At 39.0% G+C, this 144,179-nt stretch overlaps 1 protein-coding gene and 2 long non-coding RNA genes across 4 annotated transcripts; 2 read left to right on the top strand and 1 right to left on the bottom strand.

Moving 5' to 3' along the window:
* Nucleotides 1-25,723: 25,723 nt before the first annotated feature.
* Nucleotides 25,724-30,673, bottom strand: LOC120483535 (uncharacterized). Its single transcript, XR_005623620.2, has 2 exons — nt 29,155-30,673; nt 25,724-26,290 (listed from the first exon to the last, which is right to left on the bottom strand). It is a non-coding gene; the product is annotated as an uncharacterized LOC120483535 (long non-coding RNA).
* A 371-nt stretch (nt 30,674-31,044) lies between these two features.
* Nucleotides 31,045-65,679, top strand: tshz1 (teashirt zinc finger homeobox 1). Its single transcript, XM_039678602.2, has 2 exons — nt 31,045-31,185; nt 61,077-65,679. Exons 1-2 carry the CDS (start codon nt 31,146-31,148, stop codon nt 64,454-64,456), a joined length of 3,420 nt encoding a protein of 1,139 aa, XP_039534536.2. The 5' UTR covers nt 31,045-31,145; the 3' UTR covers nt 64,457-65,679.
* A 5,325-nt stretch (nt 65,680-71,004) lies between these two features.
* Nucleotides 71,005-141,774, top strand: LOC148970908 (uncharacterized). 2 transcript variants are annotated; one of them, XR_016147385.1, is made up of 7 exons: nt 71,005-76,459; nt 82,084-82,174; nt 93,281-93,421; nt 117,927-118,013; nt 126,401-126,517; nt 134,097-134,278; nt 141,215-141,774. It is a non-coding gene; the product is annotated as an uncharacterized LOC148970908 (long non-coding RNA). The 2 variants fall into 2 exon arrangements; XR_016147386.1 differs by lacking the exon at nt 93,281-93,421.
* Nucleotides 141,775-144,179: the final 2,405 nt, after the last annotated feature.

Raw genomic sequence — 144,179 nt, 5'->3', positions numbered from 1 at the left:
ATTTACCAAATGTATGGATGCAGCTCTAGCACCTCTGAGGCTCCAAGCATCAGGGTGCTCAATTATATAGATGACTGGCTGATTTTGGCTCAGTCACAGGAGCAGGTGATTCGGCATTGAGATTTTGTTTTTGCCTACATCCAAAGCCTGGGGTTCAGACTCAACACGAAAAAGAGCGTGTTGACACCAGCCCAGAGAACTACGTTCCTGGGAGTGGTGTGGGACTCGGTCATGATTTGGGCATGATCTGCACGAGTCGAGTGCATTTTGGCCACAGTGTCCGGAATAAAAGCTAGGCCAAGCCATCACTGTAAAGCATTTTCAGAGAGTTTTGGGGCTCGTGGCAGCAGCGTCCAACATTATGCTGGGCTCTTCAGTGGTGGTTGAAAACCAAGGGGTTCTCCCCAAGGGGAAACCTGTTCCGCATGATCAGAGTTACGCGCAGATGCCTTTGTTCCCTACCTTTGTGGAAGAAAGCTTGGTTTTTGTCCCAAGGTCCTGTGTTTGTAGCGTCATGTCGCAGGAAAACCGTTTCGACAGACCCCTCCCTTTCGGGCTGGGACACGTCATGGACGGCCGCTTTATGACAGACCTATGGCAGGACCATCATTCCTCCTGGCACATAATCTGCCTGGAGATGTTGGCGGTGTTCTCGCCCTCTATGCAGACTGGCGAATCAGATCCTCCTGTGGTTGTCTCTAAGAGCAACATACATCCCAGGGAGTCAAAATCAGGGAGCAGACATCCTGTCAAGACAGGGGCTGAGGCCCGGGGAATGGAGACTTCACACCAAGGTGGTGGAGTCAATATCGCAGAGGTTCGGCCCAGTGGAAGTGGACCTACTCGCGTCTCAAGAGACGACCCACTGTCCACTGTGGTTCTCCCTCACCCATCCAGCCCCGCTTTTTGTGTTACCAGCAGTAATGTGTTGTGTAGGCATTTTCTCCGATCGCTCTGCTCCCGGGAGTTCTAGAGAGGGTCCGTCGCGACAGGATCAGTCTACTGCTGGTAGCTCTCTTGTGGCCGGCTCGGGTATGATTCTCAGACATTGCTCCTGCACGGCCCTCTATGGGAAATTTTCCTCAGGAGGCACCTGCTGGCACAGGCGGAGGGCCCAATATTTCTTGGCCCGAGTTATGGAAACTGTGGGTCTGGTACCTAGACCGGTACCTAGTACCTAGAGGCCGGCCTATCAGCTGGAGTAGTGGAGACCACACTCCTCCGTGGCGCTTGGAGGATGAGACCTGCTGCTTGTAACAGGGTTCCCACATGAGACCTGGCAGTGGTTCTCGTAGGGCTGGTTGAGGCCCCCTTTGAACCGCTGGAGTTGGCTGAGGCCAAAAACGTGTCGCTGAAGGTCGCTTTTCTGTTGGCCATTACTTCTCTGAGGAGGGTAGGAGATCTCCAGGCGCTCTCGATATCTAACGAGTTCCTGGAGTTTGCTACAGGCAACATTAACACCATCCTTCACCCTACGGTTCTGCAGGCTTTTCATCCTCCACCTCACGTGACGGTGGATGAAGAGAGACTTCACATGCTCTGCCCTGTTTGAGCACTAAGAATTTACATTCAGAGGTCCTCTTCATGGCGGAATTCGGACCAGTTGCTGGTGTGTTTCGAGTCGCCCAAGGAGGGGCCCCCCACTTCAAAACAGACCATCAGCAACTGGATTGTCCATGCGATTTCCATGGCCTACCAGGTGCACAGGATACCTTCACCTTTGGCCGTGGCGTCCTCTAGAGCCATTCTCATGGGGGCCCCCATCCAGGAGGTCTGCGATGCAGCAGGATACCTTAATTAGGTTTTATAGTCTGGACATTCCGTCAACACCAGACTCTCTTGTGCTCTCGTCCTAAGTGTGCCTGTGAGCAGCTTCACACTAGGGCAGGCATGGCACGTTGTGGCGTAGTGGGCACTCGTTCCCTCAAAGTGTCATTCATTGCAGTTTGAATTCCCTTGAAAGGGAAAGTCCTCGGGTTCCGACTGTAACCCTTGTTCCTTGAGAATGGAACGAGAACTGCGTCCCTTGGCCATGCCTTCCCCTTCCTGGGAGCGCTTGCTTCATCACAGAAGCTGACATCTCATGTGTGCCTTTATAGCTTCCGTCATGGGTTAGTTTCATTCATACTTCAGAAGCGCTACGCTCAGGGGCATTTCCCCCAAAGTGTCATTCAGCGCAGTTCTCGTTCCCTTCTCAGGGAACCAGGGTTACAGTCGGAACCCGAGGACGTTTTCTAGATGGTTAATAATAAAAAATTGTTTCTTAAGCATCAATTATGCATATTAGAATGATTTCTGAAGGATCACGTGACTGAAGACTGGTAATGATCACATAAATAAATCCCTCATTATTATAAGGACTAACCCCAAACTTTTAAATAGTAGTGTAACTCAAATCATGTAGCTTATTTACTAAATTGTTAAAAGAAGAAGCAGCTATGGACCCAATGAACTGAAACGCTTCTAAACAACTTTCTTTATCTAGTGATTTTGTTAACTTACAAATCCACTTGACTCACTGAGTCAGTTTCTCCCTTGTCATTTTTAAAGAGTAAAAAAGAGAGAATTTACTAAGGTTAAACACAGAAGCAGAAAAGGCCAGGAATGTCAGAGCTAGATATACCCACCAACTGTTAGAAGTGGGATCAAAGAGATGGAGAAAATGTGTATGAAATAAGTAGGGAGGACTGGGATTGGGACACATGTTGGGTAGGGGGAATCCTCATCCTCTTGTCCCCGTGGCCTGTCTCTGGCCTGTGGATGACCTCTCATTACACCCTCTCTTGCGTCCACTTACTATCTCTCTCCACACGTTGCCATGGAGAACAGGATCTAACTCATACCACACTTACCTCTCTCTCTCTCCCTCTCTCTCTCTCATTCACTGTCTTTTTTCGCACTATAAAGGCGGGACATAAAAGCAACCGCGCCCTGGGATCCCCGTTTCCTATTGGTAAAAAAAAAAATCAACCTGATCTCACACTATCGTGCGGTGCACTGCCTTTGATCGCCCCACTGTTTCTCTCTCGTTTAGGCTCCGTGTGGACAAATGATTAGATACAGATGCTCAGCTGAACTACATGGGGGAGCATGAATGGTAAATGTGTTTGTTTAAGGCTGTTTTTAGCATATTGTGAAAAGGGAAAAGGGATGATAGAAAGAGGGAGGATCTGAAACATTGTTACAGAACTAAATGAAGCTGGGCAGGGACTGGGGAAGCCAATGGATATGGTTATCCGTCATTTAGCAGATGCTAGTTGTCCAAATTGATTTACAGTATGTACTGGAACACTCCTCCGATAGCCCTCTTACCAAAAGACTGTTGGGCCCTTTGAAATCTGTTTCTTTTTCCTTTCTGAATTTTGTTTTAATGGTTACATTTTTTTAAAGCATGTCTAATCATTTGAAATAAAGAAACAAAGAATTTCAGAATTTGTTTAAAGTTCAACTAAATGTACATTTGTGCTGGTTCTTGCACCAATCATTGGCTGTGTCCGAAAGCTTAAAAATGCTCCCCTCAGAGGATGCATTCCAAGGTTGGAAGGCATCAAGGCGTGTCCGAATCTAATGCTTCACTTCCTGTTTTCTGAAATACCCTCATCTGATCGATCTTTGAAGGCAGCGTAGATGTATTCGTCACTACAGTGTAACTGTCACTACATGTGACAGTTGAGCTATAAAATAAAGATGACAGCTGAAAGTTGTGGTCTCTCAGATTGTGTGTAAATGTATGTTTTTGACCAACGTTTTCCACTTCTGATGTCATTTCTAGCGAGGAATTACTATTGTAGTAATAAAATATTTGCTTAGTGAAATATTTGCTTAGTGCTTAGCCAAAGCTCGCTCTATTTTGCTGTAGATCATTAAACCATTATGCAGCTTCAGAAGTCTTTCCGAAATCATTTTCATGAGGTACCTTTGTGCGCAAAGGCTGCCTATAAAGTCATTGCCTGATAAGGCAGTGAGGCAATACGTAAACTGCCTAATTTTTTAGACATAGCCATTGTTTATGAGTCTTTTAATGAGATTACAAGTTTTGAGAGCATGTTTTAAGACCTAAAGTTATTTGATTTAATGTCTCAATGCCATAATAAGCAGCTTTAAATGCCGTGGTCAGACATTATAATATATAAAGGTCGTAGCAATCAGTTCACAGAACTTCACACATATGATATTTGTAGATCAAATAAATTGTAAGCATAGAGGGAAAACAAAATCTGGCAAATTCAACATCAATCAATCAATCTATCAGCTTTTACTGAGTATGTCAAGTCAAGTCACCTTCGTAGCAAGTTTAACAAGATAGACAGTATCAAAGCAGCTTTGCAGTAATAATAAGAAATTACAGTAACAGAAAATGTTTTGGCTTTACAGCAGCTCTAGAATAAAGTTACTGTCCAACTAAAGTTAGTTTTGATTGATTGATTCACTTCCGTTGCAACATTAGTTATTTACTTAGGGGTCCGCTAACACGACACCATTCTACAGAAAACAGTCAACGCGCTCCGGCCCGCTCATACGCACAAAACAGTGCCTGGTGGCTCGAGAACGCAAACCCTGAAATAGATTCCAATGTGCAAGCTTTGAAAAACTGTGAAAAAACGGTTATCTCTGCGCAAACCTCAAAAACGCAAACCCACAAAAACGCAGACGTGCACATGCATGTATAGTCTATAGGTATGCCCTTTTGAATATATATGTGCACAGGCATGTAGTCCTTTACAAACCAACTCTCATAAAACTAATTGTTTGGCTTTAAAAAAATTACAATAAAGAATTATTTATTGCTTCCTCATAGCCATGTGAATCAAAGTTATCCTGACAACGTTTTATCTTTACAGAGGTAAAGGGAAGGAGGCCTTCACAGGGGAGAAACCAGTTGACACTTCAGGACTGCGTTGTCGTCATGTCCAGGCACAGGTCCTTCATCAGATCTGGATACGGCCTGGATCCAGCATGCGGTAAACCTCAGGATAAACAGAGATACTAATAGTAGCATAGACGGCATCCTTCTTATGATGTAACAAGTACATCAGGATTTATGGGAAGTGTTCTCGGTTCCGGCTGACCTAATCTATGCAGCCTAACATTGAATTCTAGAAGTTTATAATGTGTTATGTGTATGCGAGGTCAAAGAGATGTGATTTTAGTCTAGATTTGAACTGACAGAGTGTGTCTGCTTCCCGGACAATGTTAGGAAGACTGTTCCAAAGTTTTGGTGCTAAATAGGAAAAGGATCTAGCACCAGTAGTCAATTTATTTATTCTAAGTATTATGTATGCTTAACATACAATTAATTTTTCACAGTAAAAGGCGTCCCAAGTATACAGTTTTTTAGACAGTAGTGATATTTAAAAACATGTTGCCATCCTACATAGCATTAGTGTAGCTTTCTAATTTTATTATTAACTTGTCGCGTTGAAAACTGCTTTTTTAATTAAAAAATAAAATTTGAATAGTTTGACTGCAACTACAGCTTGTATCTTAGAAGTACTGTTTCTTAGCTTTTTGTGTTTTACCTTGTCTGACAATATCTAAATTCTGGGAAAAATTGTGTCTCAAAAGCAGAAATTGGGGGTCTGTGGGTTGCCCCCGTCCCCCTCCCACCCCCCTAAAAATATAATTAAAAACCATGCTCGGTATTTGGTCCACTACCTGCTTTCACGAGTTGCAAAGTGTGCTGTTTTCCCGCAAAACTGGACCACTGGCGCTGGTTGTTTTTTAAGTCTGCAGGTTAAAACGACCAATAACGCAATATTTATTATTAACCCCCCAGAACGTGATTTCGGATTTTACCCCCAAAACGCGATTGGGGTAGTTTTGATTAGCAATTGGGTTTTGTTGTGAAAACCTGGCAACCCTTACCTCACCTATACACACAAGTGCTCTTATATTGTGGGAGAGAACAAATTCCAGTAAATAGGCTATCAAAGCTATTTATTCACTTTAAACATCGCATTTAGTGAGTCTTCTTTAATATTAGTAGATCTAACGTTGTGTTGGGTTTTGCTAAATATGATGTTGTTAAGTGGCATCAGTGGACTTGCTGCAGGTGAATATCTATGTAAAAGACATCCTCTGTCCCAGACGAAACCTAAAAGACTATTTGGTGGACGCAAGATAATTTAATCTTTATAATATGGCCGTGTGGTGAACCTATGAACCAAACTCAAATTTTAACTATCGCTTTGTGTTGTTTGACACTGTGCACATATCCTTACTGGTACAATTTTGGCTGTATTATTTGTGTCCCCTTCAAAAATTGCTCCAACTATTTGATGAAATGTACAAATTTTTTGAACTTTATTTAGTTTAAAAAAAAGCTCTATGCGTGTTCTGTGCACCCACACATAGTTACGCTCAAAAGACTAAAGCAAGGTCTGATAAAAGGTTGTACTACAAAGAGTGCAGGTAAAAAGCTAAAATATATGGTCAGTAGTTCACTCTAAGCAGAAATTAATTACGTAACCTATTGCAGAGTGCTTCAAAAGTTCACCGTGCATGAAAAAAAATTACTATGTGCTACCTTCACCTTTATGGGATCGTAAAAATTATACTGTTGTACTTAAATTTTTTAATAAAGTGACAGAACATTTATTAAGACTGGCATATGTTGATAATCTAAGGAACAGGCATCGAGTCTTAAAACACAGTCCGAGTCTGGTCTAGTGTCGCTTCTCAAAGGTCAATAATATTTTTATAATACACCTTTAATGGTTTCTATCCGCATAGAGGACTTCCTCAATATGCAGAGTAGGGCACAGAAATGAAAAGCACAATCGTTAAATGATACTCCAAATGAAGGAAGTGTAAAATATGACCCAGATTTAATATGGGAGGGCTCAAAGTAATGTCTGCAAACAATGTGTGATTTACAATGTCCAGCAAAGGAATGGAATATCTGTATTGGGATCAGAGGTTTGGTGTAGATCAGAACTCAACCCGAGTCCTGTGGGATTTGAGCGTCCTGGTGTCATCTGAGGAACGAGTACACACAACACTTGTTATTGGGTGACTCAATAAGATGCAAGATTGGGAAATCCTGTGCATGCCATATGAGATCACAGCATCAGAGACTTGTCTACATGTTGTTTAATCTATGTCTGTGTTGTGCAGTGTACAAACTGGTTGAAAATGTGCTCTTTGGCAAAGCGCAATCTAGGTTTTGCAACTCTAAATCGAGGTTTTCAATAACGACAGCACAATTTCAGGTTGGTTGGCAAAACAATTTGACTGTGTGGAGAAAAAATATTTTACCTCATAAAACCTTTAGAAAGTCTCAAATATTCATTGAAAACTCAGTAAATGTGGAGACAGTCATTTGTGAAAGTCTCAAATATTCATTGAAAACTCAGTAAATGTGGAGACAGTGTGATCACACTCCTCTAAAATATTTAATTAGATGGCTCAGCTGTGGTTGGATTGTTATTTGTGCATGAGCAGAGACGTGTTTAGTGCCGAGCAGTTTAGATGCAGCGCAGCCCCTACAGCCGAATGAAGCCCTGCGCCCACAGACATGCCTGACTCTCTCATCAGGCCTTGCTGCCCGCGTCTGACAACACTCCAGCCTGTTAAGGTCAAGACCAACAGAGTGTCAGCGAGGATGATGATGATGTATTTTTTGACTCCCTCGTATTTTTTTTCCTCCTGTCTACTCGACTTTATACTTTCTCCTTGTGCCAGTGTCAGCGGTCCATCTGCCCGCTGCCGACTCAAACCACGGCACGGGCGCGGTGATCCGTCTGAACCCTGTTCCCAGCGAACACCCCCACCCCCTCACTCCTCTTCCACAGGCCTGCCATCATCACCCCCCCCCCACCACCACCACCACCACCCCCCTTTCAAAACTGCGATTGTGTGAACATGAGAACACACAAATACACGCATATGCCACCAAACTCATGTCAGGTAAACCACAACAATTACAATCTCACAGTCATAATGAAACGGTGACAAAATTATACCCTCCGATCCCCCCGAGAGTCACAAGATTTTAATATCTGACATCTCTGCACATTGACACATGTGCGGCAGCATCTGCTGCCATGGCAGTGAAATCCACTCTTCTGCGGTGTCTAGTGTGTATATATATATACAGTATATGTATGTATATATATATATATATATATGTGTGTGTGTGTGTGTGTTTCTGTGTGTTTCTGTGTGTATTTATGTGGTCCAATATATGGATGCACAACCTAGTGAGCTGCTTAAAACACCACATTTTGAACAAATTGGATGTATCTTTCAAAGAGAAGACAATCCCAGAAAGTCATAGCAAAAGACAATTCTAATTTTATCAGTGTTTCTTTAGCTTCATTTGTATACTAATTTTACTAATTTTAGTAACTTTATTATATACTTTTGTAATTTCTTTTAGTTTTTTACTTTAGTTCTTTACTTTTATTTTATTCGAATTTTACTTTTAGCAAGTTTTTACTTTTAGCAAGTTTGGACTTATTAGTACTTCAACTTAAACTCAAAAATTCTGATTTGTGATTGTTTTTCATGTAATATTGATATTTTCTTTTATTGAATCGTTGTTTCAATTACAGAAAACGTGTAATAGTTTTAGTTAACACTTAACACTTTTATTTAAAAATATAGTTATATAAATAATAAAAGGGGTTATTTTACCCAATATTTGTGTGTGCTATGTATGTTTTTGCTTAAGTATACTGTTAAACATTCTAATTGACTGTTAGGGTAAATTTACACTACAACAATGCACTAAAAATGGAAATGTTTTTCCTTTGCATTTTTCCCGTACAGACGGCAATGTTTTTCTATCCCTGTTCACATGGGGCTATGTATAAGTTTGCATTTTCAGGCCCCCAAAACAGCGTTGTCGTGTTGGCTAAATAAATAGCCCAAAGTAAATAAAAGTTTTCAATTTTTAGTTGAAAACAGTGTCGTGTAAATGACCTCTAAAGTGACAATTACATTTAACATATACGCTATATCACTTCAAGCATTCCCTTGGGATCGAACCCATTGCCTTGGTGTTGCTAGCGCTGTGCTCTAATGTTTGTGCTAACAAAATGCTAATAATAAGAAGTAAAAAAAATAAACTTTTCAAGCTTCTCAAAATGCTGTACACAATATAAAAATACAGTTAATAAATAAAAAATAAATATCAACAAATAAATATGAAAAAACATGTCTTAAGTTGAACTTTAAAAATTTAATAAGTCTGAATTTTCCTAAGTTCAAGAGGCAGAGAATTCCAAAGGGTAGGAGCATAGAAAGAGACAGCCCCATCACACTATTGTAGATCTTAAGCGGGTTTGAGGAACAACCAGCAATCCTGGATCCACTTAAGATCCTGGCAGCCGAATTAAAAAAAAATAAAAAATTTACTCCACATTTACCAAATCTACATCTAATAGAGCACCTTTGGGATGTGATGGAACGGGAGATTCGCATCATGTACAGTCAAACCAAAATTTATTCAGACTGCTTGCTATTCTCACTTACATAAATGAACTATAGTGTCCTGCACCCACTAGTAAAAATATATCAAAAATTATTTCTGAATAATTTTTGGTTTGACTGTATGTGAAGCTGACAAATCTGCAGCAATTGCTATCCAGTCAATATGGACATGGGATATATGGACAATCTGCAGTATCTTGTTGAATATTTGCCATGAAGAAACCCAATACTAGCAAGGTGTACCTAATAAAGTAGCCTGTGAGTATATATATATATATATATATATATATATATATATATATATATATATATATATATATATATATATATATATATATATATATATATATATATATATTGCCAGTTGTGCATATAACTAAAAAAACAAAATTATACTTTATATTTAAATTTCGGGAAAACCTCAAGAAACCAGCCACTCTAATGCAAATGGTGAACTCCATAGAAAATAGTTTTGAGGAGTGCTATTCATGTGGCACTGCAATTATATGAATTGTGTTCCTAATGGGCTCTATGCACGGCGTTATTTCCGGTGAAGCATTAGGGATGCTCGATAACTTCCGCCGATCATAGAGTCCAATGCAATACCGAGAATTTATATTGAATTTTATACTCCATGGTTATACTAATGAAACGTTAGTCACAAAAACAGATAAAACAGACACCCCTCGTTGTGTTTATGCTTCTTTTTAAAATTATATTAAATAAACATAACTATATATAAAATTACATCTAAACGTATGTACGTTTCGTTTCAAAGACGGGAGGACAGTAAATATTGAAGACTCTGCCATAATCCCGTTTTCTCCGGTTTTCCTCCGCTTTAATCTACACAACCGGAAATGGACGAGCATACTTACGTCAAATGCGGAACTTATGCGTGCATATAGCCCATTAGTTTCTGTCTTAGAAGGCAGCTGCCCATGTAGGCACCATGCAGCCCCCTACGAAAAAGAAGTTTATTCAAGTGTGCCATTAGTATACTTCTTTTAAACTAAAAATAAGAAAGTATACTTTCAGTTTATTTTTCCTGTACTTCTCAGAAGTATGTACTTCTCAGAAATATACTTCAAATTACACTTAAGTGTACTTGACTTATACTGAGAGAAAAGCAAGTATATTTGTCCTGTTCTTGTACTCAATCTTTTGATCCAGAAATACTTAAAAGTATAATTAAGTATTCAAAGTATACTTGTATAAGTATTACAGTAAAAAAGTAAACTACTAGTATACCCATAAATTCACTTGCAGTACACATGAGATACATAATTATGAACTAGTTGTGCACTTACTGTTACACTTACAGTACACTTAAACATATACTTTTATGTACTAAAAGTGGGCCAATTTAGTCCCAAGCGGTATTAAAATAGTACACTTACAAGTTTACTACTAGTACATAGTGACATTAGTATACTTACTACATAATGTATACTTAAAAATATACTTGAACATTACTTAAGTATACTACATAAAATGAACTTGAAATATGCTTCTTTTTCGTAAGGGGCACGACAGCTCTCTAGCTCTAGGAACATGTGCACCTCATGTGTTTGTCTATTTGTGGCTATGTGTGTGTGAGCGCTATACCATATCAGTGTGTCTACACATAATTAGACCTTACCAACCGAACCAGCAGTCAGACTGCCAGTCGCTGGGATTGAATGAGGGAGACACTGAGCTGAACAGTAGAGTTCCATAAACACCTCTGGGTTTGAGTTTAAGTGTTTGAGACTGCTGCCTTAGGGTGACATGAGCGTGTGTGATTCTGAGTGGGAGCCCGGAGCTAAAGGCTGAGGGCGGCATGAAAGATACACTGGTGTCTCCCTTCTGCCACAGGCTGCACACTTTCCCAGTTCTCCCCACAGAGCAGCCTCACTCTTCCCCTGCAAAGCTGTCAGTGCCACTTCAGCGATGCCGCTTGTCTTTGTTCCAGTCAGACGAGGATGATACAGATGAGAAGATAGATAAGATAGACTGCAGGCTGGAGAGGAAGTGTCGGCCGCTGTTTGGGAGTCTGTGGTTTGAAACGCCTTGCGCATGGTTTCTGGTGGCGCGGAGGAAGTGCTAAATTGAAACTGTGCTCTGTGTAGTGTGAACTACTCGACATATCTTAACGTCTTAACTCAAAGCCCCCTTACCAACTCGACACATCGAAGACGTTCTCACCTCTTGCATTATGTAACTATTTCAGGATTTCCGATGTAAGAGGAAAGGCTTTATTACACACAATAATAAGTGGTGTATTTGAGCGATGGTTAGATGCAATGATAACCACTATAACACACCTTATAATAGACTAAAGAGAAAGTTGCATGAATAGGATGTGATTATATCTTGGTCACATGCAAAGAAAAACAAGCAAAATCATGCAGGAAAAAAAAATGTGTAGTATTTTTACATTTCATGTATATGTATAGTATTTTAATATAAACTGAAATGTGTATATTTTTATGTGTGTGTTTCTTTCAAATTATTTTTTTAGTTATACACAACTGTGAATATACAGTATATACTCAGGCCACATTATAGGTACACCTGCTAGCACTGGGGTCTCTGTCCATTGTTGCCATCCATTGTTCAAAACAGATAATCTGACCTTTGACCTATTAAAGGCTTATATTACAGTAAAAGCAGTGATTGGTTAGTGATCAGTAAAGCAATTAGTGTTTGGACATATAAGGAGTGTGTGTGTGTGACCTGGTGAATAAGTGTAGCATTTTGATTGGTGTGTTTGGAAAAGGATAGCAAGTCAATTCCTGCTAGATGTTTTGTGCTTTAGGAAGAAAATTGTGTGTAGTGTTTTGAAAAAAGTGTTTTATGCAATTGAAAAATCATACAATATATATTGTAGAACAAAATAGGTGATACAAGTTTCATTATAATACTATGTGTACAGTAAATATACATCTCTGTAAAAGTACTGCAGTAGTAGAGAGAATACACACATATTGAAATCATTGAACAAATTTTGTAATAAAATGATGCAAAGCACTAGTACAGCTGTACAATCACAACATTGGAATCAAAGCAAAAATCTAAAATATTACAGTAGGCTACATCCATGGATATTGTTGTCGAATTAGTTCATGCTTCATGCTAATTGGTGACAATGAATCTCGTAATCTTGAAACTTTCATGATTTATTGTAAACATGGAAGGTTGTGTGTCTGTTTCCATACAACTATGCATTAAGAGTACTGCAACAGTTACTTATCATTAAGTAAGTTAGATCATTGTAAGGAAATGAATAGACACTCATTTGAGATGTAATGTGTGAATTGCCTTTTGAAATAGTAGTACTGTGATGTTAAGGCCGTGTGTCCACCAAAGCGTTTTTATCCAGCTGAAAACGCTAGACGCTCTGCTGAAGACGCCGTGTTTTGGGCGCTTGAGAGCGCTTTGGCAGCGCAGCGGTTTTTCTGTTGAGACGTTTCGTTGCTATGATGCGGAATAAATGCAGCAGTTTGAATGTTGTGACAGTTGGTTGGTGTGGTTTGGTCCCGCCCCTCCTCCACTGTGATTGGACGGCTGGGTAAAATGTGCCAGTGATGAGCGCTGCGTTTTATCCAAAGTTGAACATTTTTCAACTCCCAGCGACCAGTAAAAACGCTGGGCGCTCGGCGCTTCAGCGTGAAAAAGAACGCTCTGCGCCTCGGTACGCCCACGTGAAAAACGCGGCGCTCCCATTGAAAACATACGCCAGGCGCGTGGAAAAACGCTTTGGTGGACACACGGCCTAAGTTGTGTCTATGTGTATTGTATCCAAGCAATTGAGAAATGGGTTAGTTTTGAAAAATGTGCATTTTGAACATTGGTTGTGAGTTTTGTCTCTGGAGTTTTGAAAAAATGACATCAAGGTTCTGAGAACAGTAACAAAGTGATTGTAAAAAAATGTAAAATAATGTAATTAAAACCTATATATAAGTATATAAGTCTACAATAGTGTACTCTTCTGAATTTGTACAGCCTTGTAATTCATTGTATTTTGCAAAAATATAATTTTCTATTCAGTGCAAAAGCCGTACACAGGGTTTTAAATACAGAGGTCCCAAAAGTGATCTTGTGATCAGTAATTTCACTTAAATAACAATTAATAGGTAATTATCATTGCCATTTAAGTGAAATTACTGAACTTAAATATACAAGCTTGATAAAAATGATCATTCTAGAAGAAAATTTCAAATGGCACTTAGAGGCTTTTGCATCTGAACTCTTCATATACACACATATATGTATTTTTTCAATGCATTTTATATGCACAAGAATTTTCAGTTATTTGTATAAATGTACCCCACATACATGAAGAACCACTAAGTCATTCCTCTCCTCATGTCGTCCCTCTTCAAGTGAACAGCCAGGACCAGGACCACCACTGTTGCCCCTTCAAAAAGGCACAAGAATGTCTTTTTATTTAGTCTTACCTGAGCTTCTTAGGTTAAAAAAGGTATATCCATGAGTCGTTTTAAATGGTAAACATACTCTAAACACGTACTGGTACATGATAGTTCCTGTATTTTAGTGAACAGAAAATCTTTTGTCTTGTGAGGAGACATTAATTTATCTTTGCAGTGGGCCTTGACTGCGGTAATTGTTGTGTGAGGGCAGGCGGTGTGCCGAGTCAATCGCGCTCTCTCTTTCTCTCTCTCTCTCTCTCTCTCTCTCTCTCTCTCTCTCTCTCAGGCACGTAGATTCACTCTTTCCGACATGCGTGTGCATGCAAGAATGAGTCAAAATGACTTATCCAGCGGGGGATGTATTAACACTTCATATCCATAAAATCAAACCTGCAGCATGTCATGTCGAGCACATCAGTCTGAATGGAGCACCGACACAAAATAAATATTCCAATTTCAAGACCAAAATAGCTTTGAAAGACCTAAAGAGAGTATTAATAGTGTAGGCATATCATATTAAAGTACCCTACAGCCTCTGAGTCTGTTTGCGGTGTCTTCCTGAGAGCATCTGAAGCCCTCGAATTGTGGTATTGAATGGAACGTTGAATATGAGAATGTATGTTTGACGCTTTGTTTTCTCTTTATATTGTACATAAGGCAATTTGTGATGTTCAGTATAGCCAAGTACAGCCTACGCTTACAAAAATTCACCATGGTAACCATAGTTTCCACTAAAATATCATTGTTACCATTACTACAGTTATTGTTTTTGCATCAAAACGTCGATATTAGCCACTACTGATATAACAAAAAGAAAGACTACTATTTAAATGGGATCCCAAATGAATTTAATATGAATTTATTTATTTTGGAATAAATATTACATGTCATGGCAAACCATTATACGTAAGAAATGTGCATTATTTCAAAGGATGTCGAATGATGCTAGATTGTAAAGTCTCACCAAAATATTTCATAAAAAGGATGATATTTTTACGAATCGTTCAAGAACACCCTAGTGTATTATGAAAAGCAAATGAGGGGGAATTTATATTTTGACTTCAACATGCTGCTTTTTTTGTAACTGTAAGGTATAAGTGACTGACCGTCACGATTTAATGAACAAATCATTTTGAAAATATTTAGCAATTTAAAAAAATCCTGTATTATTATATTAGGAAAGGACTTTCTGCCCAAACTCTATCCATATTTCACTGCTGTCAAGCAACCAATAACATCTTCCTAAAAATTAGGCATAATCAAAACCCTCATGCGGTCATGATTCTTCATAATCAACCGAAATACTCTGACATCCCTTTTTTCGCTTTCCCCAAATTTCTCTCTGAATCTCCCCGTGAGCTCGCAGCAAACATCTCGGGAGTGTTTTCCACTGCTTGTGCTATTGAGGCTAAACAATTTCACTGCACTAATTGGCCAATGTCAGGCGTGACACTAGGATAAACAAACGCTGCTCAGGAAAACTGAGACAAATGTTGGCTAATTAAACTGATGGGGGAGAGAAAAAAGCTGACAAAAAAATTAGAAAAGAGGAAGAGAAAAAAAATCCCACATGTGAGGCAGGCTTCCCATTTCGAAACGTCTCTGCTCCTCTAATTAGTCTTTATTTGGCAAACGGGAGAATGAAATAAATATATGCCGAGGTAAATAAATTAAAGCGTTTGAGCGGCAAAAGTCAAAAACGATTTTTGCAGCGTTTTGCGCCGAGACCTTTGAAAGAGGACAAAATTGGGGTTGTTTTAGCGAAGGCCTCAGATCTGCCTTGTGATCACCTCGCTTCTTCTCTTCATCATCTCGCTCTCCATTTAATCACTTCTGTCAATTTGTTACTCGTTTGCGGAATAAACAGTCACGCATGACGATGGACCTTGGCTTTGTTTGCGTTGGACTTTGAGTTGCGCTGGCACACACAAATGCGTTTCTGTTCCCTTCCCTCTGTTTCGAAATCATTTCTCCGTCTCTCCTTCCATGATCTTTCATGCCGTCTCTCTCCCTGTCTCAATTCCTGGTTTTACCACCCCCGCTCCACCACCTCCTACTCCGGAGCGCGTGTCACTGGATGTTTATAGGCTGTTGTTTTCGACGCTGATGACCATTGTCACACAGTGTTTCTATTACCCATCTGCCCTGATGGATGGCCTCTCTCTGCGCTCATGCTGATAGGAGTGTCCTTGATCAGCAGAGGAAGAGAGAGAGAGAGAGAGAGAGAGGAGGAGGGCTGGCTGAGGTGGGGTTGGCACTACCTGTCCATCCACTGTCTCGGCAGACTGCAAACTTCAGCCGTGACACGTGTAGATCAGCCCACTTACAGACGCGTGGTGACACGCCGGTTGTAAATTGGGCCGCTGCCAGCTGAGGTGGGTGTGGACGCGGAGTCCCTTTCACTGCTTAATTGGCAACCAGCAGTCTGATGAGGACGGCCGTACAGCGTCTTTGCCGTACAGCTGTGTTGAAGGAATCCGCGGGACAATGGAGATGTAACGGGCCAAAGCTTTAATTAAAGACATAAGTTGGGTGTCTCTGCTGCACTTCTGTATTTTGCAAACATCTGCAGAAGTTGGTTTTGTTTGAAGACTGGCGATCCAAGTTTGGAAAATACAGATTTTCATTTGAAATGTTGATTCTTATAATCCCAAGTATTACGTTACACTGTATGTTGTGTTTAACTGGTTCTGGAAGAAATGACTGAACCGGGTCCGGCACAATACAGCAGTGTTGTAGTACTCGAGACTCGGACTCGTCTCGGACTCGGTCTCGAGACCATATTTTAATGGTCTTGGTCTTGTCATGGACTCGTGTCCATTTGGACTCGGAATTGACTCGTACTCGAACATTTTTTTTTTAGGACTCGGAATTATTCAATTAAAAATATTTTTCATGATTATTAATGTATGTTAATAAAATATTTCTTTAAATTGATTGACACGCCCAGTGATTGGTGATTTTCTAGATTTTCAACTGCGCATGACAAATTGTAATAAAATTACTTTTAACACCACCTACTATGTGGCCTTTTTACCCTAAACTGATCATATTTTTTAAACTCTAAGTAAATTCAGTAAAAAAAAAAAAAAAAGGATTTCTCTAAGTAAATAAAAGTAAATTAGGTAATCAACCCTCACTGGTCTCGGTCTCGACTCGGACTCGACCGTCTCTGGTCTCGGACTCGACTCGGACTCGACTCTCTATGGACTCGGTCTTGACTCGGACTCGACTCTCTCTGGTCTCGGTGTCGACTCGGACTCGAGTGAGGTGGTCTCGACTACAACACTGCAATACAGTGTGACCAGTCTTATGAGTTATTTTCATGAATCATCCAAAAAGAACTTAAATATATCAAATTGTAGTATTTTAGACATTAGAAATAATATTATATATTGGCCTAATATTAATATATACTATAGATTTTTTAATACATTTGTGTGCGTGTGTCACGATTCTCCAAATCCTCGATTCGATTACATTTTCGATTCTGAGGTCACGGTTCGATTCAATTCTCGATTTTTTTATCAATCGGCCAATCAGGATGCTCTCTGTCTTACATGTGCTTCATGAGGCACAAAAGCAAGGTCTCTCGCTCTCTCCCTCTCTGCCGTCCGCGCAACGCGGTTTGGAGCACAGTTTTATTTCTGTCTCGGCATGCACGTGCACTCTTGTTCGCTCACTCTAGATTGCAGGAGATTTTAACTAATTTGCGTACATCAGGGAGCCGCTATCAATATGCGGGAGACTCCCGGAACTTCCGCAAGACTTGGGATGTCTGCAAACTGTGGCTTTTTTGAAGCGCGAACTTAGCCAACATAACTCACTGGAAATACAAAAAACTTCCACACCTGCGACTTCAATGAAAGAGAAGGGGGTTCACGTTCTGTCGATGGGTATCCTGCATCTGCAATTGCCATGCTATCTTTTGAATAGCTGCAGCTAAGGCTACGTTCACACTGCAGGCTAAAACGACCTAATTCCGATTTTTTTTTGCCCCTATGCGACCTGTATCTGATTTTTTCATGACAGTCTGAACGACACAGATCCGATCTTTTCAAATGCGACCCAGGCCACTTGGGTATGTGGTCCAAATCCGATATGTATCCGATCTTTTGAAATGTGACTTCAATCTGATCGGCCAGGTCACATATATCCGACCCGCACGTCATTGCACGCACCTGTAGCTAGCCAATACACGCTAACTCCAACGCGTTTCTGCACTGTTATGGGCCGCTGCAGACGAGTCTCTTCCCCAGTGTTGTGCCTGAACGCGTTCAATGAATGATAGTGCATTGAATGACGCGTTCATAAACTGTATAACTGCCTGATGAACATTACAGTGAACACGTTCATTCTGGTGTCTGTGAACGTGCGCTCTCTGTCAGTATAACTTCGTACAGTAGGGTGCCAGATTTCTATAGAGCCTTCCAGGCGAAAACCTGGTTAAACACATGTAAAGATGCTTTAAAATGTAGCGAAAAAACACCCAATCTGGCAACACCAGCCACCAGTGTCGCACCGCGGCCGCCAGTGACAAAGCAAGGAGCGCCGAGGACACGCACTATCAATTAAACGGGTTTTATGACGAGGTCGGTGAGGATCGGAAAAATCTTACATTTATGTGCAAACTTTGCCCGTCGATAAAATAATTATTGTCTGTGTTTGTATATGGGCTGTGGCAATAATAATAATAAAACAAAAGCTCACAACATATGGAAAAAAAGAACTATTCCGCAAACAACCCAAACAACAAGTGACGTCGTTGACCGTTGATTACTCTTCTGCGCATGCGGGTCACTTTTGCGTCATTTCACGTCCACACAAGAGATCACAAAAGTTTGCATTTAATTGGAAATGTGAACGGCCTTGCAAAAAAAAAATCGGAATTGAGTATTAAGCCCTGCAGTGTGAACGTAGCCTAAGTTAGAAGAAGTTGACCATAGACTCGCAGCACATCAACACCCGTGTTTTTTCCGCTTGGCAAGCCGAACGGACGTGATATCGGGGCGTGGCAGCATCGACGATTGTGAATTAATTACCATTGATTTCGATTTAAAATCGAAATCGTGACACCCTTAATATATATATATATATATATGATAAATAATACACATTAAACTGCATTCATTAGGCCATTATGTTATGGTAAATTAATCTTTTTGTAATGCACTAAATTAAGTCCCCCTGAAAATCAAGCTTTTCTGACACCCCAAACTACCTTGTAACCAATCACGTCAACGTGTGATCGTCAACGAGTGGATCTCTGAGCTGGTGTGAGTGAGTGGAGGCGGGGCTAATTTTCATATTCATTGAACCGCGTGTACTTTATGAAGCAAGGGTGTAGAGTTACATTCAAGCTATTTCAAGGCAGGACCTTTTTTTTCAAGGAAAAAAATCCTAAAAAAAATATGTAATTTTGGTGATCGAAGGTGAGTTTTTGGCCGTGTGTCCACTAAAGTGGTTTTCCACGTACCTGGCGTATTTCAATTGTTTTCAATGAGAGCGCCGTGTTTTTAGACGCTGAACGTTTTTAGAATGCTGAAGCATTGAGCGCTCAGCGTTTTTACTGGTCGCTGAGAGTTGAAAAATGTTCAACTTTGGGAAAAACGCAGCGCATCACTGTCACTTTTTACCCAGCCATCCAATCACAGTGGAGGAGGGGCGGGACTAATACCACACCAACCGTCACAACATTCTTTCTATACAACAACATCAACTGGCAGAGCTAACTGAACAATATGGATGAAAAATAAATTTTTAGTATGAAACAAATTATATGCGAAATCAGTTACAAGTAAACTGTGCTTCGGATATTCTGTATCATAGCAACGAAACATCTCAACGGAAAAAAACGTCTGCTGCCAGAATTCTAGCGCCCACAGCTAGTCGTTTTCGCTAAAACGCTAAAAACGCTTTGGTGGACACATGGCCTTAAGGGAAAAAAATATTGACTAAAAATATTTATAGATCAAAATATTTATGAATCGTTCAGACTTATGTTATTTTATATATATATATATATATTTATAAAATGCATTAAAATATAAACATATAAAAATATATAAAATATAACATATATATATATATATATATATATATAAGGGTGTAACGGTTCAAATTGCTCACGGTTTGGTTTGTATCATTGTTTTAGTGTCACGATTTCGGTACAGTTCCGTATGTGTTATAATCAGGGGAAAAAGGACTTCTGTCTAATAAAATTAAAGAAAATAAGAACAAACTAGTGACATGCAACAACACAAATAAATACAGCAAAGATACAAATAAAATAAATTATTTTTTTTACAAGTTATTTATTTAATAGTTATTTAATTGATTTATTTTAAATTACAAGTGCTTTTCAGGTTTTTCAGGTAGGTCTAACTGTAGTTTTCAGGTACGGAATTGGATAAAGTAATCAAACGTAAAATGACATTGCATATTACAAGTTACGGAAGCTATTCAGGCTGTGTTTGGATGGCTAGACGTCTTTCAAAGGCAGAGTTGCTTGCTGGGGAGTGATTTCCCTGTCTTTTGTTGTTTGATTAACATTACTCAAGAAAGGCATGTTGACATAACTTTTGTTGAATTTGCCGCTGTCTGAGACGCGGCTTTCCGTGTGTTCATTCTCGTCTTCTTGTTCTTGAATGTTTAAATAAAGGCTTTAAAAACACGTGCAAGTGAGTTTAGTCACAGTTTGCGACATGTGCTGATCAGGTTTTACCAGCGCACCCAGAGGATGGCGACGTAAATGACTAGTCATGTTCGTGCATACGGCACACTCATATACAAATAGTGACTGTTTTGTCCAAGTTTTTTTTTGATCATCGCCGTTGTAATGTATTGGGAAGCCAGAATGTGTATGCAATGACAGAAAGAGGAAATCTTTTTGTCTGTTTTACGCATTGTTATTTTCAACAATCCGTATTAAATATATCCGTTGTCAGATTTGAGATTAAACGCGGGTGAAGAGCGGTACGCTTCATTTTTTTTACCTGAACGTTAGTGTGTGTGTATTATATCGTTAATGTTAATATTTTGTTATGTACATTAAAAGGTTCCCAAAATTTGTTTCATATGTAAGCAGAAGTGACATTCTGATTGAAATACGTCCAAATGGTTTGGATTTTAATTGAGAACTTGTGAATCAGACCCCAAAGGTCCCACTTTATATTAAGTGGCTTGAAGTACTTGTGGCTACAATGTACTTACATTGAAATTAATAATTTGATACAATGGATTTATTGTGTACACACATGTTTTTACATTGTACTTATATTTTGAAAATACCTGCATGTAATTAAAACTGTAATAATCTATGAAATTACATTTGTAATTACACTATACATTTGTAATTACACTTGCCTCTTCCCTTACACCTTAACCCACCCTTATACCTACCCATACCACCACACCTGTCCCTAACCTTAACCTTATCACACCTCAATAGCAGCAAAAGTGTTTTACAATACAACATGAACACAATAAGTGCATTGTACAGTACTTATTTTTCTTATTTTGTAAGTACATAGTACTTAAAGCCACGGGACCCATGTACATTCTTAATCGTTCTTTCTTTTTTATCAGAATTTTGCATCCCAAGTTAAAAAGAGTAAAATAAACGTATGTCAAGTTGCCTACCTTCAGAACCATTCTTCTGCAGCTGTTGAACTCGTCCTGTTTGAACAACCCCTATGTATTTGAAGCATTACATGAAAAGGGTTTAAAAACATATGGTTAGGATGAGGTCACTTTAAAAAATGTATTGTGCGCCATATGTGGAGTCGTTTCGAGTGCGTTTGGCTGTTTCATCTCTGATAAGAGTCATATTAATGATATTCTGTGTGGGAACAATGATAGCAGCGATTTGCCTCAGCATTGTCATTTACTGATTGATTATCCAGTGATTTATGTTTTAATATAAAGGGGGGGCCGCGCCAGAGCACATAATACAATATCCACAGTTAAAATAACTTAACGAGCTGGAGGGAGAGAAAAAACAATGAAATTTTAAATGGATAGAACAGCTTATCAGTTATGACCCCTCTACATATACACCCTACGCGTGTGCGTATGTGTACATGAATAAGAGACAGAGAGAAAGCAGGAGATTGAGAGCGAGCGAGTGTGTTTCCTCTGTAGACAGTAGGCTGATGATGAATTTTTAAACAGATCACACTGATAATTGTATTTCATATCTGTCAGTGAGGAGGAGACTGGCCACTGAGATGCTATTTATGTCAGCGCACCTCGCTCGGCATAGCCCTCAATAAAACTCAAATCACGAGGGAGATTGTTAAGTCTTCCTCAAGAATTATTAAATCGAAGGAAAATTTATGGACGACACTTTATAACAATTAATCAAGAGATGTTGATTAATAAAGTTATCCTCCTCCGTTACAGCCGATGTCGGACAGCTGAGCCGTGCTTGTCGTCACAGATGTGGTTTTGTCATTCTCTCTGATTAATGCGGCCCAGAGAGACGCCTCCTTCTTTGCCCACCACACCCTCGACTTAAAGCAGCCCGACACACTCGAAACATTTTCTACCTGTTAACCTTGAGAAAATATTTGAATGAATGGGGCAACAGAGAGCGAAGGAGATCATGAGGGACTGGCCAAAAAAAAAAAAAAAAATCGAAATGTAGATTTTGGAGAATGTCACCCAGCCAACCTTGTCACCGTGATTATAGGCTACTGTGATTAATTAGTTTAATAAGATTGAGCATTTAGGTCAGAAGTTTGTGTATATGTGCTTTTTTTCTTTTGAACTCACAACTTAAAATCCCAACTAATATACGGTACATTCAAACAATTCAATCAATAAAAATAAATGATAGATAGATCGAGATTTTGATGTATATACTACATGAATAGGTAACACTATACAATAAGGTTGATTTAACATGAACTAAGAATCAACAGATTAGTTAATATCAATTTCAACTTTTACTAAAAATCTAAGGTTGTATTTGCTACATTAGTTAAACCACCGTGAAATAACACGATTAAACGATGGACAGCTGTAATTGTTATTAACTAACATTAACAAAGATTAATAAATAGTGTACCAAATGTATTGCTCATTGTTAATTCATGTTAGTTAATATATTAGCTTATGTTAACTAATAAACCTTATTGTAAAGTGTTATGAATGCATGAATAGATCAAAATTAATACATAAAAATCCATAAACAAAGCAGATAAATCTTCAAAGCCTTCATTGCTCATATTTATACCAATACCAATAATTGCATTTACAGTAATAGTCCACTGTACTTGAATTAAAGCAGGAATAAATTGAGATATGCAGTTGATTAGACCTCGAAGAACGAGAAAAAAAAAGGAGGAAAACTGGTCAGTATTTGAGGAACAACAACAAAAAAAAACCTCTCATTGAGAACGAAGCGGTACGCGTGAGTGTTTGCAGGGTAGTTTGGGGTGGAGCAGAGCCGTATACGTCTGATTTGCTGATATAGCCTTGAGTCTGGCGTCATCAGAGGCCAGCCAGAGCTAGCCGAAGGCTTTTTGGAAAGACAGGGACGGCGTTCAGGATCCTTCCAGGGTGTGGAGCGACAAACGTAGGGCCGGAAAACCTGGTCTGGTTCAACACCCGGATCAAAGACAGTCAGACTATAGGGGCGTTTGTTTGAATCAACCAATTTCTGGCAAAGAGAGTGAAGGGACATTTAGTGTGGAAGACGGGTGGACTGAAATGGTGCGTACGGAGCCTCCTCAGTGTTACATAAACCCAAACCCCTATATAAACACCTACTGACTACTGACTTGTGTTTTAGGCAGCCATATCTAAACAGAAATGGCAGGTTTGGGCTGTGAGATGTGACCTTTTTCTGGTTATATTTATCATTTCATTTTACTAAGACTCTAAGGATAATTTCCCTCATGTCTTTTTCAGGGAAAAAGAAAAGGAAAAAAAAAAAAACCCACTCATTTATTTGAATGCTCTCGAATGCACAATATTTGGCATCATGCATGATATTTTAGCTGGCCAATGGAGAAAAGAGGAAAACATTTCTTGTTGTTCTTATTAATGCTTTTAGATCTTTTATAATAACAAACACATTTCCACTAAGCGTCAGAAGTAGAGCACTCCGAGCAGCTTTAGGGGGCTGTTTTTCTCTTTGTTGCATCAGTATAGAGGAGAGATCTCTCTCTAACCGAAACCCTCAGGCTATGAGTTTGACTGAAGCAGAAAAAAAAAAAACATCCTATTTTGTTTCTCTTAAAAAACATACATTATCAGAGGCATCTCATGCATATCTTTGATCTAAAATGGTTACATCTTAATAATTATGGTTCAGAAGTATGAAAGAATGAAATGTTTCGAAATTGTTCGCCTTTTCCTCAGTGAAAACAAGACCTGGGGAGCAAACAAAACAAACCAACAGATAAATAAAAACGGACAGGACTGCGCTGCTATATATTTAATGACGAGATCTAGAAAGTGGGGAAATATCCTTTTTAAAAAAGGAATATAAATCACTCTCATCTCGATCTTTGCACCGTTTCTTTCACTTTTTAAATTCATCCAGTCAATAAAAGGCTGAGAGAGACGTTTCCAGTAATCCTGCATGCTTAAATATGACTCCAGGAGTTTTATCTGGCCACTCTCTTTTCGAGCTTCTGCAGAAAATGATGTTTTTACAGAACATTTCCCTTTGCAACCAATCAAAGAGGTGCAGTCAGTGGTAATGAAACAGGAAAACATTTCAGCACTCCTCTCTCCTCTTTAATGGCTGAAAAATGCTAATTGGAAGAAGACCGCATGTGTCAAAGAAAACAAAAGAGGTGGTATGGCAGGCAGCGGGACTCATGTTGGAGGATGGTATTTTGAAATGTGAAATGTGTCACTTAACTCCCGCTGAAACGCACAGGGTTCGGTGGGAAGGATCGGAGGGACGGAAGCCCCTCCTGAACGTGGAGGTGCAGCGGAGCAGGAAGAGACGTTTATGAGGTAATAACCAGATACAGTCACACAGAGAATTAAAGTCTGGTTGAAGAAACCTGAAAGATCCGGATAGGCAACTACAAACTGATTCCAAAAACGTCTCGGACACCGACTTGTTGCATACACGCACACATATAAACAAAACATTGTGTTTAGGATTGTTTTAATTGAAGATGTCTATTGTGCAACTGACAGCATCTGGACTTTAAAACGCTTACTTTTAGCAGCATTTCAATCACGTTGTTTAAAATAACGACAAAAAAATGTCCTGTAATCACATCTCATGTGTTGCACTAATAAAGTCTTTTTTTGTTATAAATGAACAATCATGTTATAAAACAACCTTTTATCTATTATTTGAAGGGAATAAAAAGACTAAAATGGAGGGATTCTACCACATGTCAGATTCTCAAGTCAAAGAAGGTTTGTGATCAGCATTTAGTTGAAAGTAGAAAAGTAATGAATTACGTAAAGCTGTGTGATGGGCCTCCTTCCTCCAGAGAAAGGTGACATTTTAATTACCCTGCCTTATCTGATGGGTTTCAAGATATTCTTCCCAGTAAAAGCCTTCTCTTTATTATTTTTTGTATTATAAATTCTTAGCTTTCGCCTGTCAATGACAGTACAAAATTCATTTGACCCAGTCGTTGATTGAAGCTGAAAGTTTTTATATGGCATAAAATAGTTTTATCAAAAATCTCGTCAGTGTCTCCTGCTTTTATGACAAAAGAAAAAAAATCCCTATGAAGGAATAATTGTGATAAAATAGATTTTTGACTTGAGTAATAAAACTTGCTCACTCGCTATTTTTTTTTTTACTATTAAACTACTTTTTTTTCCACATGCAATCATCCTATTTAATAATTTAAAAAGACTTTTCAAATGATAACAAAAGACACCATAACTTTGTCCATTGTCCTTTATTTGCACGATTATATAAATTAAAAATAAAAAAAAAAACGGCAAATTAATGAATCAGCAAATTGTATTTTATTTCAAACACAGTGAAAAACACACATATGTACTGGCTTAATGCATTAAAATCAGTGGCAACAACAGTTGTTACAGTGACACAGAACTGTAATTGTAAAACTGTATACATTTCAACTTAAAAGTGATCGTAGAGATGTAGCAATATTAGTTTTAATAAACATAATTGCAGCGTTGGCATGTAAATGGCTTTGATCATGATCACAGACGTAAGGTTACACCACTGAGCCGTTCCGGAGTATTATTACCACTCTTTGGGTTGCCGTGTTTAAGTGCACACTTATAATTTTAACACTACTGACGTTAATACCCAAGCGATCATCGCCTTTAATAGCTGGATGGCTTCATGTGTAATTGTGAACAGGTTTACACACACACAAAAATATTGAAAAATAATCGTCAGGAACATATTTAAATATGCAAGTGTTGCTGACCTCTGACCTGTGGGCTGCAAGACCGTCCTTTTTGAACAGCAGCATCACCTGCAAGACAAGAATAACATTTTGGAAGCATAATCAATACATCTGAGTCACATGCAAGGTTAGGGTACTTTCTCGCAAGATTCACAAAACAAAGCTATTTCTGTAACCCCATGGGGGAGATATGCTGCTGAAAAATAATGCTGCATCCTGTAATTGGTATTGATCTTGCCTGCTGATTTTGTGAAGTACATGATTATTAAAAAAAGATCACTTGACACACATATTTGCATGATGTGTTAAAGTTTTAGGAGAATTGTATGATTGCTTTGTAAATGTTTCTCCACAGACTGTTTACATTACCATTGAAAGCCACAGTCCAGAATTAGTAAGTGTGTGCATTTCTAACACACATGAAAAATGTATGATCAAGTCCTTTTTTTTAAATAAGAAAATATACCCTTTTTTTGTCATTGTGACAGTCTACAGAGTTCCTCTACTCAAAAATACGTCAGTGACAGCTAGCTATGTTTTTGTTTATAAACCTTCAGATCTCACCATACAGATCTTTGGACACGTATGAAGGCATCCCGCCTCTTGTAGCGTGCGGGCAATTTGGATCATAATTTGTTGATGTGATGTGACATGCTACATATATATATATATATATATATATATATATATATATATATATATATATATATAAAAAAAACTACTTCAAAGACTATCACCTCGAATCTCCCTCGGTTTTTTCAGTTCCAGTCTTGTACCATCCGTCTGCGATCCCTTAAGCAGACAGCGTAATATTGAGACACGAAGATATAATGTGCATCATAGCATGTCCTGGCATTTTAATGCAAATTGGGCCAGCTACAGCAAATAGCAGATCAGACTGAAATGCGTATAAATCTGATGTTATTTTTCATAACATAAGAGAGATGAACCAAATCCATTTGCTCCAGTTTCTATAAAGTATAAATGCATTAAAAGCAGTGATGGAGAATCAGTTTAAAACACTATAACACCATAAAAGGCATACAATCTACAATCTGAAGCTGCTCTCTTAAAATACATTAAGTTAATAAATTAAAAATGAAAATATATATTTCTTAACACTACATGTAGTGGGGGAGAACATACATATTTTATTTTTTTACACAGTTACTCACTTATACTTTAATGCTCATGTTTTCCAATCATTTCCCGTCATTAATTTAATAAGAGAACCACAGAACTTGTGTAGGAAAGGCAAAAATGAACAGTTCTCCTATTGTAGGAGCTTTGACCAGCACTATAAAGCTGAAAATGACAGAGTTCAGATTCCACACGAACTGTTCAAAGTGCGTTGGCATCGCATCTTGAGCTTTACGCTTATGCTTGCGTGGCATTCCTTCAGGCATGGCCTTTTACAAAAGAATAAAACGTCCCACACTGAATAAGATGATAGGTACACGCAAAGATTTATACATTAAATATAGATAACAACTGCCAAAACACACAATAAACACACATTTAACACACACACACACATGCCGATCTGTCAACACTAATGTTTACTAGCAAAATCTTCTGGCACATGTTATTGTTAATAAAATACAAAGTGCAGAAATAAATAGTTTTACTTATTTGTCTCTAACACATCAATTGAAAATACTGTAACTGTTTGTATATCTAATTATCTAAAATCATTTCAATTCATCAGCATATAATGAGCACAGCTGGGTAATTCACTATGCCAAGACACACTCTAGTTTGGGTTTAGAGGAAGCCAGCATGATCAGCATGGAAATTTTTGTCTACTGCATTATTTTTATTTACACTTTACATTACAGTGTTAATGTTATAATGAAATTACTGATACCAATGAACAACATATATCTAATGTGTACTTAGTAAATTTATTTGCACATTTATGTACTTTTATGTACAAACACATTATTATTGCTGTTAGTAATCACTTATATTAATATATGTTTAGCACAGTCAGGCACTGTTATATAAAGCATTAAATTCCTTTTAAGTGCACACTAACAACATCTTATAAAGACAATTTCATCAGAATGCTGAATACCAAACATTAATTCTGGAGGACAATGAACTGCTCCAAACAAGAAAGAAAACTGATTTGTAAGTCTAATAGGATAAAGCAAATAAAGCACAATGATATAAATACCACGACAAAACAGCACAAAGCATTCATTTCTAGAGAATGGACGCGAATTTCAGTCACAGTTACAGTAAGAAACTGCTAAAGAAAAGTGGAAGGACAGCTACAATGAGCTAGATGCATGGTTTTTAAATGTGATTTCCACGGCAGCAATAATAAGAATAAGATAAATCAATAATAAGAAGAATAGTAATAATAATTATGATTATAGAAATACAGTTTTATAAAAGTTAAAATTAAGTCAACTGTTAGAAAATACACAGAAATCTCTTTATAACAAACGTTTATTTGAAAATGACAAGCTAATTATCATTGTACTTTTGTCTTGCAAAAATGTTACCACGCAATAATCTCGGAAAACCGATGCATTTTTGCCCAGCGATGCTTCTGCCCTACAGCGGGAGGAATCTTGGCTTCTTTGAGCCCGATGAGTTTCTGATGGGAGATTGGTGACGTAAGAGCCATCAACAGCGACAGGCTGATCGAGGCAGTCGCGAGGATGGATAGATGGACAGATGTTGGGGCGGAACTTGGACATATTTTCACATTATTAGCCCCTACCGACAGGCGTACAGCATAAATGAACAGTTATATTGCAACTGGCAATAGCTCAAGGATGCGCAGCACCGTCAAAGGTAAGAACATGATTTAAACGTCGCGTACTACAGAGATATAACGCTTCGGTGGTAGTGGTGATGTATAATATCCTAGCCTGGCTTATTCATACATTTACTCTATACTAACAAATGTGTACACTCACCGGTATGCAAGGCGAACCTCTCGCGTTGGTCCACAGGCTGATTTATCCGCTAAAATCGCAGCAGAATCCCCGCGCGGTGGTCGAAGAACATTCAAAATCCGTTAGAAACATCAGGCGACCGGAGCGAGCTAAGGCCACCTAAAAAAAATCACTCGGATTTCTCGCGTTCCCCTTCCGAGCGATTTAAAAACACACCCACCCACTCGCCAACTTACAGAAAGAGTGGACATTGCGTCAACGCTGGTTTAAAGACAAAAACAAAGTTGAGATTTAAGTGTGATTTTGGGGGGTGCCAGGTACACCGTGTCAACAAAGTACGGAAGAGCAGATATGCTACGGACTTTTTTACAGTTCTTAACCTATCCGAAATGTCTAACACCGTGGCCTCGTTATTTAATTTGTGGATGTTTAGCAATTGATGAATAAGTAATGTGTAAGCGCTGTAGAGAGGCTTGTTACGGTCATACTCAACTTGTTCCACGAGTCCCTCCCCTTCCCGTGCAAAGTGTTCACTTCCTAGTAAGGTGTAACGAATCAATCTGTAACTTCCAACTGTCCTTTTTTTACGGGCATGGAAAAGGGTCGCAAACAATTTCCTTTAAGCGCTTGAACGTTCGGCAAACGTCATCGAGAAAACTGGCAAAAAGAATAAAAGACAGTGAAAGGATCAAAGAAATGTTGTTACGTGCGTGACAAACTGTCCTAAAATTTCAGACCAAATAAAATGAAATGTTTACAGCGGACACCCCTGCGTTAATGTTTGCGCGTGACGTGAAACTTATTTTCACGATAACGCCGAGAACGGTGCATAACTGAGAAAACTGTAATAGCCAGTTCATTTTTGAACAGCACTATTTTTTTTTTAAATAAATAAAACCGTATACTGCGTGTATGTGTTTGAATGGACAGCATACACACAAGTGATGTCTTCTCCAAAAAGGCAGTTCGTTCACTTCGTTGTCTTTCAAACGATCCTGTTTTGTGGGGAGGGAAAAAAAACAGAACAATTAAAAAGATTGACAGGTGGGTTTTCACTGTCAGAGTGACGCTCCGGAGGGGTGGAGTATAGAGAGAGAGGCAGGAAAGGCAACTCGATGTGTCTGTCTATCAGTTGAGACTGTCTGAACCGCTCACGCATCCTGAACGCGCGATACATATTTCAGCGAAGAGCCGCGAGACCAAGAACGCCGTTTCGCTCCCTGGAGTTTTTGTTTTTTTTAAAAAAAGACTAATTAGTTCACGTTCGTTGCGAGAGAGTGTGTTTTTTGTTTATATATCGCTCTGTAGTAAACGCGTCACGCTCGCCCGAATCAACTGTCCACATGTTTCCTTGAGCATGGACGGACAGTGTGTTTGGTGAATATCGGGAGGAGCACGAGCAGAGACTCTCCACTGCGCGCGTGGGGAATTTAGTCCGTTGAAAATGCGCACTGAGCTCGAGCCCCATTTGTGACTGACATTAACTGTCTCCTGTCTGCCTTGTCTTTTCCCTTGGTTTTGCCCCGGTTTTAGGCTTTCCACCGAGCGAGAGGACGGAAATACAGTTGGACGGGCTCTCCATAACTGGAAGTTTCTTCCGTTTTGCTACAAACTATTGCCATAATCCAAGGAGAACCTAAGGAAGCGGGTTTTCTGTGTTTATGCGCCGTTAGACATGGACGGGAGATATATCTTGAGCTCTTGGCAATCATGCTATGACTTATAGCTAATTATTAAACCTGTCGGCCAGATACACTTTCATTTTTTTTATTTTTACAGACATTTTTGTCTGTAAAAAGAACTACAACCTCTCAAGACCTATTGACCCCTCTAAGACTTTGTATTGGCTCAAAGTGACTTTTTAAAGAGGTGGAATAAAAAGACAGACTCCGAGGAGAAGAGGAAACGCGTTAATACATGCTTTGTATTAATTTTTTTGAAATTAATTCTTGTCCCTCGTCACTGGCATTTTGATTCTGTATGAGAAGTCAAGTGGAGGGTGGGACGACAGCATGCCGCGGAGAAAGCAGCAAGCGCCGAGGCGATCTTCAGGTAAGCGGTGCATGCTTGTTTTGTTTACTCCTATAAATAGGTATTGGGGGGAAAGGCATACAGCCACTCACACTTCGTTATGTGGGTTGTTCGTAATTTGATTAGCATTTTTTTTTTTTTTACTTTTTGATTTGTTTTATGTTAGTCTCTAACTTTTAAAGAATGTTAAAAACACCGGTAGTTTCATCAGAATGCATTAATTAATCCAGCAGAATGCATTAATCTATTTTAAAAAGCCTGCGTACGGTTTTGCAATTAAAGTTGTGCCAAATTAAAACTTCCCACTCCACCGTGGCCTATGTAGTCGAGTAAAAATGTAGTTTCAAAGTGCTCCAGTTCGTCTATTTAGCTGCGGATTGCCATCCTTGATTTGATGCTTGATTGATCGCCTGTCATGTGGCCGGCTTTGATCTATTCATTCCTGATAAACATCAGTAAATCATTCACCATGGAAACACGCATGCGCTGTGCGGCCGCAGCCACTCAAAGGACAACTTTTGCCCCCGTCGTGCGTGAAAATAGAGAAAGGAAAGAAGTTTTCGGCAGGGTTATACACTACTTTTTTTCCTCATTCAAAGAGAGGGAGAGAAGAGGGGGATAAGGGATTGCTGGGGCGTGTCGAGAGCACGAAATGTAGCAGAGAGAACATCTCTTCCCTGATAGATGTCACTGAGCAAGGCCTCTGCACTAAGATCTGTTTTCCTCTTAGCTCAATTTATTCATGCGAAATGTACCTGTGCTCTTTGATGTTACAAGACGGAACTGATTTCTGTTTTTAATGAATCTTCTACGAGGATCAAGAGAGCGGATCTCTGATTTGTTATGAGTGCTGTTGGATTTCATTTTGGGGCGATAAAACACAAACTAGCCATTATATTTGAAACCATTTTGTTGTATTATATAAAGGGAGTTCCACTTTGTCCTTTTGGCATTCTCTTTTTTTTCTGTTCCTTCGTTGTTTTTTTTTCTTCTTCTCCCATTTAATCTCTGTGACTAACAGGTCCATTCTCTACCGAATGAAGGCTCTCTTTCAAGTTCAAGCATCAGCAGAGTTACTGATCTGCAGAATTAGGCCGTGATATTTGACTGATGAGGGAACAGCCGACATACCAGACACACACACTGCTGTAACCTCGGTCGACTTTATATGGGCTAACAAGTGCGATACATAGCTGACGTTTCATTCGTTTCAACTGACTAACATTTATTGTTCCTTGGTCTTTTTACGTTTACCTTTCTGCTCAGTGGAGGGAAATGGCATTTTTAAGGGATTATTTCGTCTCCCTGGCTGTATGGCGAGACTGACGTGGGGAGTTCGAAAGCTCACAGAGGTGAGATGGCGCCTGGTAATCTGACCTGGCAGCTCCTCCACAAAAACAAGCCATCAGCCCCCTCCACCTCAGCTGAATATTGATTTAATTTTCTCTATTCTGACAGGCATGTTCATCATTTGCTTTAATGGTCATTCAAAAGTTGGCAGGCACATTGTTTCCGTTTTTTCCCAGAGCCTGACACTTTTCCCCCTCTCCATCAAAATATAAATGTTAGGAATTATTGATTGACGGTATAAAAAGAAAAGCCGCTTAGTGTGACAAGGTGATTTGTTTTTATTTAAACTTGTAAATCACTCGAGCGGTCTGATTATTTTTTTTCCTGAATTTTGCGCCGTGCACTAAAAGCACTTTCTGCTGCCGCTCCACTTCTCTGTTATGCTCCACCTCTTTTAACGGATGAGTTTGCCTTGATTTGGTTGCTATCATTGCCATTGTTTGCTCTGAGTGATTTACATGCGTCGGCTGTGGGCTTAGGTCGCTTTGGTGCAGTGGGATCGGAGTGGCCCTCTCTGTGTTGGGCTGCTGCAGTCATTTGTATTTATTTGCTGGCTTTTCTCTGAAACAGACACGGGCCTCCCACGTAGAGCACAGACTGTGTCTGTGAGTTTGAGCTCTAGCAGAGAGGAGAGGAGCCAGGGGAGGACTCGGCGATGAATGCGGTATCTCTCCGCTGCTCCAGGTTTCATTTGGTTTTGTGTTTTCACAACCTCCCACGCAGACAGAGACCCGCTCGGTTTGCATCCATTTCACGCACCTCTGTCCTCTTGATAGCCGCGGCGTAAACATCGCCGTGAGGTGGTTTGCAATATTTTGGCTGCTTTTACTTATTGTTCAGTTTAACTTAATTTGATTTTACTTCCGCCCTTTTTTTTTACTTTTTCTAAACGTAAGTGACAATTTCAATTGAATTACTTTGAGACAAACATTTGAGACGAGATTCAAATTGGAAAAACAATAGCGCACACAAACACACTCGGAAGAAGAAAAATAAAACGCGAGGAGGGTGGAACAAGCACGGGGAGTCATTAAAACGCATTCTGTCCTCAGCACCAGAGGCTTCTTAATTATCCGACATAAAGGTAAAGGTTCCTCTGCTGGCTTCATTAGGGAGGAACCCTAATTATCTGAGCTCCTGATGGATTTGTGACAGGCTCTAACGATTAAAGCTGACAAATTCAGCGAAGTGTCAGGTCTGCAGCTGCCTTGATGTAATCAAGTTGATATTATACAGTCCCTTTAGCCTGTAGTGCTGAATTAACTCAATTTTCTGGTGCAGGTGACAAATGGACTTTGCTACCTGACTAATCACGTCACCGTGGCAATGCTGCCTAATGACCTCAGTAATCCAGGCTCTTAACCGCACCGCTGGGCCCAGAAAGCATTTGAGGCAGCCAATCAGAATGCCCCTGCGTTAGCCAATCGGGCCTGGTGCTCTGCAAACACGCCATCGTTCCGTCTCCATGTTGATGGACGTACCACTGTTCTGTGTCATTGGTCGCACTACCGTTCAAGCTCCGAGTGTACTGACACACTGTGCTCCTGCTGACAATAATCGCACCACCATGCTCTCGAAATATGAAAATACTGTCAGAATTTGAGTGCTGTTGAGCGGCTCACTTTGCTTAAGTCTCTCAGTGCAACATTACATACAAATCAGCCTGCATTTACAGATACATAATGTGCAGTGCTGTTACAACTCAGTTTTGATTTGTGTTTTTTTGTAACACGAGTATGAGGTTAATACCTTTTATTGTCTAACAAAGATTTATTATGTTGTATTAAAGATGGGGAGGTTTTGTTGTAGTGTGTTAAACAGCCTGCTGCCTTTTCATATTCATTTTCATTCCTGGTGAGAAATGTGAGAAATACTGGATTATCATTTATCAAATTGTGATGTATTTGTATTAAAAGACAGGGGTTGCTGCCACCATTTGTTTAGCAAATTATAGAAATAAATCTATAGGGGGACATTCAGACGTCATGTTTTATCTGTTTCTCTTTCTTTTAATGCCTATTTTCATGCTAGCAAAAAGAAAATAAATCTTCCCGAAAGACGTGAGAATGCAGCTTGGGCTCACCTTGTGTTGGCTTCGCTGGAGGGTAGACTCATCCGCTCTCGTGTCATTAACAGGTGACATTGACCCGTTTAGTCAATATTCATGTTGGGACCCACCACTTACAACTAATAGTTTAATTTGCATTTGGGGATCAAGCCAGTGGCCTATAGGAAATCAAAGCGTATCCAGTTATTCTGAGTCCCAAGCTTGCCGTTCCCCTTGTCCGAGATCGTGGAGGTTGAGTTTGATTAATGAAGATCGATGACAGGTTTTATGGGAAGAGTGGATCAAAATCAAAATATGTTGGGACTTTGTATGAGCCAAGTGTGACGGTACACACAGTCTGCGGTAAACACCGCTCTGCGGTTTTAATGAGTTTCGACACATTTGGGAGTTATCTAGTTTCCTCAAGTTTCGTAAAGTCTAAAATTAAGAATACTTCCAGACTGGATTTGTGCGTCTGCTGATAGTTGCTGAAAAATGAGCACACACAGGACCACAAAAAGCTAGCGTGTCACCAGAGGAGGTTTGGATTAGAGGTACTGTAGCATTATGGGAACTCAAAACTATCAAAAGGGCCAGCTGTGTTTTTTCTTACTCTCTCTCTCTCTCTCTCTCTCTCTCTCTCTCTTTCTTTCTCGTCCTGTCTGTTTTGATCCCCCATGTTTCATTTCTCAGCTAATTTAGTCCACAGTGAGTCAGAAAGATGAGAGGGAGGGGGAAGAAAGACAAAAGAGAGAAAAGCTCAAGTCATGACCCAGCAACGGGAGTCTCCAAGCTTGAGGAGTACACGGAGGTCAACTTGTACCCAAGGGAGCCCACGTCTGCCTTCTCTCTGTCCTGCCCTGCACTCATCTGTTGCTGCTTTACCTTGCTTTTTTTCTTGGCTCACAGGAAGGATGGGGTGTTTTTAGAGGCTCGGCGGAGTTTTCTCATCCCAGTATGCCGTTTTCCTCATGGTGCGCCTTATACATCCTCATCAGATAAAACACAAACGGCTCGGCCAACAGATCCGTGCCGATGTTTATAACGGGTCAGCAGGAGATTGAGCTTTGATGTTTGTGTTGTAGGATCTGAGGAGCGTGTGGCGTCTCAACAGGATGATGCTGTTTGTGACATTGTCTGATTAGTTGCATATTTTTATAGATAGCTTATTTAATGGAATATTTCAATGGTTGACATCATTTTATCACGGACGGCCGAGCGTACTAAGGTTTAAGCCTTGCGGTCATGCGTTCATATTTAGTAACATTCATTTTGACAGATGAGCATGAAACGAAAGGAAGCTCTTTGATGATGTTAAGTAAACACCCATGAAGCCCCCTCAAACTCAGGGAAGTCACGTCCTGGGACTCGCTGTTCCTCCTCCCATCAACCACTGTATTCTCAACTCAAAATATCCTGCTTGCATGAACACAAAAGACCAGCTAAAGACATCAAAAAAACAATTAAATTTTTTTTTTTTTGTCTGCAGGTCCCTTTGCATTATTTTCTCAAACGAAAGTTGTACGCTGTTTTGTTTAAGGTGAAATAATGTCTCCAATAAACAATACTGCAAAAAATGTCGACTGTTTCCAAAACACTTCCCCTCGTCTGTCATTGGTCAGAAAAACGTTTGACCCCCAATTTTTTGGCATTATATCGTTGCGATATAAAAATGCGACGATATGTAAAGTGCAAACAGTATTTAAATCACATTTATTTTTAGTAGTATTATTATTCAAAGAGTTTTTGATGGTTTATTCTTACATATTTAGAGGATTAATAGCAGGAGAGGTGGGACATAGCGAGCACCGGGAGTCTGTGCACGCGCAGCTTGTCAGATCCAACGAATGGCTGTATTAAAAGTGCGAGTACTGCGTGAGAAAAAAAAGAGAACGTTTACGAAGTAATTTGTAAGTCCTGATAATAATAATATTTAAAAAAAAAACTCTTTATTTCGGCTTAATATCACGATAAGTATCGTATCGTGAGATCAGTATCGAATTGGGACCCGTGTATCGTTACACCCATACACATATTTCATGCACGCTTGGCAAATGAGACCCAATGTTTTATAAAATTACTCTCGCATGTAATTTTAGATTACAAATTGCACTTTTAACTCGGTTAGTCTAGAAAGGGCTATGGGAAGAAGGCTGCGAACAGGAAACCGAGGATTTAGTGGGTAAACTGTTATGTTCAAAAATGCAGAAAGTGGGGAGGGGGAAGTAAAAATAAAAAGGGAGCGAGTGATAGAAGAAAGGAGTGGTGCTCAGAAAGGTATTAGAGCTGACAGATGAACAGGAGTGGGGAGAAATTCTCCCGCAGCAGCTGGGACTGCAGTCATTATCCTGACAGGTGTCAATTAAGAATTACTGCCTGCCTCAGTCCTCTGCGCAGCCCAGCTGTCTGCGCAGCAGAGAAATAACACTTTACCCTTGTCACTTTGTTAGTTCGTTGCCATAGCCTCCGAAAATGAGTCGCCCCAACGCTAATCGATAACCAGTGTATTAGCAATTATTTTGCACATTGATTTACGAGGGCCAACGACTTCTTCTGTGCTGTTATTAGCCCTTGATTAGATCTGCCCGCACACGTGAACACACACACACTCACACACGCATTCGTAGCATGCTGCCCTGTTGCCAGGTGGATATATGTTTCCTCCGAGGCCCCGAGGTCTAGAACAATCTCAGTGCACAGTCTTAGTGGCCCTGTTGGGCCTTCCATCACTCGTGGCCGTTACAGAGACAGGCCCCTCTTAGGCCCCACATGCACCCCCACACACAAACCTGTACAACACCTCTGTGGGGGTTGAAATACAGCCCCATTTCAGGCCGGCCGTGGATGAACGCTGATAGGGTTTGAGTGTGTGTGTGTGTTTGTGAGAGAGGGGCTTGTAAAAGGCAAGAGTATTAGTGCCGTGTCGTGGTCTGTTTCAGCTAAATGAATGGCCCTTTGCTGTAGAAGGTGCTCCTGGTTACCAAGAGTTATGGCTGACCAGATAGGGGGCTTCTGGGTAATGTCTGTGTGAAGGAGCACCGAACCCTTGCTACATTTATTTTCATGCCTGCGGTTATTTAATAGTCAACTTTAACGCCATCGTCAAGAGCTTTGTAGGTGTCTTCATGTCTCTGAAACAAGTGTGGCAGTGTGAGATCTGATTTTCTTTGTTGTTGGACTGATTAGTTGTTGAAAATGTACTTCATCTTGTACTTAATTTCATCCAAAAATTGTACATTCTGTCATTTACTTTCACTCGTGTCTAAACTTACTTTTGTTCTTCTGTAGAATCTGAAACGAAACATAGATTTCTGTGTCCTCTTTTCTATATAATTACAATGAACAGGAACTGAAGCTTTCAAGCTTTTAATTGATATGCTTCTGTTTAAAAGTTTGGGGTCAATGCTGTTTTTGTTTGTGTTTTATTCAGACACATTAATTTGATCAAAAATGACAGACAGTGTTTATAGTGTTACTAAAGATTTCTGTTTCAAAATAAATGCTGTTCTTTTGAAACTTCTATTCATCAAAGTATCCTGAAAAAAGTGCCAGTTTCTACAAAAAAAAAAAAAAAATCAGCCTTCAGCCATAATTAGGGTTGCAACGGTATGAGATTTTCACGGTATGATAATCGTCTCAGAAAATATCACGGTTTCACGGTTTCACGGTATACGATATTAAACTATCATTATTATAATCAGCATCAGCTACAATGGCCCTTAAATGAATAAAAACAGATATTGTTTTTGGTTGAACATGGTTTATTGTAAGTAACAAAGTTTTTTTCAATAGAGTCTTTATGAAATGTATATTTATTTCCTCAGAAATTCTGGGTTGTCTGAAATAACTGGTCTGGATTCTGTGATTGAATACAAAATGTATTTTTGAGAATGCAATCAGATAAAATGTAACAACTTTAGTTTGTCTATAGACAAGAGAAGTTTAATAAATTAAAACATGGACAAAAAAACTATACACAATAGTAATATATTTTAGTCATAGGCTAAACCAAACTTTTTTTTTCCAGGTTGTAGGGGAGAGCGGGGCACAACCTAACGCTTTTTGCTTTTGGCTCAATTAATTAAAAAATAATTAGGTTAGATTAATACTTTTTTTACACAAGCAACATGCACATCTCTGCTACAAATGAACACTTAAAGTTTTTTTCTAGGACCTACCATTTTTGTACAGTTGCACTGAAAGTGACAGAAGTGCAAATGTTACAACTTACCCCATATGCGGGGTTAATTGTAACAGAGAGAGGGGTTAGTTGTAACACTTGTGTGTAACACACATAATTCAGTACTATTTTATTTGTATAGTTTGATATTGTTTGTGCATCTGTATAGACAGATATCCATACATATCCCTCATCCAATCATCCTTCTATTATGGATCAATATCATGGATAGAGACATAGAAAAGGGCTGCATAGTTTTGCAATAAATAATAATAAATAAAATTATAAATATTGTAATTGCAATTAAATTAGATTTGTGTGTGGCAGCTGCATGATGTACAATTATTATTATTATTAATAATAACAGTAATGATAATACAAATTAGCTTAAAATAAAAATTTAAAGGGTTTATTGCATTAATAACAGGCCATATTTTTAATAAATAAATAAGTTATCATTCATAGAACACTAAATTTTAAACATTTTAAATCCCAACATTGTTTGTGAACGTCTAACAAAGTTAAATGTATACTCAAACCTGAAAAGTTGTGTGGCTCCGTTTTCATTTGATTATCATTGTAAACTTGGAGGCTTAGTTGTACCACTCTGTTAGAATTAACCCCGCTGTGTATTACATATTTTAAACCTAGCTAACAGTCGCTAGGAATTGCTGACATGTTTCAAAACGGTGCTATGTTTGAGCCAACAAGACGGTGATTAAGGCAATATAAAGTTAGATTTGGAAACGTATACACCCAACTCAGAAACCGAAAAAACCTATGATGAAAAAAATTACTTTCATGGTGTCAAAACACTCTTTGTCCAGTATCTTCACGAAATATAATCAAAACTTTCCGCAAATTCGCGGGAGACCGTCTTCTGGCAGCAAGAGAAAAATAGCGGAAAGACAGCCTGCTTGATCCTGACGAACTGTGTAAACGGTCCGTGTTACATTTAACCCCGCGCTACTGAACACCTATGAGTTTCAGTCAGTGTATTTGATGATTATTCTTTAAAAAAATAATTATAAAGTGCACATTAAGTGTTCTCTGTCTAGATATGTTCATGTGTTCACGTCTCTGTAGTGGCTGAGACAGCTTTAAAAACCATGAGCGTCATGCGTACTTGAGTGTGTACTAGATCTACTAGACGAAACGGCGCTGCTCATTCAGAGACACGCTGAATATAGAAGGGGTTTGCACACCAGTCTTTTTGCGTTATATTCACAGACACGCACATCGCGATTTGATTTAGGCTACTGCATAGCTATATTTTGCTTTATTTATCCATCTATCTTTTTAAATCGCACATTTTACGTGGCATCTGTTTTGTAACGCAAAAAGACGCATGTGTGCGTCTTTTTGACAGACCGGGATTCCCTCAGCATGACAGAAATAATATGGCCTTAAGTTATAAAAGTTATGAATAACCTTTATCTTCACGGAGGGATGGTGTTCCTGAATATGGGAGAACATGTTCGACGTGTTTACTCCTTTTGCAGCCACTCTTCGTCCACATATCTTGCAAACTGGATATCCATCTTCAAGGACAACATCACAATCGTTTTTCGGATATAAGTTACAAAATATTCCCATACTGCAGATTTTATTTATTTTTTTGGCGGGAGATAGAGATTCGCAGCCTCTGTCTCGGACATTTTCAGCGCTGTACGGATATGGAGTAAGCAGTCAAGCTGAAAGAAGTTGCATGCGGCAGTGCAGGTGAATTCTTTTTTTTTTTTTTTTTACCGCGGATAAGCAAATGTGCACGATATGATAATCGTACATGTCAATATCGCGATAAACCGTCATACCGGTATACCGTTACAACCCTAGCCATAATTAATTGGAAAAGCTTGATAAGCAGGCTTCAAAACCTTTATTTTCCATAGAAAAAAGAAAGTCGTATGGCTCTGTAGCTGAGTAAATTATGTCAGAGTGTTTATTTTTGGGTGAACTTTTCCTGTAAATACTGTACTTTCACAAGCTGTAAGGTAACTGGGTTATCGTGTCACCTGTGAAAACAAAGATTCTAGGTCGAGGGAAAATATCTGAAAATTGTCCTCTCACCAATACGTAGGGGTGGATTATGTTCTTTAGGCTAGAGAATGGGATTTGTGTTTGCTCAAGTGCTACCTTTGACCTACAGGAACTAAAAAGAGAACCTAATCCCTGGGTTCCCCTGATGTGCCAATGTAAGAATGGAGATCCCTCTCCTTCCACTCTTGATCAGAGGCGTTACGATTCTCCTCTATGAGCGCTAAGCCACTGGACACACAATGAGTGGATAAAGATAAGCCTCCAGCTTGTGTTGACACTCTCATTGAGCCCCATAATGCACTGCTCGGGGTCGCACTCATAAAGACTTGGCTCCCTTTTTTTTACGAGCTGTCTTCGAATGGTCGCATAAAATGCCTTGATTTTCTGTTTTTACCCTGACACTTTCATTGCTTGTTTTTCGTGGTGTGTTTAAGACCACATTTGCAGTCCATCACCCCTAAAGCTTGGTAAAGAGCCGCGTGTCACCCTCATCTCCTGCTGAGGGTCACTTTTATTAGCTACATTGATAAAAGCCTGGCTGCACACATAGACAGTAGCTGGTAGGTCCTCCAAGTGGCTGTAATTTTTCCCTGTGTGGAGAAGTGTTTTATTTAACCGATAGGACATTGGAAAGTAATGAATAGGCCGATCATTTTTCCTTTTTTGTCCCCAGTTTTATGGTGCTGATAAGGCATCTATGGGAAGTATTTAGTTTCTTTTTTAGATGGACAACATACTGGACAGATCCTTCTCACTGTATATCATTTTATTTCCAATCTTTGATTTATACATTCAGTCTTAGAATCTTCTAAATTATTAATCACTGGCATTCATATTTCAGGATCTTTGATAAATGCATGCTGAGTTTATATCAGTTTTAAAATAACTTGTGCGACTAAAATAACGTCTGGTTTTCAGTTGATTCACGCACAGAAGCCTTGAGGGACGTGAACTGTATTCAAATCCTCCTCATATCCTTTAATAGACGGGTGAACATGTCGTGACTAGTCTCCCAGACTCAACTTTATAGGTATTTATAGTGATTTGGACACAATCACATTCAAATGCCACATGTTCTAAGAGGCCTAAAGCTTGTTTGGAGACGGACTCTCCCAGACAGTGTCAATCATAGTGCTAAGCTTTGCTCTGAATCTTCTGTCTGAGAAATCAGTGGGGGGCGTCCCCTTCAAATCTGTCTCCATCTCCCTCCCCTTTTTGTTTTTGCCCTCTTCTCTACTGGCCACCTCTTTCTCTAAAAAGCCATATGCTTCCCAGTTATATTTCAGTGTGTGCACACATACACACGGAGGCTGCGACACACATGAGGATCAACTATTAACCTTGTCCAGCTGACTGAAAGCCATACGGTTGGTGGAACTTTAACTGAGGGACGCATCATTGATCATTGACTTGTTCTGCTCGGCCCCTAAAGTCTGTGAGCTTGGGAACTTGAGATGAAAAGATGTGCTGTAAAGAAGAAAAGTCAGGTGACTCAAAGCAAGGAACGCAAACATTTACTCTTCCATTAACAGATCTGAGCTTTATAAAAGCAAGACAAACTATCTCTGGAAGAATTAAATCAACAATAGACATTCTAGATCTTACTATAGATTGAAAGTCATGACATGTCGGCTCACAAACTCAATGTCTCAAGCCGAAACTGGTTCTAAACCAAAACATTACGATGTGTCAATCATATTTAGTGAAAGCATAAGAAATGTGCCAGGGAATTTTTTTCATTGACCGACAATAAGAGACAAGCCGTTCCAATGTTTTGCTAAAACAGTGTTGGTGTGTCGCTGTGTTTTTGTATGTGTGTAGCTCTTCTTCACTAGCGCACCTTCTCCATGTTAAATTGGTTATGGCAGCGCAATCCAGCCCTACTTAGAGCCGTCAGAGCAGCCGCCGTGTGACGAGCCTCAGCAAGGACGTGTCATAAATACTGAGGTGTCGTTTCTTTCATGTAAATATACCTCTGTTTCAAGTATCGTCCATCAATACTGCACATGGGGAGGTGGGTGTATCTAGCTGCTGCACAAAGTGTGTGCTCTGGAAAACTATAGTGGGTCCTATTAGGTCTAGTTTTGTCTAGTAGTGAAGACACCTTTACATATATAAATATATATATATATATATATATATATATATATATATATATACACACACACACAAGTTATTTTCCCCTGAATTCTACTTTTTTGTTACATTACATGCACTGAAGATTTGTTCTTCATAATTTTGATTTCACGTCAAAAATTACTATTTTTAATGAAATTAATGTACTCTATTTTAAAAATGTGTTTTTTTTATATATTTTGTAATTTTAATGATGATAAATTATATTTATGGAACAGTTCTGATCCATTTATTACCTCTTAACCTTTTTGAGCATAGACCTGAAAATGAAATTTCAAACTGTCGTAAATCTTTAATACCTTGGAGCACAGACTTAAGTTTGGTCTCTTTAAAAAAAAAAAAAAAAAAAAACACTTAGCAGATTTTTGCTGAAGTGAAAAAAGTTAAAGTTAAACAAAAATAAATGATAGAAGTAAATTTTTTATGAAAAATGCACAAAAATACTAATACTATTATTTTTGAAAATTTTATATGAAATCTATATTTTCCAAAATATGTTTTACTCTAGAGCTGTGAGAAAATTTAAAGCCATAAATCTAAACAACTCTTGACAACTCTTAGATTTTGTTTGGCCGAAGTACCGGGAACCATTTAAACTTTTCAAATCATGTCTATATTTTTTTATTCTTGTGAAGTGAAAACTTTTAAAATAATTTTTTTTTTTTTGGTTAATGACTTAAGAGCACCAGAGAGATTTACACTACTGTTCAAAAGTTGGGGGTCGGTACGTTTTTTTTTTTTTTTTTTTTTAAGTCTCTAATGCTCACCAAGGCTGCATTTAATTGATAAATAATTTTAGCAATAATATTTAATTATTAAATAATATTTTACTTTTAAATATACTCTAAAAAATAATATTGTGAAAGTGTAAACTAATTGTTTTCTATCGTATTACAATTTAATTTATTCCTGCCATGGCACAGCTGAATTTTCAGCAGTCATTACTCTACAGTCTTCAGTGTCACATGATCCTTCAGAGAGAAAATGCTGATTTGGTGCTCAAGAAGCCTATCGTCAATATTGAAAAGAGTTGTGATTCTTTGATAGTTCAAAAGAACAACATTTATTTGAAATAGAAATCTTTACTGTAACTTTTTATCAATTTAATGCATCCTTGCTGACTGAAAGTATTACACTCATTTTTAACTTTTAATCATTAGGACAGGCCAAGTTGCTGAATTGTCATTGTGGCATCATCAGTCATACATCAGCGGTTGTGCCATCAAATCCATGATGATTTCCTAATGAATGACCTGTTTATTTTTCTACTTAGTTTTACTAATTGATGTTACGTTGACATTGAAGGTAGTTACAGTATACTTTTTTTTGGACGAGTTTTGCATAGTAGGCCTATATAGACAAAGGAGGGAAAGTTTATGTTGCCCTTGATATGCTCCCTTAAAATCACTGTACCTTGTACCAAGTTAGTTTTCAGCACCAGACGGCGGGCAACCAGAGCTGCTTTGTAGGTTGAGTGTGATGTTTCCATCCATTTGCATTCAAAATGGCGGCGTTTTCGATGTTTAAATGAATAGCAGCTCTCAGGCTGAATGTTAGGAGAATGTTGTGAGACAGATAGTGCCGGGAGGAGGGGCCAGCACTGTCTAAAACCCATCACTCATTGGTTAATGATACTCTCCTCTCATTTAGCCACACCATTCTCTCATTCCCTCATTCTTTTAACCCTTCACAAATCAAACGTGGGGTCATCCACAGTTCACGGCCCCCAGGTGGTCAGGAAAGCAGTACCACGCCCTTGAGGGACCGTTTGTCTGCGTGTGTCTGTGTGTATGTTTTTCCCTAAACTGTTGTCCAGGTGCCGATTTCTCCACAACTTCATCGCCGCTGTTCTGTTTTTTGTCTCACCGACTGTTTGTCTAGTGTCAGTCTCACGGCGTGTGTGCGCGTGAGGTGTTTTTTGAGCCCGGTGGCAGATTTATTGCCTCGGTGCTGTTATTGTGGTGTAAGAGCTGAAAAGTGTCTGTTCCTGTCACTAAAATATGTCAGAAGTTTCTCCTCTGTCTTTTTAAGGTGTCTGTTGATTGGAATCCACCAGTTGTATAAAGTTCTGGATTGCACATGAAGATGTTGTGGTGTTTGTAATTTGTATTTCAGCAGGATTTAACGTTGTTTAACAATTCTACATAAGCTCCGCCTCTTGTGTGTGCTTATTGGATTTTTTGGATGTATAATTTTATGCGTTCAGCCACCACTAACAGAATAATCTTTTTTTTTTTTTACCGCGTTTAAAACCATTTAATATCCCAATTTCCTGTCAAATCAGCGTTGAAAGTGAGAAAATTGTCATTAAATTAATTTTCGCCTTGCAAAAACATTAGTCTGTGCAAACGATTTTTGTGTGGCTCGCCTACGTCCATCCTTGAGCTTTTCCTGCTAACTGTCAACTAACAAAATACAAAATGAAACCTCCCTCCCTCCCTTACTCTCTCTGTCTTCCTTTCCACAGTATCCTCTTTTCTCACACTAAATTTAGGTCACAGCTGTAAAGACAATGAAGCTGATTTGAGTATTTCTCTAGTACTTCCTCTGATGTTTGCTTTTTGTCAACGAAGACTAGAATAGACGCATTTCCATTTGATGTTTTTGTCATGCGCGTCGTTCTCCAAGTACAGTTCGGTTGTTTCTTAGTAGTAGTACTACTAGGGATATTGTGTTTATTTCCTCTCAGGTAAAGAGAAAACCCAGAGCTGTGGAATTAAAGCCTTTTACCCATAATCCATCTGACCAGGGTTTGTTATTCCCCCACCGCAAACCTTAAATCAATCTACAAATTCAGCTATATGTCCTTGCTCATAAAAGGCTCTCTTTTCGCATTCAAAAAAAAAAAAAAGAGGAGAAAAGAATGGGAGAAGAAAAAACAGCCATGTAGGAAAGCAGGGACCTTATATAAAGGGCATGGTCTGTGTCCATGCCAGAAAAGCTTGATTTCCTTTTGCAGTGCGGCCATACATCAGAGGCCCTCCCAGCTGGACTGTCACACTCTGACAGAATGACATGTGTCATTTATCAAAGGGGCCAGAGCTTGGGAAAACTCATATGACAAAGCCTGGGAGAGTTCATTCCCCCTTATCCACAACACACACACACACACACACATAATCCATCTCTCTTGTTCTTTCACTCTCTCTCTCACACACAATTCCCTCCCACCTTTTTGCCGCTCGCCTGTTGCCAAAAAATGGGTCTGTAATATTTCTGTCATCTAGACACCAACTTGCTGTTCTTTTTCCCATTCTCTCTCTTGCTCTCGTTTCAAAGTTTTTACTGTGTACTGTTCTTCCCAAAAGCTGTTTTGCAGTAGTTACTCTTCAACCGCATAATTCCTGCGTTAATTACGGAATCACGTGTATTTGAAGTGATTAAACCCGGCGTAATGAAGCTGAAGATCTCAGATATCCTACATTGCGCGAGCATTGCTCTGCTGGAATCCATTCATCATTTCGAGCAAACTTCATTCTTAAGTCTACTTGCACCAGCTGAGAAGGAGAGAGAGCGGGAAGGAGAGGGGTCAAATATAGTTCACAACGCTGTGTACTACTCTACAGGGCACATTCAACCATCACTCAAAATGTGCTTTCTGTCTCTCACTCTGAGGGGCGGGAATAGATGAATTCCACAGGCTCTGAGCTCCAGGTTCCAGTGCTGCGCGGCTGACCTTAGACCCCTTAAACGAGCTCTGAATATGTGGTGTGTAATGATCCTCGCGCTGTAAACATTTAATGACGCAGAGACTGTCATGGGAATTTTCGCATTCCCCACCCAGAGAGAACGTCGGAGGAAAGATCCTGTTTGTGAGTTTGTTTACGAAGTATGAGACTCTGTAAAGATCGTCGTTCTGAGCATGAATCTTTTTGCCAATCATATGCTCTGAATGAGATGCATAATGTCCTTATTATTAAATGTAAAGATCCATAAAACAACAAAGTGGAGTAATGGCAGTTGACACTTCCTCAGGACAAATCTGCGCTGGACAGATGATTCATACTCTGATCAAAAGTTTGTGTGAATCTTTTGATACATTGAGCCATGTTGCTTTTGTGGGTGATGTGAAGTTGAATCTGGCCCGCTCTCTGTACGAAAGATTTGTGCTTGAAAAAGTCTTCTTTTTCAGGTATGAATCTTCTCCTTTGAGTTGAATCTGGCTCGCTCTCAGTAAGAATCTTATGCTCAGAGCAAACTATTCATATGAATCTTTTCCTTGGAGCACAAATAATTTTGCTTGCTCTGAGCAAAAGATTCATAATCCAAGTACCCTTTTTTTGTTCTAAATGTGAAACTTTTACATTTTGTTTAGGGTACACATTTTTTTTGATACATTAAGCCATGTGGGTGATGTATCTGGCTTGCCCTCAGTATGAATTTCCTGCTCTGAGCAAATGAATCATGTGTTGAGAAAGAATCGTGGTCTGAGCAAAAGATTCATACTCCGATGACCATTGTTCTCTGAGTATCATGTGAATGTTTTACTCGGTGTGCAAATCTTTTACATAATACATTAAGTCATAGTGCAAAAAGGAATATGGCCGATTCCATTCCCTCCTTCCCACCTGTCCAGAGTATGAATCTTCATTCCAAGTTAGTGGAATCTTCATTGCATTCCGATTAAGTTAGAAGTAATTAGTTTGTTCAGATACTTTATTCGCAGGTCGTTTGTAAGCTTGTTTCCTCGGGATATGAAAACCATGAATAAAAGATGGGAAAGAACAAGATTAAATTAATAAAAATCTGCATTTGTACGTGGTGCCGTACGACGTCATCTTCCCTTTAGGAGGAATTCTCTCTCTCAGCAGGTTGCTGCTCTTCCTTTCACAAATTCTCTTTTCTCTCTCCCCTCCACTTCTCCTCGCTTTCCCCTCCCCTCACTCCCTCGCGGTGGCGGGGCAGCCTTTTCATTTGTCTTCATAAGCCTAATTTATTTTTGCAGCCAGATGTGAGCTGACAGGCATCAGTCAGTGGGGCCGCTGGTCCCCCACCCCCCCACCCCACCCCCACCATTCTCAGGTCAGCAAAGCAGTCACGTCTCTCCGTTTGACTGAGTCCCCCATCAACATTACACAAGATGGATGTGTCTTTAAAGGCCAGATTGATTGTGGATATCGGAGTTATGGCATCATTTATCATGGTGAATATTATTTAGGTGCAGGGGAAGAACAAGAGAGCGGAGATGGGGGGAAGGCGTATTGTTAGAGGGCAATTGGAAGGCTGTGAAAGTTTAATTGTGTGTGTGTGTGAGCGGAAGGAGAGGTCGTTTGTTTCTGGAAGGTTTAGCGAGTTTTGCTATGCTTTCGCTTCTGCCTGGAAATATCATGTTGTGTTGAGGGATGAGCTTTTTGCACTTTTTTCTGTCTCTCTCTCTCTCTCTCTCTCTCTCTCTCTCTCTCTCTGATGTGTTGTTATTGATTGTGTGTGATGTGGGCCTCTGCGTGATTTAGTGCTCCTCTCAGGACCCTCCATAGACTCCGCTCTTTTCTCAGCCCACTTTCACGCCCGTCACAGAATCTTCTGGAAAAAAAAGAAAGAGTCTCCAGCTCTTTGTGTGGCTGGGCCCAGGGTCAGAGAAGAGTGTCCAGGACACAAGCAACAAATTTATCATTTTCCATCCCTCAGCTTCAGTCTCTCAATGTGTCCACACTGAGGTGAGGCTTATTGTTAGATACAGAAACATGTTTTCCTTGCTGCATTTATCTAGTTATCTTTCATCTCTCGTTAGGAAGGTGGGATATTCTATTAGACATAACTTTCTTATTGTGAAATGTTCACAATATAGAGCAGCTGCAGCTAGTGCTCTGATGCATTTAGCCATGGTGCTCCTCTTTCATTCATAATCATTTCTAACCGTTGGTTTCAGTCCATTTTATTTAATTTTACAAAATGTTGAAACAAATTCATTTTATTATTATTATTTAGAGTATTTATTTTATTTTCATTATATATTTTTATTATACATTTATTATTTTTAAAAGTGATTTACAATGCTTTAAAGAGAATCATTTTAACAGTATGTTTGTTCCCCGGTAATCAAAGCCACTAGCCTTGTCGTTGCTAGCTCCATGCTCTCTGCCAGCTGAGCTATTATTGGCATTAACTATTCATTTAAAATAATATTTTTGTAGCATTTTGGCACAGCAAAATACTGTGATGTTACCTCTGGCTCATCTTTTTGTTTTTTTCTTGCTTACCTCACTGATGTCATTGAGCCAACAGTTGCCCCCGAGCAGACCAAGGGCAAACGCAACACCAACGATCTCCTCTTGGAGCAGGCATGAATCGAACAAGCGAGCCAATACGGATGACATCAGACACTTATTTTTTTTAGTCGTTTAGGGAACGAAGGGTAGACTGTAGAGAGAAGAGCAGAGCCGTCTGTTTTATGGGACGGTATGGAGGATTATTTATGACGCCGGCCCCTTTTTTTTCCCCCCAGCATAGAGATGCTCTTTGGAGCGCAACCTGATATCTAGTAGTAACGGTCTGGTCTTCAGAGAGCTGTAAAGTTTACAGTGAGCTGACCCTCAGGGGCTTCCATCACAGATCATAAAAAAAGGAAATCGGGAATAATGTTTTTAATTCTGTACTTGTATAGCATTACAGGATGTTGAAAGGCAATGTTCCAAAGTGTTATTTGTGTGAAGGGGCTCTCCAATGAACATTAACTGCCCATGGTTTCGCTGTATGTATATATACGTACGTCCGGGGATGTCCACCGAATGGCTGGTGCCCATATTTGTCTCTCGCTTGTGCAGGGTTTCCCGGTCAGGGAAGGGTCAGGCTCTGGGAATGTATGTGTGCGTTAGCTGAGGGGTGGGATGACGGCATTGGCACATTTGATTGATGGGTAATTGTGCAACCAGACTCAGCTAGACTGAACTGGTGAGGTCACGGCCTGAGAGAATAGGTGCTTTTTGTCCTTTTTCACTTTTTCTTGTCCCTCTGTGTGACGTCTTGCCATTCTCTTTCTCTTTATTGCTCTATTTTATTTCTTTCGGTCTTTCTTTCTTTCAGCTGACCATCTTCTTTTCCCTCCCTCTCTCACTGTTTTCTTTGTCCTGCTTCCCGGGATTCAGCCTGTAGGTTTTTTTTTTAAACATGAATTATTTTCTGTAGTCACATGTTGATTACGGCCATTCATCAGAAGTGTCTTCTTTCAAGAAACTTTTTCGACAAAGTGCTCTCATCGCAATCACTTTTGTTATGGTTTAGACCTTAATCTATGATCTGCTATCAAACCCTGTTTGTACTTTGCTGCAGTCATATTTTACTCCTCAGAGTTCGGAACGTATCACACTGAGCGATTGCTGGACGCTCTCCTCGCCGCACTCCCAGGTGCTGAACGGACCCTTGCTTCATGGCTGGTTTTCCTCTGATTCACTCCAGATTAGATTACAAACAACCCACCTCTCACCAAACAGCTGCATTTCAGTCTCAGATTTGACAGGAAGTCTTTAGCTCATGATAAATAGCACACCACCAACAAACACGTGTATCCATCCCTGCTAATATATATATATATATATTTCTACTTTTATAAATAATAGGGTAACAGGGTTAGAAACATCACAAGTAAGATTCAAATTTCTGATATGAGAACCACTTGGCCATGGCTCCAATGTAAAGTTTGTGTTTACATGCTCATGTTTCTTCAATGGTGATTGGTGCTGACGTCTGAGGCCTTCGAGGGGTAAAGTTGTCTTCTAGAACCAAAGCTCTCGGCGGTCTGACAGGAATGAGGGAGGAAGAGTATGAGGGAAGCGACGAGAAAGACAGCGTGTTGATGAGGGTCGCACAGCGTTCGTACTGGAGGCTCTACTGTTTTTCATCTTTTCTCTTTCCGAGCAGCCTGATTTATGGTAATTATCCATATTTAGGATCATCTATCAACTGGTAGTTGCTAGGCAATGGGAGCAGCTGCTGTGTGTGTTTGGGCTGGCGAATTTTCTGTCAGGTACTCGGCTCAGGTGATGGCCTAGTGGAGAGACTGTGCTGGGGGATTTAAAGAGACAAAAAAAGAAACCATTCTTTCCTTCATCCTCGTTTTCTTATTCTCTCTCTCTCTCTCCCTCTCTCTCTCTATATTTCCTTCGTAGCTCCCTCCGCATGGGGGTTCTCTGTCTGTTCTGACATTGTTGTGTCTCTAAGCACCAGGGTGGATGGCGTGTTATCTGTTTCTCAGCGAGAGCACGGCGTAGGGGAGGCGCAAAATACAGACTCTGTGTGTTTGGACTCCAAACCTTCAGGTTTAGCTCAGGATTAGTGAAGCTTTTGAACCTGCATGACCAAACGCAAGCGCTTTTTTTTTTTTTTTTTTTTCAACCGAAAGAGTGGTTTTCCCCATAAAGGGCCAGATGGGGACGAGACTGCAGTGCTTAGGATATAATGGCCATTGTCTCACGGCTGGGCTGCTCCTCTATGACAACGGCAAAAGGTGATTTATTGACTGCGCCTGACGGCACGATGGCTCGCCAACCTCTATGACCAAACCTGGATTAGGAAAAAAAGACAGACAAAGCAAGAAATATATTGAAACATGAAAAAAAGCACTGCAATGCAGGAACAAGCAGCAGGAGATTGAGGATAAACAAACAATATGAAATATTTGTGTTTATTTTACAGCTGAGGAGATTATTAGAGACAGCTTCATGGAAGGTTGGAAAATCACTTATTGAAGTCATTATTGATTGCAATGCACATGCAGGTTTTTTTTTTTTTTTCTTCTCACCCCTCAGATTTCAGGATCAAGCAAACCCTTGGAAATCAGGCCTGTTGTATTCGTTACTAGAGAAGCCTTTCACCTTAGTTCATGAATGAAATGTATTTACAATAAAACAAAATGTCTGTTTACAAACATTAATTTAGCTCAATTTCATTAATTTTCCAAGCCACTCAAATATTTGATACATCTTCCTTAAATTCCGTCTGAAACACACGTGTGTATCAGATGCGTGTCGCACGCAAACACTCTATGAACAACGCTAATTACAAGAAGGTAATTATTTGTGGAAGTATTCAGGTGAAGATTGAGGCACCTTCAATTACTCAGCAATCATGAGTGCTGTTTAATTAGCTAACATGCACTCGTTTAGCCTCTACTTGTTTACTCGGCTCACCATAATTTACTGTGTGGAGCTCGCGCAATAACAAGCAGCACAGCTGCTTCAGTCAGACTGGAAACATCTTGGGATGTTTCTTCACTTAGGGGAACTTTTCTGACCCCTAGGATGAATTGAGGGGAAAAGGATATATTAGAGTAGCTTCACTTTGTTTGTTCATCTTGTTTAATTGTTTCTTGTTTTGGCAATTCAAAAATGTAATTTTGTTATTCACTTTATTTAATTGCAATTTTTCAATTTCAACAATGTTCTAACTTCCACAACAATTTTAGTGATAGAATCTGGAAGATATAACTGTGCATGTCTGACATGTCATGTCTTATATCTTGTGAATATGAAGTTTTTTTTTTTTTTTTTAATCTGAGTAGCTTTAAAAATCAAATAGATTGTTATTTGAAAAATTAAATTTTTTGGGTCAATTTCGAATTCTGTTTGTAGACGTGCTAAATTATTTGGTTTGAATGAATGAAATGGTTTGAAAAAAAGTTTCAAACTTTTTATCTTGACAAATATCTTAAAAAATATTTAATTATTTTCATTCAGTTTCCACATTTTGTTCTTTACAACAATGGAACCAAAGCACACACACATGCTTGACAAAGGAAATAAAAAACAGAAAAAATTGACACACCAAGGCTCCAAAAATATAATAATGGATTTGCATACAGGTAACGTTTCAAGCACACAAGGCTCTTCATTAGACTCAGATGAGCCTTGGTGTGCAGAATTTTTTTCATTTTTAAAGTGTGTTGTTTTATTGACAAAAAAAAAGTGAGTTTTTTTTTTTTTTTTTAAATCTCTGGCCTAGCGGAGGTGTTATAGTAGCATTCGTGCTAGTTTATGCTACCTACTTTTTCAGGCAGTTGTAATTTTGTTTTATCTCGGGTTAAGGGTCAAGTGTTAAATAAACGTAAACTTCTCAGTTCTTTTCTGCTTCTGTTTCTACAAGCAGCCCAGCTATTCATGTTATATTTAAGTAGCTGAGTGAACGTTAGCTTTGCACTTGCGCTTCTCCTTTAAAATAAGTGTGACCTCTGAATACTCTTGCAGGGTGTATTACCCAAGTAAAGTAAATTGCTGTTAATAATTCGTTAATTGAGCCCTTTCATTATTCAGCAAGCATTTTGATATCACCGTTCCGCAGTCTTTGGTGATGACAGGACGTGCGCGCCTTGTTGTGGTTTGTGCAGCCATGAGATGTCCATTCACAGGCTTCTCTGAATGAGGACGTAACGGCGGCTAAAGGAGACAGACCCCGTCTCACTCCCCCGGTGCTGCTGTCACCTCTGCTTTGCTCTTCCCTCCCTATTGTTTGAAGCTAATGTAAAACGCACTGTCTATATGACCCATTTTAGCAGCCCATTAGCATAATTTGGCTGTCGCATGGCCACCGAGTTAATGTACTTGCAAATGACAGGGAAAGTGTGTTATACGACCTTAGGGTTTTTAAAAATTAAATGACAAAGTAGGCCGCACTTTGCATAAGTATGGACTTGACATTGGAGCGTGTGTGCGCGTCTGTGTGTGTTAGCGCGTGAGTGGTGATATAGTGTGTCAGTGCAAGGTGAGGTGAAAGCATTTACACAGTAGTATTTTAGTTTGTTCATTTACTTAACAAAACCATTTTTTTTAAAATTGAAAGGGATACAGAAAGCATTAGTAAAATTACATTTTTATCAATTTTAATAGTCCATGATCTTAAAAAACATATTGTTCAATATATTCTGTTTTTAAATATACTTCATGCTCAAGTATTTTAAAATATTGAAATTCCAAGCATTAAATGTATTTTATAGATCTAAATAACTATAAAAAAATATAAATTTAAAAATTATCTATTTAATGTAATCTGAAGTAATGATGCATATATCAGTCAGTTCACAGTTATCTGATTATTTAATGTAATTCTCACAATTTTTAATAGAGCGCTCTGTTGCCCTACTTGTATACCTCCATCCATACTCGTCCAGAAGCATCTAAAGCAAAAAGATGGATTTGGAGCGCAGAATGGAATGCCACACCAGTTCTTCAGGGGCCTAAAGCTATTCCGCCATATGGTGGCCTATTCCACACGGAGGATGGTGGGAGGGGGCTGGGCCAGCCTTTTACAAGAGATGCTTAAAGAGGCAAAGCAGATATTAATTCAGAGAGCCTACTCTAGAGTGTCCGCAGGAGCACAAATCACTGTCAGTGGATACGGAGAGGTGGGCAGGGTCCGTGTAAAACGCCCGTCTGCACTTCAAAGCCTTCTTTTGTTTAGTCTGTAATAAAGTTAGATGTGTCTCGCTGAGAAAAGGGCCAAAAAAGCCCGGAGACAGAGCACAAAGGAAGTCCTCAAAGAGGACGATTGTGTGTAAGATGGTGAAAAATGTGAAGGCTTTTCTCCTCTCGTAGGTTCACATTGGGCTAGAGGGAGAGAGAGGGAGGGTGGGGGTCAGATCTACAAGCCAAAGCCCCCTCAGAAACCTGTCCATCTCCACGGTGCCCTTATTACTTTGAACAGCAGCCATCAATCAACGTGTGTCCACAGAATAGAAACAACGATCATTATTCACAGTTCTGAATAAACGGAATGAAGAAAGTGAATGCAAAAAAGGTTTACAGGCAGGGTCCAAAATGAACAACTGCCAAGCGATAAATGGGAGTAAGAATTGGCATTGAAGATGAATTGAAACAAAGTTGCTTACATGGAACGGCACCATAGTACATGGTTTAAATTGAATTGTAAAAATGATAGTCTGACCTTCACTGAAGAAGTGATGTGAGAGATTCGACTCCCAAATAATGAAAACATCTGTCGTCACTCCTGACCTTTACCTCAGTTAATAATTTACCAATTTACTGTCTTAAGATGCCTAAAATGTTTTACTTTGTTGAATCATTTCTGCATTATGCCACCAAATGAAAATATTAGAAACCTGTATGAGGATGCAAGTTACATAATGACCTGCATAGTTTGTCAGTAATGCGCAATAATTTCTGCAATAATTTAAGAGAAAGCACTGAAACCTTTTGTGGTAAATATATGTAATATGCCGTTTCATCACTGGTAAGAAATGTTTTTATTTATCTCAGTTTTCGCATTTACGAAATGTTCATTTTGGACTCTTTTAACTTGTCTGAGAAACTACAAATCACTACAAAGCATATTGTGTACTGTTTACTGTTTTCCCCTCAGTAGTTGTGATACGTTGTAACACACACTTTGCATTAATTTCTAGAAACAGTGCCGTTTCCATTGCCAGTTCCACAGACAGCCCTGCCAGATTGCAGCAGGCCATAAGTGGACTGGGGCAGACAGCATCATGCTACCGAAGCCTTGTTTTAACTGCCCTGGAAAAGGGGGAGAGGGAAAGAGAGAGAGATTGCTGCATTCTCACTGACATGCAGAGCATTACCATAATTGGCTTTTCTACATGATAGGACAGAGGAAATAATAATGTCATTTTATTTACAGCCTTCAGTGTCCTGCCCCCCTCCTCCTTTTCTCTTTCTCTCTCCATCTCTCTCTCTCTCTCCCTGTCTGCCTTCAGCGTGCTGCGTAGGTCAAAAGACATGGTTTGATCAGCCCTGTCCAAAGGCATCAAAGTTGAGTGGCATGTAATGGAGACCCAGTGACAAACCACATCGGCCAGCCAAATAAGACTTGCCAGTTTTCCCATTAAAATGTCGGGTAAACGGCGCGGCTTTCCTCTGCACACTCCAAAACCACTCTGACCGGCTAAATCAGCCGACTGAGGGAAGGCAGAATTGGACATTAGTAGTGCAAATGACTGTAGTGATTGCCCCCTCTCCTCCTCGATAAAATAAATAAATAAGGAGGAGGAGGCGACGGTGGGCCGCACAGTGACAGTCGAGGAAGGAGAGGCCATCGGCATCTGCGCTCTGTCTGCGAGCGTTCTCGTTCCCCTCTTCAAGTTTGAACACTTAGGCCTGACACTTCTCAAGTGCACCAGCCAGCCCAATCAGACAGACCTGGTTTTGTCATGCGAACTGCTTGGAAGCGGTGGAAAGGATGGGTTTTTGAAGAACAGCAGATGTTTTTGGCCGCCAAAATCACTCTGTTCCAAAATGTTGCAAGCTGCCTCCATAGCCAATGTTTTAGGCAACATAAGTACTTTATAGAGATTGTAAAAGCAGCCATTACAGTAATAAACAGGAAAATGCAAAATGCAAAAGTCATCAAATATAAGACATTTGCTGTAAAGCAGCTCTAAAAAGAATAAAAGCATTTTTTCAGCTCAAATCAGTTCAATAACTGTAAAGTCCATCAATTATGAAAAAAGATCAATTGAACTATAATCAGCTGAACAGGAGTTGATAGTGAGTTCAGTGTCGATTCGATTCAATAACCATGTATGTTGCAAAATTCGTCAAATACGAAGCCAAGTTGACTCAGCTATGAAGCAGCTTTGCAAAAGTTTGATCATCCAGCTCAATTCGGTTCAAAACAGGCTCAGTGTGGGGGTCAGTTCTATTTTAGTGGTTTGCATTGTGCTCTGGGGCGCATCTGGGAAATTTGGGTTCGAATCTAGTCTGTCTCACTTCCTGTTGTAATAAATAGAGGTGTAATGTACATTTTCAGAGTTTCGCTTGTAGAAACCATTCAATCTTGTCTAGAGTCACGGCTTGCTAATTCTCTGCTGTTTGTTGGGAAACTGTACGTGAATCTTAACGCTCGAGTGCTCGTATGTGGGTGGTGTTTCTAAGAGCTGGCACTGGCTGTGTTTGTATGTGTGGTGTCATGGGTGTCTATAGCAAGAAGGTTCACTCTGCGGCTGATCTTTGTTGGCTCAGACGGTGAGCTCTGCTCGTGTGCGTGTGTGTGTATGCCCTGCTCATGTCCCGTTGCTGTGTCACCTGTCTAAAATCAGTGAGATCTCAGCAGCCACAGTGACAGCTCCACTCTGGACACAGATGGCCACGCTCTCCTGCACAACACACATACACACACACACACCTCACATATCGCACACCTCATACATGCACACAAGCACAAGGCCCTGGTGCTCTGGCTGATCGTTTTAGATGTTGGTGGGCACTCATGAACATACACACCTTTGTTTTCGAGTCTCCATTTTGGTGTGTTGTGTTTGAAAGAACACACGCAAGCACATGGGTGGGTGTAAGACCGATCTTAAAACTGTTTGGGATGGGAAGGGTGCACATTCTACATGAATATTAATTAGATGGAATCATTCTTGTCATAGTTTAAATGATTTGCTAAAACATAGCTGGTGTCAACTTACGTTTTTTTTATTATTTTTTTTATTGTATTCAATAGACTGTGTGTGTAATGAATATGTATGTGTGCGTGTAGATGTGTGTGTAAATAGACACGTACATTTATAATTTATATCTAAATAACTGTAAATGAATTGTGTGTGTTTTATATACATGTATGTAAGTGCATGCATGTGTATAAGATTTGAAACCTCATAGAAAACAAAATGGCAAGAGTTTCAAGCCTTGTTTTGTATGGCATCCGTGGAAAGTGCCTTCTTCACTCAGTAAATCAAACTCTTTCTCCTCCGCATCAAAAGCATCTTCTTTTTATAGAAACTATTGATTCGCTTAATTGTGTGTATTCTTAACAACTTATATGTGTCGTTTTCTCCCGACAGTACAATGCAGGCTTATTTTTGACTGACAAACACAACAAGCCCCTCCCCCCCCTCCTCTCCTCTTAATCCCTCTCTTATTGTTCGGCGTGATGTTTAAAAGCAGGCCCCCGATAAGAGATGTCAGCAGTCAAACTTCTGATTGGGTTATTAAGTGTGAGCTGTCGTTGCCGTCGTCTGGCGGGTTCCTTTTTTTTTTGACGCAGATGGCAAAAAATTGCCAAGTCGTGTTTGACGGCTTGATGCAAGGACAGTGACATGCCAACGCGCATGCCTGTCAGATGCCACGCGGTGTCAGGGGCTGAGAAGACGCGCTCGATTTAGTGTCAGGTTCTGCCCATCTCTTTGCGAAAAAAGCCCTCTCGTTCTGGCTTTCTTCTTCGCCCCCCGTCTCACTTTTCTCTCTTTCTCTCTCTCTCTGCCCCTCGATCACTCTCTCTGTAATTACAGCAAAGATGAAAAACTTCTCTCTTTGTTTTAATGTGATAAGCTGTCTTAAATGCTGCAGTGACTTGAGGGAATTATCAGGGCTTCAATCCACTGAACCGTGTTGCGGCGTGAACATTTCTTTTTTAAGCGATATTTGGATAAGTGATTTATTTGACAGTTCGTAATGTTTATTTCACCAAATCCCTTTCGCTTTACGCCGCCTACTTGATTTCTCCGAGGAATTGACGGATTGAAATCCGTCGGAGAGCTTGAGGTGGAATCAGTGATTCCTCTGGATTAGAAGGCGTCGTTTAAGAATATCCCAGTAACGGAACACCACATACACCACGTTCCCAGCTGTTCACGCCCCTACAGCTTCCTCCACACAGCTGTAAATGGCACCTTACAAACATCAGGTACGGAGTCCGTTCTGATTACGTGTGCTCAGCTGCACGCCGTTTGAAGCTGACAGCGCATCTGCTTCAACCACCGAGACGGATCTTGGCATCTCGGACAGACATCTCCTGGTGGCTCGCTGAGATAAAGGAACAACTCTTCAAGCGCTGCCTGTCTCTTTTTCTTCTCTTTACTCCCATCTCCTCTACTGCTCCCCTCTTTTCCTGCCCTGTCTCTTCCCATTGCCTTCACAGTTGTGCGGGCTGTTGTTGTGGCTTTTCTTCTCGTGTTGTGTTCAAAATGGCTGATAGTAAGAATACCACTCACAAAGTGAACAGGAGGCTTTTTTTTTAAGCTGGACATGCTGTGAAGATGCTTGCACGCGCACACACACACACACAAAAGCATGCTCGAAAGAGGTACTTTGATGTGTTTCGATGACGGAGAGCTCATTTTGTTTATCTCCCACCGCAGATCGAAACAGCTGATGAAACAGGAATTTTATCCTACCGCTCCTCATTAAGCACTTGGTCTCATGGACCTTTATTCTCTTTTCATTAAGCGAATTAAATGAGTAGCATTCTCTCTCTCCCTCTCTCGCTCTTTTTGTCTTGCAGCTGTGGGTGCCGACAGTGGGCTATCACTCCGTTTTTTTCTGTCATAGCTCTGTCGGCACACAATAGAGTGAAGGAGCTTTTTGTGGCTGGAACATGAAACCTTACATTTGTGAACATTATTGTTCTGTTCCTTTCCCCTAATGTAATACATCTGACAGTACATCTTATTACCACACATTTAGCTGAGGAAAATAAGCATTTTCTAGTGTGTGGCGTAGGCAACAATTTTCAGTATCCTCTTTTTACCTTTAGAAATAAATGTGCACTTAGCAGTAATATGCAGAGCAAAAATAGCTGTGTTTTCACAAATAACCATGAATGTGTATTTCTGAAACATGCACTCGTGGCTCGATGCTGTTTTCACTAAAAATCAATGCATTAACTGGTTCTTATCAATCCCTTTTGGTCAAAATATCGACAAGAGAGGAAAACATCGATGCCAATGTTTAGAGTCCAGGGTGGCCAATAAAGTACAAATAAACATATAAACATTACATCCAAAATGACACTATTTACTTTTCCTAAAATGATAGTTCACCCAAAAATTACAAATCTTTCATGATTTATTCTACATCATGTTGTTTCTAACATGTGACTTACAAGCAAAAGAAAATATTGTTGTCCAAATAATGAAATCTAATGGGTTCCAAAACAAAGCTGGACCACTTTGACTTTCATTGCTTTTTTTTTTTTTTTTTTCAAAATCAAATTTTGTGTTCTGCAACAAAGTCATAAAGATTTGGAGCAACATAGATACTTTTAAAGAATTTTTGAATAAACTAGGCCTATCTCTTAAATGCACGTTTTCAAGCAATTATTTAGGCATTATTTTTGCTTCATTACCTAGAACATAAATTGGACTCTAATTGTTCTAATTAAACACTTTTAATATTTAACATTTGCAAACAAAAAATCTTGACAAATTTGAAACTAACACAAAAACAAATCCTGCTAATCACCCAAGCAGATTTGGTTATCAGTCAATGCTAGAATATTCCTGAAATGTAATATATTTATCACTAGAAGGAAGGTGCATTAAAGATGGTCATGTATCCTCTTGTCTTTTATTTCACTCTCTCTTTTTCCCCTGTGGCTGCATACACTCTTGACTCCCTGAGAGTTAGTACAGCATGGACCATGACAACATGACATGCCATTTCCACTTGCATTTTAGCATGACTCGCTGCGAGAACTTCCATCGCCTCTGCCAACAGCATTGAGGCAAGCTGCACCCCGCGCTGCATCCCTGGCAATAACTTAGACGCAATCTCACACTCAGAGGAGTCTAGCTTGGCTAGTGCATTAGAGAACTGGATCAATGTCACACACAGTCTGTGCCCTCTAACTACAGGGGAAAGGAGGACAAGAAAGAGCAAGAGAGAGTAGTCTATATGGGGTTAATATTTAAGAATAAAATATTTGTAAACCAGGGTCATTTTGTAGTATTGGTTGTAAATGGATGCGTCTTTTTTACATTTTGAAATAATATATTTTGCTTTCATTACAATATTCGTAATACTATACATTTTTTAAATCCATGATATTACCAGGTTTCTTTTCTGTTTTTTTTTTTCTAGATACATTTTTCTAGATACCTAATTTTTTCTTTAGAGGACTCTCCTCTGCCCTCTTTACCCTTGCTGAGCTGTTACACAGGATAGCTTTGTTAGTCTCAGCAGTGAAGGGGGCTATCTATCATAGTCAAGATATGGATGTTTGCCACTTTATAATTGCAAACCAGCGTCCTCTGCCAGGACTATTGACAAAAAAATCTCTTTAGGATCATCATGTAGGCATACAGACACACGCGCACATGCAATGATACATTTTCCTTCACCCAATTCATTTGAAGAAACAAAAATGTAAAAGTGAATTTACTTGTTCAACAATCCATGTTAAAGATGCACATTTTGTGAGCTTTTGACTCATCATCTCTTCCCCCCACCCCCTCTTGTTTTGTTTTCTCAGCCTATGTGCCGGAAGACGAGCTTAAGGCAGCTAAGATCGATGAGGAGCACCTGCAGGACGACGGGCTCTCCTTAGACGGTCAGGACGCAGAGTACCTGTGCAATGAAGAAGATGATGGGCGTGAACCGCTAAGCTACCAGAATTCTCCCCTCAGTAATGGCACCAACCCAGATGCCGGGTACGCCTCGCCCCTCAGCGACACCAGCGATCACCTGGCTGACTTCAAAAGCACCTCCTCCAAAGAGGGCCAGGATAAAGAGGAGGTTGAAGACTTGGAGACAGATGCCGGACTATCATTGCAGGACAGCCTGGCGCAGATGAAAGCCGTCTATGCAAACCTGATTTCAGATGCTTCCTGGTCGAGTATTACAAAGGACATTATGAAAAGCAAGCAGGTTAGTGCTAGTAGCACTAACAGTACTCCAAGCAGCCACAAGGGGAACAATAGCATTGTGAACAGCCATGCAAGTAATATTACAAGCAGCGGAGCTAGCAGCAGCAGCAATGCTAGTGCTAGCACAAAGACAAATGTGACGCCAAGCAACAATTCTACAAAAGCCACCACATTAAACAATGCCAACAATGGAAACATCAATGGTGCTAACAGTGGGGGTGTTGCATATGACTGGCATCAAGCAGCACTTGCTAAAACCTTACAGCATACACCCTACCACCTCATGCCTGAACCAAGTCTCTTCAGCACAGTGCAGCTGTACCGGCAAAACAATAAGCTGTATGGGCCTGTGTTTACGGGTGCCAGCAAGTTCAGATGCAAGGACTGTAGTGCAGCCTACGACACGCTTGTAGGTCTCACAGTGCACATGAACGAAACAGGCCATTACCGTGATGATAACAAGGACAAAGAGGAGGACAGGGGCAAGAAATGGTCCAAGCCACGGAAGCGATCCTTAATGGAGATGGAGGGCAAAGAAGATGCTCAGAAAGTTCTGAAATGCATGTATTGTGGCCACTCGTTTGAATCCCTACAGGACTTGAGTGTCCACATGATCAAAACTAAACATTACCAGAAAGTGCCTCTCAAAGAACCAATGCCAGCTCTTGCCTCAAAGCTGGTCCACTCCACCAAAAAGAGGGCGTTCCAAGACCTGTTGTCTCCTTGCTCACCTGAGTCAATCTCCAGCACCCCTGGCATTCCATTGGCAGAGACTGCGCCCACCAAAGATCAGAAGATTTCCAACCCATATGTCACAGCTAATAACCGCTATGGCTACCAAAATGGTGCAAGTTATACCTGGCAGTTTGAGGCCCGAAAAGCTCAAATTCTAAAGTGTATGGAGTGCGGGAGTTCCCATGACACCTTGCAACAGTTGACAGCCCATATGATGGTGACCGGACATTTTCTCAAAGTCACAAACTCTGCCTCTAAAAAAGGCAAACAATTGGTGTTTGACCCTGTGGTGGAAGAGAAAATCCAATCCATTCCTCTTCCACCCACAACAACACGTCTACCAGCTCCCACTATCAAGTCTCAACCTGATTCACCAATACACCCATCCACCATGGATGAAAGAAAGGAGCTGGAAGAGGACAAATGGGAGGAACCTGAGGAGAAAAAAATCAAGCAAGAGAAAGAGGATCCTGTTGAGAAGGTGGAAAAAACTGAAAAAAACAGCCATTACAAATATCTAAGAGAAGAGGATCTTGAAGAGTCTCCCAAAGGTGGACTAGATATTCTCAAGTCATTAGAAAATACAGTCTCCAGTGCAATCAGTAAGGCTCAGACCGGTACGCCCACTTGGGGTGGATATCCCAGCATTCATGCCGCTTACCAGCTCCAAGGGTCTTTGAAATCATCTATACCCGCTGTCCAGAGTGTCCAGATTCAACCAACATTCAACGCCAGCAGCTTGAAATCTTTGACCTCTGACTCCAGCACTCTAATCCATTCTCCAAGCAGCCCATCACCACCTCCAAACCATAAAAGCAATGTCCTAGCAATGGAAGAGTTAGTGGAGAAAGTAACAGGAAAAATCCCTTCAAAAAAGGACCGTGATGAAAAATCAATTGAACGTGTTTCCAAACATCTCCCTGCTGAATTGCCCTCTCCGGTCCTCAAAGACCGAAAGGACTTGCCAAGATCAGGTGACATTAGCAAGCCAACAAAGAATGGAATGATAGATAAAGACCTAGACCACGTTCTGGTTCGGGAAGGAGAATACAAGGAGAGCCATGCAGATAATCTTGTAAAGAACGGAACGGATGCCCTCAAAACACAAGTCAGCAATGGTTGCGATAATTTAGGAATCATCACTGACCATTCACCAGAACAGCCTTTAGTCAACCCTCTCAGTGCATTGCAGTCTATCATGAACACTCATTTGGGTAAGGCCTCCAAAACAGTCAGTCCACTCCTGGACCCACTAGCAATGCTGTACAAGATCAGCAACAACATGATGGAAAAGCCCATGTACAATCCAGCTCAGGTCAAGCAAGTCGAGTCCATCAACAGATATTATGACAATAATGATGATCAACCCATGGACTTGACGAAGTCCAAAAGTGGCAATGGGACCACAAACAATTGTTCATCCACTGTTCTCAGCAACAGCAGCATCACAAACAGCACCCGACCCATCTTGTCAACGCTGACTGAATCAGTCTCATCTCCTCTCCGGGAGAATGCTCTAATGGACATCTCTGACATGGTGAAGAACCTCACGGGTCGCCTGACGCCAAAGTCGTCAACCCCTTCCTCTATATCCGAAAAGTCCGATGCAGATGGCTGTGCTTTCGAGGATGGGCTGGAGGACCTTTCACCCATTCAGAAGAGAAAAGGCAGGCAATCAAACTGGAACCCGCAACATCTGTTGATTCTTCAGGCTCAGTTTGCGTCCAGCCTCCGAGAAACCCCTGATGGAAAATACATCATTACAGACCTAGGTCCTCAGGAGCGTGTACATATTTGTAAGTTTACAGGTCTCTCCATGACCACCATCTCCCACTGGTTGGCAAACGTCAAGTACCAACTCAGGCGGACAGGTGGAACCAAGTTTCTGAAGAACATAGACTCGGGCCAGCCACTGTTCCTGTGTAGTGACTGTGCCTCCCAGTTCAGAACTCCCTCCGCATACATTAACCACTTAGAGTCCCACTTGGGCTTTAGCTTGAAAGACCTCTCAAAATTATCAATAGAACTCATAAGAGACCAGCAAGCAGTCACAAAAATGATCACAGACAAGACATTCAGTGCCCTTGGCTTAACGGAGGAGGACTCTAATTCCATATTTCAGTGCAAACTGTGCAATAGGACTTTTGTCAGCAAGCACGCAGTGAAACTGCACCTCAGCAAAACGCACGGAAAGTCACCGGAGGACCATCTGATCTTTGTTACTGAGCTGGAAAAGTTAGAAAAAGCCTAAGGAAAGCAGGCTGGTGGCAGTGAAGTGACTGGATTGAGAATCATTGCACTACATCACTGTACTGCACTGCGCCTGAACTGAGCCTTCAAAATCAGTCCAAATTCTGTCGTGAAACTGCCCGATTGGACCATGATCTATTTTGTTTTTTGTTTTCTTTTCCCCTCGTTTGTCAGTCTCTTGATTTCTATCTCTTGCTTTGTACTGTATTTATCTGATACGTGTCGGTTATGTGCATGTTTTTTTACGTTATTTTCTCTCTGAGTGACTACATATTCAAACAGAATTTACAATTTGTACTCTGTTGAATTGGGAATGAAACAAACATGGTATCCATGGGCATGGTCTAAAACAAAATGGCAAAAGAACTTCTGAATAGAATGAGTTGCGTTGTACACTTACTATACATCAAAAAAGACTGACTTCATTAAAGCACTCTGTGGTGTTGAATGTTATGAGAATATGTATAAAATGAGAAAGAGCTATTTTGTTAATTTAAGCTCCGATTTTCAGATATTGGCTTGACATAAATCAAACTGCAACCCTTTGAAGTGAAAAAAATGAATTGTAGATTTTGTTGAGTCTTCTAAACCTTGAAGGATATTGAAGATTTTGACAGACTGCCTATGATTATAAACTTTGGTTTTTCAAAGGCATTTCTTTGTTTTTAATCTTTTTTTTTTGTTAAGTATCATTTTATACAGTAGCGATTCGAAACGTATGCTTTGGTACCACTATTTCTCTTTCTATGGTTTCGCTTTGGTTTCAACCTGTAAAGACTTAATTGAAATCTTATATACAGCACATATATTTAAATGATCAGCCAAGATGTGTAAATTTCCATCATCATATCTTGCCAATTGCCGCAGCTCAACATTGTTTGTATGGTGTGCATTCTTTTATATTGTCATTTTATATATAGTAAACAAAAAGGAAATAATATGTACAGAGATGTATATGCAGTATATGTGCTGTAGAACCACGATTCATCCTTTAGTTGAACTAAGTTCTCTGATGTGGTAAATATGAATTGACTGAAGGAGTTGCATCGCTGTTGATGCATGGTGTATAAGGGGGAACCAAGCAATGCAAAACATGAAATGCAGTACATTTCAATGTTTTATCATGCCATTGTGAAAAGTCCCATCAACTCCCTTAATTAAAAAAGAAAAAAAATGTTTTTGTCCCTTAATTGTAAAATAAATACTGAAGCATTTCTTGATTAATGTTGTTCTCCATTTGGTCATTCGTGTGTTTTTCTGCTTCCTACAATCGGCAATTAACTTGAAATGAAGTCCACTTTGTGGACTTTTCTTTTTGTTGTTGTTGCTTTCTTCAGAGTTGAAATATTCTGAAGTTCATTGTCCATGTTTGCTTTTGTTGTTCTTTGAATGCAGCACCTTTTCTGTGCTGTATGTAAATGAGAGATGTTTCCAGACACAAAACCTGCCAGTAAACAGGAAACTCTCACTGGAGCCAAAATGGGCAAAGAACTTGTGGATTTAACGCTTTTCCCATAAAGCCTGTATATCTGGCTTCTCAGGACCGATTCTGTAGCATTGATCCAGCTCTTCCTCTCTTTTTTTTTCCCCCCCAGAGGATCTTGGTGCAGTCCCTGTACGTATTCTATGTAAATTACAGCAATCATGACAACTGCGACATTGTGAGTACCTGCAGAGCGGAGTGAAACATCGGCAGATAGACACAGTTTAAGCAGATTTGCATTTTTTTTTCCCGTTCACACAAGCACTCTCCAAGCATTTCATGGGGTTTTCAGACTTAGAAATAAATGCCCAATTTCTAGTGGGAATCAAAGATTTACTCTTTTCAGCTCAATTACTGAGTGATTATACGTGTGGACACAGGGGGCTTGAGGGGAAACGAAACAAGAAGGGGAAAGGACTGAAATATGCAGTGTTTGCACAATAATCTCAATCTCCATTTGAAGCCGCTTTGGGGAGTTGCGGTATCAAACCCCTTGTTAGTTGCCCTATTTGAGAGTATCCTCTCACTCAAATTGGCATGTTTTGATTTCCCAGTAGTCCCATACTGAATATTCTGAGCCTCCATCTGCTAGTTTTGCTTTCCTCAATTACTTTAATTCGTTTTCATTTTTATTCGGAATGCAGCATATCTGTGCAAACTATCAGAAATATTAAGCCATATAAATCCAAGAGTGTTCTATTGTACAAATAGTCAAATTTGTCATCCAGAGGATTATTTTTACACATTAAGGAAGCAGGTTTAGCCATTGAGTATGTTCTGGAGTAGATTTAAAACTATTAATTTATTCAAAACATGGTTTTGGCATGACTTTTTCCACATCTGAAATATCCTCAGTATAATAGTCTGAAAGCATTATTGTTATTGAAATCAAACCTTTTGAGTATGGAGCAGATTTAAGTGTATTATAAATGTTAAGCCCTCCATTTCCTTCCACAGGTCCCTGACGCACATGAAGATAAAGGGGTTGTGCCAGGTCTCAGATTTCACGTTACGAGAAACAAAAGGTTTCACAGCGTACATTCGTGTCTTAAAGCTTCAGTTGAATGAAAGTGCAAACACAAAGGTGAGAAAATGTTGAAGATATAAGGTTTTGATTGCCCTGCAACTTTGTGTGCAAGAAGTGGCAAAAAAAAATTTCACGTTTTACCTGTTTGAATCATGTCTATGAATCATGATAGCAGTGCATTTCTGTTTGTGACAGAATTCATTTAGAATTAAATTCTTGACTCCATAGACAAACGTGATTATTGAAACAAAAATGATTTAATAATCAAACAATTATGTTTTTAGATGCCAAACAGATCTCCACTTTCATTTACACTGTCACCAGCCTAGAATACTACAATGTAGCATATCAAAACAGGATGAAGGAGAGCAGAATTTTGAACATCTTTGCACACGTCAAACATCAGTGTCATCACTGATGCAACTCATCACTGAATTCATCAGCTTAACCTTGTCTCATGTTTTGTTATTTCACTTCAAACAAACAGGAAATAAATAATCTCAGTCTGTTTCTTTCTCACAGACAAGACGGTGAAGCATAAATATGATGCCACACAAAAGAATTCATCGATCGTGGGACTATGATGAATTTTAACTGGTTACAATTTTTCGTTTTCAAAAGGCAAAGTGGCGAGACATCAAGGTAATTTAAACGTTCCCTATCAAAATTGCACACTTTTTCCTGAAAGGAATAAGATTGAAAATAATGAAATCTGGAAAATGACACATTGTGGTCTGTGAATGACAGTATTTTTGAATATATAATGGAAAAAGAAAACTTTCAACAAAGCCAACATTCATCCTAATGGACAGTTTGTTTGGCCAAAAACATTCATTGGTATCTTAATAAAAAAAAAAAAAAAGATAAAATAAGGCATCATTCACTCACCATGTCATTTCAAATCCCATTCCAAGTCTCTCTAGAACAAAAAAGGAGATGTTTAGCAGAATGTTCCCACTGGTGCTTTTTGTAATTTTTGGTCACTGTCACCATTCATTTTAAAACCCTTTCTGCTAAGGGCTGGGTATGGACACAAATTTCACAATTCGATTCGATTTCGATTCACAAGCTTGCAATTCAATCCGATTTCGATTCCGATTCGATTCAATTCAATATTGATTATTTTGGATATCATTACAATAAATGGCAAATTTTCTCAAGGAAATATGTGAGAAAATCCTAATATGAAGGTAATAATTAACTGTTTTGTAGCTATACAAACACTTAAATTATACTTTTATTTATTTTATAATAAGAAGATTATATGAAATATAAACATTTAAATGGTGACTGTCATAAAAACTTGCCAGATTTATTCAAATATATGCATTAAATATTGAAGAACTTTAAGATTATAATGCATATGTAATATGGTGTAAATATTTAGCAAAATGCTCCTCTCTAGAGTTATTTTTTCTAGCTGACTAACGAGTTTATGTGGGTTTTCTGAGGTAAATATGACAACATGACATTGATTACAAGCTGTTTAACTGATGTCTTCCCACGGTTGAAACGCTGATTGAGCGAATCAATGTGACATGATACGGATTTCGATAAGTTCTACTCTATCTTTTAACACACATTCAGATGCTCATTCATGTTTATTTCGCACTGTAACTGGTATTTTTAAGCCGGAAGAGGGATCAGTGCTGCTGCTTCTCTTGATCTGCGCCAGAGCGATCTCACGCCATAGTGCCAAAACGTTATTTATCTTTTCTAAAGAATTTCTAAAGAAAATGGACGTAATTTGATATTTGAGACTTTGTTTCATATCAATAGTAACAAAGGACAAAGATTATTGCGATTTTTGGATGCGATACAATGTTCCATTCATTCAAATGAAACAGGATGAATAATTGATTCTTGAGATTTAAGAATCGATATTGGTTCGTAAAAATGAGAATCAATTAATATCGAGAAATCGATATTTATTAGCCAGCCCTACTTTCTGCTGAACGGCTTCTTTTGTCTTCTACGGACGAAACTTGAAACATACGACATGAGGGCGAATAAATGACGACATAATTTTCATTATTGTGTTCACCTTCACCCCAAAGCCTGGCTTCCTTGAGTCAAATACACAACTTTAAAAACACATGCAGTTCGAAATGCACCAACAGTGGCACCTTAAAGTGTTCATCCATCAATTTTAAATGTTTTAAGCCTTTAAAAACTCATTTGACACCCTTTGCGCTGAATATTTCCAGACTGAATTTGTTATTCTTAAGCTGTCCGCAATGAGGCCTGTGTTCCTGTCAAACGACAGCTGTCAAACTACAAGGCAGAATGTGTAAAATTGAATCACAGTTGAACACTGTAGAAAACAAAGGGCTGTCAGATAAATGCACACGGCAGAATAAATTGTGAGCCCGTTTGATTGGCAGCTCTAGGACAAAACGTACATTTCCGAGAATAAATATGGCTGGAAAACTTTGAGTCCCATCAGGTGATGGACTGCGGGATCATTGCATTAAGACTTATTTGATGCTTCCTTCCCAATGGATGTGTGAAGTGCTGGGGAGACGGCATCACAAATGGTTGTGTTCCTGTCAAAAGTGAGCCGTGTTTGGAGATGGAACGTCCTGCTTATTCATCTGCGTGTGGATAGCGGCCTGAAGAATGGAGATGTGACAAAATCGCTTCTTTATAGAATAATGACGGCTGACATGGGGCCTAATGGATGCAGTGTTTTTAATCTCTGTGAAGGCTCAGCCCGGTGATGGACTCGGCTGCCAGGCCTACAGGTGTGCTGTGACAGCCTGTCTATTCTACTGCTCATCACTCACGCAGAGCAAAGACGACCAGCTACATTTCAGCCCAATCCGCTCAGTCTCTGCATGGCATTCGAATGCAAAGCGCTGGGGAGTGGCACCGTAATCTAAGCCGAAATCCACCCACAAGTTCTCTGGCTTCTTTACGTAGAGGTTGAGAGAGTCAAGTCCAATGTTGCGCAGGATACGTCAACTTGGGTATGATGGGAAGAAGAATAAGTTTAGCTTATTCAGACACACACTTTCTACACATGCAAACTGATAAAACACTGGATATACATGAGAAAAGACATTTAGATAAAAAAATAATAATAATAATTAAAGCTGCAATTACACTGTCTAGATGCCCAATTCCTATTTGTTGATTCAGATTATTAGTATTTTTTACCAGCTTGCATCTTTTAAAAGTGACCCCTATCCAATATCTGCATTTACGGTATATAGCAAAACAAACAAAGGTAGACGTACTGACCCGAAAAGCTTAGGCCGAAAAAGAAGTAAAAACTGCACTATTTGCAATGGACGCCAAACAGCACCGTCTTTAAGGTTTTAATTAGTTTTAATTAGTCTTATTTATTTTGATTATTTTAATTTCTTCTATGTAAAGCACTTTGAATTACCAAATATGAAAAAAGTTTTAAAAAGTCATGTGTTGGTGTCCACCTGAGTTGACGTCATTTGCCATCTCTTTTTCAATGACGTAAAACGATTAACAGATATAAATGCATGTAACTGATTCATATCAGATTTATTTCCTCATATGAATGAGGCCTGAAACAGATCTGAGAAAATCGAATCCATGTGCTTTTTTCCTGCGTACACGTTTGTCGTTCATATCCAGAGGTGTAAAGAGTACCTGAAAACCATACTTGAGTAAAAGTACTGTTACCTTAGAGCAAAAATGACTCCTCTACAAGTTTACAAGTCACCAATTCCAGTACGACTTGAGTAAAAGTCTTAATTCTAACAGTACTTAAGTAATTTTCTTTGGAGCCACTCTGAAATGACTTAACTTACTTTTAAATTGGATTTATCATAGTGATTATAGGGCGTTACACACTGCTTTTAACCCTGTGTAAAGGAACATTTCACACTTGTATTTTAGAAGCGGGGATAGCACTGCTTTTTACCTGGGATTATGTTGGCTCCACTTTTACAGTGTTAACCCTGTATTGCGGTCCCAAATTTGTATAGGATGAAATGATGCTGTGTTTGAATATTTAAAGCTAGACGTTTCGCTTTGGACAACCAATTGCTTACCCGTATTCATGTGCTTTGGACAGTCATAGAAACACAGCACATTGTATATAAACAGTAAATTCAGCGTTTGAAAGGAAAAATGTCAAATGCTGACAGAAAACACAATTTGAGTGAAGAAGAGAGAGTTTCATTCTTACATTTATAGTCTGAAGTATCCAAGCCTTCATGAAGAATGTTTTCTTTCTGTTGTAGAGTTTATATTTAAAAGTTTAGAAATTCTTACAATTTATTACCTACTATTATGTCTATATGCAGCTGTTTTTTGCTATTCACTCGACAGTGAATGATTGAATTTTGAGTCTTTGCTAGACTGCTTTGTGAGACACCAGCTTCTGCAAATGTTGCGGTGGGATTTGTATGCAATTTCAGATTAAATTGATGTAGGGAAAAGTCAGCGAGTGAGTAAGATAAAGAAGGCAGGGAACGAGAAAGATCTGTGTGAATTAATGAGCACAAATATGCTTCCATGCCATTATCCGTTGGTGAAAAATGTGTAGTCTTACTCCCTGACGGTCCGAGCAGCTGAGGAAAAAGTAACCGACTTTGTTGTTGCATTTCTGTGATTGTTTTTTGAGATTCAGCTGAGTTTCCTCTCAAAGGCTTTAGACTGGCTGAACGCATTTGTTTATCTTTGCATTGTACAGGTACAGAAAGTGTAAAGTGTTTTTTTCCCCTTTACTTTACCACACAGTATTCATCAACAAAAAATGAAAGACAAATGACAGGGTATTACTATTTCTGAAATGACTTGTAATGTTTGCACCTTTGATTTAGTCAAATTAACTGTACACAAATTATATCAACTACGTGTTCAATGTGTGAAGGTGCTATTTTCCAACTGCACAAAATCAGCTTATAGACAGGAGAAAAGGCTGCTGAAAATTCAGCTTTACCGTCACAGGATAAAATTCTATTTTAAAATATATTAAAAATAGAAAAATGTTTAAATTGTAATGCTATTTTATTTTACAGTATTTTTTTTTTTTACTGTATTTTGCTTACCGACCCCAAACTTTTAAATGGTAGTGTAGTCTATTTGTCTCTCTCCAAACAGCTATTTTGAATGAACTCAATTTGGTTTACAGCATTAAAGCAACACTCACTAAGTACGAATTTTTACCTTAAAATAATGTTTTCAAAATCGTTTCATTAAGTTATGACATGGTGAAATGCACTTATATCCCCGCTTTGGGGTCCTGAAAATTGCCAGATCGGGTCGGGTTTCTGTAGTGTGAATGAGACCTAAGAAAACTACAAATTTGACTTGCTTTTCGGCAAGCATTACAATTGCGTTAGGTCGAACGTACTCAACAGTTTCATAACTACATTTTCATAAAATCATGTATACCTTGTCTGTGGCCATTGTTGATTCCAAAGATAAACTGGATAAACAGAGAGCATGTGGGTGTGCGTGGGACAGTAGGATGCGGTAAGTTAAATTATTTGATACTCTGTAGTGTCACGTAGAGACGAGACCAGACAATAAGTGTGTGAAGAGGAGTTGAATGTATAGGGAGGTGAATTGATGAGGTGATGGTGATTCAAAGTCAGGGGACTGTGAATGAGTGGGAGGAGTGAGTGAAGCTGGTGAAATCCTGACAGTACCCCCCTCCTCCAAGAAGCCTGAGACGAGGGACGAAGACAGCGACGAGGTCTACCATGACGGTGACCCTTGGGAGCGGGGCAATCAGGATGGTCGACGTGAAACTGAGTGAGGAGTTCTGGATTCAGGATTTCATCGCGAGGAACCTACGACCGTTCCTCTGTACCATAATCCCCCCAGTCAATCAGATTTTCCAGCTGAGGACCTTGTTACCGTGAGTCCATGATGGTGCGGACATGGTAGATGGGCTCTTGCTCGACTGGAACCGGAGGAGGAGGTATGTCCTCTGGGACGGTTTCTGTGGGAGAAGAAGTGACAGGTTCAATGAAGGGCTTTAACAGTGACACATGAAAAGATGGTGAACAGTGATCTGCTCGTCGATGTCCCAGAGGATGGGGCTGATAATCATGGCTGGAGGGAGGATACGTTCTGGTAGTGAATCTCTCTGAAGACGAGAGAGAGCATCTGCTTTGCAATTCTTGCTTCCAGGTCGGTATGACACAGTAAAATCAAAGTGGGTAAAGAAGAGAGCCCATCGAGCCTGATGGGGATTCAGCCTTTTCGCCTCTCTGAGGTATTCCATTTATTGCGATGATTGGTTATAACTTTAAACTGGGGATTAGCTCCCTCCAGCCAATGCCTCCATTCCTCTAATCCAAGCTTGATGGCAAGCAACACTCGATTCCCAATATCATAGTTCCGCTCTGCCGGGGACAGCTTCTTAGAGTAGAAGACACATGGATGAAGTTTGGGAGGATCACCCTGCCGCTGTTATAGAACTGCTCCAACTCTTGTAGAGAATGCGTCCACCTCAACAACAAACGGTATATCTAGGTAAGGAAGAACCAGAATGGGAGCAGTCAGGAAGTCTTCTTTAAGTTGTTGAAAGGCTAAGATGGCTTCAGGAGATAAGAACAGAGACAGGCTGGCCCTTTAGAGACGAGGTCAAAGGAGAAATGATATGACTGTGGTTATTGATGAACCTTTTAATTGGCGAATCCGAGAAACCGTTGAAGATCCTTCACAGTTGAGGGCAGAGGCCAGTTCCGGATAGTTTCCACCTTCCTCTGGTCCATCTGCACTCCATGTTGGTCTATGATGTAGCCCAGAAATTGCACAGTGGTGGTGTGAAACTCACATTCCTCCAGTTTCAGGTACAGTTTATGAGCTCTCAGTTTCTCCAAAACTAGAGTGACATGGCGCTGATGCTCAGCAAGAGATGAGAAGTAGATGAGAACGTCGTTGATATAGATAACCACAAATCTGTTGAGATACTCTTGGAAGACCTTGTTCATGTAACCCTGGAAGACAGCTGGGGCATTGGACAGTCCAAAGGGCATGCCTTGATACTCATAGTGACCTGAGGGCATGACAAAGGCCGTCTTTCCAAGATGTACGCACTGGGTAAATCGAACTAAGAAAAGATGCGGGCTCCACGCAGCCGCTCCAATGCTGCTGGGACCAGAGGAAGGGGATAACTAAACTTCACAGTTTGAGAGTTGAGATGACAATAATCAATGCACGGCCTCAAGCCTCCATCCTTTTAAGCCACGAAAAAGAAGCTGGCAGTGGCAGGGGATGTAGATGGTTGAATGAACTCCTGTTGAAGAGCCTCCTCCACATACTCGTCCATGGCCTTCTGCTCCGGGATGGACAGAGGATAGATGCGGCCTTTAGATAGGTAGCAGGTCGATAGTGCAGTCCCATGGTTGGTGAGGTGGTAGTTTGGTTGCCAACTGCTTGCTAAACACCTCCTGGAATACCCTATTCTTAGCAGGAATCTCCACCTGGTGATGGACCTCCGGACTCTCAATGGGCGTGGAACACATGGGAAACTCTGACTTTCCCACTGAAGATGAAGAGGGGGCTTTCTGCACCTTCTCAACTAAAGCTAGACAGGAATGCGAGCAGTCTTCTCCCCAGCGAAGGACCTGCCAAGATTTCCAGTCGATGAAGGGTTGATGTTGGACCATCCAAAGGCTTTCCAGAATGAGCACAGCAGTGGACTCCTCCAGCATCATGAAGGAGATCTCGCCGGTGATGGTGATTAAAACTCAGGGGATGAGTGGATGAGTGGGAGGAGTGAGTGAACGAGTGGGAGGAGTGAAATCCTGACAAGTGTTGTCTTTGGATTAAACTGTGTGGACGTCCTCAGTCAGCTAAACCCCGCAAAGATCAACAAGCACATCTTTTTTTACTTCTAACATTACTGTGAGTGTGAAGTTATACTAGTTAGACCGTTTTATAAAGTTTTTGGTTATGATTTCAGTTCTCATACCGGTTGTTGATACGCTAGCACACGCTGCTAATAAATACAACGTCATACTCCTGTAACGTTAGCCCGTTTGCTTTGTAAAAACGATTCTAGAAGTGAATAGAGACCTACCCAGCTTTGCATGAACAGTGTTGCTCCCTGACATTGTTAGTCCCAGCCTCCGTCTCGATTAGTACGTTACCGATTGTGAGCGGTAACGTTATGCTTTTGCATGCCTTTTTGTTTCTTGCGTTTGTATGTCTTGAATATAGCTTCGAACGCATATTGCAGACCCTTTTGCCTACTTCTATCGGACACTTTATTTGCTGCTACATAAAAGTTTGATAACATTTCAGCAGGAAGAGCTGTCACAGAATAAGCCATGCAGAGCGCAGATGAAGTTTGACGGATGTAGCAACAGTAACTAAGGGGGGCGGGGCTAAGCCAAATGTGAATTAAGACGAATTTACAACTTTCAGTAATTATAGTGTACGTATGAAGTACTTGCATGTAAGTATAAGGGAACAATATGTAAAGTTTGGGGAATAAAGGGGCAACAACCAGGAGAATTAAAAAATATATATTTATACTGTAAGTATTATATAACTAAGAGGAATTTATTCTATTAGTATGATCTTTTATTATCGATATCATTTATGGGGTGCAATTTGGCATACACTGTGTACATTTTTGTAATAATTGTGTACCAATACATACTGTAGGCTTTTTTTAAAATTAGCCAAATTGCAGATTTAAGTTTGGGCTGTTTCAAGGCAAGGCAAATATAATGCATTTTTTTATACTGGGAAATATACTATTGTTCAATGTAGTTACAGGGTAAGTGCTTGTTAACCCTTTTGTTCCATGTAGTTACAGGGTAAGTACAACAAAAATACATACACACAATCTAATATCACTTATTCAGAAACCTTTATTTGAAAAACAACTTATTACAGTTGGTCTGAAGCGATAGTCTATAGTTTGAAAAGTTTAAAATATTGTAATTTTTTCTGACAAATACCTATCCTTTCACCTCAGAAGAAATGGATCCATCCATTGGGGTCGAATGGATTACTACAGTTATTGCATAATGTGCTGATTGAGGATTTTTCTCAAAACCTTCATTTGTGTTATTGTTATTCTAAAGTGTTACCAAAAAGTCCTGTATTCAGTCCAGTCTTCTTTTTTTTTGGACAAAATCCAGAAAAGTTTACCCGTGCCATGCCTTAAAAGATGTCCAGTGTGTTTGTCCCTCAGTGTGTTTGCAAGTCAGACACTCAAAAATGTGTTCCACACCATCCACCTTCCCACCTTTACAAACAACGCGAGCATGTCCACCCCATCGCCAGCTTAACCTGACACGCGTCTGTGCAGTGTGTTTTTCCCCCGCCTGCTTTTTCTGGTTTGGTTTTGTTTTGTTTTAATCAGATGGAGGGTCTCTACTGACGATGTCACGTCTGGGCTCACACACATGCACGCTCAGAAGGACAGTGGGCTGTCCGGTGTAGCATCATTAGCTCAGCGGAGACGTGGCGGCTCTGACACATGTCGAGCGGCGTGCAGCCAACCCACGGACGAGCACGAGTCGCTCCTGCATAATTTGAAGGTAACACCGCATTTCTGTGCAGGCATGCTGTCAGTGGTCCACGGAGAACAGGGGACACTGGGGTGGGGGGGAGGCAAGGAGAGACAGAGAGGGGAAGAAATGTATCCAGAGAGCTGTAGTGGTCTTCCTTATTTCTGCTTCTCCTTCAGGAAAAAAAAAAAAAAAAAAAACCCTGTGCACTTCTTCTAACACGGCTTGAACATAGTTCACCATCTGACAAGTCAGAGTTTCGAATGTCAACCACATCTGATTCTTTTTTTTTTCTTCACTTATTTTTTTATAAACTGACATTGTTTTCAAATATGCTCTCTAAATGAGAAATGCTGAAATTGGGGTTAATGGAACCATGAAAGCCTGTAATGCCATGTTACTAAAAAGCTAACCATTAGCATTCCTAATCATCTTTACAGCACTTGCTCGGTAAGCGATTTGAAGTCATCCATCCTTGCTCAGTTCTGCTGCCAGGTTGTAGTCACCTGAGCTAAAAAGTGACATCATAACAGTGGTGATTGACTGATGCCACCACAAAAAAATACCACAGTTTCCAAGTGCTTCTCTAGCAGCTAACATTGAAGGCTGTCCAAAAAACAAGCAAACATCTATTTCAGACTGTTATGAGCTCTCTAATATATATATAGACACTGGTAAAACATTTACGATGTGAGGTATGGTATTTTTCAAAGAAGGGCCGGAAGAGAGTTCTCAGGGTTCTGTGGAAAGTTTGTAGTTACTTGGGCTATTTTTCTTTAGATCAGTTGCTGAATTCGGATCTGCATAAATGAGTGATTTACTGACTCTCACTTTTTTTTTTTTTTTTTGAATGACTCAATGTTTTGAATAAATGGAATGAATATCTGATGACTCATTCATAGAAAATGTCACTTGGTGCCACCTACTGGTGTAAAATGCAGAATGAGTCAAAAAATCCTCCACCATTATATCAACGCTGTTGGACCAAACATCAGCACTTTTAGAACAGCAAACGTTTATACTACATTTAGTGTATATTTTAATTAAAAGTAGATTTAATACAGAAGTTGTGATAGTCTTTTCTTTTTTTTATTGTGATGCATATCCAATGACACAGCTTCTCAAACAAGAACAAATTTAGGGAGGGACTTGATTTTGTTCACCGATAATTGATTAAATCATTGTGGTTTGCTATTGCTGTGAGTGACAGGTTGTACAACATTTTTCATCAGAATACATGGGAAATTTTGAATGGCCATCAATGGGGAAATATTTTTTTGCTGACAAGCGCTAATATCTAATAACTAATATCTAATTACTAGAATTATACTTCTAAGTGCACTGATTTTTATACTTGGGACTAACTTGGTCCAATTTTTGGACAGTAGTTCACTTATTTGTATTTTCTTACTTTTACTAATACATTTTTTTAAAGTAAGTATACTCTCAGTAAACTACTTGTTTTATACTGCAAGTATACTTTTTTTTAAGTGAACAACATCATACTTACAGTTGTGTGTGTGTGTGTATATATATATATATATAATTTTTCACTTTAAGTACTGCTATGTTCCTATGTGTAAAACAATTTGAAAAAAGTATTTAATAGGCTACTCAATCAAAAGTATAAACACAACTACAAGCCAACTTAAAATATATAATTATAATTTTAGGTAGCCTATCTTGATCAAAAGATGAAGTACAAGTATAGGCCAAATATACTTAGACTTTTCAGTCAGTAGAAGTCAAGTATACTTAAGTGCAATGTATTATTAGTTTAAAATAAGTATACTAATAATAGCACACTTGAATAAACTTATTTTTCATAAGGGAGATTTAGTTACGATATCTACCAGAAGGTTCTAACAGAGCGAAGCTTGCCAACAAAAACTTGACCCCTGGTGGAAGCTCAGTGAGAATTGAGGCAGAAAAGCAACCACTCCGGTGCACTATTGTGAGCCATCATGAGTGATCCATAATTCTATTACCGACAATCAAACTCAATTGTACTTGAGTCATGTCTTCGCAAGAAACCAGAGTCCTGCTTTTTACGAACAGTACATTACCTTTCAAGTTGCATCTATGCACAATCGATCAAAGGTCAAAGATACTATTCCTGTTTTCCAGCTCAGTGCTAATATATGCAGCTGTACTGCTCTGTAGGTATTTCACAGGCCTCATCCATCAGTCCATCCATGCATTATGCATATCAGAGGTCATATTGGCGGCTGCCTCCCCTGCAGAGGCGTTAATCCTTATCTTAGCTGTAATAACAAGATTAGGCAGGCCGAGGGGCTTATTGGGGCAGCTGGGGGTCCTGCTCTGACCGCAGTGGGGTTGACAAGGCCGAACCGATGGGGAAATCCTGCATGTTGGGCCAACGGAGCTCATTGATTACTTTAACTTACTAAATTGGCCCGGGGTTGTGTTTGACGCAGTGTATGGAGTCCATCTGTTAAACGGTAGTTAGCTTCACGGGGAATGGGCTAATGCCACGCTAGTGGTGCTGAGTGGAATTTACTTGGACAAGCTGGGATTGAAGTGATGCTTTAGGCAGCTCACATCAGCTTGGGATAGTCATAAAGGTTTATGGTGCCTAAGATAATTCTCCTCTGTGGATGTTCAATGTCGCTGCTATGTTTTTCAGTATCCTATTAATTTGAACTCCATTATGTGGGCAAAAGAATGTGGACAATCGAAGACTACACCCGTGTGTCCCTGTTGAAATCATGGGAATTCATTTCTCTTTGCTGCGATAACAGCTTTAAGGGAAAGATTTGCACTAAATTTTGGAGCATGGCTCTCGTTAAAAACACAAAGAAGCATCAGTAAATATTAAACCAAGTGGCATTTATTTTAAAGAATTATAGCACATTCAACCCACTACTGCACACATTTTGATAGTACATGATAAAAATGATTCCACACGATTTCTTGGTTCATTTGGGAGCGTTTTATTGATGATAAAAATAATAAAAAATGTTTATTTTAAATCCTTGCTTATCTGGCTACCCAGTGCAGTGTCTGAACTTTGTATTTTAAGCACTTCTTGCGTTGTTTTCGCCTCTTCACGATGACTCGATTGGTTTAGTCCTCAGTTGTAAGTCGCTTCGGATAAAAGTGTCTGGCAAATGACTAAATGTAAATGTAATGATAAAAAATATTTTGAACCCACCCAAAAATAGTTTTTTCGTTACAATGGTAAAGAATCATAGAAAAAATGATTAATTCACATATCATAAGAATATACAAAATCACAAATCTTAATTAACTATATTTAGAGCATATTGTACATGTGTAATAATAATATTGGTAACACTTTACAATAAGGTTCATTAGTTAACATTAGTAAATGCATTAACTAACATGAACTAGCGATCAGCAATGCATTAGTTACAGTGTTGTTTATTAATCTTTGTTAATGTTAGTTAATACAAATACAGCTGTTCATTGTGCGTTCATGTTAGTTCACAGTCTAATACAACCTTTGATTTCAATAACGTATTAGTAAATGTTGGAATTAATATTAACTAAGATTAATAAATGCTGAAGAAGTATTGTTCACATATTGTACATGTTAACTAATGAAGTTAACTAATGTTAACTAATGAACCTTATTGTAAAGTGTTATCTTTGGCATCTTTGGCAAGGACCCCTTATTGCACAATGTTGCCCTGAGTCAAGGAAAAGCAAAACTGAATTTCTGAACATGCAGAATAAAAACAAAATAAATAAATAAAAATTATGTACTGTACGGTTTATGTCATATCAAATAAGATTACTCAAGCAAATAATCTTACCTTCTTCTCACACCATGTGCTCGTGACCAGGTTTTAGAAAAGGAAGTTGTGCTTTCAAATGGTCCGATACATGACACACATACCTGAGCCTGTTCTTTTTAGTGAATCACAAACATTGAGCGGCCAATGAACTCTGATTCTTAAAGGGTTAGTTCGCCCATTTAAGACATGAAGTTGTATGCAATCCTTACCAGTACTATATAATAGTGCATACACACTGACCCACTCTGTTGTGACCCCCCTGGTCAGAGTTCTGACCGCTGGAAGTTTTTCAATGAAGTACTCCCGGCTTTTTTCCGGGGCCACAAAACTGTGCGTTTTTACGTGAAAAAATGATTTGCGTTTCAAAGCTTGATTAATTTACCACACAAAAAACACGCCGGGCAAAATTCATACCTCAGTTTTAATGCGGCACTATTTTCTATCCATTTCTATCAATCCGCGCCGCCGCAACGTCAACAGTGCGCACGTTACGATCAGCTGTTGATAGCGCGCGACTCGCTGACAACATGTCTGACTGCGAAACTTATGATGATGAAACGAATTTTAGCACAATGTCAGACGGATCAGATGATGAAAGTAATTTTAGCACAACGAAAGGGATACCTGAAGTGATAAATGAACCGGAGTATACCGAACTAACCTATCGATTGACGAGGAGGCCCGCTGTCTGCATTAGCTAGGCTACATCCAATGACATTTTCCCTGCAATGCTAAACCTGGAGACGTTCTTCTACGTACCTAAACTCAATTGGAAAAAGCGACCCAAACCAGCTGGACTGACGGTCAGATGTCGACTGAGTAAGTGTGTGATCGCTCACGTTGCTTGTAGTTTTTTATTTAAGAATTTAACGTTGTTTTGACCAGTTGGCTATATAATAGGCCTAGTCTATCTGACTGCTTTATTATTATTATTATTATTATACTACTGAGTGGACAGTAATACAATTATTAATAAATTAATAATTGTATTACTGTCTTGACACCAAATGTCCCTTCAGCTTGTTTACCGTACAGTTTAGACATGGGATCATAAAGTTAGCTTACCCGTGGTACTGGTAGCAAACAGCAAAACTCTTTAAAATATATTTTTTTTCCTTTTCCTCCTTGGTTGGGGATGTAATCGTCTTCGCTGAAGTGAGCACACACACGAAAATCCTTTATTCGGGATATTTTAGCTCCCATGGCAACCAGCCAAAGCTGTCTCATAGGAAACATGAAAACGATGGAATCTGAACTTTGATCCCGGAACATCCTTGTGGTCACAGCCCGGGAATTTACAAGTTCACACCATTGTTAATTTAATACTTTTTACCTAGTAGTCAATCGATTGTCAAACTATGGAACAGCTGATCGTAACGTGCGCACTGTTGACGTTGCGGCGGCGCGGATTGATAGAAATGGATAGAAAATAGTGCCGCATTAAAACTGAGGTATGAATTTTGCCCGGCGTGTTTTTTGTGTTGTAAATTAATCAAGCTTTGAAACGCAAATAATTTTTTCACGTAAAAACGCACAGTTTTGTGGCCCCGGAAAATAGCCGGGAGTACTTCATTGAAAAACTTCCAGCGGTCAGAACTCTGACCAGGGGGGTCACAACAGAGTGGGTCAGTGTGTATGCACTATAGTGCTGGTAAGGATTGCATACAACTTCATGTCTTAAATGGGCGAACTAACCCTTTAAGCGAAAGAGGCTTATGAGCTGTTTCTTTCTGAATTGCAAACCTTGATTGCTGATGCCACTTGTTTTGATATTTGTATCTAATGCTACATGTGACATAAGTGTATTTTTGTATGCATATGAACCTTTTTTTTAATTTCTGGCTAAGGAATCGCCCTCTTCCACCTCCACAGAGTCATCCCTGTGCTGTGTTTTGAGAGCTCTTCCCGGCGTTCCCCATTACGGAGCATCTCTCAGCGCCGCGATGGCCTTATTCACATTCAGGTATGCCCGGCATGTACTTGAGATTCATAAACATTTTCACCGTTAGCAATTTTTATTCCTCAAAAGCACACGTCCCATAACTGTCACAGACAGATGCTTGCTTGGAATGATGTATGAATGCTCGGGATGACATGGCTGGCTGCTTTGAGCGGCAATGTTTAGAGTCTATTAATTTTACAGTGCTGTTTGGAATTATCCATCTGTTTAAAGGTTAACTGCCTTCTTGCTTGTGAAGAGTACATTTCTCACACACACTCAAGCTTAACACACGTAAGAACATTACCATCATCGCAAGTTTTACCGCAGTACAGCGTGCACGTCAAGCAGCAAAGCCCATTAAAGGGGTATCGGGCGGCGCGTCTCTCTCCGCTACTTTAACGGGCCTGCTCGGGTGTATACTTCTGTATGAGATGTATTATCTGGCAAACAATCCACTTAATGCCCAAAGTGAAGTGAAGAGGCGTTTTTACAAGTCTGTAGATGAGCCTCGCTTTCGTGGACGCTGTCCGTACTCTGATTTAGCACGCTAGCCTGCCACTTGACTGTCAGTCGGCCAGAGTAATCTCTCCCCGTCAGCTGCCAGCCAGGGTGAAGTTCATCTTTGCAATAACGTTAAATGCACTGGCGCTTCATCCTTCATGAATATGAATGGCTATATAAATAGGGAAGTTGAAGAGCAGATAGATCGGGTGGCTGTCACTTCAAACTTCCTAATCATCTCCGCTAAAAGCATGCCTTGCCAAGCAACACAAGTCAGTGGGACTTGACACGAACCTTGGGAAGTAGCGTTGTTTTGGTTTGTTTTTTTTTTTTATCATGCAACCTATCAAATGTATCTGCCTCGCGAGATTCTCATGGGACAGACGTATCAGCTGCAACACGCTATGGCGGCCGATTACAAGACGTGCCTTATCTTTGATTTTTTCAGCATGTGGTCTCCTGAGGGTTTTCACCTACTGTGAAGCACATAACGATTCCTAATTCATTGTAACTCAAAATAATAATTGTTGAAGCTTACTTGTGTGTAGAAAAATAAGGAGGAATGCATATAAATAATTATAAAGGCACATCAGCAGAGTTAGCTTCTATGTCGTCTTTTTAAGGATATGATAATTCTGTCATTATTTATTCACCCTCATGTCATTCCAAACCATGTATAACTTTCTGTGGAACCCAAAATTTGTATCTATTTTTATCTAATTGCGTCAAGCACAACTCATAGTTTTGTGTGGGAATCCAATTTAAAGGCAAAGTTACATAGTAAGTCTGTGAGTTGTACTCGATTCATTAACAAACCATTCAGACCATTCAGTTTTTGGTGAACTCAATCAACAGATTTATTGGAAAGACTCGTTTGTGAGCCAGTGTGGATGTCCAGATTTTCAGGTTATAATAAATTTCATCAAACAAAGCTACTGTGTGGCTTCACAAGACTTGGTTGGAATATAATACATGAGTCATATTAATCACTTTTCTATCGATCGCATGAGTCATACTGATGGTGCTATTTATTTTTGTCTAACCCTTATCTCCAAAGTGAAATCTTAGTTGGCCAGACAGTGATTCACAGTTTATGAATTGTTCAAATATTGAGCGCACCATGAGTGCATACTTTGTCACCATGAGTTTTTAAAAGCTTAGCTGTTAATGAATAGTCCTCAAAACTGGATGTTGAAACAGTATTCTTTCTTGAAAGCAGTTTTAGATATGTCACAGACTTTTCAGACCTTCGGCCCATGCTCATTGTCACTGCATGAAAAGCAAGGATTACAAGGACAATAACTGTACCGATAAAGATAAGATATAGATATAAATAAACATTCTAAATTGAGTCCACACTACAACTATAATGACAATGGCACAGGGGAACGGAATCCTTGGAATTACTTTTAAAGTGATTATTTTTCAAGACGATGAATGCCTCTCTCTTCCTCTAAAATGGATCACAGATTTTTATGACATCACCGTAGACTTCATCTTCTGTCCAATCAAATGCTCTCTAAAGCATAATGCTCTTCCTACTGTATGCTATAAATACCACCTGGCCAAAGCGACCGTTGACACGGAGCAATATGGGTAGGAGATGTGTGTTTGATTGCTCAAACACTAGAGTTTTATTCCGTTTTCCAACTGTACGTGGTTTAAGAATGAAATGGCTATAATTTATTGACATCTCTACTGTTAAATCCAACACATCATGAGCGCAGTGCCGTCATAGGTGGGGTGCGAGGCTTGCTGGATCCTCTCTTCGGCAACCAAGCAAAGGAAAGTCTGCACCTCCTCGTTTGATCATGGCATATTCTTCCGAGTTGCCATAATAATAGTAGTAAGTTTAGAAACTATCTCTGGCCAAACTATTTAAAAATGGCAGGGTTATTCTGGAATTGATGACAATTCTCTCTGACAAATCAGCAGGCAGCATTGTTTTCACGTCACATTTTAGTATTACATACAGTATTTTAGCACATTTTAGCTCGCCTTAGCTTGCTTAGAACCTCGCCGGTGGTGATAAAAAAAAAAAAAAGTATCCGAAAGCAGGTACAGTTACAACTTTTACACAGTGTTACACAAACAAAGGCGAGCCGAGCCGAGTTGAGTCGAGCTGGTACTGTGTAGTGGGAAAGCGCCATTAGACTGTGTAACAACCCACTAAACACTGGACGTCGGATAGACGTGCAGATCATGTCTATATTGGGTCCGTTGGTCCATGACTAATTCTGGACATCTATTCGACGTCCAAACTAGGTCCACTATTTGGACGTCCAACCATGGCCCAATTTGGACGTCATGTTGACGTTCAACACTTGACCGTTGAACTGGGTCATTTTTTTGGACTTCGTTTGGACGTCTATTACAGGTGCAGGAAATGTACATGATTAATTGTAGCTCAAACAGTAGAGCATTGGCACTTGTGAAACAGCCACCTAATGCAATGCTTAGATCATGGGTTTGATTCCCAGGGAAAGCAGGAATGTAAAAGTGCAATGTAAGTCACTGTGGATAAAAGCATGTGTCAAATGCATAAATATAAATACATGGTACAGATAACATCCTTTAAAAATGTTCTCTACCTTTTTGAAACATGGGACTACAGTTATAGAAGTTATAGAAGATACTAAATTTGATGTTGAAAAGACGTCCACAAACGACCACATTTGGTCCCACCGACGTCAATATTAGACGTGCAAAAGACGTCGCCTGCCGTTACAAAACAACCCCTTCAGTGGACTGAAATTGGACGTCCAAAAATTACATAGAAAAGACGTCACTCTAACGTCACATTGCGCAGTGGGAAGCCAAGACACATTTTTATGAACCTTGCAATGCAAAATGCAAGAGAAACAGAGCGTACATCTCTGTTATGGGAACAACACATTATGGAAGCGTCACATTATTCATGATAAAACAAAAAGCATCAATAAGTTGCTGACTAATGAATAATTGGATTCAACCTCGTGATAAATATGCAAGTTTGTGTAATATAGGTGAAATTACTGTCCCAACAGCTTTTCCCACTTCTTCAGTCAAGTTTTAAATGCGCAGCAGGTCCGTGGATCTAATGATCTATAGTACATTAAACATGCATCTTGCATTTAAAAGTGAAATGCCCTGCAGACAAGCTATTTACTTTTATTTATCCGTTAAAACACTTGATCACACGATTAATATTTCATATGAATCAGACTTAATAATATTTGATTGTAAAAGTTACTTACAGCATCCAAAATGAATGCAAAAATTTATTTTTTCATGATCCACTGAAAACCCCACTGCCCACATGCTGTTACATCTTCTGTGTACATCCAGTGTATAGCCTACATCATCACCAATTATGAATTATGCATGTAGCCAGCACTAGTCAAGAAGGAAGATTAGACATGTCATATATCTGCAGGTAAGAAAATGTCATGGGCAAAATGTGTTAACATTATAAACATGTTAGTTTTACATTATTTGAAACTGCCAAGGCAGTCAAGAAGATAATGGGCTATTTGCTTCTGACGCGCTGTCTCGCCACTTGATTCCGGTGTAGAGGGTGTTGTGCTTAGGATGGTGATCATAATTAACCATACAAACAGCTCAATTTGAATGAAGCGCCCATAGTTTACAGCTCCATTTCAAGGGTGCAAATATCCTCTAAATGAATCAGATTCAGTTCCCGCCCCGAGTGTAAAGCCTAACGTGATTGGTTGTAGCTAGAACGTGCTACGATTGGTCAGCTCAATGTGGGTGGCAGTGTTGTGGTCGAGACCAGCTCACTCGAGTCCGAGTCGAGACCGAGACCATAGAGGGTCGAGTCCGAGTCGAGACCGAGACCAAAGACAATCGAGTCCAAGTCGAGACCGAGACCTTAGAGATTGGATAACCTAAGGTTGGGTCTCAAACCAGACCTAAAGATATCTTCAAGAATATGTAAAATATTTGGTGGTAACAATAAAATTGGCACCATACTCAAACAGTAAACCAAATATACCACGGAATCATGTACACTGTAATGGTAAAAAGGCCAAATAGTGGTGTAGGGAATTTTATTATGATTATTACTTACAATTGTTACAATCATTAAGTGCTCTTTCACATAACATTACTGTACGCAAATTCTGTGTGGCTCTAATATGCAAACTGAATTATGGATGATAAGGCAGACTTTTTCGATACATAGTTGAGCTAGAGGCTCCACATCACATCGGACCTGGGTCCTGCTGCATTTGCATGCCGCGAACATTATAGTCTCAAGTCATGCGCAGTTGCGCACAAGAAAGTCAGCAATCATTGGACATTTCAATCAAACAACAATTTAAAGAAATATTAACATACAGTAATAATCATGACGTATTTTGAAAGGGACTCGAGTGGACTCGGGAATAAGTTCGAGTCCCGACTCCCAATATGTTCGAGTAATAAGACCGAGTCCATTAAAATATGGACTCGAGACCGAGTCCGAGACCGAGTACAAGTCTCGAGTGCACAACACTGGTGGGTGGAGTCCACTTATTTGTGGATTTGTCTGCACCTCGACGCTAGAAGTGTTTCAAAATCCACAAATGCACAGGAACCGATTCACAAATATGTGAGGGGATTTACAAATGCACAGAAAGCGGTTCACAAATAAATTCCATCAGGCAGAGTTGTATTTGTGGCATAAAAAAAAAAAAAAAAAAATTGTAAATATATAGGCTATTTTTATTTGCAAATCTCATTTTATTTATTTTTGAGTTTTATCATTTTTTTGTGAAACTCTTTACATTTATTTATTTATGCGGATCTTAATCTATTTATTTGTGAATTTGTTATATTTTTGTGAATCTCTTTACATTTATTTGTGGATCATAATCTACTTATTTGGAATAATGCAACAGTTCTCACCCCATACTGGGCCTTTAAAGCAGCTCATTACAGAACTGTAGCACGCGCGTGTAATAAACAGAACGTTATCGTGCATTGACGTGGTTGCTAATATAGCTGTTGTAGTTATCTTAATAATTATCGTTCTTGGTGTGACCGGGCCTTACATGTTGACAGAATGTTCATTTTTGAGACCTCTTTCATACCACCTCTTTGTGATCTGCTACTGTTTCTATTGACACTCTTTGAAAAACAACAACCACAAGGCAAGTTGTCAATCAAGCACTCTCGTCGCTCTCTGGAGTTTGGAGAGGTAGAGCTCTATCTGAAAGCTGTCTCAGACACCACAGTCTCTACTCTGGGGCTGACACATCCCCATGCTGTTCCCTGTCACCTCACACACATACACACACACACACACACTGAGCAGAACATGTGACACTGAGTGCGACTTCTTCCACACACACACCGAGTTAATTCCCACCTGCGTATGTTTCTTCTTCCACATCCGGCTGGTGTTAACCAAACCCTTGGATTGTGGAGAAAGCAGAAAGGGAGATGACAAAATAAAAAAAGAAAGGGAAAATTGAGCTTCAGCACATGCCAAAGCTGGGGCTGCCAGTCAGTGACACGTATTTTGACAATCATAGGCTGTCATCACTCTGTGATCAGAACTGCCAGTGGTGAGACAGTTGGGAGATGAGCCGAGGACTGGCAATCCTCACCTTCCTCCCTATACAGCGCTACCGGGAGAGTCACTTTTGTTATTTATACACACTGCTGTGTTGGAAGGCAGCAAATCAAACATGTCAGAAGAGCCATGTGCCACCCAGAGTGAGTGTTACCGACGTACCGAGGCGCAGGGAGTTTAGAGGAGTGTTTTGTTCCAACAGATGCCTAATGCAGAAATCTAAGCGTTGACGAATTTCTGAATTGTATGCTACACGTGTTTCTGTTTGAGCAAGGTTTTTGCAATGTATTTTAAATGTGTGTAGCACATTTTTTTAATTTTGTCCCTCAAAGAACTTAAGTAAACTGAAAAACTCTCCCACACAGAAACAAATAAACATAAATTCATCATAAAAAAAGTATGATACATGAAATTGCCACACTGAATGAATATCATGTTTAGGAGATAATTCAGTGGTTAAGTTGGACAAATGGCAATATTGTGAAATATTAATATTTTATATTCAAAAGTTTGGTGTCGGTAAGACTTTAAACAACTTTGAAAGAAGTCTCTCAAGCTCAGGGCTGCATTTAGTGATAAAAATAGCTGGGTTTCAGTCACGTGATGATTATGGGGCTGTTTACACCTGGCCACTTTGTGCGTTTTCTCAGATTGGATAGCTGATTAACATGTTTTAACATGATTTAACATGTTTTTCACTTTAAAATAATGGGCCACATCACTAGTAGTTCCTGCGGGATGACAAGGTAACGCTTAAGTAGTTAGTGAGGAGTAAACATGTTTTTCACAAATGATACAAGTAATTTAATTTTATTTATACCATGGTCTGGGTGAATACTCGATTCTGATTGGCTGCAGGGTGTCCGTTAAGTAAGGGTTAATGCCCTCCGCTCCGCGTCGGCTGCTTCACGCCTCGCCGTCGTCCATTAAAACCTGACAATGGACACCTCGAAGGGCATTAACCCTTACATTTGACACATACTGTACAGGTTCTGTGAGGCACTAATATTCTAACAAACTGTAATCTGGAAGATGTTGTTTTGCGCTTATCGTAACATAAATGCAGCCAATTTCTTCATTAAAGATACAAATTGTTTTTGACAAGTGAACATCAATGTTTATTTTCATGTCCTAAAGAGAAGTCCTCCTCAGGCAGCTACTGCAGCGTCCATCCTGGCAAGATTAGTGGTCACAATCTCAACCTAGCTAATGAATTTGGGGGGATAAACCCCCACAATTGTTCACTTTTTAAGACATGTTACTTTTGTGATTAGTAATTAATTGGTTATTATTTCTTATTTCACAAGTAGTTCTCAATGAGGATATATATTTATACCAAAGAACTACCTTTGTACTAAATTACTTAATGCTTAGTTAATATTGCTTCCATATTAGTTAATAAGTTTGGTGTTAATGCAGTACTACCTATTACTTCCTGCATAGCTACTTGTTAACTACGGACCATTATTTTAAAGTGTTACCAAAAAGTGATTGATGATGTGCGTTTTAACATTGCTAAGAAAATTCCCGCTCCTCCATGAGAGATATGAGACCGGTGCGTTTCACAGGTTTCGCTCATCGGTAATGACGCCACCGGCCTTGCGTCGTTCTCCACGCGGCCCTTACTCGTCCGGCTCGCCTCAGTAAACATGATGAATGGCAACAGTAGAACGCAAAAGCCGAATCCCAGACATTTTGGGCGATCTCGAAACACATTTTCGGGCAGACTCATCACGGAGACTCTCTAGTAACATTAGCCTAGACTGTTATTTAACTATTGTGCTCTGTAGGCGTGGCCTCCTAGGTCAGCGAAGCAAGTGCATTCTGGGAGTTGTTGTCTTTCATCCACATAAGCCAAAAATATATTTTCTGGCTTTTTTCAGTCTAGAAAGCTCCAAATTCAAAAGTAATTTTACATTTCTTCTACATAAATTACCCATTTTAAATATACATTCATCTTTCCAGAGGTGGAATGACCCTTTAATATTTTTGTAGAAAGTGTGATCCATTTTTTTCCCCTCAGAATTCTTTGATGGATAGAAAGTTCAAAGGAGCACCACTAAAATAATAAAATTATGGTTGTACATGTATTAATTGATTTGTTATACTGTATGTTAATATATTTAAATACATTTTATCAAAAAAATCTGTCACGTTTGATCAGTTCAATTCATCCTTGCAAGTTAATTAAAATAAATCTTACTGATATTTTCTTTTCTGCTAAATTAAGTTTAGTATTTTTGCAGAAAAAGTAACATTGAGTCATTAAACATTAGCTTGGTTTTGTCTAAACCAAGACAAAACCAAGCTAATGTTTTTTTTTTTTTTTTTTTTTTTTTTTTTGCTAGGCAAGGCAGCTGCATTTGAACTCTCTCTAATCTCTTTCATAATTGTCTTCTTAAGCAGAGCAAAGATGCTGCGGGAGAACCCCAGAACAGGTGATGATCACATGACCTCGCCCTCATTGGTATCCCGATCTGTCCCGAAGCATTATTCAAACCATCAAGATTTACAATCCAAATTTACCACAGCTGCCTGTACCAAGGGCTTAGTAAAATGAGAAAATGTTGTCTTATGAGGGAGCTGTGGACCACATGTCATGACTGTAGATGAGTTACAAAGGTTGTTCTGTTACACACCGTTGTTGCTTAAACATGTTAGCAAGTTGCTATTGCTGGTAATTAGCCAAAGTGCTGGAAATATTTCGCCTATGAGTTTGCGACATGAATTTTAACCGAGGTGGGAGAAGATTCCTGTGTTGTTAACCCCAGCAGTGACAGGGTTAATTTGAACAGTCTGCCCATGAAGCTGCGGGGCAGGGGAGCAGCTTTTTGATCTGTGTGATGGACAGACATTCAACAGCACCAGGGCACAGCATGTAACAAGAGAGAGAGGGAGAAAGACGTACAGCATGGCATCTTGTCCATCTTCTGATGTTCCAGCGCTCTGTCTGCCGAGTGTTGTGTGAGATTGTTCGCCGTGTGATTTTTCTCTCCGGAGAGCAGGTGGAAGGGAAGGGGGGATGCTGCACCAGCTCGTTCTGTGCAGCCATGTGAACAGAGCCCTATCCCAAAATGAGCCTAAAGTGGTCATTACATTACAGAGAGAACTGCAGTAAAGCAGTGGGAATAAAACAAACCAAATCTAATGTGGGGCTGCACACACTAGAGGCTTGCTAAGAGGACTCTTCATTTTATAAATAGTTTTCAGGGCTAAATTTGAAACGTTTGGTTGTAGACGCACACCTCTCAGGCGTCTCGTGCTTAGAAAATAAATTCAGGGGTTATTAGAACATGCAATGAGAATATTGCCAACAAATTGCTCTTACAGTTTGCTTTTGGTCATCAAAAGGTGCGTCCCAATTCGCATACTTATGCACTGATCTATGCCATTTTATAATATAAATATTGAGAAAAGTGTGATCATGCTGAAAAGTCCAACAAGAAGTGCACTTCAAATGTCTGGATGATGCACTTAAAAGCAAAGTGTGGAATGTTGGACACTTCATGCATTTGACATATGCAGCTTTCAGGGGCAGGGGCTCTTGCACTACAAAAATGGATGTCTTTTTTTTAAGTGCAAATATCAAAACATTCTTAAATCAAGGTACATTTACTTGAGAAGAAAATAATTTATGATATTAAATCTTCTGAAAAACTGATCAAAATTAAGTGATTTTATGCTCAAAACATTAACATTTCATGCGATGTGTCAATTGGGGAATAAAAAAAAAAACTTGAAGGGAAAAGAAGTTTATTTTTCGCCTTTCATAAAGTCTGAAAATAAGACTTGTTATATTATGTCATTTTGCATCTCAAGTGTAATTGTATCTCTATTTAAGAATGTTTAAATATTTTATTGGATAAAAAGACAACAATACTGAGTCAGTGTAGACATGCTGTATGTCAAAATAACCGTCTAGAATTCATATAGATTCATTTAGGACAAGTGCAGATTGTATTCCATGTGATTTGGGACAAGTTTCCAGTGATTAATTTAGGTGCTACAGTTAGCCATCACTGCCAATCGAAAATGAACCACAAAATGACGGAACAGTAGCGGTGTCTCAGATTGTGTAATTGCCCTTTTTCAATTAAGGATTTTCCTCATTAGTGTTAATGAAGTGTGTTCTTTAGAATCTTTTGGAATCTTTTTGTCGTTTTGTCACTTTGGATGAACGCATCTGCTAACTTAATGAATATAAATTCTTTAGTCATGCAAGTGTGTAGTATGAATATGTTCCTGTGTTGACTGCATTTGGAAAATTATTTACTTAGACTTGAAAAGAACAGTTTGCCATTTTATTATTTTTCATTGACTCCCATGGACTCTAGTAAAGAGGCCATCATTTGCACGCTGCAGAATCTTGGTGAATGCAGTTCATTCAGGTCATTTTTCAACCAATGTCTGATTTTCACATACACTATTGTAACGTGCGAGCTATATATAACGTCATATAACTGATGTCTTGGGACGTCTTTTGACCATACGTCAACATCCGCCTTTTTAGGGTACCCTTAAACGTTGGTTGACGAACCCGGGCTGTCACACAACTGACGCTTTACCTTTAATGTCAGTTAGGTGACGGGTAGGTTTAGGTCTGGGGTAGGGTTAGGATCTGATAACATCATCTAACTGACGTTTAAGGGTACCCTAAAAAGGCATATGTTGACATATGGTCAAAAGACGTCCCAAGACGTCAGTTATATGACGTCTTGCGCTGTGTGAGCAGGGGAGGCAGAGAGCAAGCACAAGTTATAAGAGAAACACAAATGCAGAATAATCCAAGAACAAGAGTATATATCCACACATTGAAGGCAGGAGAGCAACATAGAGGATCAACGGCCGACAAACAACTGACGATTGGACAGGTTAACAAGGGGTTGATGCGGGACAAGTGCCAGTGTTTAGTAGTCATGGGAACTAATGAGGGTAAATATGGTGACAAACAAGGCAGGACAACAAGACAACAAGGGAAACAGGAACCAAACACAAGAAGACCTCTATACCTGCAAACTGTATAGATTTTCATTTTAGTTTTTTTTTTCTTTTCATTTGTTTTCTTATAGAAACATGTGGAGAAACAGGAAGGCAGACAAGAGAGGACTTACAGAGGTTCAGAACCTTTCTCAGGTCCCCTTGAGCCAGCAGTTAATTCACACTTCACTTCATCTGAACCACTCTCTCCAACAGCGTTTAAGTTTTAAGAGGTCAGTCTGTGGTGTTGAGATCCTATATTGCTCACGTACATTATCTTTGTGTTATATGAATTAGCCAGAGTTCAAACTCTATGTTTGTCATCATTTACTCGCAGTTCAAACGTGCCTTTTTTCAATTTTTGGAACTCAAAAGAAGATGTTGTTTGGACTGTAATGGCTTTTATTGAAGGGGTATAAAAGCACTGAGACATTTTGCTTAATATCTTTTTTGTTCGCCAGAAAAAAAAGATGGGATTTTATTTTGTAATTTTTGGGTGAACGACTTAATGGAAGTAAATAGAACACAAAGTGTGACAGCGGCTTTAAAAGTGATCCCATATTGATTTTATTGAAAACACTTTACAATATTTGATTGTTCATTTGATAACATTAGTCAACTAGTTAGCATGAAGAATAAACAATACTTCTACAGCATTTATTAATCTTAGTTGCTCAACCCCAATTAATAATCTTAGTTGCTAACCGACCCAGATGCTAAATTTCAACATCTATATACATATGTTGTACATTAGTTAACGAACTGTGAACTAACATGAACAAACAATGAACATCTGGATTTTTATTAATTAACATTAACAGAGATTAATACTGTAAAAAAATATATTGCTCATTGTTAGTTCATGTTGGTAAATACATTAACTAATGTTAACAATTGAGACCTTATTGTAAAGATTTATTAAAGGGATAGTTCAGAAAATGAAGCCATCATTTACTCACCCTGGTGTTGTTCTTATGTCGTATGCCCTTCTTTCTTTTGTGGGCCATTAAATAAATTTAATGAATTTAACAAATGTTATTTAGCAAAATTCTTAACTTGGTCATTGGTCTTCTCTGCACGAGCTTCAACGTGCGCATGAGAATCTATTAGCGCTACAGTTCACTTGCAGTTCACTCTGGATCTGCCATAACCAATCGTTAATGTTTGGTTGTGACGTATGACGACTCAAACTAGCGCACCTCAACATCATTGTTCTCAGCCACTCCCTCTGTTCGCTGATTGGACCAAAAAAAAAATTGAATCGGAGAAAACCAAAGAATACCGTACACCACAATCCCAGACGTAGTACTGAGGGAAAATTAATATTCAGTGGAAGTACGTAGGAGGGCGGAGCCAGCTAGGCTAGCAGTTCACTCCAACTAGCCCAGAAAAAGCACACAAGTTGTGAGAAATCAAGATTAATCTTGAATATATCCGTTGTGTTCGGCTTAAGAAGTTATCGCATTCACGTCTGTCATTCTGAGAGTTCTGGTCTGGTGATACTGGACTGAAGAAAGTGCATACTTTTGGGGGATTTGTGTTGTATTCAATGTATTTTAATGTTTTTGTTAATCTTGATTTCTCACAACTTGTGTGCTTTTTCTGGGCGAGTCCGAGTGAACAGAGCTGCTAATAGAGTGTCACGAATGTTCATGCACAAGAATTTCGTTAAATAATACATACAATTTTAGTTTGTTTTTCATCTTATATATATATATATATAATCTTTATTTAAACATGAAATGTCCCATTGAGACAGTCTCTTTTATAAGGGAGTCCTGTATAGCACAATTTTCAACCACAAGCTGAAAAACAATACATTATGTAAATTAAAATACCATATAGATTTACACAAAATTTACAAAATATTTACACAGAAAAAAAATGCAATGAGTTTAAAATATATAAACAGACCAAATAAGGACTAAAAGTCGAGATCTACATACCATTAATTAAAACAGGTGTATATGTCCTTATATGTAAGGAAATTAGCACACCAATCTTAAGCCTAGACTGAAGTTCATTCCAGGATGAAGGGCCAAAGTAAGACAGATTCCTCTTTCCTGCTTCTGTGCATCTTATTCCCCCCATTTTTAGACACTTTTGTGTTGAAGTTTGATGCTGATCGCTATTTACTACCATTATATGGATGAGCACGAGTGGGACATTTTAAAAAAAATTCTCATTTTGTGGTCCATAAAAGAAAGAAGGGCATATGACATTAAGAACAAGAACCAGGCTGAGTAAATATTAACTTCACTTTTTATTTTATGGTGAGCTAACCCTTTAAGATTTTTAGGTACACTCTCAGGGGAAAAATGTACAAAAAAAAATGTATCTTTAGGGGTACAACTGGGGCAGAGCCCTCAAAGGAAATGTTTTACCCCTAAATAGTTGTTGTATCGACTATTAATATCCAATTCACAGCCGGCTTACCGGACAGCCTGAAACAGATGTTTCAATATCTTCTATCTAAATCCCTTTTGTTTTGGTTAATAATCATCAACATGTGTTTTGTAAACAGTGTGACCTGTATTGCCCTGATTAGCGTTTGAGAAGCAGGAATCTGATCTCAGGTCAGACGTATTAAGCTGTGAATGAGTGGAGTACTTCTAATTACCGCAGGTGTGATTTAATGCATTTAGTCTGCGTGATATTGTGTGTCAACAGCTTTACTCAGAGAAGGTATAGACAATGTTTAGTCACTCCGTCTGACAATAACGAGGGATTTTAATTAACAGCCTGTCTTATTATCCTCTCACATTGAACAACATATCATCAGAAATGGAAAGAAACACAGCTGACTTCAAGGGCTGTCTCAATTTGTACACGGTAATTAAAATCAAATGACAATTTCATTTGACTGTTTAATTGCTCGACTAAACCTCTAAGCAAATTTCGCAGAAATGCACGCAGGTAGCTACATTCAATGGCGTGTAAACATGAATATAGGCACAGTACCTTAGTAGTTTTGCATGAGCATATGCGTGCAGACAGACACACACACACTCGCGCGTCTGGCTCACATTCCGCCACAAGCCGTCTGCTTTTCAACTTTGATGCAACTTAAAAAGAAATCACCTCCCACTTCTTTTTCTCGCCTATTTCATATAGGTGGTGTGAACACCTTTTAATGCAATGAGATAGAGAATATGAAAAAAAAAAAGGCTCGGATATGTGCTTGTCTCTGCGTGTTTATCGAAAAAAAATCTCGTCTCAATGTCTAATTAAAGGGATAGATTCTCACAACAATAAATGAATATGCAGATGAGTCTTGCGTCTGGTGCTAATTTCATGAAGCGACGATAACAAGGCCGAGTTAATCTCCTCTCTTTTAACCCTGATTTAGTTGATCCACCATAACAAACAAACAGGAATAATAATCCTATTATTGTCTTAATAGCACATTTTGTTCTGAGAAGTCTTTCTGAAGACGGAGCTTTGAGGTAATGCTGCCTTTATTGAAACAAACAAAACTCAGAAATCAATTTTCATTCATGCTTTGTCTCTCGACTTTTGCTACCCATACGATATCTTTACGTCTCCTGTTGGTTATATGTTTATTTATTTATTTGTACCCTCTCTTCCTAACAGCCCTCTGTTTTTACCGTTTGCCATTTTGCTGGTCGAGTAATGATAATGAACAATACGAGCCCAGGCTGGAATTAACAATAAGGAGCTTATAGTCTTCCAATGTCACATGCATTTACCACTTGCCATTCAACATAACAGTTTTACCTGGATGTTTGTTTCAGCGAATCATTCACAGACGATTTTAAAGCTCTCTGGATGTGGAGTCGTGGTGTTTGTCTGTTTATGCTATGACAATTTTCAAAGTCAGCATGAAATTAAAATTATGATGTTCACTTTCTAAATACACATTCTTGGTCTTATTGTGAACAATGGAAAACATATCTTTTCCCCAACCTTTTTTTTTTTAATGTTGATTAAATCAGTTTGATAAATTCTTGCCCGTGACCTTTATTAAGTACATCTTGCTAGGACCCTCTTTTGCCTTCAGAACTGTCTTAATTCTTCGTGGCATACAGTGGATTTAACAAGGTGCTAGAATCATTCCTCCGAGATTTTGGTCCATATTGAGATGATAGCATCACGCAGTTGCTGCAGATTTGTCGGCTGCACATCCATGATACGAATCTCCCGTTCATCACATCTCAAAGGTGCTCTATTAGATTGAGATCTGGTGACTATGGAGGGTGGTTGAGTATATTGAACTCATTGTCATGTTCAAGAAACCAGTTTGAGATGTTTTGAGCTCTGTGACATGGTGTGCTATCCTTGTGAAAGTAGCCATCAGCCATCATTTGTACACTGTGGTCATAAAGGGATGGATGTGGTCAGCTATAATACTCAGGTAAACTATGGTGTTTAAATAATGCTCAATTGGTACTAAGGGGCTCAAAGTGTGCCAAGAAAATATCCACACCATTACACCAGCAGCAGCCTGAACCGTTGATATAAGGCAAGATGGATTAATGTTGTTGTTTAATCCAAATTCTGACCCGACCATCTGAATGTTGCTGCAGAAATCTTTGATTGTGCATTTTTGGCGAGCCCTGACTGAAAATGTTCTCTTTTTCGGACCATTCTCTGCAAACCCTCTTGATGGTTGTGCGTGAAAATCCCAGTATATCAGCAGTTTTTGAAATATCTGAAAAAAAAAACAAAAAAAACAAAAACAAATATATATATATATATATATATATGTGTGTGTGTGTGTGTGTGTGTGTGTGTGTGTGTGTTTTACAAATAATGTAAAATTTGATATAATTTATAGTATTATAAATTAATATTGAGAAAATTTGAATAATATAAAAATTGTGTTTTAGTTCAAAAATCACAGTGGATCACGTACCTCTCAGCTTTATTGGGCATGGTGCTTCTGGCGACTGCAAGGACTGACGAGTGCCAGTGTGACAGCGTTGCAGGTGTGAGAGAGGGTTGGCATTTTGAAGGGCACAGTGGGTGAAGCGGGAGAGCAGCCAGGACTCACAGGGAAAGGCAAAGTGGCACACAGTGCAAAGGCTTGGTGGACAGAACAGCACTTCCTTTTCGAGCGACAAGGGGAGGGACGCTGGCAAACAGATAGTACAGGATATTTATAGAATACAGGGGAGATGGTGACATAGCAAATGCCGCTAACTAACATATGGACTGATTTGTTATAGTTCTGTGATGTGGGGTGGGGGGTTAAAACCTAAAATAAAGCATCAAATAAAACTACAGCATCCTAGTCATTAATTCGCTATTAATAGCTAAAAACGGTAAATGTTTTGCATTTTAATGTTTGAATGTATTTAAAGCTGCATGTGTCACATGTGGCACCAAACAAAATTTGAAAATACTCTTCCCATCATTCATTGGTTAACCAACAGGTAGTCTCTCCCATGTGGAACCCTGTTTCTACCTAAAAAGATAATTTTGAGATAAAATTTAAAATAAGAAATAAGCAGCTGCAATTGTGATATATAAAGTCACAATGGCAAAATCAGTTTACTTTTTTCATCTGATTGTCACGACCTGAGGCCAGTTGCATAAACATAACCATTATGTTAAAGGACAACTCCGGTGCAAAATGAACCTTTAGTCTAATTACACATAAATAAATTTCGCGAATACAGGAAGAAGCCATCTTGGAAAAATAGTCTCTACCAGTCGATCTACGAACGCCCGATCCAAGTGCGCTGGTGAGATGTGAATAAGGTGATGAGGTGAGCACGAACAGTAGGCTACGTGTACATATTGAAGACAAGTAAACGGTTTGTGTTTGTGTTTCTTCTGGAAACAACGGACCATATGAGATTCTGCACAGTTCAGCGCACTTCGATCGGCATTCGTAGATCGACTGGTAGAGACTATTTTTCAAAGATGGCTTCTTCCTGTATTCGCGAAGTTGACTGTGTGTATAAAATATCTGCTTATTAAACTGTATGGACACTGACAAAGTTCTCAATGCTTCGGTTCGAATGTATGGACCCTTGTTATGCTGTCGTGTTTGTGTGGGGCTATTTTGAGCCTTGTTAGTGGTAATAACAAGCGATTTTTATTTGTCATTACTCTATGCCCTGTATACTAGCGTTATACTAGCGTTATAGGCTAAACTGTTTTTAGAGATAAAACTATTTACATTCGGCAATCATGAAAACAAATCTCAGATAACGGTTGACTAGGTAACAATGTGTAATTAGACCAAAGGTTCATTTTGCGCCGGAGTTGTCCTTTAAGACATTGTCTTAGTTAGGGTTAATCAGTCAAATTAGACCAATGTACGTTTTTATGTAACTAACTTAAAAAAGTTATGAACAGTCTTGAATAAAAAATTGGATGACTAACTTGTAAGACTAGTCATAGAAGTTTATGAATCTCGCCCCTGTTGTGCTGTTGTGAATGTGGACTTTGTGAAAAGTTGGACTTTTAGTTTGATATAGTTTTTAGTTTTTCATTTCCTGTTTCCTTTCTGTTTTTTTTTTCATTCGGTTGTCAGATTTGCTGATTGTTTCGTTGATTACTCACACCTGTTATTAATTTAGTTCCTGTGTAAGGCTACTGTATGTTTACACGGAAACGATTCTGAAGAGAAAACGCAAAAGTGGCGTTGCGTCATCACTTTTTATTCTGCGTTTAGACGAGCGTTTTGTGTGGGAAATTCGCGTGCAAATGGTGACGCAAAAGTCTGTGAAAATCAATGTAGTATGCACTTCAGGCGGCTAGGAGTGCATACTACAACAACACCAAGTCCACGCACCTGCGGACAACCTTCACGGTCGAGCAGACTTTTGCGTTTTTTGCGTTTTCACGGGAAGGCGGCGGTATAGCGTTTTTAAGATTTCCACTCTGGAGGGTGGTTTCACTTTTTGGGGTTTTTAAGCCTCAAAAACGCAGTCGCCGTGTAAACGAAAGGCACATCCGATAAAATATTTTACCGTTTTCACCCGCGAGCGTTCTTGTGCAAACAGGGCCTATCTTTCTATCTTTCACTGTCTGGTGTTGTTTGCGTATCGTGCCCACTGTTGCATTATACGCTTTCTTTTGGATTAATCTTTGTTGGATTTTACTATTTTGTTTTGTTAAACAAAGTTATGCAGCTATTTTAAATCCACTTCGGCTCACCACATCTTCGCCCTTAGCCAGCCGTGATACTAATATTTATATTTTATTTCAGTTTAATTTCTTTAGTTTTAGTTAACAATAACAACACTAATGACAAGTTATAAAGTTGAAATCATGGAAACACATTCATATTGTAAGATTAAAAATGCACATTTGGGAGATGTGATTTAATTTACTCATAATGACCAACAATTACCTTTTTATTTCTCTTAATCTGAAGCAAAAATGTGCTTCCAAACTCAATCTTTTGGGTACTGTCTATTAATCAAACTTGTATATGAAAAAAAAAATATTATAACATTGAAAACTTTTTAACATTTACAGTCAATCAATTGTGAATGTGAATGATCAGAATGTGCTGTCAGTTTGTGAGTGTCTGTAAGTGGGTCAAAGGGCGGGTCTGTGTATCACTTTTGGGGGGCATGGGTGGGGTTGGGGGGAGGGGGTTGAGAGGGGTAACTCAGGCCTAAAGGCAAATCTCATATCAACATCCACAGTAATAACATCTCCTAATTACCATAATAGCCCAGCTTATCTGATGCGTTTAATTATGTGGGCATGTCTGCTATCCATTTCAAGAGGATGTGTGGCATCAGTGGGCACGCATGCAATCCGGCTCTGTGTGACTTTAGTGCTGAAAAAAACTGCTTTTGAAACCCAAGACACATCTCCCACTTTACCGTAGTCCAAAGGCATTTATATAAAATGTACATCAATTATGACAGCCTGGACCAACACATGGCGCTGAGAATGAAGTGGATGTTGAATTGCATTGAGCCGTTTCCATACGCAGCATGGGTGTACAATAATAGCCCGGCCCTCAGGCCAGGAAATATAGCATATGACTTGTCTCTTGATTCCTGAGGGCTACATTAGCTGTTATCAATCTCTTTTGATAGCCTTTATTTGCAGATATCCTTAAGCCCTGTGCAATGATTTACATGGCGTAGCAGCGCAGGAGATTGTTCCTGAATGATAGCCCGTGGTAGGTCTTCCAGTCGTCCTCAGGACACGACCATCGACACATTAAAATGGAAATCGCTCCTTTTTTTTCTTCTGAAGCATTGATGTCGAACATGTCCTAGCCTGCTCTCTTTTTTTAGCCCTCCATCTCTCATAGGTCATTCTCATTTTGTCTTTATAAACTGCGTATTCAGTGGAACGTATATCTAATATGTCTCGCAAAGACAGTGCACTCGTTCCTCGGTCGGCTCTCAGAAACGTCCGAATGCTCGTTCTCTTTCTTCTTTCTACATCTTTAATATCACCCTTTAATCTTCTTCATTAACAAATGTCTCTTAATTGTCAGAGTTGCTTCTCAGACATCAGATTTAGCGTAAGCCGATTGCAATAGCGGATGTTGTTGGACTAATTTGCTAGCATATTGAGAGTTGATGATCAGAGTAGGACAGGGCCCCTGGCTGGACATGGGATTGAAACTCTTTGATATGAGCAGCACCCTGCTGACAGGAATGTGGAAAAGCCATATGGACAGAGACTAGCCGAGTCCTTGGACAAACTGCAAAAATCCCACACTGACCGGGACCGACTAGGAAGGGAACTACTTATTCCCTCAGAGCTTGTATGTTTTTGCACTGCGGGGCTTTGAACACACAGATCTAATGAAGGTTGCAACGATATGTGTTTGTAAAATTACTCGAGAATATGTCTGGAACAAGAGGGGGAGACGAGAGCAAACATGTGTTCACTTAAAGACTAGAAATTTCCATTCATCTGTGAAACAGTTTATGTTGCGCCAAGCCAATTAGCTAATGTTCAACCAGACAAATTTTGCTTGACAAAAATTACCATCATGGATTATTTATGGCCAAATGGTGAGATGATCTTACAATTTTACTCTAAAGAGGATAGAGAAAACATTTATTTACAACAGCTAAAATATGACTTATTGACCTTTTCGCCAATTTTAGAGGCAAAATGTCTGTATGGAATAGAAAACATGCTCTGTTTTTAAATATAAAATATTTTTAATAATAATAATAAAATAAATATTGATATATATTTAATCTTGCATATTGTAATAACTTTGCAGATTACATTGATATACAAGTAGGTGATCAGTGAAAATGACTTAAAAGTAGGCTGATGCGTTACAATATTGTTACTCCGATAAAAGCAAGTAATTTGCATTATTATTTGAAAAAGGTAATTGATTATTTTTTTTTGGAAATTTAAAAGCAATGCGTTACTTTACTAGTTACTTGAAAAAAGTAACCTGATTATGTAATGTAATTTAGGAGCAAAACAGCATCAAATAATTTACGGTTCATTCAAAAAATGCTGATTCATTTAGTAACGAAACAAGTGACTTTGAACGATTCATTCAACCAATTTTTTTAAAAAAAAATGCTGAATTATTCAATAAATAAAAAACAGACTGTCTTTATGAGTAAGTTAGTAAATCATTCACTCAAGGGATTGTGTTTTGTGTGTAAAATGTAAGTTACATAATATACAATTTTGCATCACACTTGCAGTTGTGATGAATTTGACTTGACTTGACATTGATTCAACAAGCTGCTGAAAGCATTCTTTGGAAATGCAGCATCTTGATAGCATCTTGTAGTTGATGGAGATTTGTGGGATGCACGTCTAGAGCACAAAGCTCCCGTTCCACCATGTCCCAAAGATGCTCTATTGGGTTGAGAGATGTGGTGACTGTGGGGGCCATTTTAGTACAGTGAACTCATTGTCATGTTCAAGAAACCAATTTGAAATGATTCGAGCTTTGTGCCATGATGCATTATCCTGCTGGAAGTATCCATCAGAAGATGGGTACATGGTGGCCATAAAGGGATGAGGCTGTGGCATTTAAACGATGACCAATTGGCACTAAGAAAACATCCCCCACATCATTACAGCACCACCACCAGCCTGCACAGTGGTAACAAGGCATGATGGATCCATGTTCTCATTCAGTTTACGCCAAATTCTGACTCTACCATCTGAATGTCTCAACAGAAATCGTGACTCATCAGACCCGGCAATTTTTCAAGTCTTCGACTGTCCAATTTTTGTGAGCTCTTGTAAATTTTAGCCTCTTTTTCCTATTTGTAGTGGAGATGAGTGGTACCCGGTGGGGTCTTCTGCTGTTGTAGCCCATCCGCCTCAAGGTTGTGCGTATTGAGGCTTCACAAATGCTTTGCTGCATACCTCGGTTGTAACGAGTGGTTATTTCAGTCAAAGTTTCTCTTCTATCAATCAGTCGGCCCATTCTCCTCTGACCTCTAGCATCAACAAGGCATTTTCGCCCACAGGACTGCTGCATACTGGATGTTTTTTCCTTTTCACACCATTCTTTGTAAACCCTAGAAATGGTTGTGCGTGAAAATCCCAGTAACTGAGCAGATTGTGAAATACTCAGACCGGCCCCATCTGGCACCAACAACCATACCATGCTCAAAATTGCTTAAATCACCTTTCTTTCCCATTCTGACATTCAGTTTGGAGTTCAGGAGATTGTCTTGACCAGGATCACACCCCTAAATGCATTGAAGCAACTGCCATGTGATTGGTTGATTAGAATTAGATAATTGCATTAATGAGAAATTAAACAGGTGTTCCTAATAATCCTTTAGATTATTAAATAAATCCTATTTATATATACAGTCACATATTCAGACACCAACTATAATTTTTGATATTGTTTTATAGTGGGTGTGCAGGACGCTACTTAATTCATGTAAGTGAAGATAGAAAAATAAAGTAAACTGTGACATATTATATCTAACAAACATACAATGAACTGCTAGTAAAATTTGTCAAAATTTGGGACCGGTTTTGGGAAATTATTCAGACACTTTGACCTGACCATGTTTTGCTTAAGTGTTTTTTCTTTAATTGCTATTGCGACCTTTTTACACAACAGACTTAACAGAATTAAGCATTTATTGGTAATTCGTTGAACTAAATTAGTAATAATAATAATAAATATGATATTATCTAATTGTTTACTTAGGTTAAATAGCTCAGTTGTTATTTTGCAAAAAACAAGTGAAATATTTGATTTGATAAAAGCTCTTGTCATTACAGAATTTCATTAGAATTTTCTAAACTATAGCGAATAAACTGTGATAATGTGATGGTTTGACTATATATTATCCCTTCAGTCTTTTACATTTTAGTATTTTATATGATTAATATCTGTATTTGTGTATATTTTAAATATATACATTTTAATATACATTTATTTACATACATTTTTTAAATCATATTTTATTATTCATTTTTTTTAAGGAATGTAACCATTTGTCCCAGGCAAAACTGATAAAATGCCTACCTAAAATGCACTGTAAGTCACTTACACCAAAGGAATAAATGTAAATGTACTGTTGACAAAACTGCAACGAGAGCTATAGAGCATTAAAGCTCACGCTAGACAAACTGAACTGTCATAAAGGACAACAACTCGGATCAATGACACTTTGAGAGGTCTGAAGAACGAACATGGCTGTAAGCAGCAAAATAAGCTAACATGCTAAAAATCTTGATACCTTTGACACCGACAGCTGCGGCCCTGAGGTGTTTTACACACCACTTTTATTGCTTTCTGTCCAGAGATGAAAAACGGACAAGCAAAACATTTTGTTGGCCTGATGCTCGGATCTGATAACGTTTCAGTCTTCACAAACACCCTGATTTCTCTCTCGCTCGCTCGCTCTCTCTCTCTCTCTTCCCATCTTGTTCAGGATTAGATGATTCTACTTATCCTCCAGACACAGAGACAGAATAACATGTGAAAATTACAATACATCAAGTAGGAGTCATTACGGGAACTGCTCCCTTCCTTGTCTCACTTCAAAGTCTCTGCAGTTTTCTGATCCATGTGACATTCACGCTCCCTCCAGGGTCAAACAACATCTTGCAGCCTTCATAAAATGATTAAATATTTTAAACAGCTCGCATGCGTACCTCCGTGGCCCCCGGAGACTGATGCTGTTATCGTTTTTGTCAAAGCCACTTTCCATCTGCATTTGTCATTCCTGCTTCGCGCGTACAAGTTATCAATCGGCTTGTCAGAATACAAAATAACTGATGTTCTTTGGGCGGTATTGGATGGACTATCTCGGGCTTTTAATCAATGCATATTTTTTCCACTCTTCTTTCATCGCTCCTTCCTCATTCTCTGCTCTTTAATATAAATGTTTAGAGTCCCAGGCGCCTGTAATGTATTTGCACAGAAAACGCTTTGACAGAAGCAGTAGTTATATTATCAAACATTACACCTTGGGGCTAAAAGAGTATCAGAGGCTTTCACGCACAGGCAATGCTGGGAATTACAGACATGAAGAGATGACTGCTGTACCCTCACTGTAAGGGATTGCCCCGGCTCTATATAAATCAGACGCGTTGAAAGCTAATCTTTCTCACTCACACATGTAGTGTATACTCTATTTATAGATTTGTCTTGCCTGAGAGAAGATTCCAGGCCATGTGAGGCCTTTATCAGTGGTAACAAGGTTGTTAATGTATCTGAATATGCTGTACATCCTCCATCTTGGCTCGGCATGCGGCAATTGCGTAAGGGCATGGCTAAATACAAGCCAACCGCATCCACATCTGTCTCCCAACATGACATTATCTGACTAAATGGGGAATTTAAGCAAGGAAGAAGAGAGATGTGCTGTTTTGAAACTCCCAAATTGTGTTGGGGAAGCTGCTTGAACACTGGTCTGTCAAGCTGATCGTAATTCATAATTGCCGTCTACCTATTTTTTTCTAAATAGCTAACTGCATTGAAGCTACCGAAGGGACAATATCCTAATGTAAATGTATAGCTGTCAGATTTCTGAAAATAGAGCATTTATTTGGTGCAAAATTGTCTCATCCAGGTTAATAACATTGCATTTATCTTTATTTACAAAACTTACAAAAATTCGAATTCGACTAATAATCACATTGGAAACAGCGACAAACAGCAGCATTTTGTTTAATATTTCACACCAAAAAAGATGAATGATTTAAAATAAATCAGTTTGATCAATGAATCATTTGCGTGAACAGTGATTTGTGCGAGTGATCTACATGAAACGTACAACTGGACTGATTCATTTGAGTTACATGAACAATATTTTACTATTTGCCAATGTAGTATTTTAAATAAAATTTCAAATCAGGAATAAAGTCTGACAACAATTGTATCATATACAGCCAAAACATTATGACCACATGTCTATATGCTGTTGTCCTCCATGTGCTGTTGTCATAACAGTGCTGACCCACCGGGACATGGACTCTACAAGACCCCTAAAGGTGTCCTGTGGTATCTGATGTTAGCAGGAGATTCTTCAAGTCCTGTAGGTTGCGAGGTGGACCCACCAACTTTTTGGTCCAGATCTGGTGAATTTGTAGGCCAGGGCAACACCTTGAACTCTTCATCATGTGCCTCAAACCATTCCTGAACGATATGTGCAGTGTTTGGCAGGTGTGTACCTGGTAGGCAAGAATGTCAGCCCGTTCTCATCCTTTAACGTCATATAGAACGCTATATGAAAAAACGGCGCTATACTACGCACATGGCACCCTTTATCGTTAATATAACACGCGAACCCAAGACGTTATAAATCCTTTAGCGTGAATATGACACGCACACCCTACCCCACACATAAACTTAGCCCTCACAGCGCGTGTTATATTAACGATAACGGGTGCCATGTGCGTAGTATAGCGCCGTTTTGTCATATAGCGTTCTATATGACGTTAAAGGATGAGAATGCGTTGAGAATGTTTAGATGGCGGGTTTCCCAGCAGAACACTGCGCAGAGCATCACGCTTCCTCAACCATCTTGTCGTCTTCCCAGTGAATCAATTTCCCAGATAAATGGGACACACGTACACGGTCGTCTATGTGATATAAAAGAAAATATGACTCATCGGACAAGGCGACCTTCTTCCACTGCTTCAGAGTCCAGTTCCGACACTTGCATGGCCATTGTAGGCACTTTCAATGGTGGACAGGGGACATTAAAGGCACTCTGATTGGTCTGAGGCTACACACAGCTCCATACACAGCAGAGTGTAATGCATTTTGTGGTGTGATACATTCCTCCCATGGCCATCATTCAAATTTCATGTGACTTCTGCCACAGTATTCCTTCTGTTGGCTCAGACCAGATGGAATTGCCCATGTTGCCCTCGTTCATTGATGATCCTCGGGTGACCAACACCCTGTTGCTGGTTTGTGGTTTGTCTGTTGGGAAATTCTCATCACTGCTGACTGGGAAAAACCTATAAGCCTTGCCGTTTTAAAAATATTCTGACCCAGTCGCCTTGCCATAACAATTTGGTCCTTGTCAAAGTTGCTCAGATGTTTATTCCTGCCCAGTTGTCCTGCATACACAATTTATGAGAATTGTTAATAATCATGAACTAATCTACGCAGACCTTAAAGGGTTAGTTCACCCAAAAATGACAATTAAATCATTAATTACTCACCCCCATGCTGTACCAACCCTGTAAGACCTCCTTCCGTCTTTGGAGCACAAATGAAGATATTTTTTATTACATTTGAGAGCCGAATCACTACCACATAGGCTCCTAAGGGAATGACACTTGACGGCCCAGAAAGTCAATGAAGAAAATGTTTAAATATTCCATGTGACTCCAGTGGCTCAACTATATGTTTATCAAGCGACGAGAAAACTTTTTGTGCGAAAAAACAAACAAAAATAACGACTTTATTCGACTATTGCTTTTCTTCCTTGTTGGAAACGAGACTTCAAGAGATTTCCACGACGCATGCGCGAGAATCGTGATCTCCTTCAACTACTTCAGTTCAGTTCTCGCGCATGCGTCGTGGAAATGTCTCGTTTCAGGCCAACAAGGAAGAAAAGGAATAGTCGAATAAACTCGTTATTTTTGTTTGTTTTTTCGCACAAAAAGTATTCTCGTCGCTTGATAAACTTATAGTTGAGCCACTGGAGTCACATGGAATATTTAAACATTTTCTTCATTGACTTTCTGGGCCGTCAAGTGTCATTCCCTTAGGAGCCTATGTGGTAGTGATTCGGCTCTCAAATTTAATAAAAAATATCTTAATTTGTGTTCCGAAGACGAACCAAGGTCTTACGGGGTTGGTACAGCATGGGGGTGAGTAATTAATGACTTAATTTTCATTTTTGGGTGAACTAACCCTTTAAGGCCCTGTTTACACGAGAACGCTCGCAGGTGAAAACGTAAAAATATTTCATGGGATGTGCCTTTCGTTTACACGGCGACTGCGTTTTTGGGGCTTAAAATCGCAAAAAAGTGAAACCACCCTCCAGAGTGGAAATCTTAAAAACGTTCCACTGTTGCGTTATCGTCTAAAGGGTAAAAACGCAAAAGTCTGCTAGACAGTGTAGGTTGTACGCAGGCGCGCAGACTTGGTGTTGTTGTGTGGCAGTGCTTCACATTGCCACCAAGCCGCCTGGCGTGCATACTACATCGAATTTGCACGCGGATTTCCCACCCATAACGCAGAATAAAAATGATAACGCAACGCCGCTTTTGCGTTTTCTCTTCAGATCGTTTCCGTGTAAACAAGGCATTATGTGGCCTTAGTAGGAGATGATCAACTATTTGCTTCACCTGTGACGGGTCATAATGTTTTGGCTCATTAGTGGCTACGTTTACATGCAACCAAATAATCCGTAAGTAATCGGATAGAAAAGCCTTCATGTAAACACCTTAACTGATCCGATTGAGCTCGATCCGAACTGAAATTTCGATCAGATTGAAAGGGCTGGTTTATTCCTTTTCTAATATGATCGAGAGAACATGTAAAAACCTTATCAGATTGAAAACTGAAACTGAGAGGACTGTGCATGTGCAATGACGCTGAAATAACGCAATGAAGTATGAAGCGCTGAACGAACTGTTCTTCCTGTTGAATAAAGTGTCGTATGAATGAGTGTCCTGTCAATTTAAAAATCTCTGTTCACTCCTCAGCGTCTGTGAAGTTGAGGAGGACAACGTCCCACCAGTCCTTGTTTCAGATTTCATCCGCTGATGACTGGTTTTGGGCATTTCTACTGCGTGATAAATAGAAGCAGCACATAACAACGGTTCATATATGCATTGTCTCCAAATTATGACCAGAAATGGATAAATATATTAGGCCGGTCTTTTTAAAACAAAAAAAAGAACCAATATATTCCAATTTGAAGATTGTGACATATAAATGAGAACATCAACCCGATCACTTGTTTAGCTTTCATGTAAACACTACATTCGGATTCATCAATTGGAATGAATTCAGTCCGATTGAAACAAAAGTTGTGCATGTAAACGTATGTATTGTGCTTCTTTTATTTCGTAAATTGTCTTATTTTTGTATCATGAATTGCGCTTCTATATTTTTTAGACTGGTCCAGCTAATTGTGCATTCAACAGTGAGCAGACAGCTGATACCTTTGAGAAAGAGATGGTTGGCTCTTAGATGTCTAAGGCCCTGTTTACAAGAGAATGGTCGCGGGTGAAAACCTAAAAATATTTTATTGGATGTGCCTTTCGTTTACACGGCGATGGTGCTTTTGAGGCTTAAAAACGCAAAAAAGTGAAACCACCCTCCAGAGTGGAAATCTTAAAAACGCTCCACCCCCGCGTTCCCGTGTAAAGGGTAAAAACGCAAAAGTCTGCTTGACAGTGAAGGTTGTACACAGGCGCGCGGACTTGGTGTTGTTGTAGTATGCACTCCTGGCTGCCTGAAGTGCATACTACATTGAATTTCACACACTTTTGCGTCACCATTTGCATGAGGATTTCCCACACAAAACGCTCGTCTAAACGCAGAATGACGCAACGCCACTTTTGCGTTTTCTCTTGAGAATTGTTTCCGTGTAAACTAGGGCAGGGCGAGATGGCCTAAAAATAAAATCTCCGATTTTATTTTATTTTTTATTCGATTTACGATTTTTTTTTTACGATTCTCCTGCAAACCACACACACAGAGTGAGTGCATTACCGCCCGCGCTCGGCCATTAAATCTAGTCCCGCGCCGCACTCTATTTCGCTGGCAGTGCATGTCTCTCAGGGGCCCAGCCCGACCCGAGGATAGTGATGGGAAATATTATCGGCCCGACCCGCTCGTGTGTGCTATGATGTTGTTGTTGTCACTTGCCATACTTCTACGTGAGTGAAACTAACGCTACGGAAACTCCGGGGAGCAAAAAATGTGACATTACCCAAAAACTCGATTTACTTATTTTTTAAATCGCCCGCAACAAAAAATTCGAATTAATTCATTAAATCGATTTTTCGTCCAGGCCTAGTGTAAACACAGCCTAAGGTAGAACAAGCGGTGTTCTGATTTTAATTTATTTTTATAAGAGTCTGTTTTCTCCCTTTAAAATGTCTCTGATTTTAGTTAGTCAATCATGAACAAATTAATTCTAGGTAGTTTGAAGTACATTTAAAAAACAACAACGACAACAACACATTTTTTTTATAGATTTAGGACCTCACAAATTGGGTGCAGGGGCACTAAATCCAGGTGCCTTTTAGGTAATGAATCCACTAATGAGAGATCATCCCAGGATCCTGCTGTCTTCCTGTCTCTCTTCTGTCACACTCACAAGCACACAAATTTTTCCTCTAACGGGCCATAGAGTAAATTAGCAGGTAGGGCTGCAGTGGCTGATTGAAACAAACTGGTGTTGATTGCTGATCAGTCAGCTGTGGCGCAGGATAAGAACATGAGCTAATGGAAAAGAGCAGAAATACCCCCAGTCTATCTGTCTTTCTTTATTTCTCTCTCCCCCAGGTCCGTGGTTATGCTATGGTGTTAGAAATGAAAAAAAAAAAAAAAACAACAATAAAAGAAGCTGAAGATATCTGCATGATTGGTATGACAGTGATGGCAGCACAGAATGCATGAATTACCATGCTGGTCCTGGCTGGTTTATTCTGCTTTAATTGGTGAACCATCAGAAGATGTTAACCGCAAAACATGCATTTATTTATTTATTTGTTTTTGTTTTTTTAAGATACATTACTGTTCAAACGCTTGGGTTCTGGTAAGATATTTTTTAAAGAAGTTGCTTAAGCTCACCCAGGCTGCACCCCCCTTAAAAAATAAATAAATAAAAACAGTAAAAACTCTAATATTATGAAATATTATTACAACAAAAATTGTAAAAAAAAAATTTTTTTACTGTAATTTGTAATATTTAATCCTGTGATGACAAAGTTACCTTCAGCTTTTACTCCAGTCTTCAGTGTCACATGATCGATCAGAAGTCACACGAGTAAGCTGATTTGGTGTTCAAAAAAAACATTTCTTAGTGTTAAGTTAAAAACTTAACAGTTAAAAACTGTTGTGCTGGGTTTTTACTACATTGCAAATACTACATACTTGCAAATTAGCTGAAATGTCATTGATTTCTTCCTAACAGATCCAAAATTACTTCTTAGCATTTCTGAAATTGTCTTCCACCACAAAGGTGCTTTAACTCTTGAAAAAGCGCGGGGTTAAAGTTTATGCATTTCGAAGCAGCTTACGCAAGTCATTAAAACAAACCATATCTAGAGAGGAGAAGAAACCTTCAAAATCGAAGTCATAAATTACAGACTCATGACCTGTACACAGAAAAGCAGCCATTTAGTCAACAGTGTGCTGTTAGCATGCTACGTAAGTCTGCCCTTAGCCCATTACCCAGACACCGCCATTCCACTCCCTCCGTTCTCTCCGGTTGACAGCGCCTGTAAATTAGCAAAACAGTCATTTTTTTAATACCTTTGAACCTTCTGGCAACACTTTTCGATCAATTAGAAGGCAAACCATTAATTCGGCACTCTGTGACTGGTGTCTGCTGGCGTCTTCTGCTCGTCATTGATCCTGGGAGTGATCTCTTTAACCTCAGAGTGATGGTAATGGCATTAGGAGATGAGACCATTACGACGCCTTCTTCCAGCTCTTCACCTCCGAGACAGGCAGAGGGCAGGGGCAAATGGGTGGGGCGTGGCCGGGGGCTCGGGCAGACGAGTCAACGGGGGTGCAGTCAGACACCCCTAGTCTCTCGGCTTGTTCCGCCGTATCTCCTCGGAGGCAATTTAAGTATAAATTAGAGTCGCCCAAGGCCTGGAGAAACACGCTGACAGCCACCTAACACTGAATAAATCACTTTTTATTGTGAGGAAAACTGCGCCACCTCAGCTGACATGATGGCGTTTACATTTTAAAGGGAAAAGGTTTATTTGCTGCCGCTTTCCTGCCAGGTGCTCTCAGGGTTTAAGCAGACACTGTCAGTATGTGTTCCCGCCTAAAGTGACCGTTTTAAATCAAGCCTTGGACACAGCTGTCGCGGGAAACTGACCTGTTTAAGTCTTACTGGATCCTCCAAAAAAAGGCTGGTTAACTGGCGTCTACGGCGAGTTGCTGTTGTGATACCTGAGAGCTCAACAAGATATGCCAACCGAATCAATATATCTGACGACTTGCAAATTGATATGCTTTTACTTGAAACGAAATCCTCTCAGAATCTTAAAACAAATGCTAATGCTGGGTTCCATCCAACCCGTAAAAGCGAAATAGAACACCATTTGAACTCCTCACAATATAAGATAAGCTTCAGTTTAAGTGGGAATTTAAATTAAATTTGTTACATCCCACAGGAAGTTATATGGATTTCTTAGAAATTCAGTCCATTTTAAATCAACATCCTTGCGCTCAATTTTAAATTGGAATCCTGGAATTCAGCATCCAATTCAATCAAGGAACTGAATGGGAATTTTTAAAAGGCATTTTCAATTCAATTCTGAATGTTGCACAATCCATGTATGACATCCAAAAATTCTAATTTAAGCAATTGAAATTCACCAATAAATTAAACTTCATTCATACATGTAGAACAGATGTGTTAAAAATGCAAAATTATCTTAAAGGGATACTCCACTTTTTTTGGAAATACTATGGAAGTCAATGAGACCAGAAACTGTCTGGTTACTGATATTCTTCTAAATATCAGAAAATCGGCTGAATGGATTCGAAAACGGTAAAACCCAACTGTTTAACTCTGGGGGAGTGGTAAAATGAGCCTATTTCCCAAAAATGTGGAGTTTCCCTTTAACTGTACAAATGTGAAACAAATGGAATTTTTGTTTCATACGTTATTATCCGAGTGTCGTGCCACCTGGTCTGTGGTCTGTGACATCAAGTAGGAATATCTCAAATCTAACTTAGTATATAATGCCAGATGAATTTGACCTAAGTCCTAAACTTAACAGTTTTCTTGTGTCCTATTTAGTAAGTAATGGGTATCACATCTTGTGCTGAATTGCCCTGTTTGTTAATCACTTAAGGGATCTCATTCAGTGCTGTCCTCTTTCTACTTTATTCTTTGTATCCTAATGAAGCTTCTGTTAATTAGCACGCGTGTTTGTCTGGGGTGAGAGTTGTTCAGATTACAGTGTCAGAGAGACTCAATTAGTCCAAGATGGAGTAGTGACTTCTGTTGTTCCATCAGATGTAAGGCAATAAACACCTGGCTTTTACCTCCACAGTCCCCACTGTCCTGATAACATGAAATGAGTTGGAATCATGACTGAATCCTGACCCCATGGAACTAAATGGATTGATGACACCTTGTATGAAGCATTCTTTTTTTTTTTTTTTTCTGGGAAACTAAAACTATCTTCTTGGGGCATTGATAGAGTAGTGACGTTTTGCTTCACCAGCTAATGGTGGGTGAATTGAAACTAAATTACCAGCTGTTCATATTTTTAAGCTACAAGGCTGCAGTTTGTATTATTTGGTACATAATTATACTACCGTTCTGAAGTTTTCAAGCTTTAAAAAACATTTTTTAATGTTTTTTTTTTTTTTTTTGGAAGTTTCTTATGCTCACCAAGGCTACATAAATTTGATTAAAAATACAGTTATAAACAGTAATATTCTAGCATTTCTTTTTTTTTTAACTGATTTTAAAATGTAATTTGTTCCTGTGATGGGAAAGTTGTTTTTTCAGCAGTATTACTCCAGTCTTCAGTGTCACATGATCCTTCTTAAATCCTTCAAATATCCTGATTTGTTGGGGAGGACCTTCTCCTTCCTCTTCTTCTTGTTCATCCTCATTTTCTTCTTCCACCTCTTCTTCTTTCTCTTATTATTATCAGTGGTCAAAAATATTTCTGCTTAATATTTTTGTGGAAACTAAGATACTTTTTTAGGTTTATTTGTTTAGAAAGTTCAAAAGAACAGCATCTATTTGAATATGATGTATATCATATGAAGAGTTCAGATGCAAAAGCCTCTAAGTGCCATTTGAAATTTTCTTCTAAAATGATCATTTTTATCAAGCTTGTAGTATATTTAAGTTCAGTAATTTCACTTAAATGGCAATGAAGATTACCTATTAATTGTCATTTAAGTGAAATTACTGAACTTAAATATACAAGCTTGATAAAAATGGTCATTTTAGAAGAAAATTTCAAATGGCATTTAGAGGCTTTTGCATCTGAACTCTTCATATATTCATGTGTATGTTGAATATTATTGTCTCTTTGTTGTTATAAATGCCTTCACTGTCACTTTTAATCAATTTAACACTTTGCTGACCCCTTTTGAATGGTAGTGTATATATGTTTTATTATGTGTCAATGTATCACTCAAAGGATCAGATTAGTTATGGAGGAAATGTGAGGTCAGACACATATTATATTATTTAAGATGGCTTTATTTATGTCTCGCTACAAAGTTGCACAGAGACGGCTAACAATAACAAGGAACATACTACAAGCAGCTATTGCAATAAAGAATGGTTCCAGCAAGCCAGCACTTCACTTCTGGTACTATACAGCTCGTCAATAGTAACACATACACAACATGCAATATTACAGTGAAATGTAAAGCTTCAACCGATCATAAAATCCCCTTAAACCTTTCTTGCACACATTTTTATTCCTTATGAGTAATTAGATCAAATTCGTTCTGATTTGAGCCTTGCCGCAAAACATGAAATCAACAATGCCACATTATGTGATTTTGTTCCTTAGAGCTTTGTGTTGGTTGCCTAACACAAGGAATATTCAGCATATGTGTTGCCACATGGAGTTCTGACGGGGAAAAAAACTTTAGGCACTCTTAATGAACTTATGATGGTGAATTTTCCACTGAGGCAAAAGTTAGAAGACGTGTGACAAATGTTTTCTTTAGTAGACAGTATGTCTTTGATTTGAATAGCTCCTGTAACTTCCTACAGCTAGAGTCGGATAATCATTCTTACAGTTAGAGAGCGTATTATGTTGCAGTTTCTAATAAAGTTATCAGCCAATTGAAGAGTTTTATTTATTTACTCAATAAAGCCAATTTTTACTTGCATTTGGCACGGTGTATGTTTTGGACCCTTCTTTTAGTAATCCAATGGATGCAGGTTTGCAGTTTGGACTGTGTCACATCCTGGTCTCATTCTTTTTCTTTTTGTCTCTCAGGATTGCTCTCGGTGTTGCTGTGTCCCAATTCAAAGACTGCATTCTTTGTAGGCCGTGAAGGTCAGACTGAGTGTTGTTAAATAGGATGGTCCAACGTATTGAAAACTGTTCTTGTTGCCTATCAACTGTGACAGCTGCTGTTAATGAGTGGCAGTAAAATTTTTACTGGACTTTTATTGGACTTTACTATTTTTAATTTATATTAAACAAAACAGGGTTCACAAACTGTCCAAATATGTTCACCATGGTCCATTTCTGTATAAAAGAAAGTGTATAAACTATACACTCACCTAAAGGATTATTAGGAACACCCGTTCAATTTCTCATTACTACAATTATCTAATCAACCAATCACATGGCAGTTGCTTCAATGCATTTAGGGGTGTGGTCCTGGTCAAGACAATCTCCTGAGTTCCAAACTGAATGTCAGAATGGGAAAGACAGGTGATTTAAGCAATTTTGAGCATGGCATGGTTGTTGGTGCCAGATGGGGCCGGTCTGAGTATTTCACAATCAGTTCAGTTACTGGGATTTTCACGCACAACCATTTCTAGGGTTTACAAAGAATGGTGTGAAAACGGAAAAACATCCAGTATGCAGCAGTCCTGTGGGCGAAAATGCCTTGTTGATGTTAAAGGTCAGAGGAGAATGGGCCGACTTATTCAAGCGGATAGAAGAGCAACTTTGACTGAAATAACCACTCGTTACAACCGAGGTATGCAGCAAAGCATTTGTGAAGCCACAACACGCACAGCCTTGAGGCGGATGGGCTACAACAGCAGAAGACCCCACCGGGTACCACTCACCTCCACTACAAATAGGAAAAAGAAGCTACAATTTGCAAGAGCTCACCAAAATTGGACAGTTGAAGACTGGAGAAATGTTGCCCGGTCTGATGAGTCTTGATTTCTGTTGAGACATCCAGATGGTAGAGTCAGAATTTGGCGTAAACAGAATGAGAACATGGATCCATCATGTCTTGTTACCACTGTGCAGACTGGTGGTGGTGGTGTAATGGTTTGGGTGATGTTTTCTTGGCACACTTCAGGCCCCTTAGTGCCATTTGGGCATCGTTTAAATACCACGGCGTACCTGAGCATTGTTTCTGACCATGTTCTTCCCTTTATGGCCACCATGTACCCATCCTCTGATGGATACTTCCAGCAGGATAATGCATCATGTCGCAAAGCTTGAATAATTTCAAATTGGTTTCTTGAACAGGACAATGAGTTCACTGCTCTAAAATGACCCCCACAGTCACCCCCACAGATTGTAAAGCGCTTTGAGTGTAGGCATCGTAGACATATAGAAGCGCTATATAAATGCCCAATTCATTCATTCATAAAGCTGGATTTCTCCATCCAGTCTGAAAAGTGTTTTCCATGTTGGTTTTTCTATAGGCTAAAGTCTATTCCGGCGCAGTATATTTTATAACGTACTATAATTGTAGCCTAATGCTTTTGTTGTAGATTGGCACCTGTTGAATTTCCTTTGATGAAACAAAACACACACACAGTGTGAAACTCGCTATTGGCCATTATTAATGCCTGTGTGTGCGGCAATGTGAGACAATGGCAAGCACACACGCGCAGCTTTTACGGAAAACTGTATTTTTCGTACTCTCGTTTCTCGAAATATTTCGACTTTAATCTCGAAATGTTTAGACTTTAATCTCGAAATTTTTCGATGTTAATCTCGGAATATTTCGACTTTAAACTCGAAATTTTTCGATTTTTTTTTTTTTTTGCCGACTAATCTCGAAATGCTAGATTATTATTTTTTTTTTTACAGATTTTTTCTTTAGGTTGCGGTGCAGGGCTTCCGTAGTTTTGTGTGGGATGACTGCTGGCTTCATTTTTGTATTTGTTTGTTTATTATTAAAATTGTTGAACGTTTGACAACTGAACCTTGTTACAATAAGATACTACTTTCAAAAAACATTAACATGTTTGATTGGTAGTGTGATTGAACAAGTTAACCAATCTAGTCATGCATAAAACAATATACAATGACTTATAAAGGCTTACAATGACTTAAACTTATTTAATCTTCATTTGGGTTCTTGCAAATATTGACACTTTTTTAAAAATTGTGTAATGTATTTTATTTAATTAAACATTTGAATCTTTTGACAGTTCCTACTAAAGTATCGGTGTGATGTTCTGATTCTTTTCAAACCAGATCTGATAGGAAAGTGCCTCTGATGCCTCTGATTGGATGGGAACAGCTGTGACCGTTGTAAAAAATGAGATCCGACGCAATCTATCGGTGAGTGTGTGTGTGTGTATGTGTGTGTGCATGTGATTTAAAAGTACTTAATCAGATCAAACACAGAGTTTCCCTCCCCTTCGTGGAAAGACAGCCACACCCCTCGCAGGCCTCCCTCATACATCCTGGCCGCCCGAGACAGTTTGAATTTATTCAATCAATGCAACTCATCTAATTGATATCTGAAACAGCGGCCAGTGATTTATCGTCAGAGAAATGTAAATGATATATCCCGGGCAGATGTCTTATATTTTCCAACCATTTATTTTGGGGAGTGAGTGAAAGGAAGGCAGCGTGTTTAATTAAAATTCATGAGGGAGGAATGTGCTGAGTTGCACTGGCCTGTGCTGGTCTCTTTGGGTTCAGTCTGGGGGGGGGGGATGAATGATGGTGGACATGAGAGAATGTTGACAAGGGCGAAGTCAGGAGCGTCCTGGTTTGATCACACTCGCGCACACACACTCGCCCTCATTCTCTCCCAGACTCATTTTAAATCAACACACACGTACGTTTAATATTGCATAAGGGAGGTGTTACCCCGCCACGCTAAAGTGGCTTTATTTGGTTTTAAGGGTGTTCTGAAGATGCTTTCGCTAGATCTGGCCCAAACCTTTAACGCAACCCCCTCCTCTAGCTCCACTGAAATATGTTTAACCTAAATATTTATCTCAATTGACAGTTATCACACTGTTATGTGCAAACAAAACGGGCCACAGGACTGTTCAGACTCTTGCTGTGGGTGGCGAGAGAGAGATTAAAGGAATAGTTCACCCAAAAATTTCAATTCTGTCGTTATTTACACCTCCTTATGTCATATTGTCTTCTGTGAAACACAAATTGAGAAGTTGCCCAAACCGCTCTTTTTCTTTATAAAAAAAATTAATAAAAAATGGACGGTGATTTTTACTGTCAAATTCCACAAATGAGTGAGTATTAGGCCAAAAATGACTGTATTGTTCACTGTTAATGTGGGGTTGGAATGAAATGAAGGTTACTATTTAAATACATAGGCTATAAATAAATTGGTATATATTTCTATATACACTACTATTCAAATGTTTGGGGTCGGTAAGGTTGGTTTTGTATGAATGTTTTTAAAAGAAGTCCCTCTTCTCACCATGGCTGCATTTATTTATTTAAAAATACAGTAAAATCTATAATTTTGTGAAATATTATGACAGTTTAAAACAACTATTCTGTTTAAAGTTTTCTATTTAAATTTAATATTTTCAGCATCATTACTCCAATTTTCATTCTCACATGATCCTTCAAAAATAATTATATGCTGATTTGGTGCTCAAGTAATATTTCTTATAGTTATTAATGTTAAAAAAAACTTGAGCTGCTTAATATATTTTTGTGGAAACCATAATACAGCTTTCTTTCAGGATTCTTTGATGAATAGAAGGTTAAAAAGCATTCCTTTTAATTTTTACTATCAATTTTTTATTAATTTATGCATCCTTACTAAATAAAAGTACAAAGTTCTTATATATACACATAGTGTATATTTATTTATTTAACTTGTTTTTGAATACTCCATGTGACAACATGTTGCAGATTACTTGCATCGAAAGTCAAAAATATCAGGAAGAAAAACACATATTATGGATTATAGCAACGCTGATTAGCTAGCAAATCAGGTTTGGGGTCAAATCAAAGCAAGTTTGATTATTTTAATGTTCCCCAAATAGACATTCAACTGACTATAATTAACTTTGCAACTACATACCAACTTATTCTCCTAACCCGAACTCTAACACTGTAACACCTAACCTCAAAGGAGTAGTCCACTTTATAAAAAAAACTTTTGCTGATAATTTACTCACCCCCATGTCATCCAAGAAATCCATGTCATTCTTTCTTCAGTCGAAAAGAAATTAAGGTTTTTGATGAAAGCATTCCAGGATTTTTCTCCATATAATGGACTTATACTGGTAACTAAACGGTTCACGGTCCAAAAGACAGTTTCAGAGCAAACTGTTCAAAGGGCTTAAAACGATTCTAAATGACTTATCAAGCGAAACGATCGCTCATTTAAAAAAATTAATAAATAAAGTTTAAATTTTATAAGCTCAAATAGTCACCTTGCTCTGTTCTGTGATGACCGTTCGTGACTCTCCTGTTCGAACTCGTTTATCAAAATGAACAAATCTTTTTTCGTGTCATTTGGTTCATTCAACGAACAAAATGAACAAATTGACTCGGGAAAAGATTTGTTCATTTTGATGAACTAGTTCGAACAGGAGATTCACGAACGCACATCACAGAACAGAGCAAGGCGAGCGTTTGAGCTTATAAAACTTTTTTTTAAATGGCTGATTGTTTCACTTGATAAGACCATCGTCTGGAATCATTTAAAGCCCTTTGAACAGTTTGCACTGAAACTGTCTTTTGGACCTTGAACCGTTTGGTTACCTGTAAAGTGCATTATATGGAGAAAAATCCTGGAATGTTTCCATCAAAAACCTTAATTTCTTTTCGACTGAAGAAAGAAAGACATGGACATATTGGATGACATGGGGGTGAGTAAATTATCAGCAAAAGTGTTTTTGTTTTTGTTTTTAAAGTGAACTACTCCTTTAACCCAACAATCTAGTAATACTCTAATAGGAGTTAGTTATACAGTTGCAAAGTTACTTAGAAAAATGTCTAAAGCAGACCATCAAAATCCAGGAATATAAAAGCTTGTGGAAACAGTTTATGTTTGTTACCATTGTTGAGCTATATGAGAAAAATGACCGATTTAGAGCAGCAACTCTGTGTGCCACATGATTGATTGGAATGTTGCTAGAAGATATGAAACTCAAATAAGCATAAAACACACAGCACTGTATAAAAAAGTGTGTTTGCTTGAACTTATACTAAACTCTTCAGTTGATGCTTTCCGATAAACGTATCATTAGCTTTTTGCGATGTATTATGGGATTTCATTCTCCACAATGTATACATGCGCCCATATTTGACCCATAACAGCCTCTCTACATCAGGTGTATTCGGGCCAGGTCTGCTTACATGGCTTTCTGTCATTTAGGGTGGGTTACCGCACATAAATACACCTACGTCAGTCCCAAGGTCACGCGCACACTCTCACACGCTCATTGTGTTAAAGGATTGCTGCCTGACGTGACCTTGGTGCTGGGTGAAAGCAAAACATCTCAGACAGTCTGATCTGCCACCCAGTGTATCTTTTTTTCCCCTACCTTTAGAGCAGGAAAGAGCCGTTTGTTTCCCATCAGCAGTCAGTCTCACTCTGTAACTCTAAGCAGCTGGCCAGTCTCGACTGCATTATTCATATAAAGAGAGAGAGAGAGAGAGAGAGAGAGAGAGAAAGAGAGAGAACGCACACTCTTCACCAAAGTTACAAGATTTATGGCCCTCTGTTTAGGAAATAATTCAAAGTTCATACTCACATACATCATATTTTGAAACACATAGATTATGGGGTGGAACACATTTATCATATTGCAACACACCAGCACATGCACACACACGAACGCACGCAGATACACACTCACAAGTGCACATGTTCTCAATCTCTTTGTCTCTGTCTCTGTGATACACACACACACACACACACACACACATTTGCACGATTTGCACCGGGGCCTAATTTCACAGGGATGCGTTTGGTCTGTATAAAAAAGCTTTGTATTAGCTTTGTCACTGAACCCATCAGACAGTAATGAGAGGCTATGCTTAAAACACACCCTCAATTCCAGATAAGAGCAGGGAGAGACTACTGCGAGCACGTCTGCTTCGCCCCGTTCCGATAAAGCCTCTCTGTCATTTGTCACTTGTACATTTCAGATTTCTAATCTCAGTCAAATTGATCCGTATCATGCATTTTTATACAGGCTTTTGTGTATATTGATATTTGTGGATTGCTTCGTGTCAACAAAACAAATGTGTATAGTTTTTTATTTTATTTTTTATTGTGCAATGCTTGTGATGCACTTCAGGAAGGAGAATGGGGAATGTTGGCTGGTTTTGCATACAGTCTGAGCCACAGACAAGGTCAAGTTTAGTGTGCGACGAAGCTAAATATGAAATGAAACCAAGTTGTTTGTTGAGATGTTATAATATTATATTAGATGTTAAAACTCATCTTTAGCATTAAAATGTTTCAAAATGAAAAGATGAATCTTTTCTGGTTTATAACAGATAAAAGAAAGCAAAGCAAAAACACAAAACAAAAACAAAAGTTATTAAAAAAACAGATGGTTATTGTTGACTAAAAACATAACATGTTTGTTATGTAAAGTAATTCTGAAATTAATTGTTAGATGAAAAACTAAACGTCAAATGTTGCTTTTGCAATTTAAAGCAATATTAAACCTAAATAGTAATAAAACAAATATAAAAAATTATAAATGCACATAAATAAATTTGTAAAAATTAAACTAAAATTAAAATAACTGAAAAAATACTTTAATAGTATCCTAAAATCTGAAATAGAAAAAATATATGCATCAGACAAATTTTAATGCAGCAATGTTTAATTATTCAGAGGGGTCAGATTGATTCGAATTTACTTTTTTATAAATATCACAATTACATAATAAAGCATAATTTGTTTGATTAGAGACAAATCCACTGAATATGTGATTCTGGTGAGACAATTTAGTTTTCAGCGGGTGTCCATATTCCATTTAAGCCAAAAAAAAATATAAAAATATATATATATATTGATTAGGAACACAGAATGACGTGGATCACTTGGGGTGATAATTTTAGTATGCGCGGTGTTATTTGAAGCCTAACCCACGTTTTGAGACACAGTTTTTCAAAGTCAAAATCATCCTTTTTAAAGAGGATGGTTGTCATTGTCTCTTAATGAAGCACAAGGGCATTATTGACAACACTTGAAATGAGGTTAGCAGTGGTGAGATGCAGTATGGAGGCTTATAAAATTCTGTCCATTAGCCCACAGCCCCAGCAAATGAAAAAGAAATGGCGTGGCCATCAGTTCAGGCCCTCCAGACTCAATACTTTCAAAGCCACTGAACAAAAAAAATAAAAAATAAAAAAAATAACAGATCTTGTTTCTTTTATTCCAAGGAAATATACATTTCGCTTTGTTTATGCTCCTCCTGGATAAACGTTTAATTATGAATCATTTCCATTAAAAAAAAAAAAAAAAAAAAAAAAAAAACAAGAAAATGCAGAGGCGTTAAACAGCTGAGAGACACAAAAAAAAGGAATACAACTTATTTTCAAAAAGACATTTAGCTGGGGGTGGTAGGACATGCGGCTCTGAGGTCCCATTAATTACAAAATGCATTAATATTTTATTAGTCCCTTATCAGTAATTAATCAAGCACTTTGATGTAAAGTTCAGCTTACAAAAGCAAGAGGAAATGGTTCCTCAGATATTCGCCCGCTCTCAGAGATGCCTTAGTATTTCACAGGAGACGGTTAATCCTCGCATGCCTTAAAAGCATTTTTTTCCCATCTTAAGCGTTGCCATACTGCAAAAGAAATAAGACGCAGTGGCTGTGAGGTGTCATGTACAATACGAGGGTGGGACGGGGGGGTTGGAGGGGAGGAATGGGGGGGGGCTGCATTTGTAGACAATGAGCTCCCTCAGATCTGATTTGGCGAGGCGTCGAAGGACACCCAATCACAGTAAATATTATTCTTTGTGCTGTGCCTCTAATTAACATGCTTAATTGCAGCTGTCAAAAGGCTCTTCAGATTGTTAAGGACATGCGAGCTGGCGAGGGTGTGTGTGTGTGTGTGTGTTAGGAGGGGTGGCACTGGCCTGCAGCATGACTGAAGCAGTGGTTTCACTATTGAAAGCTCGCATAGATCACACCAAATCTGCTTGTAAAAGGGGTTTATAATGAAACAGATTATCAACGAACTCTCATTATAGCTCTTTCTTTTTTTGTATAGACTCTTCAGACTGACTGTACATACAGTATTCATTTATAATGCAATTATCCAAAATATATATATGTATGTATATGTACCGGTACAGTTTGTGTTTTATAAAAAACAACTGAAAACAACTATTTGTTAAGATTTTACTATTTTCCTATTTTTTTTTTGATTTATTTTACTTTTATAAACCAAAAGTTAAATAAATGCTGGGGGAAATACCATAAAACTAAAAGGACATTTGTTAAAGGGGTGGTTGATTGCGATTTCACTTTTTTCACTTTTTTAAATAGTGTGTAATGTTGCTGTTGGTGCATGAACAGTATCTGCAAAGTTGCAGCGCTGAAAGTTCAATGTAAGCAGAGATATCGTCTTTTAAATATCAGGAAGTTTAGACGTCACTAACCCATACAACACATTCTCATCCCAAAAAGTCATATAACTGACGTTTTGGGACGTCTTTTGACCATACGTCAATATTCGCCTTTTTAGGGTACCCTTAAACGTCGGTAGATGGCGATCCCGGGCCGTCATACAACTGACGCTTTACCTTTAACGTCAGTTAGGTGACGGGTTAGGTTTAGGGTTAGGTTTAGGTCTGGGGTAGAGTTAGGATCCCATAACCTCATCTACCGACGTTTAAGGGGGCCCTAAAAAGGCGAATATTGACGTATGGTCAAAAGACGTCCCAAAACGTCAGTTATATGACTTTTTGGGGTGAGACTGCGCTGACCCATACTGTACATTTACATCAACACCTCCCTCCGGAATATGCAAAAAAAAAAAGGGCATGGCCATATTTTTGCGGCTCGTCGAGTGTGTTATGTTCATCCAGCTGTCAGGTCTTCTGTGTTCGGGGTTCCCACAGACGCTGTACTTCGTCAACAATGGATACAATTTATGTTTGATTATGTTCCTGAAAATTACAATCGTAATCTAGCTCTCTGTGCTGCACATTTTACGGAAGACAGCTTCCAGAATCTCCACTAATTCAATGCCGGATTCAACAAGAAACTGTTACTAAAACATGAACTCCAACTTCAAAACCAGAGGCAGCAGTTGTTGGGCCACAACCTGTAAGTATAGGCTAAATCATTTTAAATTTATTAGCATGTATAATTTCAGCAGCGTTTTAGTTTTATCAAATGCCAGCGCTGGCTTTATAGCCACTTAGTAATGCTATTTCGTGTCTATGACAAAGGTGTACAAACGTTTTGGACCTGACTTTATATGCACTAATTTTGTAAATGTATTTTTCATACTTTATGGTGTTATTTTTCGATTTGATCAAGAACGTAAACCAATGCCAAGTGCCAACACTGTTTGTGTTTATAGCCAGTCAGTTCGATGGTATTTTGTGTAAGACAAATGTGTATAAAGGGAAAAAAATAAAAATAAAGCCAAATTATCATTCAGAAACGTTTTGTAAGAGCCGTGTGTGGTGAGGTTCTACTTGCCTCTCTTAATCGCCGCTTTCTGGGTCTGATTCTGGCTCATACTGATACTGCAGTATCGACACTATTATTTACATTTGACATGAACAACACATGCAACTTCACCTGTAAAGGTAATGGGTGTGAAGTTTCTGGTCAACGTGCACTACAGTTTAGCCAATCACAACACACCGGCCCAAACCAACCAATCTGAGCACACTGCCTGTTTCTGAGGGAGTGGTTTCATTGACTCAGGAAGTCAACCGCTCGTTCAAATGACAGAGGAGAAAGCGGCTTACAATAAAGGCGAAATTTATGAAAACTAAGACTTTTTAAAAAAGAAAAACCACGAATACATGTTATATTGCACCCCATTAACACAATCACGCAAAGAAAAAAAGCAGTAAACCACCCCTTTAAAAATACATGAATGAAAATACAGTAAAAACAGAAATTATTCGAATATGCTGATTTGCTGCTCAAGTAACATTTGATGGGCATCATTGACGGAAAAAAATCGGGCCCATCAACTTTTTGGTTACCTACATTCTTTCTTTTGATTTCATCAGAAGAAAATAATTTATACAGGTTTAGAACAAGTTGAGTAAATGATGGCAGAATTTTCTTGTAAAATGCTAAACCATGGCTCCGACTCCTTTCTAAAATCGAAACGTGTCAGAGAAACCCATAGAAATGACGTCAAGAGCGGCGTAGCTTGAGCAGGAATTAATTTTTTATTTTATTTTTGTCTAAATATGTGAACAATGTTCCAAAAATCTTCCGGGTGATCTGAGGACAACAGCGTGACTATGTGAAATCGGCACGAGATAAATTCCCACAGACCCTTTGCACTCACAAAAATGGAAATTATTTAATCACCCACTGAGATGTAGGTGAGGCTGAACTGAGGACAGAGCATAATTAAAAGATCAGAATTTATTCCCTTGGAAGCACACACACACACATTGAGGTTGCAGTGTGACTGGAAGGTCAGTGTGCTCTTTAATGGATAGCATTGATCCTAATGCCTCTGTTTCTGATTGGCCAAAGCTGAACTTTTTCTCCCTGCAGCACCTCCCCCTCCGGCCCACTGATGGATTGACCCACCTGTAGGCCCTCAGGCGGAGCTCCACCAGGAGGCTCATATCCACAGTGCGGCTGTAATGCAGCACTACAGCACAGTGGCAGGTTCTCTCTCTCTCTCTCTCTCCCTCTGTCACACAACACACACACACCGAGAGACCGTCCCATTACTCCATCGGAGGCCCTGAGAGCTTGAAGAGGTCTCTCTATACTGTATCTCTGCCGTCTCTGACACTGAGGGCCAGGACACAAGGGGAAAACAACACTGCAGGTGCTTTTCTTTTCCCCAGTCACCAGAGAGGTACATTAGGACAGACACTACACGAAAATAAATTAGGTACACTGGGGTTGTTCATACTGTAAGACCATAAAAAAACATCAGCAAACAATAGAGGCTATAACACAGGGAAGTTAACACAAGGGATAAAATTTACACTCGCCAAGCACCAAATGCGATGAAACATTGGCGTTGGTGACTATATGAAATGGTGTCAATCACCCAGTTCTAACAATGCAGTGTTGTGAGAACATAAGAGGTGAACGACACTCGGGACAGTTGATTGACCAGTGCTGAATCATCATAAGAGTTTAAGCCTTGGCAATTGAAATAAAAAAGTTCTAGTGCAAGATAAAGTTTTGTCACATCCGGGCTCAGAAAGCTGCGTCTCATACGTCTAATACTGAATTGAACTTGTCTTCTTGCTCTTGAATGGACAAATTCACAAACAATTGTCAAACAAGTATTTTAGTAAACATGTTTTGTAATGAAATAAGTGAACGCAAACCGTAAAGAAAGATGTGTATCAGTATCATTGTAATGGACCCGTGGATTAGGTCTTAAAGTGACAGCAGCCTAACATTTCTAATGCTGTCTGTGTTTTTAATGTTAATCAAACAACAAAGGACAAAAAAATATCATTGACTGAATATATTTTGCAAATTTAATAAGAATTAAAGCTGCAAGCAGCGATGGGCGGGCCCTCGCACCTGTAGCACGTCGGGGTCTGAGGCGGCCGCGTTGCATTTTCTGCAGCTCAGCCAGTGCGGCTGTGTATTTACTACGCTGCTTCGTTAAAGGTCACTTCCTGTTGCCAGCAGGTGGCACTATGACTGTGGGTGAATGTCGGAATGTAGATTTGTTCAGGGCGGGACTCTTGTCAAAGGTGTAAAATTTCATGCATATCTGGGCTTTTACAGCCAAGTTACTACAACTTCCTGTTTCAAGGCGAATCATCGACGCCACGGACACGCCCATCAACGAAAACCCGCAGATAGCACAACTTTACATCGTCAATGCCTTTAGAAGGCACAGCCGAAATGTGAAGTCGATCCGACTAAAGCCCTAGGAGGAGTTAGTTAAAGTACGTAATGAGTAAATCATCAAAAAATGGCGGTAAAATTAGAAATGGCCGACTTCCTGTTGAGTTTAAGGCATCGCTCCAGGAGACTTTTCTGTGCGTCTATCCATGGTAGATGTACCACAGAAATTTCTTACATGTCGGTCAAACATGCGGCGGGGGCTGCTTTGTTAAAGGCCACTTCCTGTTGCCAGCAGGTGGCGCTATGACTGTGGGTGAATGTCGGCATGTAGATTTGTTCAGGGTGGGACTCTTGTGAAATATGTAAAATTTCGTGCAGATCTGGGCATTTACAGCCAAGTTACTACAACTTCCTGTTTCATGGCGAATCATCAACGCTTCGGACACGCCCATCGACGAAAATGCGCAGATAGCACAACTTTACATCGTCAATGCCTTTAGAAGGCACAGCAGAAATGTGAAGTCGGTCCGACTAAATCCCTAGGAGGAGTTCGTTAAAGTACGGAGTGTGTAAATCGTCCAAAAATGGCCTCCAAATTCAAAATGGTGGACTTCCTGTCAAGTTTAGGGCATCGCTCCAAGAGGCTGTTTTGTGCGTCTGGTCATAGTAGATGTACCACAGAAGTTTCGTACATGTCGGTCAGACAAGCGGCGGGGGCTTCTTCGTTTAAGGTCACTTCCTGTTGCCACTAGGTGGCGCTATGACTGTGGGTGAATGTCGGCATGTAGATTTGTTCAGGGTGGGACTCTTGTCAAATGTGTAAAATTTCGTGCAGATCTGGGCATTTACAGCCAAGTTACAACAACTTCCTGTTTCATGGCGAATCATTGACGCCACGGACACGCCCATCGACGAAAACACGCAGATAGCACAACTTTACATCGTCAATGCCTTTAGAAAGTACAGCAGAAATGTGAAGTTGATCCGACTAATTCCCTAGGAGGAGTTCGTTAAAGTACGGAGTGTGTAAATCGTCCCAAATCGGTCGCCAAATTCAAAATGGCGGACTTCCTGTCGAGTTTAGGGTATGGGTTCTTGAGGCTTTTTTGTACGTCTGGTCATGGTAGATGTACCACAGAAATTTCGTACATGTCGGTCAAACATATGGCGGGGGCTGCTACGTTAAAGGTCACTTCCTGTTGCCAGCAGGTGGCGCTATGACTTAGGGTGAATGTCGGCATGTAGATTTTTTCAGGGCGGGACTCTAGTCAAATGTGTAAAATTTCGTGCAGGTCTGGGCATTTACAGCCAAGTTATTACAACTTCCTGTTTCATAGCGAATCTTCGACGCCACGGACACGCCCATCGACGAAAACGCGCAGATAGCACAACTTTACATCGTCAATGCCTTTAGAAGGCACAGCAGAAATTTTAAGTCCATCCGACTAAATCCCTAGGAGGAGTTCGTTAAAGTACGGAGTCTGTAAATCGTCCAAAAATGGCCGCCAAATTCAAAATGGCGGACATCCTGTCGAGTTTAGGGTATGGGTTCTTGAGGCTTTTTTGTGCGTCTTGATATGATACATGTCCCCACCAAATTTCGTGCATGTAGGTTGAACGTGGACGAGGGGCTAATTTTTTCCAATTTTCTAGGTGGCGCTATCGTGCCATTTTGCCCCGCCCATCCGCGAAACCCACAAAATACGAAATTTTTCACCAGTCCTGACATGCGTGCCAAATTTGGTGAGTTTTTGAGCATGTTGCGGCCCCGAAAATGGCACTTACTTTGCAGAAAAAAGAAAAAAAAAAATAATCCTAACAGTTTCAATAGGGACCTCGCACTGTTAGTGCTCGGGCCCTAATTAATTTATGTTTAATTTATACAGTGAAGACATTTTTTTTTATTATTATTATTCAATGTCTCTACCTGACTGCTACTGTTAGTTGTCTTTAATGATATATTTAAAAATTATAGGCTGGTAGTTTTAGACGTTGTCTCGAAACTGTAATTGTGGATTTTCTGTGAATAACTGCCTGGTTTTGCAAAATCATTTTCATGGCTGGTAAAAATATTTATGGGTGGTATATTTTCTCAAGTCGAAACATTTAAGAAAAATTCTATTTTAGTCTGTTTGATGGCTGATTTCTATGGAAGCTTGTTTTGTTTAAAAGATAATTACGACTTTTTATCTCAATATTTTTTTTAATTGTGAGTTTATGTCTCACTGACTTTATAACACACAATTGCGACTTTATATCATGCAAATCTGACTATATCTCCCAATTGCGTGTTATAAAGTCAGAATTGCAAGATATAAACATGCAATTCCGGGGAAAAAAAAAGTCTGATTATTTCTTGCAATTACGAGATTATAACTCACAGTTCTGACGTTATATCACACAATTCTGAGATAAAAAGTCAGAACTGTAAGATGTAAACTCAATTTTGAGGAAAAAAAATCAGAATTGTGAGAACAGTCACAATTAACTTTTTAAAGGAGTCACAATTTAACTTTTTAACTTTTTATCCGATTCCGACACATTTGTATTTGCAGCTGTGGTAACTAGATAAGAGCTGGCAACCCGAATGCTGCAACACTACTGACTCCGTGATTGGTAGATCGGTGGAGGGTGGCACATTAGAACAAAACACGATAACATCAACATCAGTTGAGGGATGTAACTGCACTAAATGATTTTAAATGACAATATCCTGGCCGGACTACTGTTGTTAGTGATATAAGCATGTGAAATGAACATGATTTCTTAATGTCTAGTGACATATCAGGTAAAATTTACTATTAATTGAAATAAATTTCTTGCATACAGCTCCATTAATTTTTTATTCTGTTGTGGAAACAAGCTTTCATAGGTTTCATTGTAACAGCATATAGTGTGACAATTATGTATATTCAGAAAATAAACCTCCAAATATTTCTTTTTTATAAAAAATATAGAATTTTTATACATGATTTTTAAATAGCCTATTTTATAGAAAATAAGTGCATGCATATATAGTTAGAGACAAAATATGATTAAAAAAAAAAACGACAACAAGTGTTTGGTGTCTCAGGCAATTTATTTTATTATATAAGTAATTAAATGAAATCATTAAACACATATAAACCATATTATTTCAACCAGACAGAGAAAATAAAGTGCCAGAATAGCTGAGTAATCAGGATTACACACATACACTTTAAAACTGATTTTTCAAAGTTGTAAATAAAACAAACAATCCTAGAATACATGGTAATGCTTCCTTTTACAGTACAGTACTTAGAGTATTTACCAGTGTACTTACCTAGAAAGTACTGGCTAATATAAGGTAAGTACATGGAACAGGGGTAGGTTTGGGGGTAGGTTCAGGGTTAGTACTAGTTATTACCCAGTAATTGTATTGGTAACACTTTAGAATACTGTATCTTACTAACTGCATAACTAATAAGGAATTAATGAATAACTAATAGGTAATTCTTTATTAACACTTAAGTCACTACTGTTAACTACTAAGGAAGATGTGTTAACTGATCAGTATGTAATATAATTTTATGATTGTGTTAAGTATCAGTTAGTTAATCAATAGCTAATGAATTCTGTCATACCTCCCGAAGAACTACTATTAATTATCTATTAATTAAGGTTCAAGAAATATAACTATGAAGTAACTACTAATTAACACTCATACACAGTAGTCAGTTTGTCATTCTTCAGCACTAATAAGAAAAATAAGTGCAGACATTTACCTATAGACTATGATCTGCAAATAAGCAAAAACATCTCATGTATATAACACCTTATTATTATACTTAGTTCTTATACATTTTAAACTTCTTTTGCACCATTCAAGTTCCGGCAATATGGCGGTAGCCACGTACACTGAGCCTGGGTTCTCCCAAGGTTTTTTTCTCCATTCTGTCACCTGATGGAGTTTTGGTTCCTTGCCACTGTTGCCTTTTTCACTTCTCTTCGCCTTTGTCGCAAGTAACTGTCGTGTATTTTACAAAGGTTTAGATGATTACGTTAATATATATATAGGCTAATATTTTTTTATTTACAGTAAGTTTGATTTGAGTCAGAAGTATGTGGTAATTCTTTATTAATTACTAATGGGTTTCCTATATTGTCACTTTAGAATACTGTTCCAGGTTCTAAGTAATTCCTGAAGGACTATCTAATAATTATTTATTAATTACTAATAAGTTCCTTATATTTTTACTTTAGAAGACTGTTTCAGGTTATAAGTAGCCTAATTCCTAGATAATTAATTTGATAATTATTTATTAATTACTAATGGGTTCCCTGTATTTTCACTTTAGAATACTGTTCCAGGTTCTAAGTAATTCCTGAAGAACTATTTAAAAGTTAATTATTAATTACTAATAAGTTCCTTATATTTTCACTTTAGAAGACTGTTTCAGATTATACGTAGCCTAATTCCTAGATAATTATTTGATAATTCTTTATTAATTACTAATGGGTTCCCTATATTTTCACTTTAGAATACTGTTCCAGCTTCTAAGTAATTCCTGCAGAATTATTTGATACTTATTTATTAATTACTAATAAGTTCTCTATATTTTCAGTTTCCCTCAGTCGTTGCCTCAAATACATGAATTTACTCAGTGGCATTCTATGCTGAGGAAAACAGACACACACAGTACTGTATATAAAATATACAAATAATCTGAGGTTAGTTTTGTATGACTGTTCAGTAGTTACTTCTTAGTTATTTTTCTTGAACCTTAATTAGTAGATAATTAATAGTAGTTCTTCAGGAGGTATGACAGAATTCATTAGTTATTGATTAACTAACTGATACTTAACACAATCATAAAATTATATTACATACTGATTAGTTAACACATCTTCCTTAGTAGTTAACAGTAGTGAAGAAGTAGTTAATGAAGAATTACCTATTAGTTCGTCAATAATTCCTTATTAATTCTGCAGTAAGTAAGATACAGTATTCTAAAGTGTTACCATTGTATTTACTAAAATAAGTACATAGTATTTACATGGGTAACTGGACTGTACAAGGAAGCGTTACCAAGAAATTCGACTTCAAATTTCATATTTCATTCAGTGTGACATCCTTTTAGAAATCTACAAATTTTTTGAAATTTTTTAGAAAAAAATGAATGAAATTATACATTCATTACCCGGGGCCCTGTGTGTGAGTGCTTCTCCACATTTTCTGTGTGTGAGTGCTCATTATGTTGTAATTGCAGTGTAACTCACGGATTTGTTCTATAAAACAGACATTTTGGGATAATTAGCTAAAAAAAGCAGTCGAAGTGCATATGGCTCTCCTGCTTTGGCTTAGTTCTGTTCACATATGGCACTCTCTGCTGAAGCTTTTAGCTATTTGCCAGTGTTCACTGTGTGGGGGGGGCCGCACAGACGCACAAAAACACCCTACACACACACACACAGCCTCACATCGGTCATTGTGCAGCCAGGCATGAGCCACACCTGACTCACACACACAAACAAACGCACGCTCGGACACCCAGACCTTTGGCTTTCATTCCTTTAAAAGAAAATCATTGATGTCCTTTCATAAATGTTGCGTTTTTTCTTTTACCCGAGGAAGACTTTAAGTGTTGATAGGTGACATAAGACATAAGAAACCTGCTTTATTTGGTATCGGCGAAATAAGTATGGCTCATAATCGCCCTGTGAAAATTTTGAATAGTGAGAAATCAAAGCTGAGCTCACCAGCCCACTAACACATCGCCCTGGCAAATATGTTCCTGCTCCATAATTTGAGTAGGTGGCGTTACAGAGAATTTTCGTCTGCTCCTGTGGCTCACGCATTGCTGTTTCGACGGTAAACACACATGCAGATTACACCGTCATTATACCGATTACAACATTTGCCGCTCACGTCAAGACAACAGTGATTAAAATATCTGTTTTCCGACCCCCTCGATCATCTTCGTGAATACTGCGAGTTGTGTGCAAGCTAAGGAACACATGCTGAGACATAGTGTTGTCCACACAAACACATCTGCGCCCACACAGTCACACAATATATCGTCTTTATCAATGCCGTGGCGTTCAACGAGGCCTTGCTGTGCTGCTTGTTTGAGAACGATCATTTCTGCATCACAGCTTCAATTAACCTTGTCCTGCCAAAAAAGCTGAACAGCATCAACATTAGCGCAGCTCAACTCATTTACACAATATTCAAAATCTTCACCCTTAGTTTTGTTGTGGTCCTCACACATGTCATTATGCTTTCCAAGAAGGATGCAAAAGCACAATGAACATATATACATTTAAATATAAATTTACACCCACATTATTTTATTTAGCTTTTGTCAAATACATGAAGCTCCACCTTGAATTTCAATCTCATTTTTAATCTGATAGAAAGCAGTAAATAATGTTACATTTGGTGTGTACATTTGTGTTTCAGGGTCCAACCTGTTTCTCCTTTCACACATTATCAACAGACAGAAGCCCTGCTGGCCAGAGGGTCATGTGACGACCTCTCCGTGACCCCCGACCTCATTTTGAACCAAGACCCTCGAGTTCATCCACATTTGCAGCTGTAGAGAAGGTCACAGTTTGCCTTTACTGTGACATAACAAGCAGGAGGTTTGTTTTTAAAAAGGCAAAAAAGTCAATAAAATCAAAGTTTATGATTTAATTAGTTAGAATATAGCAGTAACAGTAATTATCTGCTTCACAAAATAATCACACATTAATTAGGCAGCAGGCTACATGCATTTTATTAGAATTACAAGAGCGCTGTAATTTAAATCAAGGCCAAATCAGACTATTTGAAAATAGATTATATGAAATTAAAAATGTGCTTTGTAGTCAATTATGTCTTTGTATACATTTTTTGTTACCACAGATAATATTTCAGTCTGTCAGTTACACATCATTAAAAATAAAAGGTTAAAACAACAAATAATAATATGTTCTATGAATCTGTGTGTGTGTGTAATAGATTATAGACATATAAATGTAATTTTTGTCAATGTTATGTTGTTTCAATATTTTGGAATTAATCAATCAGTTACAAATCCTTGAAAATAAATTATTCAAACAATAAATAATACTTTAATTTAATATAATATAATAATTTAATATATATATATATATATATATATATATATATATATATATATATATATATATATATATATATATATATATATGTATTTGTCAATATATTATTTCAATATTTTTGAACTCAACCCAGTAGTCAATCAGTTACAAATCCTTGAAAATAAAAGATTAAAATAACATTTTCTATGAATCTGTGTGTATAATACATTATATAAATATATAATATTTTTTTGTCAATATTAAATTATTTCAATAGTTTTAATTACATGCAGTATAGTCAAAATAGTTACAAATCCTTGGAAATAAATTATTAAAAACAAATAATAACAAATAAAAAAATTTTTCTATGAATCTGTGTGTATAATACATTCTAGAAAAATATATGTTTTTTTTTTTTTGTCAATATTATATTTTTTCAATATTTTGGAAGTACACACAGTCAATCAGTTACAAATACTTGAAATTTAATAATTAAAAAAAAATGTTTTTATATATTATTTCAAAATTATCAAGAGGCTGCATGCATTCAGTTATAAGGTATTATGATATGAATAGTTTTATAATGTATTACATACTAAATTAATAGCAAATGATATTATTTATTAATGTAATCATGTATTTTCATGTCAATCAGTTGACTGTATATTTTCCAAGAATCAAGTTCATCCCCCCTGATATATGGTTTCCTTGTATGTTCACCCTTTCTGATGAGGGCCAACAACTAAAAGACTCCTTAGTTGGCTAAGCAGTTTGTTTAAAAGCCCTAATGGAATATTCAGAGCTAATTCAAACGCTTTCTGATAACTTAAGACGGCTTGCGGTGTGATCTCTCTCCCTCCTCAAAATATTTGCCATGAAGGACTGGAGCTTTGAAATGTATAAAGTGCACCCATTCAGCAGAGCATATCTGTGAGTGCACATCAAAGTGCTGTGAAGTGCTCAGATCTGCTTTGCTCAGTGGAATATGTGTGGATGTGAGAATCTGCCTCTGTTATTGGGATTCAGGACATGAATCTCTAAACTAGCTTGATATGCACGCCTGTTATTTGTATATACACTTCAAACATCTCAATGGTAGTTTGCAACATAGGGGAGTAAATCACATTTTATTTAAAGTATTTCTACTGTTGGATGTCCTCAGAAGCATTCTCGCCATGTTACACCATCTCACTCAGCTCACAGCCTGTACCCGGGCCCTTTCAAGAGGACATCTTGTTTTAGAAAACGGGATATTTACAGGTCATCAATTCGGTAGCACGTGTTCTGTTTAACGCGGTATTTGGGTCTCGGGTTGTTCTCGCCACCTCAAATGCCCTGATGCTAGACACAAACATTCGGGCTTCCCTTTTCTCTCTCTCTCCATCTGTCAGTCTATCTCTCTTTCTCACTCTCGCTTTCTGTGCGTGTATGTGTGTGTGTGTGTGTGTGTTTGTATGTGTGCGTCTCTGGGACCGTTCTGTAATTCTGTACTGGAACAAGGCTAGGATAATGTAGAGGGTAATGCCTCCCCGGAGACACACAGATGCTGGGTAACACCGAGTCCAAACAGCCCAGGCTCAAGCCTCCCAAGCGGGTTGCTGTACAAATGCAGCCTTTGATGTGTGATTGGAGAGACCAGGGGCTCAGAACACTGGAGTCTTACACTCAGTTCAGGTTAACCTGGAGCCAACGCCTGTGAGTGTGCGTGTGTGTGTGTGTTTTTGTCGGTGTGTTTGCCATTTTGCTGTCTCTTCTGTTGGGGAAGACTTTGAAACTTTGAAATTTAAAATAGTAGTTAGCTATACTATGTTACTAAGAAAAAGTAGCTATAGCTACAAAGCAATACAATTGTTTTAAAAGTATCAGAGTATAGCTTTTAATGCCATGTCAACAGCTGAGGCTATTTTCACGGCAAGAATTGAGGTTAAAACGTGTACTAGAATAAAAAGAAAAGAAAAAAGGTTTTACTAAACGAAAAAAAAGTCCTTAAGTGAGCTTACATAAAACTTGTATTAAAAACAGGTCGGTCCAATAAAAATATGTTTTGGATTGTGAAATGGAAAATTCAAAACGAATAAAGAAAGAAACAGTCTAGTTTATTTTACTTTTACTAGTTACTGTAAATATTTATTGTATTATTTTTCATTTTTGTCTGTATTTATATGTATAGGCTATTACATTTGTTTAAATTATTTAGGCATATTTATATTTCATAACAAATTTTATGTTATATTTAAAGAGTTTTCATTAATTCATTTTAATTGTATAAATTATATTTGTACAGTATGTAATCAAATATTATATTCTATAATGTAATAATGAACATTAAATTACATTAAATGATTTTTTTAAAAATAAATATTGCATATAATATTTTATGTTCTGCATATAATTTTATTATAATGATGTATTTATAATTTTCTTTAATATTTTACTTATATTATATAAATGTATAAACTATATAAATAACTGGACAGGGAAGATATGCAATGACCATCCAAACAAACTGCATTGATGAAAAGCTACACTGTTGTGTGATTGTCACTCTAATGAAAAATGTAGTTGTGTTAGTACCATCGCCAACAGTGGCGTTCAAATTGCTGGATGTGATTGGCCATTTGTGTTTGAGGCCTTTTGCGTCTCACCACGGACATTTTGCCCTGTGCAGTTATTGAGGCCCGTTAAAATAATTAGAGAATAAATAAATGACAATCAGGAGATGAAATGAAAATGTGACGGTGTGTTAAAAGGTGTAAAGAGGGACGGATTGGGAAGGACTGATTGGAGAAGAAAGAGTGTATAAAAGAGAGAGATTCAATGTCCTCCAGGTGCCACTACTCGCATGATTTCATCTCAGGGCCATAATCAACCCTCTTAATGAAATACGTAATTAACATATTATAATTGTGGTAAGGATGGTTTTGACAGAAATCATTTTCCATATCTAATACTATGCTAATTTAATCTGTTCCTCACTCCCCGACATGACCCTCGCTGATTAAGTTTCATGGCAGATTTCTTCCTCTGCCTGCCATCGTGCGCGTGTGTGAGACGGAAAGTGTGTGCCTGTGTGCTAGTGTGAGCGGATGTGGCCGTTTGTGTGTGTGTGTGTGTGTTTGTACCTGTGTGTGTGGTCAGATCCTGATGGATGGACGTTCTGGTTTAGTCTCTGTCTCAAACATGGCTGTCAGAGTGAGTTGGGACAGACTGCAGCAGATGGCAGAGACAGGCAGGAGACTGGAAGAGTTACAGCAGGTCTGCCCTCCTCCACGTGGGAGGTGGAGAACAGAGGAGAGGAAAAAGGATTTTAAAGTTTGGGGGAAGAGAAAGGAGGGGCATCTCTTCTGTTTCTCCAGAAGCAAACCAGTGCTTTCAGTGGCCATTTAGAGAGGTTTACCGTCAGCTCCACCCACAGCTGTATACTGGTGGACAACAAAGGCTGTGCTACTGAGATAACATCAGTGGTGAAATTCTCAGATGTTAACTCAAACAATGTTAAACAAAACAACAAAGACAAAACCCCCGGTAGCTGTAGTTCCTTTTCGAGGGAACTCAAACTGCGTCGATATGACACTTTGGGGATCCGCCCCTTAGCGTAACGCGTCTGAAGTATGAATGAAGTATGAAGTAGGGACGGCGTCACAAAACAGCGCTGGCTTTCGCTCTTGAGCATGCGCTCTCTGTTGTGTGAAATATCAATAAGGTGTTGTTTGTCTAATATACAGTATATTACAAAGAGATGGCAAGCGAGCAATTTCATCAGGGTGTGCACCACAGCTTTTTTGTAACAGCGTGCGCGAGGATGAACGACTTCAAACCGAATATGTCTGAGCTTGCTCTGACCGTCGCAACTCTGTCATCATTATGTTAAGCCCGCCCTCTGACTCTAAAGACGATGTGATTGGCCCTAGAGTTGGGGTTTTCCAGCTCAAACGTCTATGGAGAGTTGCTAGACCACACTTTGCTGCAAAATAATTTTTGCTGCCGCTAGGGTGCGTCTAGATTTCTAGGCTAGGTGTATTTGACTTCCTGTTTAAAAACAATGCAGATAAAGATTGCATGACTGAAACATTTTATTAAACTAACACAATGCGTTTTTCGATCTGTTACGACCTCTTGAGCATGTACGGGATGTTTCAAGTTCCTGCCAACCCAGATAGCAAACTGACTTTGACATGACACCGAAACAACGTTGATCTGACATTGTTTTGCTCATCAAATTAACGTTGAACCAACGTCAGACCAACACATTCTCATCCCAAAAAGTCATATAACTGACGTTTTGGGACGTCTTTTGACCATACGTCAATATTTGCCTTTTTAGGGCCCCCTTAAGCCTAGTTCACACTACGTGATTTTAAGCCCGATTTAAGCCCGATTTTCAAATCGTTGAGTCGCCGACAAGTCAGGGTGTTATTGCGTGCAAATCGCGGGCGATTAGCGGACGATTAACGCTCGCCAATTAGTGTGAAAGAGCCAACAACGCATCAAAGACAGCTCGCAGACACCTCGCAGACAGGTCACCGAGCTCAGAAAAATATCTAGCATGCTAGATATCTCGAGCAGTCGCGCGACTCAATCTCAGTGATGTCATGAGTACAGCCAATCATAGCAACGCATGGGTTGAGGACACCAGGTAAATCTTACTTTTTCTTTTTTGCATTTTTTTTTTCTCAGAGCAGATCGTCGAGCAAACAGTGTGCAGCACTAGTTTCTGTCTGACGTCCATATTCGCGTGTTGTGTTCTTCTCTGCAGTTTCGCGTCATTTCTGGTTCGTTTTATTGCGTGGTTTTTCGTTACAAAACATGGTTTCTAGACCAGATAGGATCGTGTTGTTGTCAACTCGTTATTTGTTTGATTATTTTCAGGATTTAGACCGTACTATAGTACTGAAACAGCTCTCATTGAGTCACAAATGATATGCTCTTATCATCCGATCGTGGTTGTATCTCTATGTAGTGCGTTGTTAACTCGTGTAGTGAGTTACCTCCTGTTGTGGATCAATCACGTTGTGTTGTGTGGTGTGAACAGCTAAACAACTTGAACACTCATGATTTCACTGAGAGCAAGTCATGTAGTGTGAACTGCACAGTTCAGCCCGACATTTTAAAATCATGTAGTGTGAACTAGGCATTAAACGTCGGTAAATGGCGATCCCGGGCCGTCATACAACTGACGCTTTACCTTTAACGTCAGTTAGGTGACGGGTTAGGTTTAGGGTTAGGTTTAGGTCTGGGGTAGAGTTAGGATCCCATAACCTCATCTACCGACGTTTAAGGGGGCCCTAAAAAGGCGAATATTGACGTATGGTCAAAAGACGTCCCAAAACGTCAGTTATATGACTTTTTGGGGTGAGACTGCGCTGACGTCAGACGCGTCACTCTTTCAAAACTAACGGAAAATCAACTTGAAATCAACATTGTTTCAACGTTATGAAAGCAAACCAATTTTCGATTTTCATTTAGCTTTGAAGAATGCCGCGTCTGACGTTGGTTCAACGTTAATTCGATGAGCAAAATCAACGTTGTTTCGATGTCACGAGAGACGTCGTTTCCACATTGATTCAATGTCAGTTTGCTGTCTGGGAATATCCTGCAACTTCGCACAGCTATTAAAGAGGACAGGACCAATGTTCCATAGCCCACAATCAACAACCTGATCAACTCTATGCAAAGGAGATGTGCTGCGTAAGGCAAATGGTGGTCACACCAGATACTGACAAGTTTTCTGACCCCTACAGACCCCCCCAATACTGTAAAACTGTCAATTTTAGTGACCTTTTATTGTGGCCAGCCTAAGGCACACCTGTGATATAATCATGCTGTCTAATCAGCATCTTGATATGCCATACCTGCAAGGTGGATGGATGGACAGATTTGTGAACTATATTTGGGAGAAATAGGCCTTTTGTGTACATATAAAAGGTCTTAGATCTTTGAGTTCAGCTCATGAAAAATGGGGGCTAAAACAAGTGTTGCGTTTATAATTTTGTTATATATGTATATATGAAGAGTTCAGATGCAAAAGCCTCTAAGTGCCATTTGAAATTTTCTTCTAAAATGATCATTTTTATCAAGCTTGTATATTTAAGTTCAGTAATTTCACTTAAATGGCAATGGAGATTACCTATTAATTGTCATTTAAGTGAAATTACTGAACTTAAATATACAAGCTTGATAAAAATGTCATTTTAGAAGAAAATTTCAAATGGCATTTAGAGGCTTTTGCATCTGAACTCTTCATATATATATATTAGCCTTGATACTATTAATGATAATAATAATTATTTTTTTATTATGATTGTTTTTGTTTTGTTGGAGCAGCGGCAATATCACTTGCAGTACATTACTTTCATTACTCTGATGTATAAATAAACACTGTTTACACAGGTGAAGGAATCTCTCTTTAACCTTCATAAATGTTATATTTTCTCTTTTCCTCTCTCACTCTTTCTCACCCTCTCTCTCTGAATCCAGTTGAGTTTTGTCGTGCTCTCCACAGCTGCACGGCCGTCTACGCAGCGGGCTTCTCTCTCTCTCTCCCTCATGTGCACTCAAAAGGTCAAGTAACGAGGGAGAAGAAGTGAAGGAGAAGTAACACGCAACAGCTGAGTGTGTGGGGAACGGGAGATGAGTGACAGCATGTTTGCCACTGCATAATGAGTGGTGCTCTTTCCGCACTCCGTAACTGCCTCCATGCCCCCAGGTGCGCTCAGGCCCAGTGACGCTTCACCTTAACTCCAATCAGACAGCACTTCGAAGTTCTTCAGTAAGGTGTGGCCGTCCAGAGATGCCACTTAGTGTTGGCATCCCCCTGGGGACGCCTGGATGTCTTTTCCAGTCATTTGTGCTGAGTAAATGAGACGTGGAGCTGACAATGTGTGAGTATATTTGCCCTGTTCTGACAAGAGGGTAAATCGCCAATGTCTACTGCTGCTCGCTTAAAACGTTGGAAACATTATTTTTGTCTTGATTAAATTATGTTCGTCCTTGCTAATCGGGTCAATGAAACATCACTGTCTGCTATAAACATGCCTTGCCCCTTTCATTTCCCTTTGGCTATTTTCTTTTTTTTTTTTTCTTTTTAAAGTAAAATTTAAGATTACTATATTGTTCATTTCTGGAATGCCTTTTTTGTAGTAAATACACAAAATAAACATATACACTTCGCACACTTTAAACCATATAAAGCAGGGGTTCTCAACTCTGGCCTTGCAGAGTTTAGCTCCAACCGTGATCAAACACTTTTGCCCGAAACTTTCTAGTAATCCTGAAGACCTTGATTAGCTTGTTCAGGTGTGTTTGATTTGGCTTGGGGAGCAAAACTTGGAAAGTGGACATCAAGGCTACGTCCACATTAATACGGATAGATTTGAAAACGGGGTTTTCGTTTAAAAACGCTCTCCGTCCACACTAGCGTTTTCAGGCGTTTTCCGACGTTTCAGTGTGGATGAGAAACTTCTAAATTCACTTTACTGCGCATGCGTGAAACTTCACAAAAGCTCACTGAGATGATACAGACGGGAAAATAAATAATAATGTTATCGCACAATAACCGGATAATTTTATTTGGCAAAATATCTCACCATCACTGATGCGTCCAGGTCGCATTCAGTCACCATATGTTTGGCCTAAAACGCAAGGACAGCAGGTCTGTTTTGCCGCAGGACAGCAAATGTAAGTACATTATCTGTCATCTTTGCAGTACTGTGCTATGAAGAATAGCACATATTAAGTAACATAGAAAGTAACATATTTTAGCAACAATGTAAAAATGAATAACACATAACAGGCACAATACCGATAAACATGAATATCTATTGGTACTACATGGATCACATGACTAAACTTACGTCATTGTTTTGAAATACCTCCGGTTTCACTGTCCACACTACAACGCGCAAACGGCGTTTTCAAATTTATCCACTTTGGAGAGCGTTTTCTAAACGATACGTTTTTGTTGACTTAAAACGCCGTCTCAGTGTGGACGGAAGGCCAAAACGGAGAGAAAAATATACGTTTTCAAACGAAAACGTATTAGGACATGGCCCAAGAGCCAGAGTTGAGATCCGCTGCTATAAAGCCTACCGAATCTTATAAAGCCTCTACATTATCAAACCTTTATGTGTGGATGTGGTGGAACGGGAGCTCCGTGCCCTAGATGTATATCCCACAAATGTCCATCAACTGCAAGATGCTAGCCTATCAATATGGGCCAACATTTCTAAAGAATGCTTTCAGCACCTTGTGGAATCAATGCCACGTAGAATTAAGGCAGTTCTGAAGGCAAAAGGGGGTCAAACACAAAATTAGTGGGGTTCCTAATCCTTTAGGTGAGTGTATATGCGTTTTATGTAAGTGGTCAGATAGTGTTTTAAAAAGCTAAATTACATTACATTTACATAAGAATTGCATCTTACTTTTTGACCATATCAACTTCATTTTCATCGTTTTTTTTTAAATATCTGAGCTCCATACTATTTGAGCCACAAAAGCCTGATGTATCAAATATGATACTGAACAAAAAAAAAACATATAAATCCAAACTATTTTCTTTATTTGTCTAAAGCTTTAATATACTGTTGAATTAAAAAAAAAATAGAGTGTTCTGACTATTCATATATCAGGCTTTACATTGTTAAAGTATAAATACAAAGATAAAAGTTTGATAGCTTTTTATTTTTGGTAAATTCCTTTACATAATTATTTTATTGCAAGTTGTTAGAACTTAAATAACCACCAAAATAACTAGTCAAGTAAATCCTTTCGGCATGATTTACTGCGGTCAGTGCAGTCACACACGGTTACTCTTTCTCTCTCTCATTTTTAATGCGAATGGAGTTTCTACATTTGTGCGGCACATCTGCACCCGCTTTCTTTGATTGACAAGTGTACATGGATGCCACATCAGCTGCCAATAGCTGGAGACAGTGATGTCACAATGGCTGGTCTCCCGGGAGACCCTGCTCTCTCGTTCTGTTTTCACACATGAAAGAAGCCATTTCAGGTGACAGGATATGGGGTAGGATAAAAGGAAAACATTTGGACTCCATGGCGCTCCGGGAAGCCTGAGGGTGCAGCTTTGATATCAAATGGATCCGCAGACATGATTAAACGCAGCAATCTGAAACCAGCACAATACTGGAGAAGCAAGAATGTGGCACTGGACAGCTAGTCATTCTCTCATTCCTTGTTTGATTGAACACTCCTGTCCTTTTTACTTTCCGTTCAGTCATAAAAGAGTGTGGCGTAAAGCAATAGTTCACCCAAAAATAAAAATTCAGTCACCCTCATGTCATTCCAAAACTTGAATGGCTTCCTTCCGTAGAACACAAAAGCAGACATTTTGAATAATGCACTTGTCGCTTTTTCTTTTTCTCTCCATGCAATGGAATGGGGAGCTTCAAAATAGACAAACAAGCACCATACAAGTATAAACAAA

Source organism: Pimephales promelas, chromosome 18 (genome assembly GCF_988280905.1).
Source record: "Pimephales promelas chromosome 18, fPimPro1.hap1.1, whole genome shotgun sequence".
Taxonomy (NCBI): Eukaryota; Metazoa; Chordata; class Actinopteri; order Cypriniformes; family Leuciscidae; genus Pimephales; species Pimephales promelas.
The sequence above is the reverse complement of the archived record's forward strand: the minus strand, read 5'-3'. Positions and strand labels throughout refer to the sequence as shown.

Coding starts and splice junctions, on each gene's coding strand:
- tshz1 (XM_039678602.2), top strand. CDS start 31,146: ATGCCGCGGAGAAAGCAGCAAGCGCCGAGGCGATCTTCAG. Junction 31,186..61,076: donor AGCGCCGAGGCGATCTTCAG/GTAAGCGGTGCA, acceptor TTGTTTTCTCAG/CCTATGTGCCGGAAGACGAG.